The sequence below is a fragment of the Centroberyx gerrardi genome, chromosome 6, assembly GCF_048128805.1.
Source record: "Centroberyx gerrardi isolate f3 chromosome 6, fCenGer3.hap1.cur.20231027, whole genome shotgun sequence".
Classification (NCBI taxonomy): Eukaryota; Metazoa; Chordata; class Actinopteri; order Beryciformes; family Berycidae; genus Centroberyx; species Centroberyx gerrardi.
The window spans coordinates 19,996,434-20,140,612 of NC_136002.1; the positions used below are offsets into that span (position 1 = coordinate 19,996,434).

Sequence of the window (144,179 nt, forward strand, 5' to 3'; positions counted from 1 at the left end):
AGAGAGAGAGAGAGAGAGAGAGAGAAAGAGAGAGAGATAAAGCAAAATAGTCCAAATGTCCTTATAACTAGAAACCTGGCAAAATGAAGGATTTGACAACATGTGACAACCATTTGTGATGTGATGATAGCCAGGCCTATAAATCCTCTCTACAATCGATAAACAGTGAATTCAAACCATATTTGGACAGCGACGCCTCTTTGATCTTTTGGCTGATATGAGCCATGTGTCAGTGTTTATGCCAAACATCAGATTCAAGGCTATGTAGGGCATACAGGGTATTACAGAGATATTATTTAGTAAACTCCAAACATAGCTGGACAGCAACACATTTTCCACTCTGAGCTCTTATCACTAGAGCTGATATGATAAAGTGGCCATAAAGACAGAAAGCTTCAACATGACTTCAACATGACAGAAAGCTTCAACATGACTTGATATCCAAAATTGTACAACAAGTGCTGTGAGAGCCCACTGAGTAATATGTACGCCCTATATAGCCTTCAATCTGATATTTGGCATAAATACTGATATGTGGCTTAAACCCCTGAGCTGTGGGATAAACCCTTGAGATTGGGCTTAAAGGGGCTCTGCTCTCCGCCGAGGGAGTGTGACATGCCCCTTGTTTGCCCTCCCTGCCCCAGCAAGGGGTGTGTAATCTCTCTCTCCTCTCTCCTGCCCTCCTTCTTCCCTCACCCTTATTCAAATCTTCCCAAGGGAGTCAGGAGACAACTGTGAAAAGAGCAACGTCCCATAAATGTTGTCACAGCTCCTTAGCTCGTCCCAACTTCACACTCCGGCAGATCCTCTTGACAGCGCCTCTCCTTTACACTACACCTTTTGGATTTGACACACATGTCCACGCACGCACACACGCGATTTACGGTAATGATGTGTTTTTGTGGTCAAGGCTAGCCTGGTTCCAGACTCCTGAATCACATCCCGCGGCGGGGCTAATGTTTGAACCGTTCGTGTTTTTCATTGGGTTTTTCATTGGGGTTTTCGGCAGAATAGATTTGTTGAGATCACCCCCATAACCAACATATTGTCTTTGCAAAAACAATATTTTTGTCAAAATCGAACAACATTCTTGGTAAAGTTGGTAAATATTCAGTCTGAATATCAGGCTAGGTCAAGGCATGTTGAGCACCTAAATCAGGTCAAGTTGAGTTGCGTCACCCCACCTGAGTGTCCTCTGTGACTGTGGTCTGTCTGTGGTTTCCATCACCTAGATAAACACATGGACATATACAGGCATTCCAACGCTGTTTTTATTACATGGTCCCATGATCACACTGACACACACAGGCCTCTCAAGCCTTATCTATACTGCTGGCAGGGGCTCCCTCTGTCCCGCAGGGGAACAAAGTCCACAGCTTGACCATTTCAACCCTTCAAAGACTGTGTGTGTGTGTGTGTGTGTGTGTGTGTGTGTGTGTGTGTGTGTATCCGTCTGTCTGTCTGTCTGTCTGTCTGTCTGTGTGTGTGTATGACTTCCAGATAATAACCATACAGCTTTCTGCAGTGGCAGCTATGGTAAGCAGGTGTGCTTTGTTAGGCGCAATCTTCATAAACTGCTTCCCTGACGTCTCTGACGTCAAAGAAGCTGATACTGAAGAGTGTTTCTGGGGCAGAAGCATATATTTCCCAGCAATTCATTCTGGGGACAGTTTTTATGGCTTGTATCTGTTTCACTAACGGAAGATTTATGATAACGTCTCTCCCCCACTCCTCTTCTACCTCCCAACTCTCTCTCTCTCATCCTACTTTCCACACTGATCTTTTCCTCTATCTCACCCCCCCACCTCCCCCCATCCCCTTATCTCTTCCCTGTGCCCCATCTCCTCTGCCTCCCTCCCCCCTCTGTCCTCCCCTATCTCCTCTCTGTGACGCCCCCTTTTCCCCCTCAAGCTCACAGTGTCTTGCCTGGAGTTGGACCGTTGGGAGTTGCTCTGCATCCCACAATTATGTCATACCCTCCGTCTGCAGCCTGGGGCTTCTGTCAATCAACAGGTCATAAAACAGCACCCGTCCGGCCCCGCCCCTTTTCCATCAGCTCATAGCAACCGAGAAACACAGAGAGGACAGTGCCATGTATTGTTTTTTGATCCTCTTTTCTTTTTTTTCCTTTGGTAGTAATTTGATTCTTCTTTGCTTCAGTTGTGCATAATGTCTTACAGGTAAACAGACAGGCAGATAGCATTTGCATTAGCCTCCATGTCTGTGTTTAAATAGGCTGTGGGGTTTATATAACGCACCGGCCTCATCCTGCAGATTGTCTGGTTTGTTTATCTTACTATATTTATGGTACAGGGTGTTTCTAGTGTCTGCTTCACTGTGTGACCGGTGGGGTCTGAGGCAGTTGAGAGTGCTGTTATTGGATAAAAGTCTGAGCCAAGTGTGTTTAATGCATTTAGACCATAAAGCGCTGAGTGCATGGTCAGTTTACATTTTGTGCAAACGCTGCTCTAAGTGCATACATGTCTGCTTTTGTTCGCAATAAGTTTGGTGCGTCTGCGTGCGTGTGTGTGCGTGTGCACGTGTCCATCAGTCGCTCCATTGTTTGTCGGCGTGTGTGTGTGTGGTAGCGTATGAATAGTACACCACTGTACCGAGGTTTGGGGCGGGTTATGTAACAGAGAATGGGTGTGTGGGCGGGATGGAGGGGTGGAAGGACAGAGTGATGAAGGCATAGGGGCGGACATACAGCGCGCTGTCTTTCCATGCTGTGACATGTTGGGATAAGGGAATGCGGCCTCTTGTTTATGTGTCCACGCTCCTCAGCTCATCAATAAGGCTCTTTGACAGACACAGAGATACACTGTGTGCCATTCGTCAACCTGCTGCTCACTCCCACCAGTTGACCCCCGAACCCCTGAACTCTCTCACCCTTAGTATCCACAACACCTTCTGTGCTCTCTCGCCCTGCTCCATATACCCTCTCAGGCTGTACTGTAAAATAATTATTATATAATAGATATGGTAATGGTACTCATACTGCACAGTTGACACAGTTGTGCATGCATACACACGTACACATAATAGGCATAAACACCACCACCCTATCTCTAACACACACACACACACACACACACACAGGAATGTACAAAGATAGGGTCCCAAGGGGGCTTGAGTCCTACTATATTACTCACAAAATTATCCCCAATGTATTTTATTAAAAATACTTTGTTTACCATCTCCACCCTACGTATCCTAGTTTTAAAAACAGCGTCCAACCCATATTCCTCAGAAAATAATCAGGTGGGAGTACCCTTTGTTTTTTTTCTTGGGCCTCTGTCCCACAAAATGTCTGTTCACAGTCCTACTTGCACATCCCAGATCGGCTGCTGGCTCAGGGCTTTGGAAAACCATAAAATGTATCATTTTAGATAAGAGATTATGGAGCTATTTGGTATCATAAAGAAACATTGTTCTCCACCCAGAACCCAGGTGGAACAACAGAGATCTGGATGACGTCACTGTTTAAACAGATGTCAGGTTTTCTCTTACTGAACTCAGGTTTTCCATGGCCAGCAGAGCTTCAAATATCAGTCAGCAGCAACATGAAACGACAACAATCAGGTTGCCATGGCATTTGATCTACTGTAATGTAAAAACAGGTTTTACTGCACTGCATCGACTATAGAGTTATAAAATTATACTGTCAAGTGACAGGTCAAGCAGGCGTTTGTATGGGTATTTGTGTCTGTGTGTGTATTCCTGTGTATTTTTGTCTAAGTGCGGTGATACATATACTCCACAGTTATGTTGGTACAGCAGCGTTAAGTCCTTGTGTGTTTTATTTGAGGCATTACGGCTACTGTGCCACCTTCGCCCAGTGTGTGTGTGTGTATAGTTAGATGAGCTGATTTCAGCATGGAGACTGCCATGTCAGTTTGGAGAGATTCTATCTATAGGCCTACTGAGACATCTGCAGCAGCTGGCCAACAGTCACTGGGGCAAACACACACTTTGGGCACCAGACGGGTAGACGGAACAGGAGGATGTCCAAATGAAAGAGGAGAAATAGACAGAATGAGAGTGTGCTCCTTGGTTAATGACAGGGGAGATATGGAGATATCTGACGGAGTAAAACCTACTCTTGAGGCACACAAACGAGTATTCAAATGCAAGAGTAGATATGGGATAAAGAGAGAAGTACATAAAGGACCTATGCAAATGAAATGGAAGAGACACAGAGCAGGTATGATTAAGCAAATGAAAAGGTTGGGTGCAAATGTGAGTAGGCACAAATGAAAGAAGGTCTGTTGACCTCCAAAACGGAGTGAGATAAAGACTATGAGCACCCACATGAAAGAGAGATTAAGAGGTACAGAGCAGAAGACAATCATGATCCACCGCTGTAGGATAAGAGGTGTACTATCTCACTGACAAAAAGCAAACACAGAGAATGGGAGAAATTCAATGCCCCAAGACATCAGATAGGAAGCGTCTTTACATTTACCTCTGTTCTGGCCAAGGATGATGATAAAGAGAGAAGAGGGGTCAGGAAAGGTAAGGAGATAGAGAGAGAGAGAGAGAGAGAGAGAGAGAGAGAGAGAGAGAGGGGAGGAGGAGAGAGAGGACACTTTAAGGACACTTCCTCCTTTCATGAAGTACACTGATGAGGTGAATCCAGGTAAAAGCCAATATCCCTTATTGAATTCCCTTATTAAATCTACACCAATCACATAGGAGGAGATGTAGATAAAGAGAAGCAGATGACTTAGAGAAGGATTTTTAAACTTTGAAACAACTGAGATGTGGATTGTGCAAAAGGGGCTGCAACTCAATATCAGGAAAGTGTCTCTAATTTCATGAGTCATGGATCATCTGAGAACAGGCTTCAGGGACTTTTTCCTAGAAGAGAAGAGAAGAGAAGAGAAGAGGAGTGGGTCAGCAGTAGTAAGGCTCAGCTGTGTTATCCTGGGCTCGGACCCCAGTCTCGCTGTAGTATTCATATTCAGCAGCAGACTGGGCATGGAAATAGATTCTGTGTCAGTGTATCAGATTTACGTCAGATGGGTCAGCATGAACCCACTAACTCCCACACAGGCCCACACACACACACACACACACACATATATTAGCGTGCTTGCACACACGGGCAAGCACACGTGAAAACGCACACACACACACATTATGCTCATACACACACACACACACACACACAGACGCACGTTGGTTGACAGAGAGGCTGGTTGTTCCTCCAGTCCTCCTTCAGCCGGCAGCTCTCAGACGCCATGGGTCTATATTTCAAAGGCCAAGGTCAGAGCGGACTGCATTCACCAGGAAGTTACACAGTAATGAGAGCAATTAGGAGGCTGCCGCAAGGAGGTATTCAATCTCTCTCTCTTTCTCCCTCTTCCCCTCCCTGTCTCTATCCCTCTCAAATCCCACTACCAATAAAGCCTTACTTTGTCCTCAGAAATTCTACACATTTCTTATAAAATAACCTTTAAAACAGCAAATACAGCTTCTCCTCTAATTTGGCCGTTTCATCACGTGACTCCGTTCCCACGGCCGGGCAAACCGGCACCACCTTGGATTCGGTCTCTCCCTCACTTTTGGTTTTACTCTCATCTCACTCCCTCACTGTCTGCTCCGCCATGCTTTGTCTCCGTCTCTCTGCCTCCCCCTGTCTTTCCCTGACCTCCCTTATCTCATTCTGTCCCCGTCTCCCTCCCTCTTCGTCTCTCTGTGGTTTACTCCCATCGTCCTGGTTCTCTCCTCTGACCTCTTCTGCAGGATACACACACACACACACACACACACACACACACACACACACACACACTGGGTGGTAGGGTTGCATGGTGGTTAGATAGGCCATCGTAGAGAGTTACAGGTTTGATCCCCACAGTAGCCAGCATGTGTCCGTCAGCAACCATGCGTTCTGTTCAAGTGTCCTTGAGCGAGACACTGAACCTCTACCTACTCACTCCAGTCATTCTGGATAAGAGCGTCAGCTGCATGCCTAAAATATAAAATGTAAATGTACGCACCCCAAACTCGTCACACACACCAGGCCAGAGAATTATCTTCTTACATAGGCCACTTTGAGGAAATCTCTTAATGAGAAGTACCGGACCAAAACAAACCACTGGACCGACACTTTTTCATATACCAACACAGCACGTCATCTCGCTAAACCGCAGGTACTTGGACTGCGTGTGGAATCCTGGAGCAAGGCTTTGCTCTCATTCTTCTGGTGGTGAAAGCAGCTTTACTGCTGACACACACCAGACGTCATGACCTCCTTCCCAACACTTCCCAACACTCTGCCTGTTAATAACAACACAGCCATTTCTGATGTTTTGTCGGTTGACACTGTGCAGATCCACAAAGAAAAGAATCAACAGTCCAAACTGAAAAGGAGGTGGACAAAAACACCTCATTCAAAAGCATCGAAACCATTCCTGAAAAGAACAGGGAAAGGTGGATGGGGGTTTGGCTACCTTTTAGTGGTGCACTTAGCCAAACAGAGACAAAAAGCAAAAGGATGAAATCGGTTTCACATTGACCAGTGGCATGACAAAGAGAGTTTGTTCTTATGAACTTTACTGGCAGTGACTGGACACATTCAAAATGTCAAGTGGAGGATGGGAGGGGGCAAAGAATGGGCGGTCCGGCAGAGGATTGCACTGAGAGGAGGAATGGGAAACAAAGAATGGGAGGGTGTGAGTGAATGCATCAATACATGAAAAGAAGAGGGTTGAAGATCGTTAGGGACAAAAACACAGTGGTCAAGCAGTAGGAGAAATATTGGCATCTGGACCTAAACTGATGCTTTTAAACAGCTGTGACACACTAACTTTTGTGAATCTCTGCGGTATGTATTCTTGAAAAAAACACACATAGTTTCTATCATCATACTTAATGGCAGTGATACAGCAGAGTCTTAAGTTATCACTTTGAGAGTCAGCACCTTTTACAAGTTGATAAACTCCATCAGTTAGCTTTAGAGCGGCTAACAATAAACACGTTTTTCACTTGCCATTGGGAGTAACAACCGCCATCTTGAAAATGTAAACACTTATCTAAACTTCTTACTCACTGCTGTCAAGTCTCCCTGTCAACCTGCGTGTCTCAGATCAGGTAGTCCCAGACGCCTTGTCTGGACAGTGTCTGGGGTCAAGGCCCTCCTACGGAGCTCTCCTCACAGGTCACATCCTGTCCGAAGGGGAATGACGGGGGGGCTCCTCTTACCGTAGGAGGTGGGAGGCTGGGGGTCAGAGGTCAGGGCCGCTCTCTCAGGTTTCAAAGCTTGCTGGGGGCCGAGGTCGCAGGGTCACAGTGGGTCGTTCACTTCTAGTTAGGGCTGCTGTGTCTTTGTGGATCACAGTAATGGCTTCCGCAAATTAAACACTCAAATTGGAAGCATTTACATCCCCTGGTTAAAGAGGCAACAATGATGATCGCCGTGACAACTGCTGCTTAGGCCAATCACGTCATCTGTCTCTGGAGCTCTCTACCTGCTGTGCAACACAACACACACTAAAACTGAGGCTTAACTCTGTGGATGAAGTCAGTTGCCCAGTAATCAATCATGGAGGGCAGCTCTGCTTTTGACCTCAGTGGATAAACACAGTCTCTGTGTGAGCTCACTGTTGGGAATAAAAGGCTACTAGGTCTGTGTGCGTCTGTGTGTGTGTGGAGGGTGTATTGGCAAAAGTCCTATTAGTTTATGGTAGCAACACAGAAGATAGTGACGAGAAGGTATGTTAGGATGAAGAAAAAAAAAGGAGAAGGGGAAAAGAACGAAAAAAAACGGAGGTGAGGAAAATGGAAAGGAATTAATATAAATGCTGTAGAATATTATGTTTACAATGTTGAAAAGGTGGGGATTGTGAGGATTGGAGAATCCAATGGTGGAGAATGAACAAAAGAGGCAGAGGGACTAGGGGGGGGGCAGAGAGAGGAGGAGATCTGCCTTAGAGGTCATTCTGCTGGCCAGCGCCAGAAGAATAAGTCATTGTTTCTCTTTTTCGATTGAGAAACTGAATGCAGATATTCAGAAGTGGGATAAAGGGCAGTGATAGAAAGAGAGCAGAACAGGGGTGGGGGTGCAAAGGGAGTGAGAGGGTGTGGAAGAAACAAAAGAGACGAGAGAAAGACTACAGAGAGCAAGAAGGACAAAGAGGGAGAGAGACAGCGCAAGATCGCACAAAAGCAAAGAACCTGCAGCAGAATGTGGAGAAGAAAAAAACGCAGGGAAGACTTGCGTAAAAGCTACAAGTTGAATCCTGTTGTTTTCCAGCTAGTCGGCAGGCGCAGAGGGGCTGTAAAATTATTCCATTGTATAAAGGGAAGTGGAGCGCTTCTGCAGGTGTTATCTCAGTTACCGATAAAGGCCTTTTTGCACAGCGTGGCGTGAGGCGAGGAGCCGGGCCGCATAGGGAGAGAGGGACACGCTTACGTAACAAGCCCCATAACTGCCAACAGCTGGCTTGGTCTGGGCTTGTACTGCTAAAACCTCCATGGGTCCAGATCCAGATTTTGTGTGTCTATCAGTAAGAACATTAGAGCAGAGATGAGAACAGAGAGTCCCTGGCCATGAGTGGTTCTGTTCCCAGCCGGGACGCGTCGCCTCGTCCCGGGACAGGAGAGCGTGGCTTGGTTCAGTGCCAAGGACAGGGAAAGAGAAGGCAGTCACTTCAATACACTGACCCACTTGTTAATTTCAAACTGTTTGAAACAAATGACAGGGAATGTAACACTTCAAAGCGTTTATCATCACTGTGTAAATTGTGTATCTGAAGTGCGTCATTGCAAGATGAAAAACGGAGGATGTGAGGAAAACTGGGAGAAGGAAAAATGATTCCCTTTACCCTGATATAATTTTGATGAGTTTTTCCATGAGATATAAAGCTCCAACTGCAAAGATATCTCTTTAGGACTGACAACCACAAGCTCAGTCAATCTGTGAGTTAAACACGATTATCTGTGTTTACTGTTGCAACAAGGAACACTCTGGTCCATTGGTCTTGTTCAGCTGGTCGGGCCACTAATGAGTCACAGGGGTGGGTAAATAATCAGCTTCTAACAACGACATTATCAGTGACCACCGACACTGTGGACTGATTTCACCGCTCTTTGTTTACTTGGTGAATAAAATTGCACTTTTGTTGCAAACGTCATTTCAGATTAGCTCTCTTTCCGGGAGTTGAGGGGAGATTAGCTGCTCGGTTGCTGGACAAATGTTTGGCAGGTTTTCCTGCAAACGCTCAGTCAGGGTGTGCGATCAATATTAAAACCTGTGAGTCACTCACATGAACTGAGGTGTTTTTGTCCTGTGTAAACCAATCAAACTGAAGGTTATTGAATCTGCAGTCCAAACAGTGGAATCGATAGGACAACATCAAGGCCAGGAAAAAAGGGTGTATAAACACGTGTGCATGCGTATGGATACAAGTACACACACACACACACACACACACACACACACACACACACACAAACACACACACACACACACACACACACAGACACACGTAAGCACACACACACAAACACACACACACACACACACACACACACACACACACACAGCGAACCCTTATCTGTCCCATATGAGAGATCAAAGCACCACAGGCTGACAGCAATCAAACAGAGAATGAGGGAACGCCAACAAAATAAACTGATAAAGAGAGAGCAAGTGATAGAGGGTACAAGCAACAGAGAGAGAGAGAGAAGCCCAGGGTGAGGGATTATAAGCAAGAGCAAAGTAGAACAGAGGAAGAAGGAAGAAAAAAAATGAAAGCAAAATAATCACATATGTCTAAGACCAAGTGAGGTCACTACACCCAGCTATCTCAACACAGAGAACAATGTATGTCTCTGTAGGCCAATCAGATAACCTCGGCCAAGTGGGCCGCAGCTGTCAGCCAATCACACACTCCGTGTATGACATCAGAGGTACAGTTGGATCCACACCAGGGAGTATGATCTATTGTGGAAAGAAGAAAAAAGTTTCAAAAGGCGGTTCCTTTCGGAAATCAAAACCTTATTGAATTAGTCCCTAAAGCCTCTACTCCTGTGCTCCAGTTTCACCAGAAATATCACTTACCAGAGTCAAGGCAAGAGCACTTTTCATGCCCCAGATACAATTTGGCACCAAACACCGAAACCGAGTACAGTATAGGCAACTTGAGAAGCTCCGTAAACAGCAGATGCACTCCATATCAAAAAGCATCTGGTCTAGAGTCAGTCTCTCTGAGCACCACAGAATAATGGACATAAAACCAAAATGTTTTGTTTACTACTGAGCCTCAGAGACAGCATGTGAAATTGTGATATAACTCAAGTCAATCATTAACAAGGATCAATGGAGAAGAGTTTCTATGGTGGACCAGAGCTGGAGATAAGGCACAGATATAGAACAAACCGCTTCTGTCATCTCATTCTATCTAAAACATGGCAGGAATTGCCTTTTCAGCTGGGCGCTCAGTACCATAAACACGGTGAAATTACACACTCTCCCTTTCACAAAGGGTAGACACCAATATAAAGGCCACACGTGACAAGGACACACATGCTGGTGTGTGTGTGTCTGAATGTATGGGCAAACTGAAAGAACCAGTGGAGTAAGGCTACAGCGCATGCATTCAAGCGCTTTCACATGTACAGCACATAAATGCACTCGTACACACGCTCACACACACACACATGCATATACATACAATACATGTGTGTGCACGATGCGTATACATGTACACATCCAAACACTTTGCCTGAAGGAAAGGAGAGACACATGTTACACAGACCACAGGACAGATGTTGCAGAGTCGGAGATGGGCCTCTTTATAGCTAAACATCAAGCTGTTCAAAGAGGCCCCGCTGACCCCGGGACAGAACGGCTCAATTAGCTCCCCATAATGAGACTGGACCTGGGGGGGGGGGGTTTATATAAGCTTATTAAAACATAATCCTGCTCGCGACCCCATACTGTAGCTTGCCAGGCAGGCCACCACTGCTGCCACAGGACTCGTTAACATCAGCTTGGTGACATTAGTCCACCGCAGATCTAACCAGAATGCTTACATGACAGTCTGTGAGAACTGACGTGGGAGTCATAAATGGGGGGTCAGTCTGGCTCTTATGACTGCTACTCTCACCTCACTCTCACTAAAACCTGTGTGTCATAATCACAGCGACCCAGCTCTTGGTGCATATAGTCCTTTGAACATAGGATAACGTGAGAAAAATGTACTGGAGTAATTAAGGTTTGTTACAGGAGAGTTACAAGAGTAAAGAGAAAGAGAGCGAGATCTGCAGAGCCTCGGGTCTTAAATATACTTTGAAAGCAGATTTCTGTCAAGAATAATATACCGTACTCAGTCGCTGGTAAATCTATGTGTGGGTGTCTTTTAATCAGGGCCCCAGACATATTGCATCGCATTACAAGTGCTTGGGCAACAGTTAATCCTACAGACAATGTACAAAGTGGACCACAGTCTCCTGGTTAGACCACTCCCCACCCCACAGACCTGACATACGTAGTTAATGTCGCTCTGTAATCCCGCCCCATGGGCTGAGCTCTGGTCATTACGCTGGCAATTATCTGAGGGGTGCTGGAGAAATCCTTCACCAACTTTAAGCCATCAAAACTGATTACAAACCTACTCTTTCATGTGGAGTCAGAGTTCAGTTGTTACCTAAATGATTCGCAGAAGTTACGTAAGGAAGCGGGCGTTCAGGAAGGAGAAAAGTTCAAGTACCATCTGAATCTTTACTGTTCTTGAAGGCCGCAGTCGACTGGGTCACCCATTTCACATAATCATCTCCTGGACCTCACACAACCATGAGGACTAGCCATGCCTGCGAATTAGGCCGTACTGTGGATAGGCTTAAGAATACGTTTCTCGGCTATCTTAATAATGAAAAAGTATGAAGAGAAATGTATGTGTGTGATATATTAGATTAATGCTGAAACTTTAATAAGGCATATTTAAGACAGTTTTTCACAACCTTTATAAAATTGGTGGGATTAGGCAATTTTGCCGTCATCAAAAAAAAAAGATGAATAGACTATAATATGCAGTGCAGCATGCCACCGTGTGCAGGCTCAAAATATAGATCTAGGCCTTATTGGCTTACATCAAATTAGTAGCCATGAAAACACTAGTAACATAGTGTAAAATATATTTTGACATGCCCATAGATCTATGTCAAGAGTGAAACAGGACTAGTCAAACAGTCAGTTTTTGACCATCTAGGCGACTAGTCGTCTATTCTGGCCCATCCCTAGTTTCCTAGGGCAGGCCACTGTTTAGCAAACTGCAGTCTTATGTATGCACTTATGCAAAACGTATTGTTCCCTTCAGCAGAATCCATAGAGAGGAAAGGGATAGATATTGTAGCTTCAGCTTCACTTGGGAGGAAGAAATAGTGTTGCTCTATTGGACCAAAACCAATATCTGCCAAAGTGGAAGTCTTCTAGACTAGCTGATCTAAATATTGGCTATCACCGACATGAAGCTGTGATTATAAAATACTGCACCAAGATTAATATTGAATGACAGAGTTTTGTCAGTTCCAAATGGGATTGATGATGTTGGCTTATTGATGTGTTTTACTTTTACATAAGGTTACATAAACACTCTCATTTGCTTTCTCAAAACTCCTGTTTAACGAAGTAGAATATTTCTCTTTTATATCCCTGACAGACACATTTGGTATTTGCCTTGAGCAGAGCAAACTGCCATAATGGAGAGGACACTTACACATGGCTAGACAGTCAAACAACCTTGCCGTGAAATCTGAACAGCTGGAATGAGAGATGTGTCAGACGATTTCAGTCTGTTGGTTTCATAATTGACACCTCAAGATTCCTATCACAGAAAATTAACTGTATTTCTATCATAAAGAACCACACACACGCCACATTGCTAAACCATCACAGACATCCAGACTGGACACAATGTGCTGGACTTTTCCCAAGATGGCTGCCTTGGGGAAGACACAACAATGAGGTTTCCTGCTAAAATATCAGTGGAGAGTGGAGGAGCCACTCTGACTATCATAATTAGACCACTTGGCATGACGCCTACCTTAGTTTCACCCACTGAGGCTAGACAACATACTCATCTGCAGTCTGCCAGACAACACAAACTCTCTTTTAGCTGCCTAACCTATCATTAGCGCTCCTAAACAAGTACAAGATACCTAGCTAACTGTCATTCTCTGCCCATTGTTTTATACTGTGGTGTAGACACATAGCTATGAATAGGAAGGAAAGCCTATTTTAGGCAATTATAATCATCTGATCTTGTTCAGTTAGAAGTCCTGGTGCCAGCAAAATTGATGGGGCAGAATCTTTGAAGTCGGTTTTAACTCTATAAATGTGTTACTAAATGTTGTGAATTTTAGATTTTAATCAGTTTTATGATCAGTGTTGTATGCATATGCATTAAAGTAGGTTTTCCAGATCCAACAAAGATCTCTATCTCACAATGACTTCTCTAAGGATAAATTACATCACCCAAACTCTACTAAGAGTCACTGATGTAACTGACGTGTTTTTATTCACCAGGTTTGACTTGTTGCTCTGCTTCAGGGATTCTCTGTTTGAACAAGTCACCGTCTTGTAAAGCAGCGAGAGGATTTCCTGAAGGGTTCACATTTGGTGAGTGATTGCCTGTTAACCTACATTTGAACATGTTTGGAAACCCCTGTATTCATACCAGGAGCTTTATGCACACATTCATACGCTGATTACCTTTGACCTCTACAAACTAAACATGTGACCGACACTCCACCTCTGTGTCAATATGTCTTCACATTCACCCGGTCATTCAACCTCGCACACTCACTGCAATGTGACAGAAAAACAATAACATATCTATATGGAACAAACATAGTGCCACTGCAAACGGGTTAAATATTTCACATTTTATTTTGTTCCTCTCATATAGCTTAACAAATTGCTCTCATGCCAGTACCAGACACCGACTGAAACACTCATACTGTTAAGTACCATGAAGTACCATTTAGAGTGGGACAGTACAGCCAATGACCGAGTCGGATATAATATATGTACATAGATTTACCCTGATGACATTACAAACATCATAAATGATTACTATGTAACATACATAATGGTATAGAATATTTCATACATTTGTTCTGCACTGTTGTTGATCAAAGGCTGTGTGTGCAGTTCATGGCCCAAAGGGAACAGATAAATAGAGAGAGCTGAAAGACAGGCTTCTGAAAAATAAGAAGCAAACATAGAATCAGTCTCTCTGGCAATTTCACCTCATTTACCATATAATTTCAAAAGAGGAGAGAGCTCCGATACACTGACCAACAAAGGGGGGGATAATCATCTGTTTAAGCGTGAAACCTAAAGGTCCTGATTACAATGACAATGCAACATCAAACCCTGTAATTGTCCAAAGGCCATTGCATGGCAGGACTTCAGTGATGTGTTTGGACTATGTGTGATAAGTGCAACGTACAGTGGCACCACCCAATCAACTCATTCTGAAAAGCAACGCACTGGTTTTCTTTCGCTCAACACTTCAGGTGAAGGTTTACTATCAAAGTGACAGAACAGAACAAACCTAGAGTTGGCATTTTCTGCTCATATGTTTAATATATTGGCTGAGTAACCATCAATAGGTGTTTGTTTTATACTCTTAATGTTTTCTGAAGTGGGGTCAATCCATTAGATGTGTGTTGGTGAGGGGTTTGCAGGACTCTGTGTGCAGCAGGCCCTGAATGTGTGGTCTACTGACAGTGTGACAGCTGTATCAACACTCCGAAATGTGGCACAGACTCAGGCCGACCTACAGAAACCGCTACACAGTCTTGTGGTTAAAACACACACAGGACTCAATGGCCGTGACACCTCAGCCAGACCAGTGTGACAGTTCATAGCATGACATGGCACCGTTCAGACTAGAGCCACACAGACAGACAGACAGACAGATCCTCAAGGACCCATAGATTTCATAAGAATTTAGGTCCATATATATTTGTTTGTAATTCCAGAAAAGAATGAGTGAAAACAAATCACATCAATTCCATCTCTAATCCTAAACAAGTTATCATTGAAGTTGTAGATGCTTGTGATTTAGGCAACAGAAGGTGCAGTACTGGCTTTGATTTAAAGTGATAGGATAATTGCATCTTTGATTGGGGGGTAAAGGGGTTTAAGCTGAGCAGTTTGCCTCCAGCCCTCTAACATGGTATTAATTCCATGTTTTGATTCCATCAGTAAAATATAAAAGCAGATTTGTTAGGAGAGTAGGGGGCAGAATTACAGTATAGAGCACATAAAATTATATACTTGGTTAAAGAAGGGTGTCAAATTCGACAAATGTGAGGGAGTATACTTTGAGTACATAACATCACAGTCTTAACACCTCCCCGCCGAGTCAGCTCATATTTCCTTTGGACAGGTCCAGCGGATGCAGAGCCAATACGACTCGCAGTCCATGTGCCATAAATTTTGATTAATTCCATCGCGTTTAGCTGAATGCTGGTCACATATTCGGAGTCCAGGCTGGCTCTGTGGAGCAGACAGTGGTTGGAGTGTTATACTCTCTGTCTTTTAGGAGTCAACAAAATCAGGAAGGGATCTTTTCTGGTCAAACTGAAGCTATGCCCAACCCGCAACCACTATACAGCTCAGGCAGGCCCGTTCTGCCTCTGTCGAACTATTGCTTCACTGATTCAAAGTCATTCTGGCCAGCTGGGGTCCTCTGAGTGAACCTGAAAACACAAGTCCTTACATCCAACTCATCAACGCAGAGTCCTCTGAGCAACGTAGCAGTTCCAGTTTTATCATCAGTCATAGATAAGATCCCCTCCTCCCTGCCTACTGGACGCACACGTACTTCTTCCACCACGACTTCGACAGCATCTTCATCTTATCGGCCGTGCTGCGGACCTTCCTCTCCCTCCGCGCTCTCCTGTCGGAGTGCCGCAGCCCCACGGCGATGGCCGCGTCAAACACCTCCTTCAGGTTCTTCTGGGTCAGCGCCGAGCACTCCACGTACGTCACCGCCCCCACTTTGTCCGCCAGCGCTCTGGCGTCTTCCTCCGGCACCGGCCTCTCCCTCCGCCTCGCCAGCTCGATCAGGACCTTGACGTCTTGCCGCAGGTCGCACTGCGTGCCCACCAGCAGGATGGGCGTCAGAGGGCAGCGGCGCCGAATCTCGGGGACCCACTTCTCCCAGACGTTCTGGAAGGAGGCCGGGCTGACCACGCTGAAGCAGAGCAGCAAGGCGTCGGTCCGACTGTAGCAGAAGTGGCGAAGTTTGTCAAACTCATCCTGATGGAGATGGAGAGAGAAGAGATATTGAGCAATGTGGTGAAGTTGGTGACTTAAGCTGTTAAGTTTGCAAAGGCAAAACCTCTACTCTAACTTTATGATTTATAAAATCGACCAAAGAGTTCTTAAGATTTTCCATTTGGTCAAGCTCTAAATCTCTACTCTCTGATGCATTTTTTCACTTCACTTCTCACCCAAACAGACTGACCGCACACTTTGAGCAATCACCTCATGGGTCAACACACACAAGCACCACAGAGCGTCATAGGAAAGGGAATTGCGCCAATAATCTTTCAATAACAAACTGTCTAAACAGTGTTTATACTGAGCTAGCGTATACATGAGCCCTGCCCCCTCTTTTATATCACCTAAATCTCCTAAATTAACACTTTGGAGCCACACAGCTTTGGCTAACAAGGGCCTCCCACATCCTTGAGTACACAGATTAAGGCTGGCAGAAACTCGACACAAACCTCTCTTTCTTTCCCTTAACCCTCTCCTCCCCAGCCCAGATTTCCTAATCCCTCTTTACCCAAACAGTGTTCTGTACTGGCCTCCTTTTTTGAAGTGTAACTCAAATCTACAATTGCAATCAATAAAAATAAATGAAACAGCTTTAACACGTGGATTTGAGGCGCAAAAAAGTGCAGTGGCCACTTATCTACAGAGTTTCCAGTACAAGCTTTGGATTTGCTTAGAGTGTTTGCGATATGATGACGTAGGTGTATCTGCAGAGAACACAGAATTATCAACATCTCTGAGTGAGCAGCAACTTTGTTTATCAGCTATGCCGGCAGCTGTTATCGTTTCTCTCTAGACCCTCTCTGTCTTTCTGCCTATGCCCTCCCCCTTTCTTTCTCTCTCTCTCTCTCTCTCTCTCTCTCTCTCTCTCTCTTTCCCTCTCTCCCTCTCTCTCCCTGTCACCTCCTCTCTTGGCACAGCCCAACTGCTCTGGCACAAGTTCTCCTCTTATGAAAGTGCATCAGCACTGTAAGTGTTTGCCGACTTTTATCTGCCCATATTTGCCCAAGCTTGTCTGTGTGCGCGCGCGCGTGTGTGTGTGTGTGTACTGCTGTAGCACTATGTGCAGTTCACAACATGCTGGGAGGTTTTAGATGTATTAGGGGCTCGTTCAGATGCCTGTATCCACTTTACAGCCAAGTTGCCTTTAGACAAAACAAGTGGAATGCTGTGATACAGTGTAGAACTGGCAGTGCCCCTGCAAACATGCTGCTCCCAGGGCAGGGTTCTGTTCAGTTTGAATACAAAACCACCGCCCATGCCCAGAGAAATAAAACCACAGTTTCACAACCTCTTCCTCCCAAGATGGTCCTGTCAATATTAAAAAGGCGAGAACTGTGCCTGTCAGGTGAAGCTCCACCTACCCATCTAGCCCTTCTTATCTCTGGAGAGAGAGAATTCAAATTCTACACCTTTATTTTGACAAGTCCAGTTAAAAACAGAGACACTCAAATCATGATCGTGAGAGAGGGAGAGAAAGAGAGAGAGAGATTCTCCCGCTTCTTTCCTTCCTTCTTCCTCTTCCTTACGCAATGCATCTCACCTCCAATGTACCCTGCTTACTCTCTCTTCTCCTTCAGCACCCTGCCACCCCCCCCACCCCCACCCCCCACCCCCCACCCCATCAGCTCTGCCTATCCCATGGAGCAGCATGATTCCCAAGAGTGGTAGTAGAGCCCAGGAACTGTACTATCTCTAGACTAGTGGGCTACCGAGTCTGGGAAAAACACAAAATAACACCAAGAGGCCCATATATGGCCTTAAGGAAAACTGGAAAGCAACGGGCGAAGGTGGGTGGACCGCAAAAGCAGACAATGTCTTTCACTGGGAAGTCATGTGGCATTTATGTGTAGAGTGAGCAGAGAAATGTGGAGTGTCCATTGTGGGAATTCATTGGTGCTCAGCTTCATTCAGCCTGCAGGCGTCTGACTATCCATGTGACGGTGGTGTGCTACAGGCAGCGATGCGTTACTTCTGCTGGGAATATGGCGCTAAGTTGGGAATGTGGTGGTGTGTGTATGTGTGCATGTGTGTGTGTGTGTGTGTACAATGCGTTACTCACCTGTCCTGCAGTGTCACACAACTGTAGTCTAACTGGGTTTCCGTCCACCTGAACTACCGCTGTGGAAAGAGAGAGAAAGACAAACAGAAAATAAGTCACAGCTGTCAACAGGACTGCAGCTATTATGCCTGCATAGCTAGCTTCCACCTGACACTTAGGCAATAAACACACACACACACACACACACACACACACCAGAATATTCTATGGAATAAACAAATGCCTGCCAGTTGAAAACACAAAGGCCCCCTGGTCAGACTCCCCCATTCTCTTTCAACTCAGACTGCCTGCTACGTCTCGCCCACCCACTCTGCCAGTTACTGTTCAGACCGTAACACTTTACTGTCGCTCATACCACTCTGTGAGCTTTGTTCTCTTTGCCCATTCCAAGTTTGTCTTATAGGGGGGGGGGGGGGGGGCGGGGAAACAAAGCAGATTTTGTTTGTTCAGTGATTCCCTTCCAATACTCACTCTCTTCCAGATTGGAAAAAGTGGATGAGTCATCTCACAGTGAGTTTCATTATAGGGCCATTTATTCTTTTCAAAAGAGAGAGCACAATGCAGTCCGGCGGGCGCATGGAAACATTTACAATGCGCCTGGAGTGTATGGTCGGTCACACCACCTGATCAAAGAGTTTACTGGAACTACTCATCTAGTAGGACAGGCATCACAGCACCCCGTTTTGACAAAAGAGAGAAGAAAGAGGGAGGGAGAGGGGGAGGAGGAAAAAAAAGAGGAAAAGTGAGAGAGAGCTGCCATTGTGCAATCATTTCCTAATCTCTGACATATGATACTGCTTTGATTTTCTACTCTCGGCCGGACCAAAGCTCCCTGCCCTCCCCTCCCATCTTCCCCTCTCACAGCGTCCCGCTCCCCTGCCCTTCTCAGAGTGCCACCTGTGGCATTGCATAACTACTCAGAAGTCCGCTTTCGAGACGAGGCTCCGATTCCGGGCACCGAGAAAATGACATCACCAGCAAGGGCCCCAACTGCACAATCCCTCTCTGTCAGGGCCGGCGAAAGACAATCTCTGCCTCAGAGCCACTGCAACAGATGTGCCCGTTCCAGTATAGAGGAGAGGGCTTGCAGGTCAAGGCTGACAACAATAGCCAGAGTTGTGCAATCCAAAACCCTACGCACTCCGCCTGCACCAGCGAGTTTCTGCCTCCTCTCTGGGAGGGTTACGCCAGCCCACTCCCACTTCTGCGGCTGGTGTGGGTATCCAGTGAGTGTTTTATGGTGTTTTTACTTGCCAGTGTGTCAGTTTTACTGTGCACCAATGTAATGTCAGAGAAATAACTAAGGCTTATGAAAAAAAAAGCGTATCCTGATATAGTTTGTGTAGGTGTACTTGCAGGACGGAGGGTCAAGTATAGTAATGTGAGACATTGGTAAATAAATATAAAATAGATATATTTTATGTTGTGTACATCTGCACCACCAGCCTATGCTCTTCCATCCTGCTATGATGTTTTGATGTCAACTGCCAATGAGTTTATAGTGTGATTGTTTCATCAGATACTCCCAACTGTCATGAAGAGCTTCCTATAGAAGAAGTTTTTCAAAGTTTCTAAAGAAAAGTTCAAGACGGATTTCCTAGATGGGTTAAGGTAGAGATGTGATAATGACGCAATAAAGCTGACCGACAGGTTTTGTTTTTAGGTCGTGTCAACAATTGTGAGTTCAAACAAGTGCACCTCCTGAAGGATTTCTGCCTCGCTTTATTTTTCACTAAACAAAGCTTGCTGGGAACAGGGTGGTAGTTTGGAAAATGGAACCACGCCAAATGGAAACCTGGCTACAACAGGGAGGATAATTCACGTACATTAATACTGACTGAAGACAGATAATCGGAAACATAAACACATCTATCATAACAGTGGAATCATGCGGGAAATGGCAGAATGGGTGGGTCCTCTCACAAGAAGTGAGGCTCTTTCACAGTACATGATGTTTAGTCAGATGGGTGTGATAGCTAGACAGGTAGACACAACAAATTGATTGACTTCTGAACTGTATAATCTAGATTAGTGGTTCTCAATGTGGCGTTCAGGGACCCTCAGGGGTCCTTGAGGGGATTTTATGGGTTCCCCAGCAAAAAGAGCAATGCTTTAATTTCATTATAATTTAATCCAGCAGAGTTTATCCCAGTTAGAATGAGTATTCTAATCCTAGGTTCCTCTCCCCTTGTACATTGTATACAGTTATACAATTCAATACTTAATCAACAACAACATGGGGGTCCCTAGGACAAAATCTTATCGAAAATGGGGGTCAGTAGCATGAAAACGTGTGAGAACCCCTGATCTAATGAAACCACGAGTATTCTTCATTGTATAGGCTTTTCTTTTCCTTGAACAATTAAGTGCATGCTTAAAATGCATGAAATCTCTAAATATCCTAAAAGCAATATCTTGGGGTGACATTGCCTACCCGAAAAGTCATCAAATGCAGTCGGGACGTATTTGGTTGGATAGCCGTTCGTCGTGTAGCTGACCACCAGACTGGTTTTCCCCACGGCTCCATCGCCGAGGAGGACGCACTTCAGCAGCCGCTCCTGAGTCTGTCCGGGCCGGGTCGGTTTGGGGTTGTGCGGGGGCACCGGAGGGGCCATCGATTTGCCGTAATCCATGGGGACTGGAGGTGACATTCAATCAACCAGCACTGTACCGACGCGTATGCGCTGTCCTTGAGGGGGAGATGAAGGACCCACCATGAGAATATGTTTTCCCTCTACGACAGGCTTGTCAAAGCGTATGACTGCAGACAGGCTCGTGCGTAAAACCTGCGGATCCCCTTCTGTCCTGAGCGCTGCTAGTCCTTGTGGCAGATTACCATCCCGACCTCGGCTCGGAGCGCTACAGTCTACGGTTTACAACGTGGAGGCGGGTCCAATGCATTATATCCTCAAATTGATTTGACTAATCCCGCCCCCTTCACCTCACCGCCCAAAAGTGTAGGTTTGAGTATATGTTCCTAAAAACGTGTGAATTGATCAATGTTTATTCTTCCCCAGACATAATTTAGAAAGCATCTAATTGATTACTAATGAGTTACTGGGCCTTGTAAGTAGAATGGAATAGAATAGAATAGAATAGAATAGAATAGAATAGACCCCTTAACTCTAAGGCACCTATTTACCCATTATACATTTATCAGTCTCTACTACACAGTGTTTCATTTAGGCCAGCTACTGGTGAAATGGCATATTGCCAACTATGAGTTCAGAGTGGTGTGACCCTATGGAGGCAAGTCTAGACTTGTACGCTCCATTAGGTAGACAACTTTGAATGTCCATTTTGAACATGACACATAAAGCTCTGAAATTTCAAACCCAGTCAGACCTCATGGCCTACTTTTACATGGAGCCAGTTTAAGCCTAGAGGTACAGCCAGCAGCCAAGCACTAAATTTGAGAAATGGCCTCGCATGTCCAGTCTACTGTCTGTTCTGATTCATTACCGCTGATTCTCTCCACAGGATCCAAAGAAAGATCAATTAGGTGGAATTTGTAAAAAGAAAATTGCAAAGTTACAGTAAGTGTCCCTGTGATAGTTGTTGGAGCCATCAAGTGGCTGAGATAATCTTGTCTGTCTATCATAAACTGGACAGTGGGAATAAAGAGGTGAGGGAAGTGATGGCTTGACTTTTGTCGCCCCCTTGTGGTAGAAATTAGGAGGATTATGAGAATGCAAGAGCACAGGGAGAATCTATCCAGCCAGACACTTTATACTAATATTAACTTAATTCCTTCTATCTATCTATCTATCTATCTATCTATCATCTGACAAAAGAAGACACACTATGCTGGTTTTAGTTTTTTCAAAATGTTTATTCCCCCCCCCCCCCCAAGATCTCCTATTATTGCAAGATTAAAAGTCTGGGTCAAGTCTTGATTTATTTTCAAGAATACAAAATAATCAATGCAACACTATAAGTAATGACTGCGGTTCACTTGAAATTTGTTAAAACGTACTTTCCTGTTTTTGATTCCATTTCTTCCTCCCAGCCACAATCTTTCACCCACACAGCACATATAAAAACCTAAACATATCATAGTCTAGACTTGATGATGATGAAATGATGAGTCTGACCAGATTAACAGAATAATCCAGAATTTTGTGTAATATGATTTGACAAGATAGGTGTCAGTGATTTTGTCATTCTGATGAAATCTGTGCATCATTCAAAAAATGCCTCTCATTTCACAGCCATCTCCATTCTCTTCATTTAGGGTTCAAATACAACTCAAATCCAAGACGATTAGGGATAAATAAATGACAGTGGCTGTTACAACTATGGACAAATTTATATGCATCAATACAGAAAACTGCTACAGGAGGCCAGTGTGTGCAACTAGGTACAATTCTAGGCAGCAGAGAATGTGTAAGGCTAACGGGCCGTAGTGTTTGTTCGTCATATGCTTGGATCGTGTCCGTGTCTGTTAACATAACAAGGCTTTCATTGCAGGACACAGTCAAATCATACAATAATAAGGCATAGGAAACAGACACATTTTGGTGAGGGCTTTTGAAACAACTGTAGAACTGGGAAATATGGATTTCAGTTGCAGAGTATCCTGAATCATTTATTATTCCTAAAACCGGTATACATGTTATTCTATGGAAAATACCTGGTCATAGTACACAGGTACTATCACACAAGTATTATACAGCATACAAAACACCATTCTCAGGCAATGGTCAGGTAAATATGAGAAGTGGTCCGTTATGGGAAGAGAAGTTGCTGTAGCGGTTGTCTAGTAAGTATTGTAAATCAGATCATGCACTATAACCTGTGGTCAGAAAGGCACCGGCTGTATTTCACTCCCACGTTCCTCCACACGCTTCCTCCCAGGCTGGAGAGAACACATTAGGAGCCAGGAGGGGATGTCTATTTGAAATTTGAGGTTAACTTTATGATCTTCCATCTGATCCTCAATTTACACTTCAGCTCCATCGACACCTTAAGCAACGTACATCTACTGTATCGAGCAGCCTGTTTCTGATGCTCAGTCAATGGGAAACTGGGTGTTATGTAATTTCATTCCATTTATGATACATTATAATCAGAATTATTCCTGTAAACTATCCCTGTTAAGTCTTGCCATTTGTCTTTCTGAATATTCTGTTCCAAACTCTACATCTACGCCACTGAATGAGGGTCAATCTGCAGCACCCAGCGGTGTAAGCAGTGTGGTGAGATGACAAAAAACTGAGAAAACTCACACAGGAACATAAATGAACATGAATGATTGTGTTGACAAAAAGAAACAGAACATTTGTAAACTAAAGAACAAATGTGATTTTAATAGCTTGTAGGTAACAGTTTCAGTTCAGCGAGCTGCATGTCAGAAATCACGCACGCATACACATGCACACACACACAAACACACTCATACACTTGCAAACACACAAATAAACAGTCATGAAAGTGAATATGCATTCAGAAATGTACATGTGGTCTCGCATAGACACATGCATCCTGATTGCAAGTTTTTATGCTGCCATGAATAATGACGACCCCTGGTTGGTTGACCTCTAACCTTTGCCTCTGGGATGACTTTGCCTTTTTTGTCTTTTCTGTACAGAAACTCATGAGCTCCATTCCTGTTGAACTGTGGCCTGCTCACAACTCTAAATCACCTCATCAAGTAGAGTCTTGCTTCCCTTTTCCAGGTGTCTAGCTGTCAGTATGGGGAACCCACAGATTTCTTATCTACAGAGCTTCCCATTCCTGGTCTTTGCACCTCATTTGGATTGCAGCTGTCAACTTCTATTGTTTTTTTAGATAATAAAAACATTGTGTGATCATTTCCAAAGACAGTCAGACATGACGAGCCGTGTCGTTAAAATCTTTCATCAGGACATCTCTGACAGTAGCAGCAAAACTCTCATCCAGGATTCATACACCTTGATTTCATCGCCTTAAGAACTAACCCAACCCCGACCTCCAACCCCCATACCTTACATACAGTTAGAGTATAAAGTACCATGCTTAAGCCCCATCATAATCCCTAATAAGTAACCTCCCTTCCCTTCCCCAGTCTCTGGAGCTCCGTTCTCTGGAGCTCTGAGCACAGACTGCTGGGTAAGACATCTGAGTGACAGCCTGTAACTCTGGTATCTATTCTCCTCTTCACCCCTTCTTTAAGTTCTTGTCCATGTGTGTTTACTGGGTTTTGGGTTTGGCTCCACCAGGGGTTGGGTCAGGGGGAGGGCCGCCACCCTGGGCCAGTCTTCGCAGACTGTAGAAGAGAGAGAGAGAGAGAGCAGGCGGTGGTTATTGTTACTGCGGGTCAACAAACTCTTGATAGAGTATCAGTTGAGAACAAATAGCCTCAATGGAAAAATACCAGTGGAACTCTGTCGATGGCACCCTTGTGCCAGAAGATGGCGCCATACTCACATGTCCTTGATGTTGTCAAATTGGGCCTGGATCTTTGCAAAGGAGATGTCCACCTGTTCCTGTAACATTAGGGAAAGGCCAAGAAAACAGAGAGATTTGTGGACATGCAACTGAAACACCAGTGAAAATAAGAATACAAAGAATTGATTGAAGGTGATACGTTTACAAGGATTTACCTGGCGTTGTCTGTAGAAAAGTGGTAGAGAAAAGAGGGCGATCACACCTGGAGGGGAGGGGAAAGAGAGAAACATAGAAGCGTTAACATGTATTTGACAAAACATGACAACCATACAGTAACTCAATGGGTTCCATATTTCCTGCAGTGATATCTGATCTGTTCCTTACCGATGATGAGCAGAGTAAGGCCATTGCACAGATCTCCCAAGAACGTCACCAGGTACATCAGAGCCAGGAACTAAGAACAGGAAAAAAGAAATAGAAGAACAGCTGCAGAATGTTAGCTGAACTCCCATCAACAATCCCTGCAGATGTGAAGAGCGCCCTCCAGCACTGTTCCATGTTGTTTTAATGTCATTTTCTTTTAGAAAGCAATACATTTGCTGCAGCGTTGCATAAGTGAAACAGACACATAAGCAGTTGGGAGTCAGCATGCTCTACTGCATCTCTGTGTTACTGCATAATATGGTATACCTGTATAATAATACTGCATAATACTGTATTCTAATAATACTCTATTCATAACTCTGTATTCTCCAATATCTGATAAAAATGCCTTGAAAAAAAAAGGATTGTATTCTCCATGGTGATTCATAATGAAGAACAGAAAGTTTGTAGCTCCAAAGGCTTGACTACCAATATGGGTTTGGGTGTTTCCCCTTATATCTCACAGTGTCCCGTACAGTGACAGAGTGCTGTCCTGAAACGGGACACCCCTCTCTCAGATGGAACGAGACTCCCCAGCCCTTCTGCGCAGAGCCACCTGTGTGTCATGTCACATACCGGCCAGGTCAGGGTTGAAGACTGGGAGGTCCTGGGACTTAGGGGCTCAGACATGAGGTGATGCAGGCAACTCACACTGACTCACCAGTTAAATGTGCTTAGTTGCTTAATGTGCAGTTAAGTCTGTCTGGTCACATACTGCTGCTGTTAATCACTGAAATATGTTTATGTGGTACAGTTAGTATGTACATATTGTATATGGTTTGTATATAGTATAGATTATAGAGTATGCACTGCACTATTACTATTATGCAGTATTATACGTATTAGTATTGCTTTATCTATACACTTTTTGTAGGTACAATTAGTATTGGTCCTGAAAAGGAATACGCAGGTAGAGAAAATTAATGAATGTATTAGTATTAGTATGAGCACATTATGATCCAATATCCTTCTGACTGTTCAAGAAATTAATTGTGTCTTCGTGCCACCGTATGCTGATTGACAACTACAGGACCTTGTGACTCAGCTTACAGAAAAATAATGATCATCCGAAGTTACATAACATTTCATATGAGCACTATGCAGCAAAGGGTATGCTGTCAGTCAATGGAGCGCAAAGTGTGCTGCGCACAGCATTAGTGGGGCAAGATGCTTCACTGGTGACATCATGCAATACTGACATAGACTCACTTAGGCCTGAAAACCATTGAGATAATGTCACATGTCTGTTCCTCTGCTAGCAACAGAGGCATTGGCTGGATGAATAGCACAGACGAGAAAAAAAATGGCAAATTGACTTTGTTTTTTCATGATTTTTTCTGTGGGAACCAATTCAAATTAGATTTGAATGGAATTTTCCATAGGGAATGCATTCTACATGATTACTGAAAGTACGTCATTGAGGATGACAGTTGCCGTCAGTGATATCGCCCTTATTTAGGAGCACAGTCTTCAGCTTCAGTAAAATAATGAGGGTGACTGTCGGCATGGCGATGCTGTCATCTCCAGTGAACGAGGGAGCGGGGATGATGGTGGGAGGAAGATGACAGATGATGGGAGTGAAATGGAAGGATGGAGCGATGTCGGTAGTGACAGAGGGGGAGGGGGTCCTGACAGCCGGAGGTTAGGGTGAAGTAAATCCCGAAGGACAGGAGAACTTCTTGTGAACTTGACATTAGATGAAATTCACGAAACAAAGGAGGGTAGTGGTAGATTAAGAGAGTAGGACATGACCTAGCCAGAAAGACAGGGGGAGACTAAACATTTCTTGAACTATTGTGGAAATATAGCCCTTATAAACAGCACACACACACACACACACACACACACACACACACACACACATCAAATAAGGAAAAACAAATAATGATCTGAATACTAACAAGCTCAAAAGTAGGTTAGCTCACCTTGAGGGAGTCGAAGACGTTTCCAACAAAGAAGAGTCTCTTGAGAGTGTCAGCGGCAGACAAGGCCATAACAATGGCTTTCTGCATGTAGTGGTCAGCCTGCTCCCCACTGAGACTGATGTCCAGGTCCAGGTACGTCCTGAGAGACGGCAGGACAATGAAGAGGAGGAGGGTGGGGGGGAGGAGAATAGGAAAGCAATGTTTCAAATATTGACGATGAACAGCAACTTCTGGTTCTTTTCCTCCTCTATCCTTATCCAGCTGTATGTATTTTTCCTTGTCTGTTCTTCCTTATGTCATCCTTCCTTTACTTTTGACCAAATAATGATGCTTAATAAGGGAGCGGCTTTATGTTTTTATCTTTAATTGGCTGCATACCAAATATAAACCCTGCTTTGTCACCACATGTCGAGTCCAGGGGGCAAAGCGTCTTGGCTTTTCAATTTACTGGGTCACCTCCAGATTGGTTTATGCCACGCTATTATAATTTGATGAATAAGGGAGAGATATCATCAATCAAACCATAGTGTTAAAATCAACAAGTACAAGTACTGTAGCTGGTTATTTATTACAGAGGAATTCACTGCAGCAAAATGCCTGTTTGAAGGCACCGACCATTTTTCTTACAAATTTATAGGCAAAGCAAAAAATAAAAATATAAATAATTAAGGAATTATATGCACTTTCAGAAAAGCTGTTAAAACACACACATTTGCATGCATGCAATCTCTCTCTCTCTCTCTCACACACTCACACACACACACACACACACTGATACAGCATGCTCTTATTACCACAAAAAGACCCATTATCTCAATGATACAACTGCCTAAACCTCCATCATTAATAATCGCCATCACTGCCATCATTAATAATCATTTTGAGTGATATATTATTTAATGTAAGCAAGAATAAACAATAGGTGAATTTTAAAACGCAGTGTATCTTCATAAACACATAAAGAGAGTAAAAAGTGGACTGGGTGGGTTGTTCTTTGGCTGAATGAACTGATTCGCTCACTTGGGAAAGCATTCATGAGCTATGACTGAATGAGCTCAATCCAACTCTTGTTATTCTGTCATTTTTCTCTCCCCTGTCGTTTCTACCCTTCACTGTGTTGTCTGAAAAGCTGAAGGAGGGTGGACTGCCCACTTATTTCTTCAAAAAAACAAAACAAAAGTGTGGCAACTCACTTGAAGGGGTGTTGTCCGTCACCCCAGCTGAGGGCGTGGAGGACTTGGTAGTAGATGCGTACTGAGATGGTGAAGCACATGATGGCCAGGGAAAGCGTGGAGACCACAGTGATGATGCTGAGCTGGAACAGCGACAGCAGGCCCACCACCAGCCCCGTTAGCACCATGCCCGTCCGCTCCGTGTCCTTCCAATAGATCAGGTCCATCACTGAAGGAGGGGGGGGGTTGGAGTGGAGGAGATGGAGGGAGAATGAGGGAAAGCATGTAGGTGAGCAACAGTGGAGAAGACAGAAAAACAAGAAGAAAACAGCAAGAGAAAATGTATATTTGGTTGTTTAGACTGTATATCGATTTAATCGTTTATATCATTCCCAATCAACAAACTTTTAGTACCAAATAGTCCCAAAAGAGATACAGATAGAGGAGTTTAAAGATCACAGACAAGCTGCAGCCCAGCATTCATCAAGGAGATGTTCAACTGAGGATGGAGAGAGTTACCGTCTGCTGCCTGTCTTTGCTTCAGTGGTTCTTAACAGAACACCTACAGCACCATCAGTCAGTCTCTGTTTGACTCTGCCTCCTCAGCACTCAGTCGACCCAAAGGTCTTTCAGAAGACGAGTGGCAGGAAAAGTGAAGGTGGGGGACAGGAGGGGGGAGGGAGGCCATGGAAGTGGTAGGGGGAGACATGGGGGAGAGGGGTTTCCAGCCTCCAGCGTGAGAACACACACACACACCCACACCCACACCCACACACACACACACACACACACACACACACACACACACAGGAGCTACGAGGCTTTGGCCTGAGCTAAATTTAGTCCTGAGATGAAAGAAGGAAGCAAGGGATAGAAGAGAAGAAGGGGGGGACCCTGAATTTAAATGTTGCCTCTCACAGCACCTGCTGACAGACTTCAGGCCGTCAGCAGCCCCTTCCTCACCCTGTTGGTTTCCCTCTGTGTCACCCAGCAACAGCCGCCGTGGCGACTGAGGCGTCTTAGAGTCAAGAAGGGCATCACTCTGATCTCCCTTTGTAGGCTTGATTGAATTGATTATATTCTGCCATCTAATTTTATTTGGCACCATATTTTTTCTCTCTATGCAAACAATGTAATACCATTACTAATATCATCACAAATTACCGTTTTTGATGTTGGCACAGCTATGACTCAACCAACTTAACTATCTCATAAAAATGGCATTTTATAGTACAGAGACCCTAATTTTAACTGTTTCTGTATCATGTAACTATGGGGTATGACGGAGCTACACAGTATGTTGACGTGATTTCTCATATTACAGTAAATGACAACAATGGCATTCAGTCTGACCAGTGTTAATGCCCTGGTGCTGCACTGTCATGGCAGACAGGCGGCACTTTGCGCCCATTATTCATTGCCTGTCAGTGAATGGCTAAGCCTCTTTGAATAGAGTGCACTGACAGCAGGTGGGTTATTTATAAACATCACTGCACACGATTAATACCCACAATGCCCCTAGCACACACCTGTCCATTATCATAATAGGATGCACACAGTAACTGACAAGCCCGTTGTGTTTGTTTGTGTTGCTGTCATTTTGAGACATTGGCCAGGACATGTCAGGTTTATTCTGCTTCTAATTCAATATAATAATAAAAGGCAGACAGAGAGAAAGCACAGTTATAGTGTTGACATCTTAACTTTGGATAATGTCAATGCTAAACAAAGCGCACATGGGAGATCCTGCAGTATATAAAGATGTAGGCATTGTACTGCATTAGTATCAACAGCCTGCATTTATCCTTTGGTCCCTCGGGATTTTTGAGGGGTGGAGCAACAGTGCAGCAGCACTGCAGCCTGCATGTAAAAAGTGGGACATCTACTATGGCTACATTTGTAATAATAGTGTCTTTATCCAAGAAATCTCTGTATGAGTTGGATGTAATGTACAGTTGAACAAAAAGTAAACATTTTGTGGCTGTAAAAAGAGCACAGTAGATAGTACAGTTTGAAAGTAAAAAATGAATTTCAACCACATCCACTACAAAGGTCCACTGGGCTAAGACAGCTGGACATACTCTACACCCAAACTTACGTAAAAAACTTATGAAAAAAAACAACTTAAACTTATGTAAAGAGGAAGCGCTCTTTTCACTGTACTACTCCTATATCAACCATGTGGATGAGTCAATTGAGGGAGTGATTGCACAAATGAATGAATGGAGCAATCAATCAACCAATCTACTAATCAACCACCCACCCAACCAACCAATCAATAACAACATAACATAAATCACATGAATCAGTCACCACTTGCTGCTCACCCAGCCTGACCTCATTCCCACATAAACATCCATTTCATCCAAACACAAGCCAGTCCAGTCAGATGAGTCCAGGGAGTCTCATAGTACTACACTCTGAAATGCCTCCGGTCATGCCAGCTCTTCAGCCTAAAGAGGAAACTCTAAAATGTTACAGAAACCAGCTGGCCAAGCAATTACACACGACTACAATGATCTCCACTACACAACATTAATTATCATTAAAGCGAGGGCGATTCATGATGCTCATTTGAATGGCCAGAGCTAATTAAACCAGTGTCACTGATACTCAAAATCAAGGACCGAATGTCCAAACATCCATCTCCATCTAAAGCTCATCAATGAAAAGCCAAACATACCTCTAGCTGCCTGAAGCTGCTATCTCCAGGGAGTCTGCAGTTTAAGTGATCAAAGAGCAGTGAGAAACTCCCTCTATCCCCTCCTTCAGCCCCTTGACAGTCAGACTCTTCTGTTTGACTGTCACAAGGACTATATCAAAGATACAATGCTAAATACTCCGCTACTACAGACTAAAAGTGGTGTCACACCCCTTCAGACTTGAATTTGTAGCCACCCTCAGCCTTCCCTCCTGCCTGCTGCTCACTGAAATCAAACACTGCTCTTTGCAGTAGTTGACTGTCAGCTCACGTCAAATGAGCTGTTACAGACAGCGAGCAAATGCCCATACAGTCTAAGTAGGCTGACACCACTGTCTCAAATTATCTCCTTTTCTCTTTAAGCCCAAGGTCTCACCTTTGCTGGCCATTTTGGTTGCTGCTCCGGTGTTCCCCCTCTCGCCCTCTCTCTCTCTCTCTCCCTCTCTCTCTCTATCTGTCCCTCTGCGCTCCCCCTTGCCCCTCTGAGCTGTTTTTGGCCACCCAATGCTCGGTCAGCAGTCCGCAGGCCTGACAGCCCAAAATAATCTAGTCCGCAGCCCCACCCCCTTCAAGACTCCCAAAGACTCACACTCACACGAGAGATTATTCACAATAATCAATGTCAAACAATACTTTCAAAATCACTGGGTCTTAGTCACTTTAAAGCAAATATCCAGTCTAAAACAGAATTAACGTACGGTATTCCTTTAAACTTGGATAAGGCAGTACAGGTCTGTGTACATGTACAGGTCTGTTCCAGCGTGAGAAACAAGAGAACCGGTACTTATATTCTGTTACATCACCCAGCTGTAACTTTTCTGTACCTGCACCATTGATGATGAATAAGGGAGTGATTGAAATTGTGTTGTTTATTCAAGGTGATTTTCCAGCGATATGGGTATGTTTTCTGGTTAGGAATTGTTAATCCTACTCCAAAATAAAGCTCATTTAATTGTGAAAGTTCAAAAGTACAAGTCAGTTTCCCATTTACTGTCAGCTGAGAAAGTACTGCTTGAGGACTACAGTCATGTTTTTTTTTTTTTATTTCTAGATTTGGAAGAGAGTTACTTATGTTCCCAAATATTGGCCGAACTGTCCATTCACCCAGAAACTGACATCGACATGCAGTAAACTACAGCTGAACCAACAAGTAGATGATGAAACCAAATGAAATATGGTGCTACTCCCCATTTGGATACATTAGATGGCATGTTTAGTAGTTATTCAGGACACCCTGAACTCTGTCATCGGCCCAACTACACATTCATCATCACACAGTCTGAGGGTGGAATGTGGATCGAGCCCCCATCCACTAAAATAAGACCGGGCTCCACTCTGAGTGACGTTCCACTTAAAGTGCCATCGGTATCAATTTGGAAGATAGGATAGATTTAATCGCTCTTTCGCTTTCTTTTCTCTCGTTTTCTCTACTGCTCTCTCTCCCTTTCTCTCTCTCTCATTGCCAACAAATAAGCCAACTACTTCCACAGTCCTGCAGACACAGGCTCTGCACACTGGCACACACACCTGTCTGTCTTCCTCTCTCTGTGTTAAAAGGAGATAAAGTCTGACATCAGCGGTGATGGTGTGTGTCCAAACCATCAGCCACTGCCAGGAACGCTTTCCCAACAATTAGCCCATCATTCCTGAAATCCCAAGAGAAGGTTACCATGGAGACACAATCGAACACTCGGGACTTCCGGGGGGTTCTGCGGAATATCTATTCTGGGCGCCATGCTGGCTCTTGAAGGTCCTTTGTGAAGGCGAAATGTGATATTTTCTTTATTTCAAGTATTGATTAGAGAATTGACTGACAGCAACATGGCGAAGACAGAGAGACGGAGGGATAGAGGTCGAAAGAGGGAGAAGATATGTTTAAAGATACATAGAGGTAAATTCTCAAATTATTGATCAGGCCTGTTATAACCCAATACTATCCCATCTGTGGATTTACAGTGCTACTGTACCTGCTATGTGGGTGCATACTGTTGGGTCCTCTGATAGGTTAAGTGCTGAAAACCACTGTTCGCTGACCAGCTGTTCCTGAGTGTTTAGACCAATCGCAGCGGGGGAAGCGGATGTGGGTTCTCCTTTGAGCCCGCCTCTAGGTCGCACAGATGTGAGCAGCTTGACTGAAATGGTTTCCATGGTGATGGGGGACTCTGGCTCAGGCGGCGGTGAGGCTGCTGCTGCCGGGAAAGGGAACATGATGTCACTATCTTGATGACATCACCTCTGACTTCCTCTTGTTGCACATGCTCAGCCTGAGCTAAAACTACTGACAAAAGAGATAGAGTAGATTTTCAAACCCACCGTGTCCAGAAGTATTTGGAGGGCAAAATTTTTGTTTTGGCTCCACACTCATACTGACTATCAGGTTAAAATCAAGACTGTTACCTTTAATTTGTCATGAATAACCTGGATGTTTTATTTTTCTATCTACTAATTTTCTTATTGAAAATATTTCATGACAATCTTAGTCTCTTTTGCAAGAGCATGATGATTCAAGGCTGGTTTGATATCTCAGGTCCTTGTTTACTTACTCATTTACCATTAGCATGGTAGAGTAGAGTAATTTAGAGTTAAATGGAATCACAACTAAATTCTAATAGACACATTAAAATGCAAAAAGAGAGAACTGGCAATAAAATGATGATGGTTATGGGTTATGGGTCAGTATTTTTGGTTGCATGCTAAAAGTGCCTATTTTTGAGTATAATAATAATCTTTTTGGCACCCTGAAAAGCCTGACTATGAATGAAAGAGCTGTACCTCTTTGACTATCCATTCAATATGGCTGAAAATACCCTAAACCTAAAGCTATAAAGCTAAAGTATGGACTGAAATGAATAAAAAAAAAAGGTGTGCTGCTGTCCAAATGCTTAAGGAGCTCACTGTAAGCAAACAGGCATCAGATATTAGGACTTTGTTCCATCCAATTTCCTACTGTATCCCATCACTTGGCAGTATCATCCCAATAGTTGTGTGCCATATGTGTGAGTCAAGATCCTGACACAGTTATAGTCTATCAAAACCCATCTGCAGCCTGGTGTAACACTCATCCAGCTGTATTAAGAACTGGAAAATATGGAGATTCAGATGATAATAAAATGTACTGTACTTCTACACATAATATAAAGAAAACATCATTAACCTCATCATTTTCAGGTCCCCTCCCTACTGAAATTGAATTTTGGCCACCTTTCCACCCACTTACATACAGCTATGTTTACTTGTCATCATAAATTGTCATATGTCTGCCTCTAATGCCACATCGACTCAATTCCACCTCACACATTCCTCATCTCCCTCGTATGTCCTCTCCCCCCCGTTTCTCTCACCCTGGAGGCTGTGTGAGGGGCTGTGGTGCTGGGAAGACAGGGCCGGAGCAGGAGGCTGGGGAGTCTGGGGCCAAGAGCTTTGTGTGTCCCCTCTTTGGATCCCTGCGGAGGATCCCTGAGGTTCTGGGTCAAGGTCTTGGGGAGAGGGCTGGACCATAACTGTCTCAGTTTGTCTGTGGCGCTCCCTCTCCCTGCTCTCCGCCTCGATCGCCGCCCCCGCCTCCACCCTCTCATGCTCTCTCCTCTCCGACGCCTCCTCTTCTTCCTCTTCTTCCTCTCGACTGAGGAAGGCTTGGGGGTCCCAGTCCACATCGGGGGAGTCCAGCAGCGTTTCCAGGGTGTCCGTGCGGATCAAAGGAGAGCGGCTTCCCCTGGAGCCGGTCCTGCGTCGGTCGCGGAGGTGCCGCGAGGCTCCCACCGCCTCGGCCTCGGCGATAGCAATGTAAGAGAAAGTCAGCTCGAAGGAGTTCTGGCGGGGCGTGCCCCAGATGGACGGGGACGAAGCCAGACCATCGTCATCATCTGGATCTCCGTCTCCCCCCTCCTCATCCTCAGACCACTCCCTGGCTGTTTGCAGCTCATACATCTCCGACTCCTCATTTCCGCCTGGACAAAGACAAAGACAAAAAGGAAACTAGTCACCCTGACAATTTTCCCTAACACACACACAGACACTAGAGAGAAAAGAGGGAGAGAGAGAGAGAGAGAGAGAGAGAGAGAGAGAGAGAGAGACAGAGAAAGGAGATGATGACAATGATCAAAATGTCAACCTGTGGATCCTAAGTGCTGTTATTTCAGGTGAGTCACATGAGAGAGGTGTTTGGGTTGATTCATTCCAGTGATTTCAAAAGAAAGATACCTCACAAAGCAGGAATCAGTTGTTTTCATCATTACAGTGTGATAGAATTTCTAAATGAAAGGATGACAGACTTTGTGTTCGTACCATCAGTGCACGGAGGCGTTGAGTCTGGTGTGGACGCCACAGAGCCATATTCCTCTGGAAGAAAACAAACAAGTCAACATTTTACTTAACCCTAGTACCAAAAGAACATCAAAGACAGAAAACTATTCACAAGCTTGTTGGTTTTACTCTCTGCTGTTTGCATCTTGCCAGATTATATTGTTTTTCATACTGCAGCCCCATTCCTTCCACCCCCATCCTGATGCAGCGCCTCTCAAAACATATGGAGCAGGTTAATGGCATCAAAGCAGCAAGAAACACTGCAGCACCTTGTTACGAACCATTTTTTAAAAGTTATAATAGCTTACTCTGCTTTATTTGAAGTCAAGCCACTTAACAGAGCACTTTACACAGACTGCTCAATCATATTTTACACAGAATTCAAATCGCTCCAGGTAAATGAAACAAATATACTTACAATGTGAATATAAGGTTTACTTTTATCTTAAGAGAAATAAAAATAAACCTTAACCTAAAAACATTACATGTCAGTATACACTATACAGTATACTATGTGTACATCAATTTCACATTACATAGGCTTGCACATGCAATTTCTTACAGTGCTATGCTGCCAGGAGTAAAGGCCTTCACTACATTAGATAGCCAGCCTGAGATTAGCTAATAAATCAACCCATACAGCATATTCCTTTCTGCACATATACAAGCACACACATACACACACACATAATAATAAACCACTATAATTATAACTGTGGAGAACACAGAGACGTGAAAGCAACAACAGAGCCTTTTAGAGTACAACCTCCCTTCATGGTAAAGTCTTGACATGCCTGCCTGTAAACACACACATATACAAAGCCTGCATATACACTCAGCCATACAAACATCTGCAAATCAATGGGAGACAAGATAGGTCCACTCCAGCACCGCATCCATCCATTCAACCATGTGTTTATCAACGGTAAGAGCAGGAGAGAGAGGAATGGAGAGGAGGAAGGGAGGAAGGGGGGGGCTAACACATACGATGCTCACAGCAGTTAGCAAGAAAAGATGCTGAGCTGGAATATATATGAGGATGTTACAGACAGATAAATAAATGCAGACACCCAGACAGATATAGACAGAGAGACAGGCAGACAGACAGACAGACAGAGAGCAAAACAATAGCAGACTCACGGCAGTGGGAGAATCCTAAAACCTGGCCCATGCTCCATCAAGGCATCGCTGGGCCCGTCCAGTCTGGAAGCCCCCCCCTTTCTCTTGCCGGCACTCTCGTCCTGTGGATATACTGCTCTCTCTCTCCCTCCCTCTCTCTCTTCCTCCCCCTCCCTCTGTGTCTTGGTCCTCTGCTGCGCAGCTCTCTCGCTGCCTCTCACTCCGTCACTGTGCACCCTCCCTCCTCTCCATCACTCAGCAGCCCCTCCCTACCTCCCTCTACCGCTCGCTCCTATTCCCCCACCCCTCCCTCTCTCTCCTCCTCTCTCTTGTCTAGCATCATTACGACTGCAGCGGAGTACTGTAGGGTATAGCAAAGGGAGGAAAGTGTGTGTGTCCCTGTGTCTGTTGTCATCTCTCATTTACAAGTAATATTAATCTCATGCGTCTGTCTCTCCCTCTCTCCCTCATGTCAGTTCACCTTAGAATATTATAGGGATTTGCATTACTGCTGCCGTAATAAAAGGAATCATAAGTCATTACAAATGCATGTCCTTTTGTGCACTCAGACATGCTGTAACAGAAGGAATAGTAGGTCATTACCAAAGCATGCACACAAACAATATACACACAGAGAAGGGGCGTTTGAAGATTGCCTCATGGCATTGGGCAGTATATACTGTAGCCCCACCCAGGTCCATGCTCTGCCATGAGCTACAGTACCCCAACATGTTTTGCTTGTTTTATCAATATATTTCATGCATAAGTCCATACAGACACACACATGAGAAATATGAAATATACTGTATATATATGAAAATGGAAATTAAAGCTAAAAATGAATAATTTAGTAAATACTGTATAGTGGAATAAAATAGGAGTAACACACATGGCCATATTTCCACAAAGCATAATCTGACAAACAAATCACACAAAAATTAGACATGGAGGCTGAATAGACAGAGTTTAAATAATATAGAGAATCAACTTGACTTGCTGCTTTGTCATGATGGGAAGTGGAGTCACTGTGAAACACTGATGGCAGGGGGCAGTGTGTAGCTAGCTAACTGATGACTAACACTGTCTCTAAATCCTGCTGGAAGCTGTTGGGATCATGGTTGAGGGAGAAAACTAACAAGGTCACTCTTTCATTTCAGATAGGGTCAACTTGACCACATTCCCAAAAATAGGTTATAATTAGCCCAATTTGTGTCCAAAACATGCATCCATGCATACATGCATGAACTCATAGATTTTGCTGCTGAGAGATAAAAAAAATAAAAATATTTGCATATCTCTAAAAAGGCAACTTTTCAGATGGAGTTAACCTGTAGCTGAGTGAGTGTGAGGCAGGGCGCTGCCTGGATAAATAAAGGTAAATAAATAACCTCTGAAATGCTGCTTGTGACCAGGTAGAGACCAACATCAGCCTATAAAAGGTTTAGGCCTACTTAGTGGGACAGGACCCACATATAGGACTTTAAACTACTAGGCCACCAGAAATCTAAACCGGGTCAGGCGCTCCAAATACACAGCAGCCAATAAGCTTAAGATACAGAACTGTGATGTTGGGACAACAGGGAATCAGCACGTCACATACACCTTAAGGTAAGGTAAGGTTTGCTGGTAACAGTTGAATTAGTGTCAGAGTAAGTGTGGGAGCAAAAAATTAAGTCATTGCTTGGATAAAAGATTGCTTTTAAAATGTATCACAGATATAACACCCAGAGAGACAAATACTATTGGCTAAGGGAATCCTCTGTGTTGTTATGAAATGCTAACATGCTCATAATCCATACATGTGGGCATACACAGCTAATCCAGGCTGCCTCCAAAGCTGGGCGATTAGCCAGCAGCATAATAAAGATAGAGGGAGTGAGAGATGGACAAGGAAAGCAGCAGGAGGAGGGGCAGTGTGGGGGGATAAGTCAACAGAAATAGCTGGGCCAATAGAAGCACAGGGCAAATACAGGATAGGCACAGCAGAGTGGGAGGGACACAGAGAAAGAAACAGAGTGAGACAGAGGAAGACAGGAAAGAAGACACAGCATAGATTCACAACACATCTTGTCATCACACAAAAGGACAGAGGCAGAAGGATTATCTGACTCCACCAACAGGCTAGGAATACAAAGAGGAAAATGGCCTTGTTCATTTTTAATAGAGAACCAATCCAATTTTCCACATAAAAGGATAATTAAATTACATCAGATCACTGAAAGGCACCAATTTTGTTTTTACCTGCTTGGAGTGCCACAGCCTAACTGTTGCACTGGACCTGTTGCGGAAAACACAGGACCGGAGGAGGGGCACCAGGAGGAGACGGGCTGCTGCCAGGTCAGGCAAGAAGCTTGAGCGCAGACTCCGTGGGGCAATGAAGAAGGCCAGGCGCGCGAGTAATGTGGAGGTGCCCTCCTTCCTCCGCCAGCTGGTCAAAGAGACGGAGAAGATGGTCACCTTCTTCTTCAAAGGGGGGCCCAGGGAAAAAGGGTCTGAGGAGGAGGACGAAATAGATGACGATGACACCATGCATAGCCCTTACCTGGACCGTCCTATCTTGGAGAAGAACGTGACAGAGGGGGGTTCCCAGTGTGGGCTGAACTATGCTGTGGCCAGCATGCAGGGCTGGAGGGCTCAAATGGAGGATGCCCACACCTGCATGCCCCAGCTAGCAGGAGAGCTGGCAGAGTGGGGCTACTTTGCTGTGTTTGATGGACATGCGGGGACCACCGTGGCACAGTACTGCTCCAGGAACCTGCTGGATCAGATCCTGGCTACAGGTATTGGACAGAATGATTACTGATTAATTAGATTAATTCAATGTATTCATTGGTTTTTTGGAGGTGGGGGTAAGGAAAAAACCCATTTGGCATGTCACAAAGTAAGTATTTAAACTGAAAACATACTCACAATACTGTATTCCCATGATGTTTCATGCATTTCCTACCAATGTGGGGTGTTGTCATTAAGACCACTCATTGGCTGGGGTTTCATTTAATTAACACTTGTTGGCAACAAAATTAAGCACTATACTTCGTTGTTTTACAGGTAGATCTTTGGATAGTGCATAGACTTGATTTATGAACGCAAAGTGCATAAAAGTAGCTGATGAAGAGCAGATTAATAAAAGCTTAAACAAGCATGTCTACATATTCAGGTTCATGGGTGAGATTACTTTAGATAAATAACATGTCATACTGTATGTGTTACATACATAAATACATACAATAAAATGTGCATCACATTACCCATCCACCAATTTCAAAACAAGGACTGTGGATATCATGGTGAACATTTTTGTTTAGAGCAGTGAGCACAGTAACAAAGGGCTGTTCAAGAGTGGGTCAGAGGCCCTGGACCAAAACAACACACAGCCACTGCCATTCACCATTCAGATGTCAAGTTCCCACTTAGTACTATGGTTAGAGTGGTGAATGGATTGGTAAGCCATCTGAGAAAAGATAAACTATCATGATTTACATAAATTATGAAAAGCTGTAATCTAGTTGCAGATTGTATTCTTCAGTAAACTGTATTTTAGCACAGTAAGTAGCGCTGAGTTGGTGATGTTGTTACATTGAGCTGCTGTATCATTCTAATAACAGGTGATCTTTCCTGCCTGCAATGCATGTTTAACTACTCTGGCCTTGCAGTATGTATAAACCTACTTACATGGTGGAGCCAGGCATTTTCCAAGGCAGTCTCAAACTAAATTGCCAAGTCAGAAACGATATAGTAAGGTGTAAAACTATCTCAAAGCCAAATGTTTCAAATCAGGCTTATGAATCAAATACCCAAATTGCCAAGCTTGCAAGAGAACTCCCCTCCATACCATCTCCCTCTTTGCCCACAGGTTGTGTGAAAGCAGAGGAAGACCCCGAGCAGGTGAAGGAGGGGATCCGCACAGGGTTCCTGGACATCGATCGCCACATGCACAAACTGGCTCGCCGGGAAAGCTGGGACCGCAGCGGCTCCACTGCAGCAGCCGTCCTGCTTTCGAAGCGCCACATTTACTTTATCAACTGCGGAGACTCCCGCACCCTGCTCTGCCGTAACGGCCAGGTGGTTTTCTACACAGAGGACCACAAGCCTTCCAACCCCAGAGAGAAAGAACGCATCCAGAACGCTGGGGGCTCGGTGACCCTGCACAGAGTCAATGGTTCTCTGGCCGTTTCCAGAGCTTTGGGGGACTTTGACTTCAAGGAGGTGGATTGGAGACCGCAGACAGAACAGCTGGTGTCACCGGAGCCAGAGGTGTACCAGATGGAGAGGACACCTGAAGATGAGTTCCTGATTTTGGCATGTGATGGTGTGTGGGACGCCATTGGTAATGAGGAACTGTGTGCCTTTGTGCGCAGCCGTCTGCAGGTGTGCGATGACCTGAGAGATATTTGTGCCCAGGTCATTGATCTCTGCCTCTATAAGGTGAGACGTCACCACCGTTACATCAGTAAGGTTGCTGCACAAAAAAAAAAGAGAAGAAAATGTTTCCATAAGCACATCATTCACTTCATTTGAGGATTTGTGAGAATCACCATAGTTAAACTTTTTGATGAAAGATTCTCAGGTTAAACAAATCAGTTGAGCTCATGAGCATATTGACACAGATACATTTTAACCTTCGTATGATTAACATTTTGGTGGTTAATTCGGCAATTAAAGGGAAATACCACTCAAATTCAGCATTCAAATATTCAAATCAGTAAGGGTCACTGGAATGGGAGACATACTGCAATATTTTGCCAATGTTTATTCAAATATAATGAGGAACAAGATAAAGATTTAGCATGGGTCCTGCAGCATAAAAACTACTTACCCATGTACCCATGTACAAATCCATAAAGACCAAAAGATCAAAAAGGTCCTGTGACCTGATTACTTTGTGGACATAAGGAAACATCATTTTGATTCAGAACTTAGAACCAATTCAAAACTTACAACTAATTCAAAACTTAGAACTGATAAAGCTATGTGTCCACAAAGTGTTCTATTAATTGTCAGTGAAGCAGTTCCAGACTGTATATCAGCATAACTTCACTAGAGAATTGGTTTTACAGTATCTGTTTTTGGGAAATTCATGATTATAAATATCAAAATATCATACGTGAATTTTCAAATTGTGCCTTTAGGCCAAACACCTACATACAGTATTAACACTCTCTGGTCTTAGCTGACCACAAATCCTTCCCATTATTCTGAACTCCACTCAGTGGATTTCCTAGTAAGACACAGAACAGTACAGCATATGGATTTATGAATGGCAGCTTTACATCAAGAGGGGCAGGTGGGTGGATGTACTCCATGCAGGATCTATCTGTGGAGCCCTCTGGGTTACGCTGATTGTGGTTACGTAACCAGATTTTTCCTACAGGTCTTCTAATGCTGTTATTACGTACAACTGTACATCTGGACGCTGACGTGCCTTGTAAAGTACCAGCAGAGAATAGCCTGCCCTATAAATAGATGTATTAGGCCACGCCAGGACATTGGATAGGAGAGAAGAAAGGCTATGCAGGGCCTGGATTAAAGCTGAATGTGAGTGTGTTGACTGGAGCTCAATGTTACAGCTCAACACACACCAGCTGGGAGGCTTTATCCTGGCAGGGAAGGGCTTCTATTTATTTCAGTCAAAAGGGCTTACCTTCTGAAAGACTGTGTGTTCTAGTACAGTGTGAGTGTCATTCCTCAGCTCTGTGACATCACAACAGTCAGTCAGTTTGACTGTTCCATTGTGACACTGCAGTGACTTCACAATAGCCTTACACCTTCATCTTCCCAGAGCCACAGATTGAAGTCAGTGTTAGTTGTTAAATCACCTCAATCATACTATTGTGAATTCACAATAACATAATACTAAATCATTAATATCATTGTCTTTTATCAGCCGTTACTGTGACATCATAACATATCAATAAGGTCATCTTGTCCCAACACTGCCATGCTCATTTGTGAGCACATAAGGAATAATCCAGCCATCAGATCATCCAACCTGACAGATAAATGTTTGCCTCACTCCACTAATATTTACACCAATGAATAGGTCTGTTTCATAAGAACGTGAATTACAACTGCCATTTTAGCACTTACTTCCAAACTTATCTGACACAACTGTACTTCGTCCCTCTCCATAGGGAAGCCTGGATAACATCAGCATCATCATTGTCTGCTTCCCTGGCGCCCCCCAGGTGTCACAAGAGGCACTGCAACAGGAGGCAGCGCTGGAGCAACTGATTGATCTCAAAGTGGAAGGTTGGTTTGCTGCTGAAGAGTATTTCAAACACATTCAAAACACACTACACTTTAGGTCAAAATCATTTCCCTAATCCATGGCCATATTGCTTTGTCTGTCTCCCTTCACAGAAATCGTCCAGCTGATGAGGTCCAAAGATGAGGACCCTGACCTTTTGTATGTGATTAAATTCCTCGCCTCAGAAAATATAGCAGGTCTACCACCAGGAGGTGGCGTCACTAGCAAGTGAGCCTAAAATACCACAGATCTGTTTACAGCGCAATTACCTCTGGGGAATCAAAACAGAAATCTGTTTGACCTACTGCCTCTGTTTCTCTCTTTGCAGGCGGGACTGTATCATCTCTGCATATCAGAAACATATCATGCCTATCAGAGCTCAGGAGTCAATGGTAAGCCACGTGGTTCAGATTCCATTACATGTAGGCAATGATGACAATGGAAGATCTGCCCCAACTGATATGAATTCACTTCATTCGCACAAACAGCTTTCCCTAGGATCTGATGTGTGGACTGCTAAGCATAATGAGCACCTAAATTCAACCTGAAAACGTTTACTCATCAATACTGCCCCGTAAATCCAAAGAGCAGTAACTGTGTGAGCAGTAAGAAAGTGAGAAAAATGACTGCAAAGTGTATCTCCTGTCCCGCAAAAAGTATTGGTTCAAACACACAAAAGTAGTTTCTGCTGATTTCCTTTTTAAGGCTTTAAGTAGGATGGAGAATATGATGATAGTAACATCACTGAATTGTGGCATTTCAGGACATTGAAGGATCGGAGGAGGATTCAAACTAAAGTCATTCCCATGGAAACAGAATCATCGGCTTCACCATCTCCATGGTGACCTGCTCGAACAAGAGAGTTTACTTTTTAGATGAGCACTAAGCTCATGATGATTCTTCATGTAATATATTCTCTTCACAGCATGGCCACAAAACTTGTCTTTAATCAGCATTTTGGTCGATTAAAATGCATGTATCAAATAGGCTACCCTCTTTGTTTGTAGTAATTTTGGAATTACATGTTCCAAAAGTGTCATTTCATATTGACAGAAAATAGAAGTGTTTTCATAACAATATTTTAACCATACAGTGCCTGGATAGATACTGATAGAAATCTACCCCATGCTAGAGGCTTCTGTATAAGGCAGCTCATTTTACATGTGTGGCTGATGCTGTATACATACCGTATGTACATAGGCAAAACTAATGGATCTCACACCGGTTCTTCTAAAGCAATAAATCATGCAAAACCAATATAGCATGGTGCAAAAAACGCAAGGTCTTAAGTTATGTGCTCCACATGTGCATCGCACGTGCATTAAGCCAGAGAGTCATGATGGCATGCAGTATCTCTCAGTAAATAATTAGTTTGCACAATCCTGTCAGGGAGCAAAGGTGAGATGGATAGCAATTACTTGTTATAGCAAGGATGCAGACATGTATGGCATAAGAAAGAGTGAGATAGAGACAGAGAAGGATAATGAATGGAAGAGAGAGGGGGGGGAAAGGGAGGGGATAGATAGAAGGGGTAAGGGGATGAGATGTTTCCAAGAATTAGCACACATACCTCATTACATGTACCCTTTCTGCACTTTAGAGTGGATGTGTGATGTGTTGCTTCACAGAGCAATTTAAAGTGTTTTTCTTGCTATTTTTCTGTCCATAACATGTATCTAGTTGCCAGATTTGTGCAGCCTTATTGAGCTCACTAAATGTATGGTTTGTTCAATTTTTGTAACTTTAAAATTGTAGATATTATAAAATGATAGGTGGACATTGTATTCAATTTGCTGTGACAGAGTTCTAGTAAAATATTTTCCTTTTACAACTGGATGAACTGCGCTTTTTCTTTCTGACACCCAGAGATAGTCATTCTGAGAATTCTCTTGTTGACATTCCCTTGCAGATTTGTTTTTGTTTTTGTCTCCATATCCAGAGAAACATTAGTGGTGTGTTTTAATGGAATACAATAAAACTGAATCTTGAATTTTTGAAATTGGCTTTAAAAGTGTACATCCCATTCAAAGTCACAGGGTGTAGGACATTCAGCACATGGAAGTCAAGACACTTTAAAGGTGACAGAAATGTAAATCATCACTTTATCTGGAGTATCAATATTAATCCAAAAATTACAATAAGCTATTGTAAGTCAAAGGAGCTACCAAAGGTGTGGCCAAATTTCCTTGAAGCCTCATCAAGGCTCTCTAGGCCTTGATGAGGCTTCAAGGAAATTGAAGCCTAGCTAGAGTGTTCGCTCTGGCAGTCATGGGTTCTCCAGAATGTGTTGCCAGGCTGTAGTGAGACTCAGCACCTCTGTATTAACTGACTCAGCAAAGCTTTGATTGGACAAAGTGCCATTCTCACCTCCTCACTCCTGAACACTCAGAGAAGTCAGATCACTCAAATAATCATCTCAGGACGGCACTCCTCAGCTGAGAACACATGTGGAGAAAGTGAAGGAGGAAGAGGAGGATAAAGAGAAAAGGACCAGAGAGGAAGGCAAGAAATTAACAGAAATCTTTGGGGTGAGTAATGATAATGTATGGGTGCTGTTGGTAGATAAGCAGGCTAATGTTTATAAATTATGCAGCAATCTACATTTTGTGATGGTTTGTTAGATAGGTAGCATGCAAGTCTTGGTCCTAACCCACCTTGGTCTATTAAGTTTCTACTTGTTTACATCAGATTGACCTGAATCTGGTGTTTTTCTGCACATCCAGATAATACAATGAGCCAAATAACCATCATTGGCAAATGATGCTGTTAAACATTTTTCCTCCTTAATTATGATCCAATTTAAGTGTGTTAGAATATCTGAGAGAAAACCTACTCAGCCTAGATGGGAAAACTGACCAATCCCTGGAAGTCAGTACCACTATATCGGGGAAACAAGTCAAAGCATCAGTTGATTGAATTAATTAAAACACCTGCTAAAATCAGAGGTTGCGGTTGGGCAGAAAATTCAGGGGTCACAGCAGAGCTGCATGGTGTGTGTCTGGGCACTTGTGTAGGAAAGATAAACCCAAAAGCTCTGTTACCATCTGCAGTCCCCTTCTCGGTGGTCCATGGAGCAAACTAACAAAGATGCCGTCGAACAGACAGACTCCACGGTATGGAAACAGATTAAACAAACAAAACGCCTAGACATGAAATTAAAATGCAGAATGTCATCCGAGAAACCTGGCCAAGTTCTGCGTGCTATAACAGAGTGTGCGGGCTTTTCCTAACTGAATTCAAACTCACTGATATGTGCACCTGTCACACACCTGCAGCCAGACAGGATGCCCCTGAACGCTGGAGACCCCGGGTACGGCAGCGTGGCGGCGGCGGCGGCAGGCCCCGGGCTCTCGGGCAGTGTGGGCGCCTCAGAGATGGCGCGGCTGCTGATCCCGGAGCCCGACCCGGAGCCGGTTCAAACGTGGCAGCCCATGTCCAAGGCGGAGCTGGAGGCCGCTGCCGGGGGGCCGGGGTGGAGAAAAGTACGGTCACGCCTGGTGCTGCTGTTCTGGCTGGCCTGGCTCGCCATGCTCGGCACCTCCGTAGCCATCATCGTGAAGAGCCCTCGGCCGGTCGCCACGCCGCTGCAGTGGTGGCAGAAGTCGCTGTTCTACCAGCTGCGGCCCGCGCTGTTCATGGACGCGCAGACAGAGGGGTCAGGGGGCATCACGGGTGAGCGGCCTAGGCTGTGGGGACACTGAACTACTGGCAGTAATGCATAATTAAAGGACAATACCGGTGACTTTTAGAGTTAAAGCCCCTAACCTAGCTCGAAATTACCTGCTGAGAGTTTGTAAGGCCATATGTTTTTGAGGCTTGCATTTCTTCCTGTGGGTGTCAGATGATTGACAGTAAACAGAGCAATGAAATTCACGCTTTAATATGGAAACACTCAGCTGGAGTACAGTGAAATAACAATAAATCAGGAGTTTTTACAAAACCAAATTAAGGCTTCATCTAGCTCGGACAATTTTCAAGCCTGTTTAAGTTGTTTTTCATACTCTACAAGAATGAATGGCTGCAAATGGCTTTCTCTGAAGGTATGAAAACAAGCCCTGATGTCTCCAACTATGCTGACTGTGTGCAGCCAGCCACCTCCAGACATAGACGATCAATCTCTTTTTTTTTTTCTTTTTTTTTAAACCCACTGGTATTATTCTTTAAAATGGCATGCATTAGCTTTGAAAAATGAACAAAATCCACCTTGAGATGAAATGTTTTGTAAGTTTTACTTTCATGTTGAATCTTTTTCAAGTGGTGTCTGAGCATCTTTCCTACCTCAAGTCCCTGGGTATAGGGACCCTAATCCTGGAGGGTCTGTTTCACAAGGAGGCATCTCCTTCAGACCTCACAGTGATTGATGAAAGCTTGGGAACGGTGCCTCAGATCCAGCATCTGCTCACAGAGAGCAGCAAAGTAGGTGAGTAAAGCCAAGGACTCGTTTTTGGCAAGCGGCTTGGCTCGGTGGCCTCGGACCTTTCCTGCATGATCTGGTCCTTTTTTAATGAGCTCATTACTGGTCGTTCTCCTGACCTGCAGGCCTCAAAGTGGTGTTAGACTTCTGCAAACTGGATCTGTTTGGGCTTCGGGACACAGAAGGGAATAACACAGACGTGCCCTCAGGACTCTCAGCCACAGTGCAGGTAAAGTAGAATTGATATGAGATGCTATCAAATGTGACTGAGATACTGGATTTCTTTAAACATGCAACATACCTAAATTTCCACAGTATGCACTCCGGTTCTGGTTGGAGCAGGGTGTGGCAGGGTTTGCTATCTGTGACACAGATGCAGCATATTCAGAAAAGGTAAACTGCTCATCAATGGTTTGCATTTTCCCACAAGCACAGTTTCCCTGAATAAAGTCCAACATGGTATATGCTTTTCAGACTCTATTGGAGTGGAGAGATGTTATCAAGGAGTTCAGCATTGAGGAGGAGGAAAGGTATTGTGTGGTCCCGCACATGTAGACATTTTTCCATTCAAAAAAAGAAAGTCCCAGGAGTTGTTGGAAAGTGTGTGTTTATTCGTCTCCTCAGGATTGTGGTGGTGAAACAGACGAGGGATTTTCTTCCTAATCTCAACACCTCCAGCTCCATCAATGTTACATTGGTTGAGGTGGTCATGAGGTCAATTCTGCCACGTACACATCACCTCCTGTCTGCCCAGGAAGTGGCTGTTGCCGTAGAGACACATCTGCAAAAACCCGAAGGAGATATATGGCCCAGCTGGACGGTGAGTTCCATGCGGGACTAATCACTTGTGTCTGAAACCATACTCGCATAATTGGCATGGTGACTGTATGTACTGCATGCCAACCTTGTTGTGCTTTTCACAACTATGCAGAACATAATTCAATATATAAAGAGTTCCTTTGAAAAACACTATATATCCATTTTGGAACAAAAATTATCTGAATTCCATCAGTCAGTATCTCTAAAATGTAGAGAATCCAGTCAGTAAAAGTGTCAACCAAGGAGTTAAGTTGCTTACTGTCCTTTTGAAAAGTACCATAATTAGTTTTCATTTTGCCCTATAATTTTGTACAAGTAAGTGTCACTTTTGTCAAATGGCAGATATCTCATTTTCTAACAAAATTCTTCATATTCAAGCAATAAAGACCAAACACTGATCAGACTTGATTGGATAATTTTACCATCACAATTGTAAAAAGCATTATTTGAAGTTTACCCTACTACAGTCTTATGATATTGCATATTTTCCTAATGTAAAGCCTACTTATTGGAAAAGTATGGAATTGTATTGTATTGTAATTATACTGATGTTTGAGAAATATTTGTCTACTCAACCTGTCAGTATACTGACGCTTCATAGGCCATTGTTTTGGTTGAGGGAGGGAGGATATTGTAGCTAAACTGATGTGTGTTTTCTCTTCTTGGCAGGTTGGAGGTAAAGTGTCCTACGATTTGAGGAAATTACTCCTGGTGTTGATGATGACTCTGCCAGGAACACCCACAGTCCAGTATGGTGAAGAGATCAGTCGTACACAGGTGAGGTCGCCGCTTGACTTCCTGAGTCCATGAAAATTTCTATTTCTGAAGTTTCTGATCACCAAGTAAAACCTTTCTGCCATACAGAATATATCTTTAAATATGGGCTGGTCACATGAAGGAGAGCAGGATAGTGAAATATCAGATTCCCATGTGGTGAGTAAATAAAACAGTTTGTCCCTCTAGAAACGCCTAAATAAATCTGTCCTGTCTTAGCTACTTGCTACTTACTTTCTGACACCTATCTCTGCCATCCATCCCTCAGGACAAGGAGAAGTTAAAGCATTCAGCTTTAGCTCTCTTTAACTCCCTCAGTCGCTCCAGAGCCAAAGAAGAAGCCCTTCTCTATGGGAGCTTCACCTTTCTCCCCTTCAACACCACCTCCCTCTCCTCCTCCAACTCCACCCTCGCCTCTCCTTCACCTCCCCCCATCTTGGCCTTCCTGCGCTCCTGGGGTTGCGTCCACTTCCTAGTTCTGCTCAACATCGGGCCAGAGCCTCACGCCCTGGACCCGGCCTGGGCCCCCAGTCTGCCGGACGCCGGGGTGTTTGTGTCCAGCACGGGAATGGACCGTATGGGATCTACCTCTCTGGACACACTGACACTGCAGCCCAAAGAGGCCATAGTCATCAAACTGTTCGAGGCGGGAAGCTACTCCTAGAGCTTTTGCCTCGGGACGGCAGTCAGTTCTTTTCTCACAGAATGAAAATATTTACTACAACTTTATTGTTTTTATAAAGTACTGATCAAGATGTGCTCAGAGGTCCTAGAAAATAAAATAATAGTACTGTGATAATACTTTCTGGTGGCATCGTTTGTTCATGTTACCCCATGTTGAGCAGCAGGTGGTGCTAACAAGCAACAATACACCATGCGAAATCCAGTCGGTTTAGACCATCCATAAAGTAGATCTAATTTAATTTATATATCCACCATTTTTATTCTTTCTGACACAAAGGCAGATATGGAACAGTATTATTTTTGGAATATATCAAAAGGGTTATTGCATATTGGTTTGAAATTACATGTAATGGCTTAAATTTTTAAGAAACTGTTCTCCACACCATGTGGCTTGAGTTATGAGCAAGACGTGGTTGACAGACGTGGTTTTGCATAAATCATTTGTTTGATGATGAGTTACTGATAAATCAGACCACATTGCAAGCCACAAACTAATCGGTTGTGTGTGTGTGTGTGTGTGTATGCAGGGCAGAGGAATGCACTCTGATTGCTTGTAGCTCTTGGGGCCGATTTCACTCCAGCAGCTCAGGATTGTTTCACAACCATGTAAAAGGTTTGTGAGTCAAATGAAGGTCAACATGATTGCACAGATGTACAGTACATCCACTTCATCCCTTTTTACCATCAGTTTTCTACCTTTCCTGATGGGTACATTTGTCTACTGCCTTGCTCTGATTTCAGATTAAGAGTGCTAGAGGAGCAACAATTAAATAAAACTGTACATAAAATTGTGGAAAGTGTACACACTAGTCATAGTGGTTTGGTTGTGAGAGGGGTGTTTAACCACACTGGGGCGCTGTAGTACCAGTCACAGCTCTGCTGCTCTGCCTACCTATAACTTTTGTTTTGACCTTGAGGTCAATATTACAGTAAACTACATTATGATATTGTAAACGGCCTACAGATATTCATACATCAAGCCCTGGTCAAATAAAGACACCTCCTGCTGACTACTTTTCTCTTTCAATCTCTAGTCTCTAGTTTCTCACTAAAACTTTCTATTCTCTGAATCACATCTACATTTCACAATACTAAAGCCACATGTCACATATTAGAAACCCCTTTCGCTTCCCAAGAACAGCATGTTAACGTAGCTTTCTACTAATGATAACAAAGCGAATCAAAATTCAAAACCACATGTATGCCCTATGACAAGGATACATCATGACTTCTGATCTCTGAAGTTTTAAGTTAATTAATCCCATTTCCAAATAAGTTAAACAATGAATTACATTCACCATCCCACTGGCATGTACAGTAACACAATGACTGAGGGAGGATGGGTGGTGATATACTGTATAATTATGTGATATATGTAATGATATATATTGTAATGACTGTATGTATGGAATATGAATGTAGCTGTATGCCTTTAATCTGTCTTTGACATTATACTGATGCTACTGTCATTTTCACTGTCTAGATATGCCGTACTCAAATAACCAATTAATGAATCCCATCCCAAACTAAACAAAATTTGACTATGGCCATGTCACTGAATGACACAGAGGTTTTTCCAACACATAATGGTTGCTTTGGAAGTCTCCAAATAGCAACAGTCTTGTGAAACTAAATGAAGTCCGCACCACTGTTATACTGCATGTCAACAGTTCCTTATTTTAGGTAGTATCTACACTATATGTTCCTCTGTAACCAAAGTACATACATGCGCATTGTCTAGAATGAAGTTTTGATTGTAACACCCGAAAGGCAAAAAAACTGGGTTATCTAAACTCAAACAAAAGCTCTTTTCTGTTTATCTTGTCTTGTCTCTGCTACCATTTTGTGTAAACACCAAGCCAATGTCCTGAAGTCTTGTGATTATTACAAGCTATAAGTAAACTGAGATGGAGAGCAGTATTTGTTTTGTTTTATTTAAATGTTGGAGTGTTTTGGAATACATCTCCATATATCTCTTTGAGATCATACACATAGACATAAACTGTCAAACACAATTTTCCTTTTTAAACTTTTATTTACTTGTCTTCTTTACTTTTTTCTTTTTTTACAACTGATCACATGAACGACATGTGTACCATAAAGTTAAGTATTCACATTTTTCTAACTTTTTCATTCATTCATTCATTCATTCATTCAGTCGTTCAATCATTTTAATGGATGGCAAAATTCAAACACTGATACCCTCAAAGAAGAACAAAATGTGCAAGTGGTGAGAGGTGTCTGATTTAAGTAAAGTCATGCAGGATAAGCATCGAAGTCAAAGACCATAAAAGAGTCTTGTGTGAATGTGCTACATAACAACACTGGATTCACAATCACAATACCTAATATCCCTATAACTACCCCTACATCAGTCCATCAGTCCATCACAACAAATCAAATCACAATGCCACCAACTCACAATTTTCAGCATACACAACGTTATAGCACAATAAAGGGCCACAAATACGCTACATTTTCAATGCCGTTACTATCATAGTCACAACAGAAACAAATAAGACAAAACACAACAAAAACCTACAGTGCATTTTGCAGCAGACCTTACCAGACTTTTTCAAAAGCAGTATAAGAGCACTAAGGAGGCTCTTAAAAAACATTCACAGACAATCATAGGTAGCTTTTTTTTTTTTAGAAATCAATAGGAATGAGAAAGAGGAATGACATCAAATGTCCATGCAATACAATGACATATTGTATCTTTATTAGAAATATAGAAATATCAGTGGCTGCATGGTAATAACGGTGTGGCTTAGCTCAGGGACTGAATCTGTCATAAGCAGCACTTTTCCTCACTTGAGCAGATACTGTAGGTGTCTCTCTTTTGGATCGCACACACCTGTCATTGATGATGGATATGTTACAGTGGAATTCAATGGATTAATGACATCACTGACTGTCACTTGACGACAGCCTTTGAAATATACAAGCAGGTCATCCTCATCACGTTGAGTGTGACCTGCATCTCAAAACTCTCCGGTCATGGATGGGTCTGCTTTTTAAACTCGACATGGATGAGAGTTACCTGTTTTTTTTTTTTGATTGAGAGGAAAGAAAAGTTTACATTCATACATATTGTTTGCCCATATAGCTTTACCCAAGTGCATATAGTCTGATTTTACAGTCTATTATTACATTTACAGGCATGATATGGTTTGATGTGTACCTACAATTTTGACATAACATTAAAGATTTGACAAGTTACAGTGCCGTTTGTTTTATGGTACAATTCTCACTGCGACTTTGAAATAGTTTCCATTAAGCAAGAGAAGTATGAGACCTAGTGTAATAATTTCCCAAGTTCATTCAGGGAGAAACTGTAACAACCACAGAGAGAATATTTCCATCGTCACATTGTGAAAGTCTTTGTGCCTTATGTTGGTGATTTAGTTCAGTGCAGGAGTCTTATCAGTCACGGTCAGCTTCATGTTCACTTGCTAAGGTGGTGTTTGGTTGTGATGACCTCACTTTCGGGGAATTATACATGTTCACTGACCCATGTGGTATCGCATACATTATACACACTTCTATGTAGTTCATAGACATTATCGCCTAACTTGACAGTCTACAGGCAAATGTCTCAGTTTTACGCTGCTCACACACATCCTCAAGTAATTGTCCAAGATTTTCCAGACCCGACTCTTGTCTTTTCACTAATTTACTCTCCCATTCTCATCCACCTCACACTCCAGTCCTTCACCCTGCACTGCCAGGGTGTCCTGCGTGTCACAGGGGCAGGCTGGCGTACAAGCTTTGCTGTGGAGCGGCGATGTCCGTGGGGCTGCGCTGTATGTGGTTGTCGGAGGGTAAAGACAGGGCGCAGTGGGCTGTGGTCTTCACGGCACCCCTGGTGAAGCGGCAGGTCAGCAGGGAACGGAGGTGGCGGAACACAGACTTGCGGCAGATGATGAAGACCCAGGGATCCACAATAGGATTGAGGGCGTAGAAACGAAAGGCTGTCAGGTTCTCCTGGTCATTAGAAAATGGGTGGACAGCGTTGATAAAACCTGCAATCTGGAGAGAGAGAGAGGGTTGCGGTTAGACAGATTCAGTTTTCACTAGTCCTAGGACAGACCTACTCAACCATGTGCCATGGAGGGCCGAGAGTCTGCAGGCTTTCATTCCAACCAAAGACTACAGCAGGTGATTTGACTGATTAGCACACCTTCAACCAGAGAGGAGGGACTAATCAGTGAAATTATCTGGTGTAGTCTTTGGTTGGAATGGAAACCTGAATACACAATTAAATACACCTCTCCTGGGGTATAGAGATGGAAAATATATGTATGTGCGTATGAGAGAGAGAGAAAGACAGATGGGTTGATAATGGGATGAAAAAGTCTCACAAACGGTAAGGTAGAGACAGAACTGTATCCAAGAAATCTTGCCCTCTACTAGACCTCTAGTATCGATATGACGAAGGTGACTCCTGTCCAGACCGCCAAAAGTCCAACTGCCGTGTGAGACCCATATTGCAGCCACATCTGGGCCTGCGTGGTTTTTCACATCGGTTGAATCAGAGCCTTCTTGACCAAGAACTCTGCTCAGCATCTGGGTCAAGCTTTAGTCATCTCCCATCTGATCTGGACTACTGCAACTCCCTCCTAGCCACTTTCCTGAAAGTCCCTCTTCACTCCCTACTACTCACCCAGAGCGCTTCAGCCTGCCTCGTGTTCAACCTCCCCAACTTCTTTCATGTCACTCCCCTCCTGCACTCCCTTTACTGGCTTCCCAAGGCGGCTTGTATTGAATTGAATATCCTGTGCTCACTCTAATTGCTCTCACAAAAATCCTCCTTGGCTCCTATTTTATTATTTTCCAAGTACTTCTCTCTTACATGATCATTCTATAGTCGCATGACTATTTTCAGGACACTGTGGCTCTGACACTTGCACTCCTTAATATTTGATGCTTGTAATTTTGGTGATCTACAGTAGGACTTTAAGCTTATTTCTTGCACTCACTTCAGGTCACCCTAGACAGCTGGGAAAAATTAACATATATTTGTATGCGATCACACCTACAGTTTGTTTCTTGGGTCCAAACCATAGTTTTCTTTGTTCCATTTTTGTATTTGGTTCATCCAGGACTTGTCTCATGAAGCAAGTTCAACATAGTCAGGGTATCTTTTCTACAGCTGGCTTAACAAAACCAAACAATGACAATCCCAGCTAACTGATCTCATGAAGGTAGTTACCACCTCACTCCATTAGGATTTTCCAATCCAGCTATGAATGCATTCAAATGAAAGGGGCGGGGTTTGCAACAAATAGCAATGGACAGATCAAGAGCGTCGATTCAAAATAAGATGAAACTATCGATCCCTGTGGGGAAATTAGGTTGTTGCAGTTATAAGAGTAATAGGATTCAGCAGGGAGAAGGAAAGCACAGAAGGAAATAAAAATAATAAATAATAAAGTAATCAAACCGTAAAATCAGTAGACCATGAATAATTGTGGGGTTATGTAAGTGTACGCTGCTGACAATTTCAACACTTTAAGTAGACTGTAAAAGTGATTAGTGTGGGAAAGAAATGGATTACTAAAACTTATGTCCTTCTCTCAACGAGAACAAACTATATTGAATAAATATGTACAATGCAAAAGCAGTGAAAAGTAACACTGCTGCTGCTGCCAAGGCTAGAGAGGACTGCTGGAGATCAATTGCAGATAGTGTAAATGCGTATGTAAATAGGCTTATCACTGCCCTGCCATTAAGCACTTTTCATTGATACGATACTGTGTCACCACATTGAGGCTGTGAAAAGATTTCCTGTTCAGGAAGTGGGCCTCATGTTCCCCAGGGCCCCGGTGATGGAATATAGGTGCAATCTACCGCATTGATCACTCTCAGGAATCCTATGAAATTGTTTCAGCACATTTAATATGCGACAGTACATTTCATTCATTATTGATCAACTAATGTAAGTTACCTGCTATTTGATCGAAGCCCTCTTACAGCCCTTCTTACTACCTGGTAATTCAATAGTATCCCCCTGCACAGCTCTTTTTATTACTAGTCTCATTCATTTGAAGTCAATAGTGTTGTTCACAACAGGCTTTGTAAATGGAACTTTTGCAAAAAAGCGAGCCAGGTTTAAGCCCGAAGTGAGCTCACTGACCCACTAATCTTGCTTCTTGAGACAGGCTCCTGGTTCTCACTGCCCAATTACAAGCAAACCAGGTCTTGTAAACAAAAGTCACACAGACTCACAAGCAGCTCATTTATTGGCAGAGTTTTGGTAACCTGTCATCCCACAGGACTGGAGATTTTGGCAGCCAGGGAGCGGAGGGAGAGTCAAAATCTGACCATCTGATTCCAGTCCCTGTACTAGCTAAACATGATGGGCTTGTTTGCACTATTGCCATATTTTACCTTCTCAGATGTTCATACCAGATAAGAACACATGAAGAAATAGATGAATATGAGCGTCAGTCGAGAGTGCTGTTTGCCCTCAGTTCATTTTGCTTTTGCTTTCCAAATATGAGTAACTGCTGCCTATCAGACATCAGCAGTTGTTCCTTATACCCATAAAACCGAGCGTTGTTTCCTGTACTTGGTATGATTACATTCTCACTCTTAACAAACCCATCACAGTTTGCTTGGTGCGGTTACTTGCTTCTGAGCTTGAATGCTCTTGTTCTCCCCTGCCAAAACGAAACAAACTAAAACAGTAAGTAGTTTGATTCTCCAGAGTTTGATTAAACTGCTCGAAACATGCTTGGAGTGAACGCACCTTTAAAGTGCAGTAGTACAAAAGGCCCTAAAGACAGATGCAGACACAGCAGAACTACATCATTTTCCTCCGTTGACCTTTAGGTATGACAGACTACAGAGGAGCCAGACAGCCCAGACATCCTGGACAGAAGCAGCTGGCTGGTTATCCATCCTGGGCAGAGAGAGAAGCAGCAGCTGGCCCAGGAAGCTTCTTCGTCACCTCGCTCCTCTCCTCTATCAACAATCCTCTATTTCATACATGAAATATCCAACAAACAGTGCCCTAATTAATGGCTTGTGCTGATTGAGTGTTATTGTGCGTTGGTGTAAATGTTTCCCTGTTGCTAGGGCCTGGGACTGAAAACTAATAAGCTAGAGACAGAGTGAGAGGAGCAGGAGAGTCGGAGGGAACATTACAGACCAGAGCCAGGCCAAACCAGACTGCCAGAAGGAACAGACACAGGGCCGGGTATGTCCTCTGTACCCACGTAATTGGTCTAAACTCACACAGATGTGCACACTCACACTTACATTCATATACAAACACGCCCACATGACTGGCTTTGGCAACATAAATGTTACTTGTCATGCCAATAAAACTGATTTAAATTGAAATTGAATTGAGAGAGAGAGAGAGAGCGAGAGAGAGAGAGAGAGAGAGGGAGAGAGAGAGAGAAAGAGAGAGAGTGAGTTTGCTTATGATTATTGTTTTTTGTCTCCATTGTTTATGTGAGCTTTGGCAACATAAGTGTTACTTGTCTTGCCAATGAAGCTGATTGAAATTGAAATTGAATTGAGAGAGAGAGAGAAAGAGAGAGAGAACGAGAGAGAGAGAGAGAGAGAGAGAGAGAGAGAGAGAGAGAGAGAGAGAGAGAGAGAGAGAGAGAGAGAGAGGGACTGAATGTATGCAAACCCATAAAAACAATGCCCTACAATTATCTCATGATGCTCCTAAGACTCTAAGTAGATGTTGAGCTTAGTGGTATAATAACTCCAAAACCATGGAATGCCACAACCTTGGATGTGTCACAAGCAATGAAAAACATTTGAAAGAGGAAAAAACAATGACCAGATGTACATGGCTTATAAGGAAGTCATCATGGTGTTTGAATCAAATTTCTTCAATTGTGCAACTGATGCTGTTAGAATTAAGAACTGTTGAGTTCTCACTGATGGAACATCTATGTGTAATACTTAGCAATAGGTCACAAAGGGCAGGGCACACACACACACACACACACGCACGGAATATACACGCGCATGGACTGAAATATGTCATAAATGTCATAAGTAAAGAATTACATGAACACAGATCGAGTCCGTATGGTCTCTGTTTCCTTTCACTCAACAACATATTTCCTTTCAAAACTTCTAAACTGGACGATCAAAAGAGACCCACTAAACACTTCACAATTCAGTCTTTCTTATTGATTCAAACGGTCAATCAAAAGTTAATTATTCCCTGCCATTTACTGTATTCATCTGCAGAGAGACCGGCCTTGCACGGAAACATGCATGCGTGCACCTAAGGAGGATTTTCTTGACCGAGTTGTGCTCGCATTTGGCGGAGTTTGGACCTTGCACGGAAACATGCCTAACAATATACACAGTATCCTTTAGGGGCATGAGGGGGTAAATCAGTTATGACTGGATCTCCAGATCGATTTGGAGGTGGTGCTGTGGCTGGTCTCACTTCAGCAGATATGACACAGAATGCAGTAGATCAAATACACAGCTTCTCTGGGGGAAACCCATTTTGAAAGCCTCATGCATACCTGCGAAATATGTCAGATATAAAGCCTCCAGTGCTGCTGCAAATTTTCCACCTTTTAGGACATAAACCATTATATAGAAATCACATTACCATTAACTGCCTTGGCTCATGGCCAAGTAACAGGCCTAATGTTTGTTTCATTTAATACCTGAAGTAAAGCTTAATCATACTGGGATAAAACACACAGACACACACCATGACAAATGTGTGACTCATCTCAACCTGCATCTTATTAATCATCCGGCACTGCCAGAAACATTTCAAAGAGATATGCATCCTCCTCCTCGTACCCTCGCCCCTTTTGTCTTACCCGACATTACCTCCCTGACCCTTGCTTCTTTCCCTCCATGCCACCCTGCCTCTTATGGTCCTCTAAGCAGACTTCAAGCCCTGCAGAGAGGGACATAAATCACCAGCCATCATCTCTAAGCACTGCAGGCTGTGGGGCCCAAATTGATGAGATGTCAGGCACTCCTTAAACAGTTGCATATTAATGTCTGGGTGCATGGTTAAGGAGCAGGACAGACACAGTATACAGCAGCCTGGGGCTTGGTAATTCATTAGAGGGGAGTAGGTGTGTATAAAAGAATCATGACTATGTAGTAAAGCACTGTCATATACCTTGAGTATGCATATAAGCATAGAAAGCCAGCAAAAGCAAATTTGGACACATGTATAAACAGACGCATACACTCACAGTTGTGCATCCATGCACGCTACGGATGAAAGATATTGACAAAAATTCAAATTGCGATTATTTGACAGAATACTGCAACGGCAATTTAACCTGAAATTCATATCAGTTTTTCATTTATCAGCTTTTCTTGTCATACATTTTTTTTAAATTGCTTAAAGAAAAGTGATTTTGCAAAAAAAAAAAAAAAAAAAAAAAATGGATGTCAGTGAGCAGAATTTACTGAGTTTGAGTACAATGAAAGGTTTTCACCAATAGTGTACTTGATTCATGGACCAAAGATTACCTGGAGCTCTAAAACATTTGTTTAGAAATCTCTCTTAATTAATTACAGCCTCTGCGATTTGGAAATTGCTGAAGTTCATATTGCGATTTCATTTTTTTTTCTCGATTAATTGTTCAGTTCTAACGTACACGCGCGCGCGCACACACACACACACACACACATCCATCTTTAACCGTCCTCTGGTCTGTAAGCTATACCTGGACCCAGTATGTCTGCTGTACATGGGTATGTCTTGCGGCATAGACACATTAGATGCCATTTGGGGCTGATGATGGCTGTGACTTTCAGGAAACAGGCCCCGTAATGGATCTCTACGCTGACCCATTATTTTCCATCTTGGGTCCTGGAGGACTCTTCCCACCTCTTTCTTCCTGATCCTGTTTCACTGTGGGATCATTACATGGGGATGAGGGGAGACAGACCCAGAGATTACAGGCCTTTCAGAGAGGACTGTTTACAGCACGGAGAGGGGGAGAGAGAGGGACAGACGGAGACAGAACTATTGCAGTTGTACACGAGTGAAAATATTCTCTATTCCGTGCAACGGTTTGATAGAGATAAGCCAAGATAGAGAAGGTTCACCACACAGTGGGGATTTCCCCTAAAACCGCTGCGTGCATCCTTAGTGTTAATTTCTAAACAGAGTGTGAACTTTTCTGTTTTTAGGTTAACTGATGAAATAAGTGAGCAGCTATACAGTAATAACCTACTTTTCCTGGTATCGCTCCCTTCATTTCCACTGACTTCTCACCTCTCTCTCTCACCTGCCCTCAACTTGTTTCCACTAAATCTTACTACTCTATCTGCACCTGATCTTTCCAAATTCATTGAACTTTCTGTCTATCACTCCACCCTCAGCATCTGAGAAAGTCCCCCAGTGATGCGTTTACACCATTCTTACTCCGAAAACCTAGAAACACACTTACACTGGGAGCTGTCTAATAGTGCATTGATCTGGGGTTCATAAGAACATTAAAGGGTTGATTGGATTTGCTGCCCACCATGTAATAACTTCCTTTGTAAGGAATGGCTACAGATAAACTTTTCTTCATTATTTGGCCGCTCTTCCCCTGAGCTCCTTCACTCAGATAACACCTAACTCACCTAACCTAACTACTCACCTAACTAACTAACCTAAACCTAAGAGTAAATGATGAACCCAATATGTGCGTTTGGCCTCCGGCCTCCGATTTAGTTCCTGATGGACCCAGTGATAAGCTAGTGGAAGCGACACAGAAGAGGCGTGCTGCATAGACACGGGAAACACTGATTGTTCACATCTGCAGAAATTTGTGGCACACACCGTGACACCGCAATGTAAAGGTCACCTGGAGCTGGACGTCTATCTGCGCTTCATGAAGGGGAATTCCATAACCGTGTGTGTGGGTGAAAGCATCTGCGTTGCGTTATGTGCATCTGGTGCTAAGGCAACACCTTCATCACTTGGATACTTCCTTCAGTTTTGTTTTGGACTTTTTCCAACACAACCAACACCATTTCTGCCTTCTTGAGCACATGTAATTTTTTCCATATTCGACTGAATCGCACTGTTTCTTAATTTATTCTATTTAGGAATCATCAAAGAAGGCGTGTTGGTGTAAATGTGTCCTGTTCAAGGAACCCCCAAACACATCAAAGATAATTATGTGGAGGCAACATGGGATTGAAGACTCCATCTGTGTCTGTGTTCAGACAAGTGTTGTCTGGGGAATTATCCTGTCTGAATGTCCATTAGTGAGTTTCCTCTTTGAATAATGCCAGAGGGTGCAGTGAGTTAGCTGGAGCCATTAGACCTTTTACCAGCATTGTGTAGAATCAAGGAGTAAAAGAGCTTTTTCTTCACTAGGACACTCAGTACAGGAAACTATCAAAGAACATGCCCACTAAGTGAGAATAACATTTTTCAACATTCAAATACCTTGAGGACAAGAGAAATATAAACACACTCACAAATACACACACACACACACACACACACACACACACACAGGCATTTACTTGCTTGCATTATGAAAGCAGTGACTCACCATTTAGAAATCATTACTGCCTGGTTGCATCTGCTAAATGCCACTTACAAAAAGCTTTAACATTATTTTGGCCCGTTCTCACACTTACACACTCAGACCTACTTAGATAAGCTTTTACATTTTCACATACAGACGTGAAACACACACACACACACACACACACACACACTCACACATAAATGAACACAGAAAGCATAAACACAACCACTTCCTACTGTCAGATAAAATCTCACACTTTGTTCAATCACTTCCCTAATTTTGTAGTGTAGAGTGGAAAAATAGCTTTCCATCCTTGAGTCATTTCTTTTCTATACAACTTCACAAATATAGTCTCTACATCTACAGTATCTATATTTATCACAATCCCTTCCTTTCTCCTTCTGAATAACACAACTTAAAGAATGAAGGTTGCTCATTAAGTTCAAACTAAAACTGTGACGTGGGATGAAGAGCTGATTTCTACTTAACAGCTGAAAAAGAAACGGCTGACAGGAAAACGCACACACACACACACACACACACACACACACACACACACGCGCAACAACAAAGAGGAAGTGGAAGCAACTATGTTGAAAGGGTGAACAGTTGCTGCAATAAGACTCAATGGGCGTTCACATCATTTCCCCTTAAAGTAGCTAAATTTAACATCATTGCAAGAGATTTCCACTCCTCCTAGAACTTATCTTATTTTTTTACGGAAATTCTAGCTGTTGATTTTGAAATTATGTGACAAATGCACTTTGAGCGCTGCAGTGGCAGGCAGTTTATGGAAAGAGATTAGTGTCAGCAGCGACTGTATTGGAAATGTATTTGTCATGGTCATATTGAATCGTTGAATAAAAAAAAAAATGAATTTCTTGAATAAATTAATGCAAATATTGAATTTGTAAGTCACAATTTCAAATAGAATGCACTGGCTTGAAAATGAATGTAATTATTATTGAATTTAACTTTAATTTCAAATTTAGTTTTACCAATTCAAATTCAGTTTTCTCAATTCAGATTCAGCTCATCTCCTCAGCCAGTAAGCGCTATACTCCCCACTTGTTGAAAGAGTTACAAATTGCGTCCTTTGTTTTATGTTAGTGAATGTCCTATCAAGTCGATATGCCTTCCAGTCAACACTCAGGGAAGAAAAGTCTATTTGTTCCAGATGTGTGTCTCAGGGAGCTGAAGCTGAATGAAGAAAAATGAATTTAATTGGGAAAACCGTAACCGTAAATTTTAAGCCATTGCATTCAGTTTGAAATTGTGCCTCACAAATTCAGATTTTGACTTAATTTACTTAATAAATTCATTTTTTTGTTTGCTTTTTTTGCAATGCATGGTACACATGAAACCTCTCACATCTTTCAGAAACAGGATTTTGATTGGATGTTGATGCTGTACCTGTGGTAGGTAAGTCATTTGAATTGGTACAAATTTGATATAAATTTGTTTGAGTTTTCATGTATTTTCATGCTCCAGACAGATCGTTTTTGACATATGAACAAGGTATTACACTGAAGAAACAATAGGGCTGTCAGTCTGTCAGAAGCAGAAAAACATCACAAGTCATGACATGCACTGCAGGCCAATGATTAAGCCTTTCCCAGACTGATGACTATGACAACAAACCAAAGCTAAATTAACATAACTCACTGTCATTTACACAGACTCACTCTGTTTCAGACCAGTGCACATGGGCTGTGTAGGTGGACATATTTACAATAACACACAATTGTTACCTGTGCCAAGAAGGTCATGTTTTCACCCGCGTCTCTATGTCTGTCCGTGTGTCTGTTAGCAGCTTATCTCAAAAAGTTGGCCACGGATTTGCACAAAACTTGGTATGAAGGTTGGTTATGGGTCAAGGAAGAACTGAATAACTTTTCATGTCGATTGGCCAAAAGGTGGCGTGGTGGTGGCGTGGCGGAGGTCTGTGCTCTATGTTTTTGTGATGGTTTTCTGACTAGAAAAACAAACACGATTTCAGTCTTCATTAAATTAATGCATCAGATAAGATAGCAACATCACAACATTGTTTTTTGTTATACACAGTAATAATACCTCAACCACCACCTGGCTGACTGGAATGTGCTGGAGTTATGCCAAGTTTGCTTTACAGTCTATGCTTGTAACACCATCTGTTGAATGTGGTGTACATGTGGCATCTGCTCACATCAAATAAATGTATGTACTTAGAATTGTAGGTTTATAAATAAATACGCATACCTGCACTTGCATTTTTATTTATTTATATTTATCCAGGGGAAGTCGACTGAGCATGCTTGTTCTTTTCAAGAGACTCCCTGCTTCACATTTATACAGTTCAGTCAGACAACTCACATATTGAATATGAACATTTTATAGAGAAAAATGTAAATACAGATTATATTTTGGCGTCAAGGCTCTGTTTCGTATCTCTCCGTGTGAAGCATAATTTAAAGCAGAGCCAAAAGTGAGAGGTGGAGAGATCAAATGCAGCGCTCAATGGTGAAGCATAAAGAAACAGAGGCACCAGGTGGATGTTGGGGTGGTGCAGGGTGAGTGATGCATAGGCAGCAGCAGCAGAGAATGAGGAGTCGGTTTGGCAGCTTAAATAGACCGGCCAACGGGTGATGGCAATACCAACTCACAGGCTTCACTTCATTTACATACACTCACACCTGGGACATGCCCAGTACAATCTTCTACTGGGCACCACTGAGCCGCTCCACTGCAGCACTTTGTGGTTAAGAGTCTTGCTCAAAGGCACTTCGGTGGTAGTTGCCATACCTTGTCATACCCATGCATCATGAACACAGGCTAAGTCTGTGTATACATATACACATTATTTTTGTGGAACATGCAAATGATCAAAAGGGTGCGTTCATGCCACAAAAATGCAAATGGTAAAACTGACCCAGTATTTCACATTTATGAATAAGAACACTCTACTGTGACAGTCTCAGCCCATAACGTCAAACTAATCCCGCTAGTGACTTTTATGAATGACGCCTATGTGCTTAAAAATTGGGTCAGTGGGCCAATGGCAATGATAACATGACACAACAACACACTGGGAGTGTTAACAGCTAACAGACACACAGACCACACACAATAATTAACACATTTGACACATTTATCTGCAGTTGTACAATACTTGTACAGTGACACTGGAACAGTGTTCTTATGGTCTCACAGCTGAAAACGGTCACAGCCACGGCCAAACTTGACCAGAATTTTAACGTTACACATTTAACTTTGGAGAAGAGCCATATGTACAAAACACACTGAATATGCCAGTGGAAAAATTTGATAAATACAAAAGAACTGAGAACATTTCATACATATTTGGCAAATACTTCCTTGTCCTTGCCTTTGATGTGAACATAAAAAGTATAAAGGCATTCTATTGTTGTCTGTTTTGATATTAGTATCTCCTGAGGCGGTTGGCGGTGTGTGCGTGAAAAAAAAAAAAAACTCTAAGATAGTCATCCAACGCCATGTGGAGAAAACCTTGAGCCCGTCATTTCGGAGTACTGAACCTAAATCAGCCCTCTGGCAGGACAGCTGGTATCCCACATTCCTCCCTGTCATCACTCCGCCGTGATTCTTCGTTCTGGGCTATTGAGGCTGTAAATCTGAGACGGCCTGTCTCCTGTCTGCTGGGTTCATGTCAAAGGCAGCTGGCAGATCATCAGTGCTGAGGTGGAACATGGGGTCATCTGTGGCAAACTCACACACAGTAGATAATGACATCGGAGCGTGGTTGAGAATGATTTTGTGTGTTTCAGTGTGTGTGTGTGTGTGTACAGGTGCTTTTTAACCCACAGAGGTAGATACCTAAAATGATCGGCATACTAACCATCTAATAGCATGACTCACATAAATTAGGTTTCTGTTCCAGTAAATTTCACGTTAACTGCAACCGCCAAGTTCAAGCGTACCCCAGAGATCCCCATGATGTTCCTGTATTATATTTTGTATTACAGCCAAGTCATACAAAGCTGTTCTCCGAAAAGCATTTGGTGTGCCATGTTAAAATTTAACCAAATAGCTGTTTGTGCCTTAAGTAATTTACTGATGTTGCCTCAGGTAATTTAAGGGGCAGCAGAGCAGCAGATTAAGGGGTTTGTCTGGGGGTCGGGAAAAGAGGGGGAGGATATTTCCATCAAGTCGTTTTAAACTGGAGTGTGCTGGTAAACACTAGCTATGGGTCACTTGGCCCTAAAATCCCAAACCACAGAATCCGCTCTGCAGCATGGTTTCAATTATCCTGTTGAATTTGTGTAATCCCTGTTGTCTGCATTCTCTGGCTCTCTCACTCTGCAGGCGCTTTCCACATGAACCAAAACATTTTGGACTCCCAAATTGAAAAAACAATAAATAATTCTTTCTGAAATAAAAGGCGAAAACAAAGTGAGTGTTCCCAGCTGTTTTACCATGCAGGGATCATCAGTCAGATCCGTCCATGATAAATTTGTTTACTAGTCCTGATAGAAAATTTTACACCCAACGGAAGTCCACAAAATGGCATGATGTGTCAACTGAAATGTTTTTTCCAACAAAATGTTGTGAGTCATAGCCATCCTGCTGCCAGCTGAAGGCAACTTTATGGTACAGGATTAAGAAAATATATGACGAGACTGAAAACCCCAGAAAATTTACGAATTTCCTGTCAGTGATTCAGCGACACTGTAACCAAAGATTACCAAAGATTGGTTACCAAAGATTTGATTTTCTAAAAAAACAAAAGCAAGGATTTGGATGAATTCTAGTAAATGTTGATGCATTATTAAGCCCTGTTTACTGAATTCGGTGCAATCCTTGAAAGGCAGTAACAGTGAAAGAGAACATCAAAGTGCTGAAACATGAATCCACCTCCTGTAATCTTAATCCAGGTGATTCTTGGTTGTACTGTATAGTTTGTCTTGTCAGGCCTGTATTGAAGTAGACGTTGGCTTGTACCTTTCAAAATAGCACAAGTTCCTCAATATGACAACAGATGATCATCGCATTCTGCCTCAGTTATGGTTTGTTTGATGTGAGGGTGTAGTATTTCACTGCTGTGTGTGCGTGTATTGGCCAACTTTTATTAGGTCATATCTCCTGAGACAAGTGCCAAGGTGGGGTACGAAACAAGTATCCTATTGTTCTCTATTTACCTACAGTACACATCAGACAAGATACAACTAACACGGTAACACCTAGAAGTTTACAGATCACAAATATATTTAACCTATGATACCTCACAGGCGTCAAGAGTGAAACCTCATTATCATTATTCTCAATGAAAGGGATCCGCAAGTAATTGTTTGATTCATATCTCTTTGCCCAAACCAGAGAGCAAAGAGAGAACTCCTCCCTTGGGCATTAAGTATATCAGATCAAATATAGCTGATATTTGAGTTTATCTGTGCAATAACTTGAATCTAGACTGATTCAAATATGTTCAACCTAAAACCTCCTTTCCCTCTTCACTCCCTTGTACATGATGCAACTGTCTGACTGCGATCGAATCACAACAAAGACTTCCAAAACAGAGCGGGGAGACTAAGGCGTGGAGCTTCGGGATTCACGCAATGCTGCGCTGGCAGTGAAGGTGTTGATGGATAAACAAACGGCTCTGGAAAACATGGCAAGAAACCACAAGAGAAGTACGTAATGTGAGCGTGTGTGCATGCTTGCGTGCACATTCACGGGTGTGTGAGAAAAATATACTGGCGTTTCCTGTATATCTTGGCATCGACTGCAGATTCTAAATATTTTAATAAACCTCTCTGATGTAGTCTATTTAGACACTTTCACACAATGTACTGCTGCTTTAATTCCCCGAGCTGTCCATCTTTTCCTTGTAGGATTCATATTGTGATTTAGAACGATTTGGCTAACACATCAAATGATGCACTGAGGAAAATCTCTCATCCATCACATAGTCAACTACCATGAGACATAACCTTGTGTAATACTTCAGACAGTGAACTGACCTCATCTTATAACTGAGACTGATCTACATGGAGGGAGGATGATGCTAAAAAACAGCGCTTTCACCCCTACTCTACTGCAATAGAAACCTAGGGGCATACGTGACAGTCTTTGAAAACTATGATAAACGTTGTTTTTCAAAACACGACGCTCACAGTATATTCATACCAGTGTCAGTATGTTAAAAAAAAACAACTCTTAAACGCTTATATCTCAATTCAAATCGCCCTTTCTCAAGTGTGTAATTTGACCTGACTGAAAATAGGGTTTGGTATGTTGTTATTGCCCCTGATGCCCATTTGTTAATTTATGAGCTGATAAAGATCTCTCAGTATAAATCATATTTTGGCAAATGCATTCCATAGCAACAATCTATAACTGCCAACATAATGGTTTTTCTGAAATGTGGAACAAGAATAGTCTTTCATCATAAGACTGGGTCAAACTAATCATTTCAAAACACTGTTTATCTGAAAGAGCACTTCTTAAAAGAGCACTTAAGCCCATGTCTCTTCAATAACACCAACTCCTAAACAACGTCTGAAAGCCAGGCCACGGTCCAGTTAGAGGATGAATAATTGAACAAATGACTGCGGAGGCAGTCATTTGTCAATTCATTTGCCGTGATTGACAAGATTTTATTATTTGGTCAGTGTAATAAATTAGATGTAGGCTACCAAACTATCCTTCACAGACACACAGCGCACAGCTCAGAGAGAACATCAGTCCTGAATGTTCCCCTAATGTAATATATTATATATTTTTTAGAAACACTGAAAAATCATCAGAGTTACTTTAATTCTGACAGCGTAAAACATCTACAGAGTTGATATAACACTTTTGATAGTTTTGAACACACACCTCTGAGCCATATCATCTCTATGAGTGACAATCAACTCTCTGATCAGCTCAAAATAATTGTCGGTGAAAAATCAATGCTATTTAACACTAGAAAATGTGCTATATAGCTTCCAAACAAATTTCTAGCAACATTTGCTTGATCTTTCATTAACTTTATAATGATAAAAACCTACAAGATTGAATTTGGCTGAGGTATGGCGAGTGCCACACATTGTCATACCCAACTGACCGCAATGAAATACCATTAGACCGGGACGGGACTGTTACAAGGCACGGGTGATGTTTACAGAAGGTTCGGCTACGGTTCAGAGAGCGCTTCTTGATGATTGATTTCTCTTCCTCAATGTCTAAGGTTTCTCACAAATAATGTTTCAACATGTAGTTCAGAGGAAAAATGAATGGAAGAAAAGTGGGATTGGCCAAGGGACTGTGAATCAGCATGCATTATGACAACATGACCACACATGCTCTGCAGTTAAACATTCTATTGATTTCAAATCCGCAATGATTTTGCCACTGGGTTAATGGTCAAGTCTTGAATGATTGTAAATAATCCAGGACTAGCCTCATTGTTTTCACTTCTAGAGAAAAACATTTCAACCAAAGCATTAAGAGATGGGAGACTATGATTAGAGGTGACAGGTGAGGGGATGGAAAGGATGACTACAAGATGGCAGAGAGAAATGTAAGAGATTAGATTTAGAGTCAAACTTCCACTAATAGTACAAAACATGGTTTGCCATCAGACATCGCACAATACGTCTGATCTGTCTGATCTGCAGAATGTATTTACAGTTTGGGTGCTAGGTTCAACGAAGCGCATAACTAGCCTATTTCCTCATGACGCCTTTTCTGCTCGATAACCACAAAGACTTGGCCTGAAAAAATGACTTTTGCCGTTTCACAGTCCTTTCATGCTTTGCTTTCCATCTCTTTGTTGCTCCTCTCTCCTCTTCTATCTTTACCCTCTTTCATTTTTCTGTACCACAACCATTGAAAATCTTTCCAGCACCTGCTCACCACTTGCTGTCCTCTTATTGAAGCCTAAGGCCATGTTATTACAGCGCCCACACAGTTCAGTGACACTTCACGCTGGTTCAATATCTCACTCATACATGTCACAGTACCCCTAAGAGCCTCCGCATCGACATTGTTTTTGTCCCATTTCTTCCATGTGCTTGGAATCAAAACTAAGTGAAACATGAAGTACAAACTGGAACAAATTTGGTAATGAATGGCAGGATTAGCAAGCCTGTGGGCCTGCTGACTACTGTAATACGATCCAGACACAAAGAAAAGAGGCAAAGGTATTACTATTGTGTGTGTGTGTACTATTGTGTGTGAACGCTCATGTGTTCATGTGTGCGTGTTCATGTGTTTCCATGTGCTTAAGTGTATCTATATATATGCATGATGTGTGTATGTGAGATGGAGGATTAGGCACCAACTGGCTAAGAGAGGAAATTCTCATTGTTCAATCCACAAAGCCCAGCTGCCGATTAGAGAGCATGACCTTTCCATATAGAGACCTGGATGAAGCACGCAATGAGGTTATCTGTACACTCTGCCTGGAGCACCTTGAGCACAAGAGCAATTGTGGATGTGAGGGTTGTTGTTATCGAAACCCAGCGACAGCATGTGTCTCATTACATTTCTAGCTGTAAATAAGCAGGAAGAAAGCAGGGTGGGGGCCAAAATCCAAACTGCCAGCGCCTTCAGAAAATATTCAGCCCACTTTTTCCACATTTTGTGGTGTTGCAGCCTGAATTCAAAACGGATTAAATTGAGACCTTTGGCTGCGATTACAGTTTTGAGTCATCTTGGATACGTCTGTATCAGCTTGGAACATCTAGATTTTGGGATTTTTCCCCGTTCTTCCGTGCAGGTTTACTCAGCCTTGGTCAAGTTGGATTTTGTAAACAGCTGTCCTCAAGTTATCCTACGTATTTTCAATGGGATTCAAGTCTGGGCTTTGACCGGGCCTGTCAAAGACGTAACGGATTCTTGTTCTGAAGCCACGGCAGTGTTGATTTGGCTGTGTGCTTCAGGTTGTAGTCCTGTCGGAACATTGTCACCCCGATCCCAATCTAAGGTGTTTGGCACTCTGAAGCTCATTCTCCTCTAGAATTTACCTCTATTTGGCTCCATTCATAGTTTCCTCTGTACTTACAAGTCTCTGAGTCTCTGAATCTTTTGCTTCATGATCGATCTCAATCTTTCACTTGCCTTTTTGCAAACTCCAGGCATGCTGTCATGTGTGTCAGGTTTTTTCAGGAGTGTAACTCTGTAACTCTGTCACAGTTCCTTGTGTTCTTGGTCTCCTCCCTGACCGAGGTCCTTCTTGCCCAGTTGCTCAGTTTGGTCTAGAAAGAGTCTGGCATATTTTTTCCTTTTCCTAATGATGGAACCTACTGTGCTCTTGTGAGCTCCCAACACCTTATTGTTTTACACCCTTGTTTTACGATCTATGCCTCCTCATAATTATCTCTCACAAGAGTCTCTGAATTCTATTTTATGTCCAATTAATTGAATTAGCCTTGAGCCTTGGACTCAAACCAAACTGTAGAGACATCTCAAAGATAGTCAAAGGAATTTGGATGCACCTTAACTCAGGGATCATACGGGCGATGACATGTGACAAAGGTCCCAGACTGAATTTGAACCAAGGACATCGCAGTTACATGCATGCACTTTTAGCCTGGCCCCAGCCCCACGGCGACTTTGTTTGAATTTTTTGACGCTTCATAGCTCTGGTCGCCTCCTCGTCGAAGAGGGTAGTCCGATCACTGGGATGTTCTGGCATTTTGATTGGATTATTCAATTTGTGGTCAGGGCGCAAAGTGCAGAGAAAGCAATGGCAGATAAAAATGTAAACATTGATCTTGCGATTGAAGCAGTTATCAAGAAACTGAATACAGCTATACCTGCACTAAAACACAAGCAATATGCTTTTCAAAACATTTGTTTGGGGACAAGATGCATTCGGTAAAAGCCTAATGCATCAACTAGCCCCTCTAGTACATCTCCCCTCATAGCGCTTATGGAGACAGAAATTATCATTTTGATTTGTGGTAGCCAATCCATCATGCTTTTGAAATGTGAGGCAAGCGGCGCTTTGCATTACATCGGGGCAATCCAGTCACCGCTCATGCACCCGCCTCTGTATTGACGTCAGAAAAAGCCCCTAGACAGATGATTACACCAGACCTACAGAGCACCAAAAAATTCAAACAAAGACAAACAAGCAAAACCGAAAAATGACACGTGTAAACACAGGTGCTCCAGAGGGCTGGAGCCAGGCGAATGTGCTTTAGCCAACTGGACGCCCCAGCAGTTGAATACTTATGAACTCAAAACATTTTAGCTTTTTCTTTTTAATTTGTAAAAAATTGTAAATAAATTTAAAAAATAATAATATGGGTTATTGTTTGTACACCAGTAACAAAAAATTCCAAATGAATCAATAACACCACAAAATGCAGAAAAAGGGGGTTGAATACTGTCTGAAGGCTCTGTACCCCACCTCCCGTTATTTCATTCTTCATGATTCCATCCCATTCACTTCAAATACAGCCCTCTATAGGTCACTGATGGTTGTAGGCATTGATTTTTAATGGTTGTAGGTGTTGATTGTTACACTGTCACAGTTAAAGAGTTAAATTAACACTGACGATTTTGCTGTGTATATCTAAAAAAAAAAATCACTAGGAGAGCATTCAGGACCAACGGTCTCACTAAGCTGTGTACGTCTGTGCAAGATAGTTTGGTGGCCTACATCTAATAATTCATTACATTGATCAAATAATACAATTTTGTCAATCTTTGGTGTAGCATTCTCTATTCACTCAGCCTAAATAATCTCAGTAGAGCTGCTATTTTGACACTTGCAATACTTTCAATAACTCATTGATGGATAATTTTATTGGTGCACTAGTAAAATCACAACTTTACGAATCTCTGATGCGATGTTACAGCGACCGCTCCCAGACATCTAACCTCACACACACAGGTCAATATTAGTCTGCTGAGTAAGGCACATCTGTACCCTGTAGCTACACTAATGAAAACCTTAATCATTAAGCCAAAACATGCACACAGTGAAATACAGTGACTCAGATCCACAGTGCTGGTCTGGGCTCATATTGCCACAGTCTACACAAAAAATACAGTATAACTTACATGTAAATGGGGATAACCCCTTCCTAGAGAAAATTAACACTATTTTATCTATATAAACTACTAGCTCATATGATAATGGGGAAAAACTCATAAGTAGTCCCATTTAGAATCTCAAGGCTTGCGAATAAGTCGTCATACGAGTGCAGCACTTTATTGATTTGGGTATTGACCGGCAACATATGGGCCGCAGGCAGTTTCAATGGTTCCCAAGGGAACAGAAGTGACGGGGGATGGGGGCTATCACCACAAACAGACTATCAATCTGTACTTGTCCCCTAAAGGAGACAGTCATGATCATATATAAACAGCAGATGACAGGAGAAAGAGGAGCAAAGAAAGGGCTAATGGAGGGGTGTTGATTTCCCTTTCAGAAAGCAGACCAACTCCTTTCAGGACACTTGATAAACTGATCCTAAATACAAACATACACACAAACCAATCAACAAATCAATGTGAACTGCATCATATTTGAAGCAGAAAATTATTCTATCCTTGATTTCTATTATGTTAATTCCATTTTATTGTAAATCACTCTCCCCAGTAGTTCTCATAGCTTGTTTCAGTGTGCTGCATTTCACTTAGAAAAGAGTTTTTGGACCCCTCCTCAAGTTGGAGAGAGATTATTATATTTATTTTAAAGCAATCAATAACCACGTATATACCATATGGCACTAAATACCAAATGCTGTGTCAATAGTCCTGGAACAAACTGAACAGGACCTCATCTTTCACGCTACATCAAACAAATCAAACTTTCTCTCACAGAACAGCTACCCTGATGTGCGATAACATTCATAACATCAAGGCCTATAGCTTAATGGCACCTTATCTTTCTTAGCTGTCTATGGTAACTACTGTATGTAACCATATTAAAGCTCAAATCAATGGGAGGTGGTACATCATTCAAGGCCAGAACTGTAAATTGACCAGCTGTGACAAGCCTGGGAAGCTGTTCGGATTCAGGTAGCAGTGAACAGGACAAAACAACTAAGATTAACAACCACTGGATTACGTCAGTAAAACACTCCAACCTATTGAAATGTTTTCAAACTAGTTACAACAGCCAGTCGGTTTTTAAAGTAGACAAATTTATGGTTTTGCTTTTCTGGGTAAAAGGCATGTCTCTCTTTTCCCACACATCTTTTTACCACTGGCCGGACTGCAGTACCACATGATGTGAACTTTCACCTCCTGAGAAAGGAATAATCCTTTTGCTGATGGGAGAAACAGTCACACCTCAAAAATTCACAGAGCAAATACTGGCTCTCTTGGCTCATTTGTCACTTGTTGAAAAGCCACTTAGCAAATATGCTCTTCACAACTTAATATGTAAATACTAGTCACCGCCTCCGTAAAACACAACATCATTCTTAACTGTTGGGCAAAGAATACATATTCACATCCTACATATTTTCGTCTTCCCTGCGTCACTGACACTGAAACGAAGCGCTCATTTTGCAAACCACTGGCACTAAATACAGCCCAGTTTTCTACTTATCCCAGGCTGCTGTCCTCAATACACACCTTGCTCTGCTGATAAGAGTGAACTGCAGAGAGAGAGCCTATTCTTCTGTGCTTGGCAGCGTTGTTCTCCAAGGTGTACAATTACATGACAGTGTTTGGATTAAATTAAGATGAGCTGGAAACATGGTAGCGTGTCAGCATGTTTGCCCATCTTTGTTTGTACACATACAAGAATAGTGATTGAATGCAGCTAGTATACTTGCATGTGACTCTGTGAAGATGAGAATTTGCGTGGGTCGGCCTGGGTGAGCATGTACGAGGTGACAGTATTGAGAGAACAGTATTTTCAGTATTTTTGTAGTAGCGTGAAGAATCACACATACACACACACGTCCTGAGGCGGCATGAATCATTAATTACTTAATAACCGGAACATGAATTATTCAGTATGACATACTATAACGGTATGAGTTGTAACTCTGGAGTGTTGGATAAGATGAAAAGTATTGTTATCTACATTGTGATCTAACCTAACTGATGTAAACAAAAAAGTAGGAGGATATAATAATCACTTTTATTTTGAGGCCAAAGAAATTCATTAGAAGTGCCAAGTGGAAGTTCCAAAATGAATGTAAAGTATGACTGAATTACTTTTCTTTATCCTTAAGGCAAAATGGCTCTTGGAGATCCTTCGAGTTCTCTAATTTAATTTCCTTGTTGAAACATCAGTGCCCTAAAGCTGCAGTGTTGGTATAGATGCACTAGAGTTCAGAGCAGAGCTGCTGATGTGGGAAACTTGGGGTTACAGTTTCCTGAAGGCCTACATACAGAGTGTCTACAAGCATACATCCTCATCCTCTTCCCCCTCTGAAACCACTGCATGTAGATTAGTCAAATCTCTCTGTCAATCTTCATGACAAATCACTCACATGCAGACAGAGAGCGGCTGGTGAAGAAGGGAAATGTTCCACTATTTTCTGTCAACTACTTTTCTATAAATGATGCCGTCAGAGAAATGATCATCAGGCCGCTCTGGCAACGCAAGTATTATTCTAAAGATATGATGCATAAAACAGCGACTACAGGCTCATTGGTTGGTTGATTTGTTATAATCTTGACTGACATAAATGACTTAAATTCATTCTAATAGCATGATACACCATCAAGTCAAAAGTAAAGTTCACTAAAATATGCTGAGGTAATGTGCAGCCAGCAATGACTCACATATCCATCGTAGGGTTTTTTCCATAATCTTTTCCAATAATCTTCTGAACCTTTTCAGTTCTCTCTCCACTTTGGAACTCTCCCTGGCTTTATGTTGAGGGGGACAGACACGGGAGAGCGGCTCCCTGCCAAAAACAGCCCAGCCCTCTGGGAAAGGTGGGGCCAGACCAGTCCTCCAGGGTTGTCAGGGTTGTTTAACACACTCCTCTCAAAACAGGGGGTTGAAATGGATCGCAGCAGACAAATATACACACGCAAATGCACACATACACACATGCCAAGCGCGGGGAAGGCTACGCTCAGGCACACCTTTTCATTAGCGGAGCCAAGCACAACCGTTAGGGAGACTCCAACACGACACACAGCAAACAACACCAACGGTTTGGCGTGACAGTTTGGCTTACTATTTGCATAGCGATTATGCAATGTGGGGAAGGAATTAAAGTTGTAAGTGCAGTTTCATGCGATTTATGGAGACTCTGTAAAACTGAATCTACTCTGTTCCCTGCTGGATTTCTGTGACCTTTAACTCATTTTCTGGTTCTCCTTCCATTGTTGTGCACAATGCATCAACATCAATGCAGCTGTGGTATGTGGTATTATTTATATACCGCAAAGCGGGTCAGTCCATGCACACAGATATATAGCAGTCAGGTGGGGACCACTGAAACATCACCCACGATCAAAACTACCATGACTCATAAAAAAATCCCTTTCTCTGCTTCCCCCTCAGTACACATTTGCCACATTGCCTTGATTTGTTCTGACATGATTCCATGGTAGACAGACACCAGAGACGCCACTATGTGTCAGCTCTTTGCTCCTTTCCCAGTGTGAATTCTAATAAGACTGGCACTTGATGACAGAACACAGACATACCAGTATTCAGTCGTAAATTATGAAAGAGAGGCTGAGGATGGATCAAACAACTGACAAAAGGTGTTATAAAAGTTACACAAAGGGTGAGTCTGAGTGGAAAGAATCAGAAGGGATACAAATGTGTCTTCTCTGTCTTTATCTCTCTCTCCTTCTCACACACACACACACGCTCTCACACACACACACACACACACACACACAATGCATAAACAGAAAGGACTTGCAGGTCAATGGTCTTTTCCATTAGAGAAATTTGAAAGGGCAAGAAATTGTTTTCATTCACAGAGAGAAGGCATGTTTACACACACACACACACACACACACACATGCTAAGGGAAGGTCAAATGTGAACTCACAGTGAGCGGCAGGGAGCAAACAACAAAGATGACAGTCATGAGCGCGAGCAGCACCAGGTGGTCCACCTCCTCTTCCCCCTGTCCGAACCACGCCAGGCTCATCTTCCTCTTCCTGCCCGTCGACCCGACCGAGCCGCGCCGCATCACCTGGCTCCGGTGCATCTGGCACAGGCTGACAATCACCGAACCGTTGCACACAAACACTGCCACGATCAGCAGCGCCATGAGGGAGGAGTAGCACAGAGAGAAGGCCAGCACCCACCCTTCATCCTCGCCCCCAACCACCTCCATGTCGAGGAAGCACCAGGTCCCGGGACAGTACTGTCTGTGGCGGCCGAAGCCCATGAACGGCAGTACGCAGAAGGCAGAGGAAAAGAGGTAAATAAGGAGGAGGGCGACCTTGGCGAAGCTGCGGCGGATATATTTAGAGTATAAGTAAGGGTGGCTGATGGCCAGGCAGCGCTCCACAGCCATGGCGCACAGGATAAGTGTAGGCGCCAGGCCGAAGAAAGTCATGGCGAAGGCAAACAGGTTGCAAAGTTGGTGGTCGCCCGTCAGCCCTATCAGAGACATCTGGTGGGCGTAGCAGACAAAGACGGGCGGGCTGAGGAGGCAGGTGCCCAGCAGGTCAGTGAGGGCCAGGCCGGTCACCAGAATACAGAAGACCGAGGACTTGGTGCGCTGCTCCTTCTGGTGCACTCCCAGGATGAGGAGCGCGAGGATGTTCCCCACCACACCAGCCGCGAACATGAAGATGCTTGTCGCCGGCTTGCCATCCACTCTCACCATGGTGATGTTGTCACAGGATGTGTTTGCAAACATGCTTTTTGTAAAGTGCTTGCGTGTACACACACACACCCACACACACGTTTGACTTAATGAAATGTAATATGCCAAGTCAGTGTGGAATTAATAAGGAATTGCCAAACAACAAAAGAAGCAAGTCCTGACTTCTTGACACCATCACTTGGCAACAAAGGAGGCATGGATGCATGATAAGACCCATGGCGCTGTGTTGACTTAAATCATGATTCAGTGGCCTTTCCCTTCTCTGGCTTGCTCTCTTTCTTGCAGACAGTCCGGAGACAGAGAGGTGTCTGTGGAACAAACCAAACAGTGAGAAATGCTGCTTAGTGCTCAGTAAATTCACAGTAAAAGCTTTACTGGAGGGCTTCCCCAATCATACAGACATACAGACATAGAGCCCTCATACCAAGAAGGCTGTTCTCATAGCCTACTTTTGGAAAGTAATAATGTTACTCTCACATTGTTGGAGCGCAATGCTGTTCTCACACTGTTCGAGTGTAATAATGTTCTCACATTGTTACAGTGTAGTAATGTTCTCATTTACAGTGTAAAAATGTTCTCACGTTGTTAGAAAGTAATAATGTTCTCACTTTGTTAGTGTAACAATGTTGTCACATTGTTAGAACGTAATAATTTCTCACACTGTTAGAACGTAATAATGTCACACTGTTAGAACGTAATAATTTCTCACACTGTTAGAACGTAATAATTTCTCACACTGTTAGAACGTAATAATGTCACACTGTTAGAACGTAATAATTTCTCACACTGTTAGAACGTAATAATGTTCTCACACTGTTAAGAGTGTAATAATGCTGTTCTCGCATTATTAGTGTAATAATCACTCACCTTACACTGGCTCTCCCGGCAAGCAGCAACACTTGAGCGACTGGAACTACTTATTACTTCTTCTTCAAGTAAGTTGCGGATTCACATTCCTCGCCTGTAAAACATTCAGAGTTGTAATGGACGGACAGTCTTCAGTAACACGGAGTTTCAAACCGGCGCTGCGGGGTAACGTGCTGGCAGATAGAAGTTCACGACAGGCGAAATGTTGAGCGCTCTTCCCTCATAGCTCGCTCTCTCGCTCTCTCTCTCTCTCTCTCTCTCTCTCTCTCTCTCTCTCTCTCTCTCTCTCTCTCTCTCTCTCTCTCTCTCTCTCTCTCTCTCTCTCTCTCTCTCTCTCTCTCTCTCGCTCTCTCTCAGTCTCGTTCGAATCGATTTGCAGTCCCACCCACTGTATTGGTTCACCGCAAAAAACAAACAAAAGAATCCATCTAAACAAGACATTCTAGCATTAGAGTCTTACAATCTTATTTTTCTTAAGATAAGTGAAAAAAAAAATGGAGACGAGATCATTTCACTTGTTTTCAGTGCATATCAATCAGGTGACATTAACTCCATATACTGTATGTGGAGTGATTTACTTTATTCTCTTATTCTGCCTGTTTCTAGAAAATGACTGAGCTGCATTTTAAACAAATGAAAATATCTTACTGCACTGTCTGAATTATTCAGTTACTCTTAGATTGCAACGATTGAGTTCTGCTTGTGAGTCTGATGTCAGGACAATTGCCTGCATCTGAGTGAGGTTGAGGCTCAGCCACAGTTGGCATACCCAGCTGTTGACTGATTTGGCCAGCAGGGGTTGTTCCCTATGTGAACTCACAAATATGCGTACCTCTTGGTTTTCCTCACACTATTTGGTTTGGCACTGCCTCAAAGTGATTAACAAGGTGCTTTGAATAGTCTTGATCTAGGTTAGTTTACATTTCATGCAGCCTTTGGTAGTACTCAACAGGGCAAGAGAGCAGCATCGATGACCTTTGGCAAATAAATGCTACTGTTTTCATATAGAGTACAGCTTTCTCTTGCGGTTGAGGTGTGATGCATCTCAGCACTTTCAAAATGATACTGATTGGCCCAAGCCTGGGAGTGACACAAGTTTTCAGGTCAAAACAAGGTGACATATTGGTTACTGATTGGCTGATCAGTCGTGGGAGACAAACTTTGTTTTGCAGGAAGCAAGAAGCAAACAGAAGCAAAATCAAGTGTCTTTTAATGTAAAATTTAAAGTATGCACCAAAATTATCCTTCAATATGGTCAAGAGACGAGCAGAGCTAAAGGCCAAGTTATCAAAGAAGATCCAAATCAAAGGCTATAGCAAATGGTTGTGAAGATATGTTGGTTGATGAACACACAAAATGAAGTTCACGCGCGCGCACACACACACACACACACACACAACGAACACATCATATTTCCACAGGCACGGGATGTAATAATGCTCAGGTTCCTGTGATGCACACCCATTACTGCACTCCTTAATGGCTGCTTTTCATTACCAAGACCTAGCAGCTATTAAGTCATCACAGCCAAGAAAACAGCCATATAATGTGAACGAGACATGGTGCCAAATGACTAATATCATTTTGGTGTCTCTGTTTTCCCTCTCAATAATTCTAGTCACCCTTCTTTCCTTGCTGTCTGTAATGTAATTTGCAGAACATAATGATAACAGCATAGTGCCAGTGTTCAATTCCAGATGCGTCATGGAGGTCATGTTGCGTATTGTTTTACGCTATAAATGGAAGTGTCGATACGCAATTACACACCTGGAAGTGGGTAGTTTAGCTGTATGGATCATTTGTGATATTGTGGAACAGAGATATTTTTTTACCCTTTTCTTCAGTTTCCCTCCATCTCTCCAGCCCTCTTTGCCTCCCTGACAAGCTGAGAGGGAAAAAGCTCCAACTTGCTGTTTACCACCACAAGGCGCCTTAAGAGGATGGCATGGGGAGTTTAGAGTTGCACTGCCCATAAAACAAACAACGCTGGCATTTTAAATAAACACAAATGCATGCAGACTCACAGAAGAATGAACGTACACACGCACACGCACACGCACACAACCTCTTCCCTGAAACCAGGAGACTGTGGGATAAATATACCGACCGACTGTGCCACAGAGATCTTATGAAGACAGATAAGCAGTTTCCAGCAGTAGTTGTTGCAGAAGTGGTTTGATTTACTGCAGGATCTGGTGGCATTTGGTCTGTGGGTACAGTGTGGGTGAGGTGAGGTGAGGATAGAACAACCTGTAATTTTCTGTTAGTTTAATGTGGGTTTGTTTGAATGTTGTTGCTGAGAATAATAAGGTAATTATAGATCAGTATTCATAAAAGATGAGATTACCATATTGCCTTTAACAGGAATAGCTGCAATTACAGTGACACAATTGATTCATTTTCGATAAGCATTACTGTTCCAGCTCATTTGAGTCCGTTGCCGAAATAATAATAAAGACAAAAACAGATTACATACTATTGAAAACAATTATATAACTTTGGAATCCAGAACTGGAGTAGTATTTTATAAGTTTGAGCAACAGCTAAATTTAAACTGGCAGAGCAGAAAACACACTGGAACAGTCAAACTCCAGAGGAACGCTGTTTTTTATCTGTTCCACTTTGCTTACTCACTGCCGGTGATGCAGATATGGTGTTCGATTTTTATTGCCGTTTTCACAGGTGGCTAAAGCCGTGTATGGGAAAAAAATCTTCCGTGTCTGAAAATGTTCCCTACAGCTACTCTCAAGTACATTCATGCATTGACATCCCCCCACCCCCCCATCCACGAAACTCACACACCCACACACACACACACACACACACACACACACACACACTCACATCATCATTTATTGTAACCACTAACTGCATTCTAATGCTGTGATGCAGCAGACACACCTGCCTGGCCAAGCAGATGTCTGGTAAAAGAGATTATTGGACTATAGGAATAAAAACAAAGATTAGATTAGATTAGATTAGATTAGAATATTCAAGATTTTCAAATAGATTTGTACATTGTGTCCAGTAACAAACGGCACAGACTCTGTGTGCTTGTGTGCGTGTGTGTGCATGTGTGTGTGTTTGTTTTGTCTGGAGCTGTCTTACTTTAAGATGGATGCCCTTGGTCTGGTAAGCATCACTTCCTACCTCACTTCAATCACAATGAAAACAGGCTCTCCCTCCACTAAAATGAATGAGGTGTCACACGGCGACTCTGGCTTGTTTTCTGTCCTGCCAGTAAAAGGATCAGCACAACTGGACCCATTTGTTAGCTGATGTGCATGTGAACGATGCACATCATTTGAAACTCACAACAAAGAGGAGATTTTCGTACCAGGGACTGTTGAAACGTGGCCATTTGCTAAGATCCACTTGAAGAAGCTTGGATTAGAAGAGTTGTCTGTCTTGATAGGAGCCCAGGGAATTTCTCTTTTGGTTGTTGTTGTCCGATTCGCTCATCCATAATTGAAAGCAGATTGTTACTGGTGACAGAGATAAATTTAATGTAGATGTTCGAAAAGTTCCCATCTAGTTTGATAGAGTGTGTGTGTGTGTGTGTGTGTGTGTGTGTGTGTGTGTGTGTGTGTGTGTGTGTGTGTGTCTTGTGTGTGTATCATCATATCATCATAATTCAAGAATGCAGTTTTTAATCACAAGCACAGCCGACTGGCAGAAGAGAGACTCATAGATCCAATGCGATGAAGAAACTCACCCTGAGGGGAAGATAGAGTCCCCGCTGTTTCTGTGTGTGTGTGCGTGTGTGCGTGTGTGTGTGTGTGTGTGCGTGCGTGCGTGTGTGTGTATGTGTGTGTGAGAGAGAGAGGGAGAGAGCAAAGAACGTCACGTTCTCTTTGCCATTTCTGTGGTGAATTTCTCTTTACCATTTCTTTTCTATGGGAACGCAGTCTGGTTGCCTTATTTGGGGCGATTCCACTCTATATTTCTCTTTTTGCTTCTCTTCCTCATTTATTTCACCATGTTTTTGCTGATAGATAAGTATCCAGTCAGTAGGTCATGGAAATATTTATCATGAAATGATTTAATCAGTGTGTATGTGTGTGCAGCATGTCAAGCCTGATGGTGTATGCTTCCGGTATGTAGTAGATTTAAATTCTATCTGCTTCTTGTGTTTGATTTTATGATCAAAACCAGCAACACAAAGGTTTTTTCAAGCCCTTTGATGATACACACTGGCCAATGGGGCAGAGCTTTCTGCCTCTAACTCCTGAGCCGGACCTGGTGACGGAGCTGCTGCGGATTGACTGGGAGATCACAGGCAGACCTGGGTCACATACTGATTTAAATACTTTAAGTGTTTATTTGAGCTGTCCTGAAGCACCAGCTCGGCTAGTTTACACCACTGACTATTTTCAAGCACTTTACTAAGTGCTTCACATACAGTATTTGACCCAGTTCTCAGGAAACAATATGAAGAGTAGCTGAGAATGAGCAACTATGAAGCTACAGTATTAGTTCATACTGTATGGCATTCATGGCATTTTAATGGTATTTGTAATGTAGAGTATTCTTGCCCAACAATCAGCCTTAGTTGACTATTGAATTTTGGAGATACCTGGTTGTACATGGATTTTTTCAAAATTAATTACCCGTGTAATTTAATCGTTTTAGCAACTCAGTACATGAGTGACTGGCCAAGAATAACTTATGCGATGCAGTGGAAATGTACACAGAAATATCCAGGGGTTTCCCCATCAACTGACCTGGATGATACACAGGCGCCTATAATAAGGAATTAATTAGCCGGGCCTGCTTTGGCTTACCTTGTTTGATTTGATTCCAGCCATAATGGAATTTTGAAAATATAAATTATTCTTTTCCCCCAGCTGGGATGTCATGTTCTCAAGATTCCCTGACCTGCATTTTAAAATCTCATTACTTTTGCAGAAGCTCCATTTGTAACCAGTGTATTCTTTGACAAAGCAGGCCTGCAACTGGCATGGCCGCTGTCTCATGCACTTCCCTTATACCAAAAAGAGAATATAGAGCTGAATTACATTTGAAAAGATCATAATAAGGAGATGATTAAGATTATAAACATGTGACCTGAAATTGACAGAAAAATAGTAAACATAAATGGTGCATGATGTTTGAGAACTTGAAGTGGATACATTTGCAGATGAACTGTATTTCATAAGATGCATTTTATTAATTGTGCTTTTGATATTGCCAAACTCAGTCATCGACATCGACGCAACTCACTTTAATTAAGAAAACCTGTTATAAAAATCATAACATAACAAAATAATGTCTTTGTCCAGAGTTCAACACAAACACAGTAAAGTAGACCCAGGCATTTTTTCATTCTGTGTCATACTTTTCACGAATCATTTGCCTGTTTACAATTATTCATAGTGACATCTAAGAAAAAAAAACATCTAAATGCCAGTGGTGCGGCCCAGGAACATCTAGAGGATTATTTCTCCTGAGTTCCTATGGAGATGTACGAGCCACAATGTGACAAAGCTCTACCAAAGTGAAATATCGCTTTGTGGACAGTAAGAACTTTTCACCCGTTCCCCTCTTTGTCCACTTGATGTTATCCACGGCTTCATCTCAGCAGTGATGGATATTTATCGAAGACCAAGAGCTGATGAGCATCGGCCTGCAGTCAGGTTTCAGGTTTTAATTAAAAGGCTTCCCTAATTACGTAGAATGCAGGGACTGATGAACTCCGGACAAAGACACCTTGTTCATTTGATGACGGACACGCTAACACAAATACATGCAGTCATTCTAATGGAAATTCCCTTGAAAAATTTGGCGATGACAGGGCTGATAACCCAGAATGATAATAATGATGATCCTGAGTGAGACATTGTGATGATTGTTAGTCTCAGTTACTTGAAAAACATCATTATTTTTCCTCCATATTTTGCATTTTATATCAACATCTTGACTACAGCAGGCATTAATTTAAATATTGTAGATTCCCATCCAAAACATGTAGCCTACTTTTAGATCATTGGTGTCATTTAAAAATGTCTTGATGTTAACCATATATTTCAGTGTCTTCACTCTCAACAAACCGTAAAAGGGTAACAATTAATAATGTAACAGGCATGGTGGGAGAGAAATAGCATCTCTAGTACATTAGTACGCTGTTGTCTGGAAACACCCAGGAGACTTGTGTGTGTTTTTTGTTTTTTTTAACATTTCCATCAAATGACTCTGAAAGATTATGGTGGGATGTACAAGCCTTAGAATTAACTATCTACTGGAGTTCAGCTTTTTTTCATATCAGTTAAGGTTTCTCAACAAAACCATTACAGTATGTAAGTGTGGTTTTTTAGCTTATTGGATATGACGCTGTGTGACGTGGTAGAGGGAAAGGGGCCTTCCTGGTCTGCAATTACAAAGGGGTCCTGATGGGAATTTCTCATCTGAAACGACTCCATTGACATATTGATAGAGTAATAAAGTTCTGAAAACAAACCATTTAAGGCCAAGCAAGGGTTTTCAGAAGACGAACGCTTTTTACTTTGGCCCCTCATCAATTCCTTTTATTGATTCAAGCGATTAACCTTCCAGTGATGACTCATACTTAATCTGATTGTTTATCAGAATTTACACGTTGAGTTTGTCAGTGAAAGCAGTAGCAGAGATACTGAGTTATATCCGTGCAACATAACATAACACAGAGCACACAAAGACGACTGAAATGTTATGCAATATTTAGTGTAGTCATGATATCAGCATGTGAACGTTCATGTGCCGTAATATCACCAAAGATAATACTGTGTGCTGAACAGATATCCTGCACTTTGTTCCAGTCCAGGATGTTACAGGCAATTACTCTTCATAATGATGCCTTATGAGGCGGAAGTCTTTTACAGTACAACACAAATACACACACATGTGCATATGCTTCATTTCAAGTATTTTGTAGAACGGTCATTAGGTGACATGAGGCTGCATGGCCTCAGAAAGAGGTCCAGGTTCTTATTCTCTGTAAACCTGTATAAGCAGAATCTGCTTTAAAGTTGTTGCATGAAAATTATAGGTGTCAAATTGACAATCACACAAATTAGATTGTTGTTGAATCCAAGATAATATCAATTAATTAAACTCAAACATGTTAATTGAGTTAACAACAGTTAAAGCTCTACTACAGAATTTATTAATCATTAAGAGTTTGACTAGGACACTGAACTTTTTAACAATAAAATTTCACAATTTCATAAACACGTGTAACTCAAAATACAGGCCTACAGTTATAGATTTGGGTTTTACAACATCATTTGATTGACTTGAAATTGACTTGAATGGTCTGCTGTATGAGTCTGAGTATATTTTGATAATTATGTGTATAATATCTGTATCAATATCAGGCACATAGTGAGAGTGTGTGAGAAAGTACAAAGTAACAATTGTGGCTATCCTTTGATGCATAAAAGAAAAGTAATTCATATTTATACTAAGGTTTGCACAGACACAAGTGTAACAACCGAATAAGCTCAATATACTAGATTGCAAAAATTACAAGCAATCAATAGTGGGGAGCGCAAGGGTCAGAGCCATAGTAGCATGACAGTATTCCTGGGAAGAGCTCTTCCTAGGATGAGATCTGATCTGAGAATAAATCTGATCTAATTGTTAGATCATAACAGCATCATTATTCATACTCACACATTCACACACATTGGTATACTCCAATACTCAGGTGCATCTTCTGGACAGTAGGGGTCAGTAGAGACCACACCCACTGTGCCCACGAGAGCATAGGAGACTTACCAGACTTGGGGAGATTATAGCAGATGGCTCCCATGTTGTGATGATGTGAGCTTGCTATGGAACGATAAATAAAACTTACCTCATGACTGCATATTCATGACAACACATGACAGGGAGTGACTCCAACTGCAGAGGGAAAGTCTTTGCACCATTGGGAAGGCAGGAGGGAGAGGAGTTGAGATCGGGTGGAGCGATGACAGAGCGGCACAGAGAATAAAGAGCTAAGCTAAAGTCATGACATGGGAGAAGGTGGGAAGGTTGAAGATGAGGCAGGCTGCAGCATTCTGGATGAGTTGTAGGGGTTGAAGTGAGAGTTTCGGAGAAGTGGTTTTCAACCCTGGTCATCGGGACTTGGATTACTGCTGGTTTTCTATCCTACCAGGTAGTTAATGCATTCACCTGGCGTCCCAGGTGTTAAACAGTCCCTGATTAGATGGCTAGAATGAAAACCAGCAGGGCTCTGTGTCCTGAAGACTAGGGTTGAGAACCACTGGTCTAGAGTAGAGATAGGCAACCATGTGCCACGGAGGGTTGAGAGTCTGCAGGTTTTCATTCCAACCAAACACTACACCAGGTGATTTCACTGATTAGCACACCTTCAACCAGAGAAGAGGAACCAATCAGTAAAATCACCTGCTGTAGTGACTGGATGGAATGAAAACCAACTCTTGGCCCTCCATTGCACACGGTTGTCTTTCCCTGGTCTAGAGGCACAAAAAGGGCTTGTGGCGGTCTGGGCAGGAGTCATTGCGGTCTTGTCAATAGTGATTGGTCTTGCAGAGTGCAAAAAATGTCAGGGAAAAAGAGCAGCTCAGTCTTGTTGAGAGCGAGTTTGATGTGGTGCGCGGGCAGGGATCAAGTGTGGGTCTAGATGAGAGGAGAACCACAAGTGGCCGCTTGGGACAACGAGGCACACCTGCACCTAATCAACTACGCTCTGTGTTTCATTAGATGCAGCTAGATGCCGCCACAACAGCTGGCTTGATGAGTAGTGACACTGGTGGCATTTCTTCTCTGTTGCTTCAATTTATTTCTGTTTGTTTGCCGAATGAAACCGACGAGCACCAGAACACCCTCTCCAAAGTGTCCTTCCTGGTTGTACATTCTGAATAGTCCCAGTCAGCAAGGCAAGTGGAGACGTGCATCCGAACCTGAGTGTCAGAGGATGAAAAATGTAAATTAGAGATGTGAGTCATCAGCGTAGCAATGGCAGGAGAAGTTGTGGGACGTAAAGACGGGGCCAAGCGACCTAGTGACTGTAGAGAGAGAAGAGGGTAGTGTAGAGGGTGTGCAGTGAATGTAGAGCTCGATTCACAATACTGGATAAGTGGATAAGACGATGAAGACTGACAAGAGAAAACCTGTGTATCAGGAAACACCGAGTATGTATATGTACTTGGGGGAGGGGAGTGATGACAGAAATATTGAACTGTACAAACATACCAATCCTAAAATACAGACAAAAAAAGTCATATTTTCCACAATACTCCCTGATTTAAGTATTGCTTTAACTGCAATTAGCTAATCTTATTGATTCTACATTGCACAGTACAGTTTACTCAACTATCTTGACACACCACAAACCCTCTCCCCCTAAGTACATACTCAGGATGAAACAGCATACTCTGTTTCTCCTCCAAAAGGGTGATTAGGTTACAATGCAAAGTGCACACAATTATGGGTAGTGGGTGTGGAGAGGAACACGCATGCAAACACACATGCACACACCATTAGATCCATGTACACACACACGCCTCTTATGCTTTTACAGTCTTATTTCTACTTTTGAAGAACATTAAAATTAAAATAACCTGCATTCACTTATCTTTAAATGAAAACCTTTTATGGCTCAGGTGTTAATTATTTTTCATTACACTGGTTTATCCATCTTCTCCCAATCCCAAGCCATACTGTCCATGCTGCATTTGTCCCAAAGAAGACCTTGCTAGTTGAGCTAGAATATAATGAAACACCACCACCTAGTGTTGGAGGTTATAATAAAATCCTGCTCATAAGAGGAAAACCTCATCATTGTAGTGGCTAAATATTTAGATGGGCCACAACAAAGTATGTAGGTGTGGAGGATTTACTGACCTAACCTTGGCTCACATTGTATGTCATTGGTATGTTCTCTTCCTCATGTGGACAGGAGGCTCTCTGTACAACAAATCTTGAGACTAAACATTTTTAACACACACACACATAAATTAGCTTGTCTTAATGCATGATACTCTCTCTATTTCTGTATGTGTCATGCATATATAGGCTATATATGTATACAAGTTTACTATGCAACTCTGGAACCCAGGATGGCACTTTCCCCCATAATTCTCATTACTCTCTCAGGCTTTGGTGTGCAGATTATTGCGCTCTATTGTGGGACCTACATCGGTCCGCCCACCCAGCCTGTCATTACATAATCAAAGAGGGATAATCATATCTGCCTGTGGTGGTACAGTTCTTGCTGTCCTGCTGACTGAGCTCCTGTTTCCTAATTCATTTACCTTATCTACTTACCACAACACACACGATTAGCGCGTCGGCACACATCCAATCGCATCTATCTGCCCCAGATAGAACTTCACCCCATTGGCTGTTGATCTTGTCCGTCTGCAGGAAGGCAGGCGCCTCTTGTTTGCATTCAGAGTGTGGGTGAGAGGTCATGACCCTAGCTGACCTGGATTACCACAGGCTTCTGTAGCAATCCCATGAGCCACCAAATATAGCCTGTGCCAGGGATAGCTTCTCTTGTGAAGGGCTAGGGTGACCTGCCCTGACCCAATCTGAGGCTGTCTGCTTCTGCATGGGATTACTGCTCCCTTCTAGCACAGGCACACTGGCAGGCAAGGGACACAGTGCAGCGTTGAATGGCAGTCGGGTGAACAATATCAATCATTTTCTCTGGTACAAATATGGATTGGTTTTTCAGTCTTCAGCTTGAAACCGCAAGAATTACATGAAGGTACAGAGAGGTATAGGCAGGTTGAAATTCATGCCAGATGAATACGAATATACTGAACTACAAGTGTACATTGTAGAGATGCATGTTAGATGATACAAAACACGACAAGGGGAGGGAAAACAAAGTGAAGCTCAGTCAATTTATTGATTCATGGAAAATAATATATCACATCTTTACATTTTTAAGATACCTTCAGAAGTTAACAGTCCATTACCATTTCCTTCCCAACATTTCAATCAAGGGTAACCAATTAAAATGACTCAAAAACAAAGCAGTAGCTAAGTTTAGAGCTTTGAGGAACTACTAGGTACCTCAGCTAACTCGCCTATTAAAATCAGTCAACTGTTCAAAAACCTAATACTCAAACCAACCCCATTGCTAAAGGATTAACCCCTTGCTACACCCCAAGTTCATCCCATCATCATCCAATTCTACTGACCCATTTGAAATATATCACCCCCCGCCAAAAGAAGTATTTGTGAATATATATGTATTCTGTTCAGTAGAACAGCAAGCAGATTGAAGTTTGAATCACTGAACTACAAAGTGAGGATCAGACACCAACAAGGACGAGAAATGAGTGAGACATGAGTTGTTCTAGCAGCAGCAACAACAGCAAAATTTGGTTTCTTTTTTCTTCTTTTAAAACAAAACCTTTTTAAATATCGATATGGTTTACACCAAAGTGCAAATATATGTTTGTACTGTATGTATGTATATATATTAAGTATATTTATAATATTTCTAATTAACTACAAGTTGTCTTGCAAGAAGGTTGAGGCGTTTAGAGTATTATGGCACATTTCAAAACCAAAGAGAAAACATGTCACAGGTCATATACTACAACAATAGGCAATGCAAACTTTACGATACACTAATATATATAGATATATTTTGTGACCAAAGTTTGTAATTAATACATTAATATTTGATAACACGTTTAAAAAGCATTACATCAATATTGTATCATCAGGATATCAGTTTGCAGATTAAATGTCTTTACTGCAGTCCTCTCACGTGTTTTCATAATTATCAACATCATCCTGAAGCTATACAACATACTACGCCGCCTCCAATCAGTGCTGCAGGGAAAGTAAAGCCCACGATCCAAAACAAAGGACAACATCCCATCCCAGAAAGAAAATGACAAGATAAAAAGAAAAAGAAAACCCAACCATTCAGCGCTTTTCTATCTTCTGTTCCTGCCCAAACTGTTCAAGGTTGGAAGAATACGTATCTCCAACCTAGCACCAATGCAACATCTTACACTGTAACTTTTTTTTCTTGCAATAACCAATAGTGACACAAATTTTACAGATATATAGCTATATATTAATGTATATACCTCCAGTGTGTACACAATCTGACCACTACCTCTGATGAGATCAGAACCACCTCGTTGTGACAAGAGACCGCCACAGAAAGGGTGCATGCAAGAAGAGTACGAGAACCCAATTCAGTATTAAGAGAATCAGAACTGCCATTGGTGCAATGTCAATTTTCTTTTTTTGAGGGGTATTGGAAAGACTTTGCTTCTCTGAACGATCTGTGGCATGGGTTCCTATCCCTCTGCCTCTTCAGCGTTGCTCTTTCCTCTAATTTAGTCAGGAGCTGGGTGACTCAGCAGGATCTTGGTCTGGAGTACAGGGCTTCGGCCCACTTAAAGCTTGGTCCATTAACTTCTCTAGGGATTATTCTGTTGGTGTAGGCTAAACAGATACCTTAGAAGTAGTTGGATGTTATCGAAGCGCAAATTGCAGAATTCAATAGATAGTGATTTTTTGGGGGGGAAGTTTTGTGTTTCTAGTTTGATAATTGTTCAGGGTTTTTTTGTTTTTTTGTTCTTAAAGACAGAGATCTTAGGAGGACAAGCAACGTTAAGGGAGAAATGTGAGAGCGCTCCTCACTTGGCAGTCATCATCTGGACAAACTCTGTAGAAAAAGAACAGAAAAAAGAAAATAAGGCAGGTATAACAACAGTGAAGAATTTGGTAGCTGTTAATGCTTTCATGCTGCTGTAAAGGCTATGTAGCATTTGACCCATTTTCCTGCTTTCTTTTGAAAGCAAAACTAAGCAAGGCATCAATACAAAATAGGTTTCTTGTTCTCCAAAGATTATGGTGAAAACATAAAAGTGAGTGACTGCCTCTGTGTCAATACAGGCACTGGCTGAACATGACTGACAAGGCACAAAATGGGTGGACAGTGAAAATGAGAGTCGACTGGATAAGAGAAAAAGAATACACATGCAGTTTGGGGGTTGTGTTTAGTGTGTCACCATCCATCATTTTCACATCTGCAAACTCTAAAAAGGGAATGACTATGGGGCTGTTTAGTGTATCAGGTAGTGTATTCAATTATTCAAGAGGGAGGAGAAAGGTGAAGGAGGCCACAGGACAAAGAGGAGGGTATGTGAAATGTCTCCAGCAAATGGAAGAAAGCAAATAAAAAGGGGAACACCTCACCCTCGTAGTTGACCTGCCCATCTCCGTCAATATCAGCCTCGCGGATCATTTCGTCCACCTCCTCGTCAGTGAGCTTCTCCCCTAGGTTGGTCATGACGTGCCGTAGCTCTGCTGCACTGATGTAGCCGTTACCATCCTGCAGGGGGCACCACAAGAAACTTTGTTGTGCTCAATGGACCATTTTACTAGTAGTTAAAGTGGAATACCACTGAAATCAGTTCCTGTGTCCCTAATCCTATGTCCTACAACAGTTTGGTCAGTATTGCTGAACATTCACTATCGTTTCCTCATGCCACAACACTAGAGAGGAGTTTACTCTGCCTCCTAACTGTGTGGTCGAGTAAACCTACAGCTTCATGGAGAACAAGGCAACAAACATTAAAAAGTCATTTCCATCTGTCGACTGCCTCTACACAGGTCAGAAACCAGCCTCGCGAGTAAGCATCTTTATCACCAAGATTTTCTGATAATTATAACTCCTCAGATAAAAAACATTACACAAATAGACGTAAATCCCTAACTGTCAACACAACACATTCCTATCCAAGTACTTGGCATCACATCTTCATTCTCCCTCTTAAGCCCCAGGTTCCCGGCGCTCCTGGCACTAACTGCCTGCTCTGTGCCAGCGTAGGGCCCCGACAGCAGATTAGCATGGTTGTGGCCTGCCTAGCTGACATGACTGGGTGTTACGTGGTTCTGGCATTGCCCAACTTACAGCAACAAATGTGAGCTGTCAAACAGCAGAGGAAAGTTGAGTCAACCAAGCAGGCTTAGCCATAATAAATAAAACATGGGAGATTCAAGTAGGCTAAGCTTCATCACCATTCACTGTGTAGAGAAACTATAGGGGAGCTGACATTCATCGCTTGCTTACAGTGACAATATGTCAAAAACAAACTTACTCAGTCAAATACAACCACAACAAACATCTTAGCAACACATATACAAGAAGAAAGTTAAGAAAGTTTTGGAGTACCATCTTGAATGCACCCTGAAAGTTTTTCATGCATGTATGCAGCAAAACTGATGATTGCAGTTTCTTAGATTTACTTAACTGAAACAAACACAGAGTTCAGGTGACAGTTGCATATATACATAACAGCCTTATAAGATGCAGACTTGGCTCTTTTAAGCAAGGTGCCGCTCCATTGTTTACATACCAATACATGACCACTCCTTTCATTTTTACCCTTATGCTGGTTAACTGCAAGAAAATGACATTATGTGACTGGCAATCATCCCAGCTTCATGCATCGGCTATTTTTTTTAAAAAGAAGCAAGCCTCTTTTGCTGTGTTTAAAGTAACCACTTACCAGCTTACTTTAATGTCAAAATGCAGCGTTTCTCTGCAAAATACACACAGGCTTGCAGGTCTGCGTATATGTTTACATAACACAAGCAAGCATGAACTTTTCTGACATTATTCAGCTGGGGCTGCAAGTTGTAAGCAGTAAGAAATTTAAGTCCTGTCAATGAGCTCTTCCTATTAGCTTGTGAGTCAGATTACAGCTCAGCAATAAGTCCCTGTGGCCAACTTCATTCTCAGCTCCCTGTCAAACAAAGCCTTCCTCTAAGCCATACTGTTCAAACCATTAAGATGGTGGCATACTCTAGTTTAGAGAAACACAGTATGAGGGTGAGATATAATCAAACCCTGAGGAAGAAGTCTATACTGTGTACACCCATTAAGCTAGCCAACGCAGAGAAAGATGAGAATTCAATGAAGAACAGCATTATGAGTACAACCTGAATCAATGCAAGTAAAGGGAGGTCATTTCAATTCGGCATAATAAATCATCTGAAATCTGTAATGTGTAAAATATCTCTCACTCACTCTCCTTTTTCAAACAGCAAAAGGAGATTGTGGAAATTCAGGGTGAAATGTCCTGCTAGGTCTGCTCTATAAACAAATTGATGACAAAATAACAAATTGATGCATAATATCATTAAACTTAGTTCCTGAAGATGTGATTGAGTAGAATTAGTCCTAAAACATCAAATAGGTCGTAAAATAAAGTCATAATGAAATATGAGTTTTCAACTTGTTAGCCAATTCTTCATATCATGGCTAATTCGCCATATCATAACATAACATAACCTGTTAAACAAAACTGCCAAAAAAATAAAAAAATAATTCCCTTGTGTTTTTATATTACAATCCCATTACTATAACTTTATGGAAAACGGTGTATATTTAGTGGTTACTTCATGATGTACCAGTAGATGCACATAAAAATTTTGACCAATAATGCCACCACAGATTTTTGAACAATCTCCCCTTCTGTGCAATATAAAACCTCCAACTTCACAACTTTTTGTCAACCCTGTTTCCTTTTCTTAAGACACCATGATGGTGGTTTCGATGGCTGGAATTTATTTTGAAGAATCCAAAATTTGTAACCGCTCAAGATTATGCACAAAGCATTTTTTATTCTTCTGAACAGTCCCTCTCCGTGTCACATCCCTCCCCAACATCCTGTTCAACTGGAAATATGGTGAATTACGGAAGCAAGACCATCGAAATCGTTTTCCTTGTGACTTTTATTCTCTGACAACAGAGAATGAACTTGTCCACGTTCCAAGGTTGTAGCAGGACTAAACTTATTCCACAGAGTGCATATTTTCTTTAAAAGTTAAAGGCAAAGGAATTCATTACATGAAGTGGTTTGAACCACAAGAGTAGCGAGCCCTCACCTGGATTCAACAGGTACACTATATGTTTTGATCTGTGGCAAAAACAAGCAGTTGCTAATTTACAGAGGGGGAGCTGGTGACGGTTCTCAGTCCATGCAATACTGTACCTTGTCAAAGACTCTGAAGGCTTCTCTGATCTCCTCCTCACTGTCTGTGTCTTTCATCTTCCTGGCCATCATGGTCAGGAACTCAGGAAAATCAATTGTACCGTTACCTAAACAGACACACACAGACAGAAAGAGGCGGAGGGTAACCGTTAATTATTTTTATTGAATTAATTATTCTTTTTGTAATTAAGTTTTGAGGCATTTATATTACAGCATTTCAATCTTAGAGGACTTAATACTTTTATGCCACTAAATATGCTAACAAATACCCTACTTTTTACATAACTTCCTTAACAGTTTCAGTTACTAGGTTCTTGTATGCACAAGAACAAGAATCAGTACAAGTACAGATTCTGTTCAGTCCAACAGTGTCATATAAACCTAATCAAATCACAATTTATTCGACTGTGGCTTCCTAGTTGATCAGCTGCCTTAATGTCTTCTATGGAGAAAATAACAGTACAGTAACATTGCCCTACTTGGCTTTCTAGTAAACATGAACTGTACAGTTATCAAATCATAACTTTTAACATTACGTACTTACACTATATCATATAAATGTATGCGCACTGCTTATTTAACAATGTACACTATTATAAAACACCAGAGTATGTGTTGCCTTATGATCATGATCACTATACAGCACTGTATCGCAGCAGACCACACAGGATTGTGGGAGTTGTGTGAAAATTTGCAAAGTGTGAAGACGCAAAAACAACTTTTACTTCCTTTTATTAAGCAGATACTGCTCAATAAAGAACACATATGATTTGCATAAAATTATTTTGTAAACCACGATTCAGTTTGGTAAAGGGGCGACTCTTGCTGCAATCACAGATTACTTCATAACGTTGACTGAATTGTGCAAGACCGAAGAAAACGTCAATTTTGTTTTAGGATTTTAATTATTTTAAATTAAATTTTAATTAGGATCAAAACATTCAGAATACTAATATACTTGTCAAAACAGCCACCAACGTCAGAGATGGTATAGTTAACGCAGAACTGCTGTTGTTAGTGCTGGGTCTGTTTGGTGTGAGTGGAAACATCAACACACATATCTGAAATATGATGCTGGTGGAAACCGGAGCCACACTGCCAAATGATATACAGGCTCAAAACACACACTCAGGTTACTCAGTAATAATTTGAGCAATAAAATCCTGGAGACTCATGTAGCTATATCAGGTACTAGAGGTGCACCAATAGCACCTGTAGTATTGGAATTGGTGCTGATTCAGCTCCAAGTACTCGTACTAGCAAATGAAGCTGTCCCGATACGGATGCAACATGCGCTTTGGTGCAATACAAAACTTTTCCAGCAAGAGGAAAAATGCAGCACGGCATTTCTTTGAACTCGCTGAAGGTGATTCTAAATGCACCAAGCTGAGGTGTTTTCTGACTTCAAAATAAAAAGGGTGAACTCTGTCACCATCATTTTTGGAAAGAAAGAATAATTAAGTGATGTTGTAATAAATATATGCTGTGAGCAGGGAAAACAACAACTGTATTTTCATAGGGTTAGGGTTAGTTTAGGGTTAGCTTACTATAGATTAAATATACTCTTTATATCCACTTAGGTACTTTGTACTACTCAAAAAAACATTGCAAGTTCACACACACACACACAGTTCGTCAATAAGAGTTTTATTCCAATTTTCGACGTCAGCATTTTCTACTCTGGCTGGCTTAATACTGGCAGGTGAACCAACATGAAAATGTTGAAATATTGTCATTTGTATAAAAAGTGCATATTTTGATCAAATGAATTAATATATGCAAATGATGCAGTTGTTCCTGTAATTGTTAATAGGCCAATACTAGATAGCATGAATGACTATTAATTGAATAGTACCTGTATTGGTACTCGTATCAATTGACCTACTAAAAGTACTTGGTACTTGTATCGGTTCTGAAACATTGTTATCGATGCACCTCTAGCAGTCACGCATTAACCTGTGGTGTATGCTCACAGAACATGTTACTGTGTACTGCAGGCCTGTTGCAGATGTATTTGCCATTAAATCATTCCATTTAAATTGTAGGGATTTTCAAGTTCGTAAGAGTGTAAATTTCTTATAGTTGTGTGTAGGCCTGTCCCCCTCACCATCAGCATCCACCTCATTGATCATGTCCTGCAGCTCGGCCTCAGTGGGGTTCTGTCCCAGAGATCGCATCACAGTCCCCAGCTCCTTGGTGGTGATGGTGCCGTCACCATCCTTGTCAAACAGCGAGAACGCTTCCTTGAACTCTGTTTGGATACATTTACAGAAACGGCACAGGTAGTGCGGTGTGAGCAATCACAAAGATGCATTGCTTTGCCCTACAAGTAGGCTAATATATAAGTTATGGTTAAGTACTACGGTAAAGAGATATTTCACTTTGGCAGAACACTGGCACTATTAGCACACTACTAACCCTGTTCACAAGGTTAATCATCTCCATTTTAGAAACCTTTAAATACTTAAAATCCACTATGTTTCAAAACAAATATTCTACTTTTAACTCCACGAGATCTAACAACATGGTTTCCATTGTTCTTGTAGCATTGAGGGACTACCTAATACCTAATGGAAATACCTAATAATGTACCAAATAAAATGTCTGCTCAAGGCATTTGTGTACCTCTTGTACCACACAGAGCGATGGTACAAACGACCCAAACGATGCTCAGTCATGATCTAGACAATAGAGTAGCCTGACTAAAAGGGCTGGTGCATGATTCCTTGCAGTAACACGGGCTCTAAAACATAAATGTGCATATGTTGCTTGCCTCAGTGGAACCTGTAAATGCTCACGACTGCACTAACCTGTGATTGCTTCCTCAGAGCATCGCTAATAATCATGATTCATAATTGTGATCACTTTATCTAGCAAAATAATCAGGATTATAATTTTAGCCATAATTACACAGCCCCACTTTAATGGAACCTGTCATGCTCACATGGCTCAGATCAGTGGTTCTCAGTCCTGGTCCTGAGGACCCAGAGCTCTGCTGGTTTTCATTTTAGCCATCTAATCAGACTGATTTACAACTGGGACGCCAGGTGAATGTAATTAACTAGCTGGTAGGGTAGAAAACCAGCAGTACATGCAATTGAGGAGCTGCAATTGAGACCTAAAACCTAACTATGTTATCTATGGTTAAGGGAGTACTCACCAGCAATCTGCTCCTCAGTCAGTTGGTCAGCCTGTTGAGGAAAGCGTAACAAGGTTATTTGCAGTTGCAGCATTTGAGCCAGGGTGATATTTTAGGCAGTTCAACAGAAAACAATAATACTGACTGCTTTACGTATAGTAATAGAATAGGATTCTAATGTCTTGTTGACCCTAGACTACTGTGTTAATTTGACAAAGGAAATGATTTTCTACAATCCTTATGTAACAGGGTAGGCTATATTAGGTAATTCAGTTCAAATCCTCCTAACATACAAAATTCTGGCTTCTGAAAACAGCGATTTCTTAAATGAGGTTCAGGTTTAAGCATATAGACTAGCTTGTATTTTATAAATGAAAGTTGAATGTGTTCGTACACTGAAGTGATTCACAAATACAAATACTCACAAATAAAAGAAACAACAGGCTATTTCAGACAGACACTTAGGCCTACACCTCACTTTGAGGAAATAGCCCAATATTTCTTTACAAATCGAAAAGCAAACTAACTAAATCTCATCTGTCTAATTATGCCATTTAAATCTAAGTCACTGCAGACAGAAATGATTTCCCAGTTCCTGTTTCCTACTGAATCAGGCCACAGTGAAAAGCTGAATGTGATTCTGTGCACAACATAATCACACTATAACACTTTACATAACACTTTATTCAATGATTTTCTGCTTGTGTAGAATGCATTTAGGACATCACTTCATTTGGTAGACTGATGAAATTTTTATTGTTTTATTAAAGCAGACAGTAGGAGGGCATACTGAGTAGGTAGACGGTCCTTCAACTGGAAGGCTCGGGTTCAAGCCCCTGTGACAGCAAGCACCCACTGATCTATCTGGAAAGCATTCATCTAACAGCTTATGAAGAGCTCCAGGACATTAGGATGTCAGGAATAAACAGAAAAAAAGAATTCAGCCATTTGAAAATGATTTTGCCTTTATCAGAAAGGACTTTTATTCCTGGCCTGTATTCTCTCATGGCCTTTGTGAAGACATGAAATTGCTTTAGTATTGTTTCTGAGGGAAAAGGATAAATCAAATTTTCAGAGACTTGACTGCAATTTGAAACTGATTCAACCAAAGAATAAAAGTAGCACTACCAGAAGCAGCGTCTTAGCTACTGCATCACTGTCGAACACATTGACTCCGGTGATGTCCAACGCACCGGTTAGTGCGCCCAATGGGGTGCACTAACCAAATTCTTGCAGGACATTCCATTTATTAGGGGGTAACTGGCACAGTGGTGTAGATCAAACCTTGCAGTTGTACACAATGTTAGAGATGGGGAAGGTGACGTTTACCCAGCCATGTTCTTAAAGGAAAATAGGCCTTCTTGAGTGACTGACTTCTGATTGTTTGAATATAAAAAATACATGTGCTTATATGTATCATATCAGACACCAACTCACATGCTTTATATTATAGAAGGATAACATTTTTAAGCTTTGGCTTTTGTTTGCATCATGGGCCTTCAGGGAAAATCACCCTAAAGCAAAATTCACTTACGCAGAGCTCTACAATGTGACCATTTTGCTTGCATATTTGACCAAAATTTGCACTGTGCAATCTGGAAATAAAATCACAAAGTGGGGCTGCATCCCCCCTAATTCACAACCACATAGATTCACCAAATCTGTTGTCAAGTATGGACACTTATCCACACACAGGAAGTGATGAAACAAACTTAAGAGCATAAATTCATGCTGTATCCTTAACAGCAGCGAGCAAGCACTCCTTCCAAAGAAAGCTGGACTCGCCATCATTAGATCTTTTGCCACTGTTGTCCCTTTGGTATTCCTTAGTAGAAAGCGATCACAGACCAGTCAGGAACGTACTCATGACGCTGTATGCAGTTTACTGAAGTCACATCACATGATTTCTGGGTACTGAAGTTAAACATTTTTTGCTGCCATTTGCAGTCACTAATGTGCAGTCTAGCTTTAAATTTGGGAGCACTGATGTGACTGCATGTTCTCTGTGCAACTTATTTAGTGCCAACAATTAAATGCCCTTTCTCATCATCTGTCCTGCTCTAACCAATCGAAACTCAATTCTAAGTCAAGTCAGTTAAGTCAAGTTCAAGTTGGTTGACCATTGTTTCATAATGTCTTGTAGCCTACATCTTCAAGCCATTTTTGCAGATCTGCTCAACAGAGTGAAAGAGATGAAATATTCAACTGCATATTGTGTGCACCGGGAATATTCTTAAGAACAACTAGCCTACATGTATAAAACGGATTGAATTTCCTAATAATTGCACCGTAGGATGGATTTTAACTAGGGGTGGGTGATATATCGTTTGCAATAACATCAGAATTAAGATGCCTGTGAAATACCATGCGTCATTGTTGAGTATTAAGCATGACCATGTGCAACCATGAGTACGCAGATTGCGTCAATCACATGGGTAACGGATGTTATCACAGCATCACGTTACATATCGTCACTTGCTACATGGCTCAAAATCCAGTCAACACAACAAGATGAGTGATGTTACCCGCTAAGACACAACAGCAACCTGTGTTTCCGTAGAACTCGCTGAACAAGACTTCAAGGCGGTTTGTATTTGATCACCCCAGTGTGACAGAAGTCTGACTGATGCAGAAATACAAGGCTCCTCATTAAAGACCGTTAAAAAAGGGCCGGCTGGAGAGGAGTTTGTATCAGCTAGCCTATATTAAAAATTAATCTTGGAATACATATTTGTCATTAGGTTTTGTCATGATGACTGCAGGCAGGTAGGAGCTCCGCCCCTCAATAATTTGCTAATTAAACAGGATACGCTTGGTATTTTGGATGGCAAGTGATTCATAGATCAGTCAGGTGATGCAGGTACTGTCACAAAATTAAAAAACACCTGATGTTACATCATCAGATCAGTTCTTATGATTGGACAAATTACAGACCACCAATCGCCCTATTTCGAGTGAATATTGGCCGATTTTGATCAGTGGCTGATCAACTGGAGCATCTCTAGTTTTTATAACACAGGTAGGGCCGGGGCGATAAATCGATTTTATCAATTAATTCGATCAAGCCCCACCGCTTCCCTGAGCTTCTGCAGTTGATTACAACGCCCACCGAGATTTCCCCTCAGACACAAACACAGTATCAAGGTGGCAGCACACGCTTCTACAAGTGAGGAGCTCGTTTGGAAGTGGTTCAGTTTTGCAACGTCCAACATCGAGCGAAGCACTGTCCGTTGTAAAGTTTGTCTAAAGTCTGTGGCAACTGAAGCGCAACAAATTTATTCCAGCATCTCCAACAGAGGCAGCAGCCGACTGGGAGAAGTGTGTGGCACTGCAAGATGCACGAGCTAGCGGCAGCCCCCAAACGGCTGCTAAAAAGCAGGTAACATTAGTAGCATCATTTTCCTGTGGCATCCCATATGACAAGAAGGAGCCCCGGTGGAAAGACATTACAGAGGCGCTGGTGTTTCATATGTTTTCATACACTTAGTTTGTTTTTAAGAAAAAAAAATCGATTAAAATCGTAAATCGGGTGTAGGTGTGAAAAAATCGGAGATTTTATTTTTAGGCCATATCGCCCAGCCCTAAACACAGGCATTGCCAAAAACACTTAACTAGGCAAACAAGCCTACTTAAGAACTAAGCAGTTAGGCTAAATGATAAAGTCCAACAAAATATAAAGGTAGCCTTTATAAAAAACATCACAGATTTCTTCAATCATAGTGAATTTAGCCTACAGCACGGAATTATTGGAATGTGCCTTTACGCACGCACTCTGTCTCGAATTTGTGTTATGTCAACATGTCTATGTAGCACAGACAAAACTGTCAAGTCTATTGGAGATTTTGCTTTTTGCATGATGAGTTGGACCTACTGTCTCGGTTAGAACATTATACGAAGGCATTGGATCGTCACACTTCTGGTGAGCCCAGCTGATCTCAGTACTGTTTAGGTGTTGTAGGCAGCAAGATGGGACTCAAAAACTGAATTTGAGGATGCTTTGTCAAGTTTTAAGTGTGCTGCGTGGCAGCATTTTGGGTTTCAAATTAAAGAAGCAAACAGCATGTATTGTAAGAGAGGTAACACTAGCAATGCGCTGCACCATGTATAACATCACAATGAAAAACTCCAGTCTTACATCCTGTCTGGACAGCATTAGCATTACTAAAGGAGGTCTGGTAAATTTTTACTGGGGTGATTTAGTGTTTTCAATCCAATGCAAATCAACGTTATAAAGTGTGCATCCCTGCGGGAGTAATAGTTACCAGGCAGATAACCTACTTGTTACATCAATATCCAAAACCATTTCAATGTCACTATTGTTTTAAAGGTATGTGCGTCCTCTAATTATAAACACCCACAATTATTCATCCCACCCACTGAAGTCTTCATCCTCCTCATCACACTATTGTTCTAAAGGTATGTGAGTAATCATATGTGTGAAATTAGTTTCGCTGGAGTTTTGATGCTGCTCACTTGATCAAAGAAAAATGCTCCAGCCATCTAAGTGTGTGTCCATCTAGAGGGAGTGACATTCACATCTGGCCACCAACATCCTGTAGCCCAAGGCCCAAGCTTCTGGCTTAATATGGGGTATTTTGTGTGGAGAAAACACTGTCCGTTTACTTTCCAAATTGATTTCTTTTTTTTAATTCTGAAAATGTAGGCCTTTAAAGTGCAAATATTTAGGGAAAGTCATGGAAGGATGAGACCTCTGCATTTACAATGTTGGAGAAATTTCAATTTAAAATCTCAGTGACCAGTGGCATCATCTTGAACACGATGATGAAAGGGGTGGACAATTTTGTAGGCCTAGTGAGGGACAACAAATGCAACAGGCGTCATTGTGGAAACTACCAATACAGATCTATGCCTATGCAAATACAGAGCAGGACATCATATGACAGCTGGACCTAACCTATCAGTGCCTATTACTTACCTACAGAGACTATACCTATTAGGGATGTTCACGAAAAATCGATGATCAATTTATTGTTTATTATGTATCACGTTGATTAACCTTAACAACTTTTTGAATTGCACAGCCGGTTATTCCAGCCGGTTATTCCAACCGCGCAAATGACCATGAAACCGAAGGGGGGAGGGCTACTTGCAAGAAATCCCTCCACCACTTGATACGAATCCACTGGACTGGTGGAAAGCCAACCAAGTACGATTCCCGAGGCAGACAACACTGACGCAGCGGTACCTCTGCATCCCCGGGACCTCTGTCCCGTCAGAGTGCGTCTTCTCTGTCGGTGGGCTGACGGTGAACAGGCGGTTCATAATGTGGTGCGTTACTCTGGAGAATTTTTAATTTCCTTTGGAGTTTGGAAATGTTATTTCAGTCGAACTAATATGGGAATATGAGAATGCGAGATAAGAATGTGGCAGGATTGTACAAGCCATACCTCCATCGCCTACATAGACTAATAATGTAGCCTCAGCCGACAAAATAATATTCTTATTTTGTGTTTTATGATTATAGCCTCCATTCTGCTTCAATATGCTTATCAGTGGGAGTCACGTTTTTTGTTTGGATAATGCTTTGATTTGAAGTGTGTGGTGTGGCGTGTGTGTGTGTGTTGGGGGGGGGAAGGTTTATAACATGTTTGGGCCTAACGAACATCGATATGTGATTATTAACTTGTGCAAATCGATCAAGATTTATTTTTTTTTAAATGTGCATCCCTAATGCCTATAGATGCATAGCAATAAAATCCTGTTAATGTATTGTTTGAATCAACTGATGTAGATAATTGGCTTTTTTAGGAAGACTGCAAATGGAATTGATTGCTGCATCTTGTATTCTATCCTTTTTCAATCTGAAATGCATCAGGCTTGTTGTATTCCCAGAGTTAATAATCTTACGATAAATGACTTGTCAAAAGGATCCCAAACTCTGGATTCTCACGTATATTGCTTGGGTGAAATGTGTACCTATTTCTTTGGGTTTTTTTTTAAATAAGCAACTTTGCATATATGCCCTAGGACTATTTCATATGACCCCACCATGCTAAGAATAGGGTGCCAAGGTTATAACTACCTGCTGCTCCAAGAGCACTTTTACCTTTTATAACTTGTAATAAAACATGAGTAATTGAGCCTATTACGATCAGACACCAAATCACCCTTAAACTGAATCTGAAACTTCTTTCTGCCATCCTCATATGAGGTCTTATCAGGCCTGTCTGAGTCAGTCAACATGCTCACTTCAGGCTGAGGAAGTGTGATGAGGGACGGGTATAAATACTCCACTGCCCGAAATACACACGCCTGCTATAATTAGTGAGACACGAACAGGGTCGCCAATGTAGCACACTGAATATCACCGCCACTAACCACCACTTTGTATCTTTTTATTGAACAGATGTGGGGGCTTGGTTCATCATCATAGCCCTAGCCTTTGTGCCAACTGTTGCTTGTGAGTGTGTGTTGCCTTGTATCTGTGTCCTATTCCTTCTTCATATAGTCAAGGTATGATTCTCAGATAACTCACCGGCCTGCAATCCTAGGGTGTTAAATAAGTGATTCGATCAGTTGATGATGTCATGTGACCATACAGCCTGGGGACTCATTTTAAACAAGTACGACCAAAAGCAGCAATGAAACTCATGTAGCTCCACAGCTAATGCAACTAATAAAGAAAATGTTGAATTACACTGAAAAGAGGCCAACACCCATGACTTGAAACTCAACAGTGCCTGGCTCTCAAAGATGGGAGAGGTGAGAATACAGACTAAGAATAACAAAAAAAAACATGTTTCCATGAGCGCTTACTCGAGTCTACAGGCAAAAGATACATGCTTTTCTAACCAAATCCTTGCCTTTGCAAAACCAAGCAGATTAAATCCAACATTTCTCTAGCCCAGGGTGGTTACGCCATGTGTTCCTCCGGTCCATTTCAATGAGTCACCATGGGGAGAGGAGAGGGGGAAGGTAAGGAGGAGGGAGGTAAGGAGGAGGGAGAGACAGACTGCAGAGTATCCACTCTGTCCATTGCCAACCAATTCAATGGTGCTGAAGCAAGCAGTGTCTGGATCAGAGCACAGCACAGTTCAGTGTTAGAGGATTTAAAAAGGCTGCGGTGTACAGTGCTGAATAGCTAAGGAAAATAGTACTGCTGGCTTTCTACTCTATCAGAAAATAAGAGATCATTTAACACTGTTGCATGGACAGAAGAGGCAACCACATGGGTTGGAGATGAAATCTTTTTTATCATTTACAGTCTAGACAGATAAATATTATTTGGACATTATGCAACTGGATAGGATGCTGTAACCTGTTCCACATTTCCTTGCTTGACAGATGGCAATATCTATCAGAGAAAATGTGTATAATCTATTGGCAGAAAACAAATAATACAGACTCGTGGTAAGGGCCCAGTCCTGTCCACAAAAACAACAATTGTGAGAGATAAAGGATAAGGCACGGGGGGACAGAGATGCATTTGTCCCGCAACAATAAGACCTTTTTAGAATTCGCATTCCTTTTTTAGAGCGTGCACTGCGGGTCCTGACAGCCTACTGCACCAAGCATGGTTTGGTTCAATGCGGGGGGAAGGGAGGCGTATGGTAGAGAAAGGGGCGAGAAAGGAGGGGTGGCAAAGAGGATCATTCAGGAGGAGCAGAATGCGGTCCAACGTTGTGGTGCAATACGCAACAGAAGAGATGCTGTCATGTCTCGTTGCGAGAACACATCGGTTAAAATATTAAAAACACCAGCTTCAAAAACTTCACGTCAAATTTGGGTAGCAATTGTTTCCAATGGTGATCTGCATACAAACTCACAATATATTATGAGCTGTATTATTATGTAATCGCAATCATGGCAACAACCGTATTCGCTTGTTGCGCATGCCACACTACACTCAAAACACACTGCCGCTGTGCCTTCAAGAGGTAGGTTACATTACTGCCCAGGCTGCACCAACTTGTCATGTGGGATGCGAAAAGGGTAGTTACAGCAGGCTAGTTAGTGAGATGACAGCTATCTTGTAACGAGGTGGGCTTCAAGCTAACTGTGGAAGATCTATTTTTATACAGCAACCCTTTCACCGCCACGCCCACTTTCGATTCAAAGCTAAACGCTGCAAACCTTGATTCGGGCATTGAGGCTGAAACTAAAGCCTTTCAGTATTTGCAAACAGCAAAACAAACTAGCTAATTAACAGATACCATATTCCATGAGGGTGTCGTCTGCCCTCGTTCCTCTAGAACATGACGATCCAAGCTGCGCAGTTGATGGTTCCGAATAAAGAAAAAGGCTTCTTCCATCAACTGTTGCCAACACTGGCGTTAATTTAAAGGCCACAAAATGATTGTAAATAAATGTTCGCCCTTCCTATTTGAGGTGTTCTGGAGTATTCTTGCTAACGGACAGCAGCTGGCACACAACTGTTAGCTAGCTCACGCTAACGTTAATGATACGTTTACTTTGATTGTAAAGTAACTTAGCGAGCTAGCTCTTCAAGTTTGGAGTTGGGTAATTAGCTGGCTTGGAAAGACTGCTTTGATGTCTACATTAACATTAAAATTGTTTAGTTAAGATAACTCGGTAGTTGTTATTCCGACCGAGCGATCGATTATGACGTTAACTAGCTATGAGGGCTGCTAACGTTAACGTTAGCCTGTACTCACCATTGTCCCGTTGAGTCTTCAGGCACCTTGGAGATGACAAAATATCTACCACCAGTTTTGGTAGGCGGTGTGGGTATTAGATAATTTTGTCAAATCAAACCCTTAAACGTTATCGAGCGTTATTGAAGTATTTATTCAAACAAGTTGGCGAGATGATGTGCCAATGTGGCGTTAGAGTTGCCCGGAAACCTCAATCCAGGGATGCCAGCGTGCCGTGCTACTTCATTTGTACTTTATCCCTCCGCGATTACATAGCCTTCCACGCAGCCGTCAATGCGTTATCTGGAGACTGCACACTGCACATATGGCACTGTATTAATTGTTATATATGTTCGTCACTGTACTTGCACTTATGATGCTGCAAGTCCATCCGCCGTTTAATAAAAAGCAAAACCCCGCTTCTTAGTGCACTATATGAAAGAAGCGCGCAAAGATACCGCACACTGAATGTCACTCTCTCTCTCTCTCTCTCTCTCTCTCTCTCTCTCTCTCTCTCTCTCTCTCTGACACACACACACACACACACACACAAACACTCTCACTCACTCACTCTCTCTCTCTCTCTCTCTCTCTCTCTCTCTCTCACACACACACACACACACACACACACACACGTATATACACGCGCATATGCACGCGTGCAGATGTTGAGTAGAATTAGTTCATTTTACTTCATTATCAATGCTTATTTTCATCACTAATTTATTGTTTCAAGTAAAATATACAGTCCCGTCAACGGGATGAAAGAGCAACTATTTGCATGTTTCTCTTCTATGCTATTCTGCAATTAGACATAGATAGATAGATAGATAGATAGATAGATAGATAGATAGATAGAAAGGCAGGCAGGTAGGCACTTGGATTCAGCTTATATTACAAAGGACAATGTCTCCCTCTGTTGGAGTGCTTTGTTGCTCACATTAAAAGATAAATCAGTGAGGTGCTCTCATATTGCTTTTACATGCATTCACTTAACCATAACCCAATTGCATTAGGATCTTTTCAATTAGTGAGCATAAGGCTATGTGCCTATGGAGGGTTTTAAGGGCCGAAACAAAATATATAAATACGTAAATAATTATATAATTAAATGCTTAAATAAATGAATAAATATATAATTATGTGATTTAATGCTTGTCACCATAAATAAATAAATCACAAATTAAACGAGACATTAAATATATAAATGTTACATTTATTTGTGTATTTATCTATTTATTTATTCATTTATATATATATTTGTATATATGAATATGAATTGTCTGTAGTGTAGCATAGCACGGAAAAAAGTCCAGAAAACAATCAACTGCACCTGAAAGATGCATCTATCCTAACTGGACGTGCAATCGGTAAGTGATTGCTTTGTAACTTTGTGATTATATTTACAGTTTATTCCAAGTACAGTCAGCTGGGCTTGAGAACATGTCGAGGTTTGCTAACATGTGTAAAGTTATGTTACATTTGCTTGTTTGCGACACTGTGTTCTTGTTTATTTTACACTCTATGATGCTTTGTTGCTAAATCAGTTGCCTTATGTGGAGAGATGTGTCCGCTAACGTAACTTGAGAATGAGAAATGGATACGGTAGTTTATGGTATTTCAGTCCGATTAGCATCGGGTAGTGATTTTGCTCCAGTCCTGATGAGACCGAGTTTGATGCGGGCCTGTGAATAGGAGGAAGCCTGTTGGCCACAACGACAACAGTTAGCAATTGGGGCAAAAACATGTGCAGCCAGAGTCGGTTGTAGGCTAACTTTACCTCAGCCGGCCAAAACTAGCACCTCGTCTCGTTAACCCGGTGCCGTTAGGACACATGTACTATAATCAAGGTCAGGGGCTAGTGCCACTTGCAGCAAGCTAATGTAGCGCTAGCTAAGGTTAGCTCCCCCTCTGGCTCACTTGGCGGACACATCTCCGTACACGAGACAACCGCAAATGTAACGTGGCAAAACTCGAAAAGTACTTTGTCGATCAGGGACTCTTGTCACCATGAATATTTCACTTCTAACGCCAAATGAATGGAAGGGAGTTACTGGCTGATGAGATGTAACATTGCATGTTCTGTCTTTGCACCTAGTCTGATAAGTCTAGTCTTGTAATCAGCTGGGGTTGTGGCAACCTAGAAAACCTGAACAACGACACTACAAGAAATACTACCTCTCTGGAGGTTATATTGTCTTATTTTCCTTGAGACTGTGTTGGAGACATTTAGAATCAACTACATAGTAATTATTGAGGCTGTAGTTTGTGGTAATGTAGTTTTGGATTGCAGAGATTTCAGAGTTGGCTCTTCAACTGTCCCCTTTATTCCTCCACAACCTAGCCTGACCTCCCCACCTACCAAGAGACCATCCAGGAGACCCGTCTTGACCTAACGGAGGAGGATGAGGAGGACCCTGGGACCCTCTGCTTAGCCGACCCCCTGAGCCAACTTTCAGTATGTTTACCAACGCACATTTTTATTGCGCACACAAAACTTTGTAAATATGAAAATTCAATAAATATACAAATGTCATAAAGTATAAACTATAGTATAATCTATAAATGAAAATTGCAAATTTGCTACACACTAGTATGTGATGTACACTCTTGTAATGGAACTGATGATTTCTGTGTTTCTGTTACTCCACACATTACGTCGATGAGTTGATGGACCTCATCTTTGATCACATGTTCCTGGACCCTGCACCTCATGTGAGCCAGGTTTTGAAGATCCCCGTCCCAGAAGACCCGTGCGCCCAGTCTGACAGGCCAGCCAAGGAGGACGTCATTGCAGCTACGTGTCTCAGTTCAATCAAGAGGCAGTCTGAACCCGACGTAGCTGGCAGCATCATGGAGCTCACAGCATATGCACAGCACCACACACACTGGTATCACTACTCTGACCCTGCGACCTAGAAAGGCCCAGCACTAGCTGACAAAGGATCTGTAGGCTAGACACTGAGAGGAAGGTGCCCATACTGTCAATACATTTCATTTGAATACTCAGTCTCTTCCTTTGTTGTTTTGTTTATCTGGCATGAGGTCAGGTTGTAGTTGGGTGTGTTCCACGAATGCATAACAGATAACTAAAAACATCAAATTATAAATCATTTTTGTGATTGATACTGCACTACTTTACTACACTGCAATAATGCTGCAGTGGAACACTCCCCTGTGTAAACTCACAGATGTAGATTTTGAAACAACAGCCCATTTTGATAACAGCACCCCATTATGGTCCTGCACAAGCACTGTTATGTTTCTACATGTGCCTTTTTAATGCCTTTTCTATAATAAAATAATTGTATTCTGTATGAACAGTCAGTGTTGTGGTTACTTTTTGGTTTCACGTTTAATTTACATGGGTGTGTAAAGGGAAATTTCATTTACATTTCATTGAAATGTAATAAAGCACCATGTAAGTGTAGACAGTGTGTGTGGGATTATATATTTTTTCAGTAACTTTTGTCCTATGCCCCTGTCACTAAAATAATTTTAGGTGTGCTACAGTTGTTTCTCTACATGGATGTGTAATAAAGTATAACAACACACAGTTATTTTACTCAAATTTATTGTCATGTACAGTATTATCCAAAGTCACATGTTGGTCATATTATTTGGCAAATCAATTCATGCACAGAATGCATATAAGAAACTTACTGCTCTATACCTCTAAGCTGTAAGGGCCCATAGTCTGTTTTATAAATGTTCATTGCATTCTGTAGTGAGAACACATTCAAACACACAGGCTCCAGACCAGGATGATCAACATGCATGTAGGTGGATCCTGAAGCTGATTCATTCTTCTGGTAACCTAAGGAATGAGACAGGGTAACTGTAATTGAATTTTGCAAGCTTTATAAGAACATTACACTGACAATGACATTTATATATGTTTATCATTTAGCACAGGCAATTTAGAGTAGATGTGAGTACTGTACAAACTAATGTAACATACGACATAAACAATAAAGGTGTCAACTCTAAAAGAGGTAAGATTTTATGTACAGGGGGAATGACCAGCAGGCGGAATGACCGGCAGGCCTCCATGAGATGCAGTTACAGCAGCTATCAAATTAGCCAGCAAAAAGCTACCGACACCTACTGTGTTGACGAGCTTACTAGACAACCTCAAACCACCGGCACTGGTGAACTTCAGGCTAAAAATGAATCAAACAAACCATACGGTATAGTTACCGTGCGAGACACTCCAGCAGGTAACGTTAGATATCGTTTTTATGGGATATAAATTTGTCCGCTATGGCTATCCAGATAGACCACATAGCCGACGCAACCACATACACACGCACGGTGAGAAAGTACGGAAACAGTGAAATTTCAACCTACCGTTCAGAGACATCCTGCTGTAACCGTGTCTGTAAAACTTTGGCAGCTGCCTCCTCTTGTTCGGTTGACAGATTCCGCCTCAAACATGTACGGTTTTACATGTTGTGTCACAGAGTTTTCTTCTACAAGGAGCTGCCATGTTGGTTTTGGAGTTTTTCCGCATCTGCACCCTCCCCCCTCACCCAGCCGATCAGGCGGCCAATCAGAGCAGCGCCTCATTATTAGAGCATCCCCGCCCACTCAGAACAGCGCATAGTTAATGAGGGGAGAAACTGAGAGGATGGAGAGGCTCCACAGAGCCTGGATTTGTGTGTTTTTTTTGCAACAGAATTCATAACCTTGTTTTAAAGACCACTGAGAAATGTTTTAAACAGCTAAAAAGAGCATAATATGGGACCTTTAATGAAATCTTGCGTGATACGTTGAGCGATTGAAAACCACAGTCAATCGCTGCGGCAGTTCACAGCTCGATCTTCTTCTTCTGTTGAGTTTTATGGCGGTTGGCATCCATAAGTGTTGCATTACCGCCATCTGCTGGATTGTAATAGCTTCACAGTGCAAACTCATAGCTCGATCAAAGAGAGCTCGATCGACTGGTTGAGCCTGCTGATTTATTTATTTATGGTGACAATTAAGCATTAAATCACATAATTATTCATTTATTTAAGCATTTTATTATATAATTATTTATTTATTAAGCATTAAATTATATAATTATTTATTTATTCATTTATTTAAGCATTTTATTATATAATTATATATTTGTTCATTTATTTAAGCATTTAATTATATAATTATTTATGTATTTATATATTTTGTTTCGGCCCTTAAAACCCTCCATATGTGTGGTGGTGTGCAGTATAACGTGGGATTCAGTATTATGTTGACGTAGCCTACATAATATGATGATGCAAGCAGGCTTGTACCACAATAAACCAAATATTTTTTCTCTCCCACTGAGGAGGAGGATATTGGGAAGGTATACTGTATATTACAATACATACACAAAACATTGATTATACTCATGATAAAAGTGGCAGTGCAAGTGCATTTCAAACAGTGGCAATAAAAAATAACTTTTGCTCTTATTTAAAACTGAACCTGGGCTATTGGAGAACACACAGACAACAAGTATATCCTACCTTGCAGATGTCATTCAGTCACCAAAAGTAGACTACAATACTAAGTTGTTCCCCCCCCCCCCCCGATTTTATCACTAGAGAAAAGCATTGATTACATTTGCTATTTGTCTTTTTTACATGACTTTTTATCACTGTCCCATTTTCAGAAATCTTTTAATTTACTCAATTGGGCAGAGATCTAACATAGTCTACATTCTCCCTATAGGGAAACAATTACCCTGCACTTGTCTTTCTGTGATTCCTCTGTCTGTGTCTCTCTGGCATACTGTTTTCACTTTGGCTTCATCACACAGGCATTTACCAATAGCATTTGGAACAAAGGAACGCCACAGCATGTTGTGGCCCAAACTGGAAACTGTTTGCATCTGCTGTCTCTGCAGAGTGTCGTCTTCACAAAGACACGTGTGGCTCAGAGTCAGAAAAACAGAGTTTAAACAGTGGTCTGAGTTGGGGCCTGGAGTGGCAGATACTGCTGTACATCCAGGCCAATGTCTTCAGCATCCAATTCAGACCCTGCTTGATGATGACAGAGATGGCGTTAAAGAGGGAGTAAGTGCAACAGACTCCGAGGAGCATCAGCAGACAGTTGGCCACCTGGTATAGCTGGCTGTCCTCATGGTGCTCTCTCTGGCCGCTCACAAAGTCCCCAAAGCCCACTGTGCTGAAAGCCACAAAGTAGAAGTACAGTGACTCCGAGTAGCTCCAGCCCTCCATGGCTGAATAGAGGGTGGCAGCTCCGCACGCTACCGCCAGGACGGCAGCGAGGAGGATGAGTGTGACTTGGTACACAGACGGTGTTTCTAGTTGGTTGTTATGGTGTTCTAGGTGGTTGCTAGGTTGTACTAGGTGGTTGCTAGGATGTTTCTAGGTGGTTGCTAGGGTGTTTCTGGGTGGTTGATAGGGTGCACTAGGTGGTTGCTAGGAGGCTTTTAGGTGGTTGCTAGGGTGTTACTAGGTGGTTGCTAGGGCCTTTGCAGGTGGTTTCTAGGGTGTACTAGGTGGTTGCTAGGGTGCTTCTAGGTGGTTGCTAAGGTGCACAAGGTGGTTGCTAGGGTGCACTAGGTGGTTCTAGCTCTGTGTGTGTGTGTGTGTGTGTGTGTGTGCGTGTGTGTGTGTGTGCGGGTGGATGTGTACCGATGTGTAGTGTGTGTGTGGCCAACTACATTTACTGGTACTGGCACATACTGGTACACGTACTGGTTCTGGTACTGGTACTATATACGTACCAGTAGCTGTGTGTGCGTATATGTGTGTGTATGTGCGGGTGGATGTGTACTGATGTGTAGTGTGTGTGTGGCCGACTATACACATACTGGTACTGGCACAGGCACATACTGGTACACGTACTGGTATTATATACTTACCAGTAGCTGTGTGTGTGTGTTTGTGTGTGTGTGTTTGTGTGTGTGTGTGTGTGTGTGTGTGTCTTACTACCTACCTCTTCACTTGTCATTGTGGGACATGTAACCTTCAGCGGGAGAAAAATCTGGCAAAGTGAGACTGGTAACCGGCAATATTTCTCCGTAGGTACGTTTATTTTAGTCATTAGCCTTTATGCACAGTTTGTCCTTAAGGGCTTCCGTCGCCCAGGAGCTTTGCTGTGTGTGTTTACAAAATGTGTTGCGGTTCCTGTCACCCTCTAGTGGTCAGACAAAATCGCTTAGTGTAGCTTTAATACATTGTATACTCTTAATCATCATTGAGAGAGTGTGCTGAAGAGATTAGTAGGAGTGGAAGGGTGGGCTGTGTGTTTGTGTGGGCAGTTAGATGGGAGCAGAACACGGTGGAAATGACAAAGATACAATCAGTTGAGTGAATCACCATGAAATGTCAAACATAGTCACCCTTATCACTGTAGGGGGAAAAAAAAGTTTGTTTGGAAATATTTATGCTGACCATGTCACTGTCTCAACATCTGTTGTGTACATCATGAAATGACTGCAGTCAGTAAATATGTAAGTGTGTTGTAAAAAGGAAATTGATCCACACTCGGTGCAATCACTCCCTCAGTTTCCGCAGTGACAGAGTGGGCACTGAGGTAGTGTATAGAATAGAAATGTTCATTGTCAAAGATGAGGTTGCTTTGATTTTTCTTTTTATTCAAAACCTGTTTCTCCCCTGGATTCAAGTGAAATATACATTTACAGGGATGGTATTCTCTTTTCAAACACATCATTTGCCGTTTTCATAATCACGGGCTCCATATTGCTAGGCTTATGTGGTCTGTATGATTGGTTGCATTCTGATTTGTACTTCAGTTTTGTTTTGTTTTTTTGCCCTTCTGTCTTTCTTTCTTTCTTTCTTTCTTTCTTTCATAAAATTGTGTTAGTAACCCCCTATCAAGAGAAAACTATGAGAAGCTTGGTCACAAAAGTTTATAAACAAGTTGTCAATACCACTCAAACTTGTGTAGTGCTTGTTGATGAAACAGCGCATGCTACAAAATCCCCAAAAAGTTACTCACAGTTTGCTGTTCTGTTTGACTCACCAATGGTGGAGAATACTGTTACCACAAAGTAGCAGGCGGCTGGGAAGTCCCAGAATGCTCTGCCCTGTTCTGCCCGGATGCCTGCAGTCCTGGCCTCCTCATAGTGGCGCAACGGAGAGCTCAGGTCTTCACGACTAATGTGATGCACATGACTGAATTCCCTCAGCCTCCTCTCCCAGAGCCGGTGGGCCTGTAGCTCTGCTGGCCTCTCCAAGGAAGAGAACATGGCAGCACCAGCCAGCATGTAAACAGCAACGAGCACACCAAGCAGGTAGAAGCGAGCAGTTTCCCTGCTTGGGCACAGAGATGGACAGCAGCACAAAGACTCTTTCCTCATTTCCATACAGACCCATTGTGTGCTCTGACAATTTAATGTGCTAAAATATTTTCACAGCAACAACATAAGTGATATTTGTCCAAATTGTTACTCCTTTATCACAGCTTTAATCTGTGCAAGCCTCTAATTCTTTACAACTCTACTTACAAAACTACAGTCTCCCAATCCGAAAGTCTCCGAGAGTCTGGCTTCTGAGGTTCTGCAGGTGGCTTTAACAGTGATTGTAATGCTCTGTCTATGCCTACTGCTTATCAGCAGCTCAATAATCCATCTTTATGAGCCACAAACATCCACACACGTGCACTCTCTCTCCCCTCTTTCACACACACACACACACACACACACACACACACACACACACACACACACACACACATACTACGGCCACACTGAAATGTGTGTCTCTTGTCTGAGTTTATCCCTATATTTGACAACTGGTTTATTATGATGTAGCCATTTTTCATTATTGTTTATAAGAGCATTGCCCTTGTGCTTTCAGACCCAACTTCACTATCACTAACTAACTGTGGAGTCAGGATTGTACATATTTCTTGGACTGATAAGTGAAAATCATCATTAGTGTTACTGACTCATAGCAGGGAAATCAAAATCATATAATCTCCTTGGTGTGACATCATAGGGTTCCTAATTTCATGGCAGCACAGATGAAACGCAGTGACCTTGGTCTCAGCATGTTTTAGATAAAGTGGGACAGTCTTTTAGGCTTTTGTGCTGGAGGAAAGAAATCCAGTTTACCTAATTTTCCACCAAAGTAAACGATTCTGACTAAAATCTCATCGATATCTTCACTGTAGACCTACTTATGTGTTGCTTACCACGTGCAGCTCTCCAATACAGTCCTGTAAGGTCAAGGGACACTCCAAAAAATCTTTATCAGCATGAATGGCATCCATGATCCAAAACATACCCCATATTTGTGGTCAAAAGTTGTTATGAATAATGACAGACAATTCCCTTGATGGAAGAATTATCTGTGTTTTTCCTTTGAAAGTTCAGTGTTTATGTGTCTCGCCTCAGAGCTGCCCAACATGATGTATGTCTGGTATTTGCAGGACACATCCCTTTCGTGCTTGCAGCATTAGTCTGCAATAGGAATGTGTGGTCCATAAGGAATCTGTGGCCAGCTGGGGCAGAAAAAATTAGAGCTGGGATCAAAAAAACATCAGTAGCGTAATGCTTTCCTGCTTCCTGTATCCTTCAAATGCAGCCAAGTTTTTATGGCCTTTTGTAAAAAAAATGTGTCACTCCCACACAATTCATTCCTTAATGTTTACCGTCCCATCTGTTGCCGCCTACAGAGTGGAAGAGGAAACATCTAATTTAGACCGAATAAATCTACCAGGTTCTCGGAAATGGCTGTTCTGTTCACTGGCTCTCTGTGAATATTTTTGTCAATAAAAGCCAAAAAAAGCCAAATGCCCACACAGGCCATTATGTAGAGGAGAGATTACTTCATAGGCCTTCTAAAATTAGTATACCAGTGACAATGCTACGGAAAATAAACATCTTTCAGATGTTTTAACATCCTACTTTTTTGTTGTACTTCTTTGTCAGCCAAGGTTTACTAATCAAGAAATATCCATTTTCTATTTTCATCCGAACTGTATGTTTCGAAATGAAACGTACGATGACGCAAATCTCTGCGCCGGAATAATGAAAGTCAGGAAGTGTTCGCAATTACCCTTTCAAACTATTAGAAATAAGTGAAAACTAGCTTACTGCTAGTTTCAAGCTCACCAAGTGAAGCTGACCAACAGCTAAAAGTATGAAACCAAAATATATTATGTACATTCAAAATTCACAATAGCCTAATTCTCAACATCTAGGCTAAGCTGATGACATCACACAAATGACAAAAATCAAGAAAACCCAAGGCAACCTGCTTAGGCCTATAAATGATTTTAGTCTCAGGGGCAGTGAATCTTGATGTGTGCATGACATCCACATTGGCTCCAGTTGAGGCAAAGCATCAATTAGCCAACCACACTTTAAGGCACTAAATGGTTTAGCACCTTCTTATATTTCACACAGTTTATCGTTCTATGTCCCTACACGAGCCCTCAGGTCCTCAGATGCCTGTCTCTTAAACATTCCCAAGGAAGAAACAAGAAAGCAAGAAAATTGGAGAGGCTGCTTTCTCCCACTATGCCCCTAAACTGTGGAATAGCTTACCTTTAGGTATTAAAGTGGCAGACTCACTCCATATTTTTAAACAAAAATGGAAAACATACTTGTTTACCTTAGTTTACAAATAGTAATACTGTCTACTTTTGCTTTGCTCATTTTATTGTTTTTTCGATGTGATTTCTCTGTACATCCTGTTCTTTTTTTTTTTTTTTTTTTTTCTAAATACATTGGGCCTCATTCACAAATCTTTTCATAAATTCCTCGTATATTTTGCGTATTTCTGTTCGTAAGAAAAGACCAACGTCGGATTCATGAAACGTGCGGACAACCTCGATTTGTGCGGACCACAGGTGTATCAAATGATGAATGCCAATCGTTCGTAAATTGGATGCGCGTGCCTGTGCCAATCAATTTGCATAGTTAAACGCCCCGTTCAACTCCATAAAAGGTCTGCAGACTGAAGGGTCGTGCGCAAATGGAAAGCATTACTGGAGTGGTGGAGAATGGCAAACAGACCCAAGAAGAAAAATTAAAACTCTGTAATACAAGTGTTGTATTCGGGAGTGAGAGAAAAAAATATATATACTTTTTAAAAGTGTAAGCGGTGGAGTGACAGCAACTGAGAAAGAAAACATGGCAAGAAATTACTGATGCTGTCAATGCTGCAACATCAGAAACACACACCTTGAATTAAATTAAAAAGAAACTGTTTGACTTACAGTTAGAATCTAAAAAGCGAGGGCGATAGTCTAACTCCAAATAGATGCAGTTTATTAGCTCCAGGCGGACGGCAGGGCGCTGCCAAAGTGTTTGGGGAAATAATATGGAGACTGTGCTGTCAGGTGTCCAGTCATCAGGACACTGGTTTAATTCAAGCAGCATCTCCATCTGATGGTAAGCTCAGACTTTAGGCTTTATAATAATACGGTTGGTTTTGACTGTAGCTATTGACAGGAGCTTTCTTCCTGCGGTGTCCAAACTCATCCAACAGCCTTCCAGCTCAGTATGCTGCGCTCGCTCTGTGGCGGAGCGAGTGCGCATATGATAATTATATGATCGCTGCTGAGGGGTCTGAAGGTTTATCAGGTGTGTCATTAGCAATGTGGTCAAGGCATAACCTCTATCACCTAGAGACAAACTAGTTAGTCTTGAGACTCTGGTTAATTTAACTTCCATTCAGTCCTATATGCGCCGTGCGTCTCCAGCAGTACCTGCTCAAGACGCACGACACCCTGCTGTTCTGCAGCACCGAGTCGCGGCTCCCTCCTGGACAGGGGAAACCACATGTAGGAGGTTTAGGTTGGCGTCACAAATTAATTGAATGTTTATGGTGTGTTATTGTTTGCGATTTAAATAGGGAAAGCGTTTGGAGACGGTGCTTTGATGTGCACAGTCTATTGCTCCTGTGGTAAGATAAGATAGAACTTTATTGATCAATACATAATATAATAATATAATATATATACGATACTAATTAATCACTTTAATCACTCATGTTTCCAATTGAATAGAATTGCCTATGAATTTGTTCATATCGGCCTAGCTTTGTTAATATGGTTATTATCACCAGGCTTACAAATGGCCTGAAACACATTTGGTGTTGATATGAGGTCTGGGACTGCTTTATTGATTTCCCATAAAGAATAAGGCATTTTAAGCAGAAACCACTTCATGCGTAATGCCCCACGCATGTTTCCAACCACACGTAGACTTTGATCGTACCAAAGAACAAATTCAGGTTTAAAAAAAAAATGATGAATGCCGAAATGTTCGTGGAAACGTTCGTAAGTACACTTTAAGATCAAATCTGATCGTACGCACGTTTCGTGAATGAGGCCCATTGACTGGATACTATGTCACTTTTATCTGTTTTCTTTTGCCATCCTGTAAAGCACTTTGCGCTACTGTCCTTGTATGAAAGGTGCTCTATAAATAAAATTTATTATCATTATCATTATCACATTACCACATGGCCTCAGCTGCTAAAATTAACTTGATGGATGTTAAGGCCAAGAAACAAAACCGAGACTGCGAAGACCAATGGCATCTTCAAAGTAGGCTCAGTCATTTCTGTTTTGTTTTTTCTGCCACTGGAAGCGGAGAGAGACGCGCACGTAGACAACTTCCCCCCAGTGGTGGGAATGAGAGGCAGAGATGAGTGATCAGTGCAAAAGCAGCCCATAGGCGAGTTTATTGGTGGTTGGGTGCTCAGGTTAGTGCGCGTAAAGGCGGTCGTGGAGGTGATTAAATGTGTCTGGGCAGGAGCGCTGGGGGAGAGCTGACTGTGTGGAGCGGGGCGTATTAGCAACTTGTTGGTGTAATGCTAATGGAAACTTCACCCTGACCTGCCAGAACCCTGTCCCTTATAGCAGCGGTGATGAGGCTTGATGGGATGCAGATGTGCCTTGATCATCATCTGCTGCGAGCTGTGCCACTGCCCTTTGAGACATGCTTGTGATAAAAGGCCATATAAATAAACTAGACTAGACTAAACATAATTATCTATTTAATATATTTGTTGCAGCGCATGAGACTATCACCACACACCGGGCCCACAAGTGAATAGTTGCCAGTGAAACATCAGCCTCCAAAACACCAGCTGAAACTAGATTGCACAAGTGTACACATTCATCTTAGCAATAACAAACTACAACAAGAAGGCATTTACTTTAATATGGAGTCAGACTGTAGCACTGTCATTTTGGAGAAGCAGGAGGCCTCAGGCACAATACAGAAAAAGGCTACATGAGGAATTAACCATTTGCAAAATAATGATTGACATAGCGATCCACCAATCCGTGCTTAGCATCTGTCTACTTCCTCCGACATGTTGCTCCGACAGTTCCAACAGAGCCTCCGACACCGCACTGAGAGGATGCTACACATAGCAAATTTTTGACAAAAAAAAAAATGTCAATGCAAAGTGCTGTGGAACCAAAATGACACAAACATCATATTAAAATACTGACAAATAAATATGGGGAAATATTTAACAGTGTGATTTTATGATAAGCAAACATGAAGGCATGCCTCTAAAATGTCCCATTAGCATAGTCAGGCCATTAGGGTCAATTGTCCCATTATGAAGATGATGATTTTTTGAGAATCATCTGTTGTAATGCGAATTTAAAAGTAGGTGCGAGTAGGTGTAGTGTAGAGTGTATAGGCTAATCCTAATCATTGTCATTAGCATAGATGGAGGCGGTTCTGAGATACCTAAATTATCTGTGTTGTGGGCCTAAATTGAGCATAGATATATAATGTAAAGGGTGACGGTACCCCCAGTTTCAGTCCCTATCTACCCCACTAGTTTGAAAAATGCAATGAAATGGGCGTAGAGAGCAATGCTACAGAGGGAGTGGGGGTGGGATGGCTATCAAATCAAGATTACATAGAGTCCAACTAAAGTAAGACACTACCACACATTCACCTACTTTAGATTTTTTGGAAAAAGGAGAATTAAGGATTTAGTGCCTATAAATCAAGACCTCAAACAAGGCCTAGATATCAGTTAACATGTCAAAAAATATGTTTCACTGTTTCGGACCCCTTTAACATGTATGGTGACGCCACAGAAATAGAATGGATTCTAATTCTGAAATGGAATGGGTTCTATTCCTGTGGGTGATGCACAATTGATAACCCTGATGAAACACCCACACTTACTTTTCTCACCGTTTCCTCTAACATATCCAAGCCAGGTTTCTATGCAAGTGCACCTATGTACAAAAGATAGTTTCATCAGTTCAGGTGGATTCATTATTACTTCACATTTAAGTCAGATGAAATTAGCTCACTGCTGAAGCTCCTAGGAGTGACTCACACAGTTCCCTTGAATATTTTTATATGAACTCTGTATGCCTGTGTAGGCCCGTTAGTCATAATCCTATTATAGTGAACTATCAGAGAGTTTGTTGTCATGTGGTTGGTGTTACATGTTATTTCCACGTTACTGTAGTGTTGCTAGTTATTCCTTGTTCCTTAGTTGTAGAGACCTTTACGTTATATTTCATTTCACACAGTGTTAAACCATGAGGAAGGTTATGTGTGCGTTTAGTGACCTGCCCCTCAGTGTGAGGGAGAAAACGGATCTAATGGTGATTAGTGTGTTGCTCGCCAATAAAGACACACGTTTGAGTGAGGAAGACTTCTCTCCGTCAATTTTTCTACATAACGATCTACCGTTCGCTACAATACATCACCACACTCGCTGATTGATTACCTCTGCATTTTTGCTTGTTGATTTTGCCATAAAATTATTTGGTTTTGAATTTGAGTCATGAAGAGTTTGGCTCATGACCGGGGTCATGACGCAACACCACTCGCCTACGGAGCATGTCCCATCCAGCTGCAGGAGCATGTGATGAAGCTGAGCAATGAAGCTTGTGGTGGGAGTTTTCTGTAATAAAGAGACTTGGAGATGAGAAGTTGTCCTTCTGATATCTTTATTGCTTGCAAGCAAGGCGCAATGCTCACGCAACGAGTGTGTGAGACAAAGAGCGAAGCAATGAGCTTTGTCCACCCTTCTTATAATCATGTAGTAGAAACAGCTGAGTCATGAGAAGTCCGGCACATTCTTATACTTGAAACATTCTACGATTAGAGTGCATCTGTGTAAAACAAAGATAAACGGGCTAGAGTTCCCAGGGTCATCTTCACACAGTAGCCATTGTCTCAAGCCAGTGGAAATGTACTGAGAGCAGACAACATAGACATAAGACAGTGCTTCATGCATAGAGAAACAGAACAGTATAATATAATTTCCACTACAAAGCTTCAATCAGAATGCGCTCTACTTTTGAGCGTTAAGTTTTATTGTCACTCAGATGTCATGCAAACGGGGGTAAGCAGAATTACCTGATGTACAACAACATACATTTTCAGTTCCCCTGAAAGTCCCGGTGTGGTAGGCTATATCAGCTGATACTTGATCAACCACAGCCTTTGAATGCACAACCTGCAGTATGTGACTAAAACAAAAGGTATGACGGAGAAGCAGCGAAAGAGAAAGTAACCATACCATGGGAAAGATTCTTCAATTCTGTACGCCTTTATTACCATGCTGCTGCAACAGATTTCGGGAAAAAGCCTTATTGTCCCACTGGTGAACTGTTCAAAATCGGTTTTGCTGACAGTCATTTCCTTATCTGGACATCAGCTGGCCGGTTGCCGAGGAAACCACTGACAAATTGCAGACACCTGGGGCTTGAATAACGTCCAGACGAATCAGAAAGAAAATGCTCCAATCACAGCAACACCCGCCTCCTCAATAGTGATGCTATGCTGTAGTGGCGATTCACAAACTTTTTTATGCCAAGGACTACCAACGAAACATAATAAGCTACCATATACTGCACAAGGCGAAGCACAATCTGATTAGGATAATACTGGTACTAAATAATAATAAGATTTTGCTTAATTTCCTTTTATCCTGTTCATTCACGAGTCCGCAACGTACCTTTCAGTAAAATTACTGCAGTATTCATTTGCTTATTTTTTTTTTTTTTGTCCAGTCCAGTTTTTTCCAATGTATCCTTTTAATATCAGATGTCCTGATTTATTAATTTATTATGTCTTAATTTATTTATTATTAGGTGTGTATACCCTCTCTAGTGGGAGGGGTGGGCCTGGTCTGTCTTACACAGTTTGTCAATTCTTTTTGTCAGATTTGTTGAGGCCACGCGCATCTCACTGTCCACTTGCAAGTTCTCTGTGCTTCGTTTTAAGCACGTTCAAAGCAGCGCAAACACAGCGAGACCAGTCACCACACCTAAATGGATTTTCCACTGGTCCTACTTTCGAGTGCTTTGCAAAACAGTATCTCCTCCACCAAGTTGTCCTTGTTGAGAAATGTAAACGAGGAGTTGTGCACCATCGGCTACGTCTGTGCAGTGCTGTCATCCAATTATATGAGTTATACGTATATGCTCAATGTTACCTGCTCCAAAAGCTGAAACGACTCGTCCTGGGGCACTGTGTTGTCTGAGTGTTGAGCAATCATTGACTCATGACAGACGCATGCGGCACATGACAAAAATGGTTCTTATTATAAATTATAGTATATTTAATACCGATTGATAGCCTTTGTGTATTGAGATTTATTTTAAAATTGAAAATAAATTCGTAAAAAAAAAAAAAAAAGTTTATATATAGCCTATATATTTTTTGTAACAAATTTCCCCTTTGCCCCCATGCTGCTACTGACCCCCTAGCGCCTGCGGCCCCCACTTTGAAAACCACAGCTGTAGGCAAAGACCTACAGACCTACAAAACCACAGTATTATAGCAACCATATGTGGCAGCAATTTCACAGTAAACAGGATGTGATGTGATGTGATACATAATATCTTGCGTCAAAATCCAGTGTGACCACCCTTGCAGAAACTCAATTCAGATGTTAAAAGAGTAATATTAACCCATAAATGGTTACAATACACAATAGACATCAGACTATACTGTCATAACTACTTCCAGATAGGAAAAATTCACTAACCACTAGTCAGTGCAAGTGGGCACATCCCACTGCAGATGTTTCACTGAATTAGGCCCAAAAGGTTCAAGCCTACTTAGACTCAACATTTTTTTTTGGACAGAGGGTCTCTAATCTGATGCAGTCACTGAGGAGAAGTGAAATGGAGGAAACAATGGAGATGGACGAATGACTTCAGAACAAACTGGAGGAATATGAACAACATGGAAGACAAAGACAAGAGTTTTTGCAGCACATCAGGACACTATGACCCATCCAGCAGAGAGCAAGTCAAGCCCAGACTGATGATGGGGTGTCAGCAGGAGCGCCAGCAAACACAGTCACCTACACTACGCTTAGGCCTATTCTTTGTTTATAATATTACCCAGTAATTTCTAAACTCACTATTTGATTTCAACAATAATTGGATAATGGAAACAGCCCGCTCAGCAGTTCAGAAACCAAAATGTATGCACCAAAATGCAAAGAGTAAGCTTGTAAGACAATTATGCCAAGTGGTATGTGACGTTGTATGACTACCCACTCCTAATGTAGAAGTTAATGTCTTATTCAAAACATAGGCCTACATTTCCATATCTGGATGCCAGCTGGTATACTTTCTTTTCAGGTGAAGGAATAGGAATAAAGTTGTGCTTATCAAACTGCCACACTAGCTGACCAGTATACCAATAAACATTCAACTAGTAACTAAAAGTAGGTTCAAATGAATTTTCATCTGTGTTGTTTAAAAGCGTGGCCTGGTCATGTGATCTGAACGGCCTGCTGGTGATCGTATTGAATCATCAGTTGAGTGTACAGCTACACCATGCACTACATGCTGATGAGTATGCACTATGTAGTAGGTTAGTATCCGGTACCACAGGACAAGTCTGGCCTAAGTGCTCACTATTTCCTGTGGATTGCAATCTCTACCCACCTTAGCTGGCATCCAAAAATGTGTCCTAATCTTTTCCCCCTCATGGACAAAATCTATTTTAACATCTTCTCTCTGGTCAGCTGACAAACTATTTTCTAACTGTTTGCTCTCAATTGCTGCTAGACACTTTAGCACAGTGGTTCCCAGCTCCGGTCCTCGGGACCCAGAGTACTGCTGGTTTTCTATCCTACCAGCTAGTTAATTGCAATCACCTGATATCCCAGGTCTAAATCAGTTCCTATTAGACAGCTACAATGAGAACCGGAGTGAGGAACCACTGCTTTAGCATTTGGTAATATAAATCATAGCACTGAGACAGCTCTTGTAAAAGTCTTGATGATTTTAGACTGAGTGCTGATGCCGGAGGTGTTTCCATTCTTGTTCTGCTGGACCTTAGTGCCGCATTTGACACTACTGACCATCTTAATTAATCGCCTTGAGGGTTGGTCTCTCTGGAACAGCTCTGAGTTGGTCTTATTCTTCTTTTCTTCTATAAATTATTTGTACAACTTGGAGAACATACTTCAAATAATGTTGCCATTGAATATGGTGTAGCCCAAGGCAGCGTGCTAGGACCTTTGTTGTTTTCTTTGTATATGCTTCCTCTGGATAATATTGAGTGAATTTTCATAGCCTGCCCATGTTGCACCTACAACATTACCATGTATGAGTGCTGATTGTGCCAGTAATTGTAGTACAATCTATCAAAGGTTACCCCTTCATCCCCTAAAAGAGAAAGAATAGAAGAAGTACTGAAGTGAACCTAAGCACAAACAAAAGCATCAACACCATTAATATATCTCCAATCTCTCTCCATTAATCAGAAGACTTTGCTGCCCTAAAATCTTTAAATCACAGTGTAGTGGCTTATTGTTTTGATAAAACAGCAGTAACATAATTGTAATACAGAAAGAATGCAAATGTTGAAGAAATATTTTATGTTTTAATAAATAATTAAATGAGTCCTTTACCAAATATGGTTTTCAGAGTCAGGAACTGGATTTTGACAGAAGCCAGATGATTGGCCAAGAGCAGATGGCCCCGCCCCCACAACCCGGTAGTTTACCATGTACATGCTGACAAAACCTGAAGTTACAAACTGATCCCCCTAGAGAATGCCGACAGAAATCCCAGGATTCATAGCTGTGAAATGTATTGCTGCAGTTTTGCATGTAAAAGTTCTGTGCTTTCATTGTGTGTGATCATTAATCGGACTAATACAAACATTAAGTCCAAATTGTGTCAACCATTCGAAACTAGCTTCAAAATCAGGTTTCAGCCTTTCATTCCTTTCATTTCCTTAATCATTTGGTAAGATTTTATGTCTGTTCAAGCCACCTAAAAACCTACACCGCCGAAAAAAAAAGTCAACAAGTAAGATAAGACATGACAGGTTGAGTTAAATTGTAAATTAATTTATTTAGAAATACATATATAAGGCACACATTGAAGAAAAATGCATTGTCATATGTTCATATTTAAATTGTATACCAGTTATTTAAATAAAAACATTCAGATACACAATATTATAATTTGTTTTCTGTTGCTTCTAACAGATATCCTTGGTAAAATGCAAATGAATTTCTTAGCTTAAAGTAAATTATGTCATTCACATGTGAACATACAGTTGTATGAGCAAAGGACATATGTGCAAACAACTGCCAGCTGTGATGTAAACAGTACAAAAATCAGATTCCAGACAAGTATAATATTCCTAAGGAGGACAACAGTTATTAGTTGATAGCTGTTTAGCTTATGGGTAAATTCAGGCGATATTTCTATACTCAATGGAATAGTACAAAATACAGTACAGTAATGGTGCAAGCTAGTATGTCAGCTGATCAAGCTAAGGTATAAGGGTGCGTTCAGGTGACGCCTTTTGCACAAAGTGTGGGGAGCGTGGCACGTCATCCACAGAGGATCAATAAACATCGATGATAAACATGACCGACTGCAAAACAAACATGTAGGAAAAGCTCATCCTCACAGTTTGTCACAAGGATTATCACAACCTGAATGCAAGAGAGGAAGTAACTAATTACTTTTACTCACAACTGTAATTGAGTAGCTTTTTTGAGTATTTTTTTAAGTAATTTTACATTTACTTGTATGTTTTTCCTGATGTATTGTACATATTAAATCACTTCTGTTACAGAGAGCAAATTTTGTAGGATATTCATAAGCAGTAGACACTAGACAGTCAAAAACTGGCCAATTGTGGAGCCATTCACAGTGAACAGTCAGTCAGTAAAGAAGAGAGTAATCTGGCTTTCCAAGTCACAGAATCTAACACAACTTGAACTCTACTCTTGTGCTCTTAGAATTGCATGGGAAAGATCGCATCTAACAATGTTCTCTTTTCTAAAAAGTAACTTTTACTCTGAGTACATTTAAAATGGGTTACATTTTACTTTTACTTAAGTAGATTTTTACACCAGTACTCTGAACCTGGCTTACCTGGGTTACCAGTGAGTATTTATGATTTCAACGATTCCCAGCAATATAAACACTGAGTGGTTAACATTAACGTTAGCCTAACTTGTTCACTGGAATATAATCCCCTCTCTAAACACACAGCAGGCTTGCGAAGCGCCTTGCTTTAACGCATACAAAAGGCATCGTTAGTATGCACCCGTCCACTACTTTTCAGGAACTAACCTACCTAACGTGTAGTTTGTTTAGCCTAACTTACACTGCACAGTAGCATTGTAAGCAAAACATAGCCAATAGCTTTAGATACCTAGTAGGGATGGGACAATATATAAAAATGTAATATATCGCAATGCAAAAAAGTGACAATACGTATCGTGGGGCAGAAAAATGAATTGTGATATTAGCTACATTGTATTCTGTTGTAGTAATCACAAATGAGAAGGCTTGCCCATCACAATTTCATAAACTCTCCATCAATATTATGTTATTGCATTTTGTATTGACATTTTGCATTCTAGCAAGCCAATGCCATTGCTAGAAAGATTTGTGGTTCAGAAATAAACATAATTCTGCACAGTCATACGTTGTTGTCACTGAACGTTTATTTATTCCATCGTATTGTGGTTGTATCGAATAGTGAACCCTATATCGCGTATCGTATTGTATCATGTGATAAGCAAATCGTCCCATCCCTAATACCTTGTTTAGCTTTTTTTCTGTAAAATACATTGTGCAGATGAATTTGTTGCCATGTATACAGCAACAGATTAGTAAAGCTGATCTAAGAAAGACGGCACCTTAAAAGAATGAAATGGAATGACTGGAGAGGAGAGGGATGGTTGAAATCAACAAAGAAGTTAGCAAAATCCCAGAAGTAGGTGTGGCCAGGGATCAGTTCAGGCCAGCTGCAGTGGTCAGGTACTTGCAGGACATGAGGGGAGGCCAGAGGTATCACAGTACCATTTCTTCCATAGATGTCCAGCACGTTCCTAAACACAATGACGCCCTTGTCCTTCTCAACAGACACGCTTTCCACGGTTCCAATTAGCACTAAACGGGGACATAAACATGCACACTGAATACACACGCACAAATATTCACACACAGTGTTCATGCTTCACAGGCAAAGGAAGAAATTAACTCCTCAAACAATTAAAAACTATAAATTGTTCAATTTATTTGTTACTTACGTCGGTGACAAAGTTTTGTTGTGTTCAGATTGCCCACTGACAGAAGCCTGGATTCTGAAAAAGAAAATTTTTGAATACTACGTGTTTCACTCAGACACTGGTGATGGGACAGTATACTTATCCCACAATACGATTTGATACACAATATGGGGTTCACGATTCGGTACAACCATGATACGATGTAAGAAATAGAAATTCAATGACAAAGTCTGACTGTGCAGAATTATGTTTATTTCTGAGCCACAAACCTTTCTAGCAATGGCATTGGCTTGCTAGCATGTAAACAACAATTTAAAAATGTCATTACAATTTAAAAATGTCATGACGGAGAGTTAGTGAAATTGTGATGGGCAAGCCGTCTCATTTGTGATTACTACAGCAGAATTAAATGTAGCTAATATTGTGATTCATTTTTCTGCCCCACGATACGCATCGTCACATTTTTGTATCGCGATATATTGAATTTCGATACATCGTCCCATCCCTATCAAACACATATTATTGCTAAAATACAGGAAATGCAATGTGTAATCAACCATACTCAAAAAATAGCATGTACCATTCTGTAGGGTTATTCCACCTACACTGCACACTGACCTGTTATCACAGTGCTGTGGTGCTGCCTTGGTCTGCGTGCTGGGCACAGCCTCCCTGCCCAGCAGGACGACAGAGAGGTGTTGTAGTGGAGGTGACCGCAGCAGCTGAACCCTGGTTGAGCAGAGTAGAGCAGCGCCTGGTCCTGACTCGAGCAACACACATCCTGGTTCAAAAGCAGGTATACATTTTATATACATTATTAATAATCACTTTATTATTGAATATTTTCCCTGCTTCCAGGTACACTTTATAGGTCATGACTGAGCAGAGGAAATGGATCCTGAACCAATATTGGAAGAGTGAGAGTCATCATTATTATTCTTATTCTTATAAATTGTATACCTACTTTTGAAACACCCAATGTATCTCCCAATGGGTTTGACATCAGAATGGATCCACAGCACTGCACCTGGCCTCCAACACTGCCCAAGTTCGTCAGGTTGTATAGTTTCCCTGCGCAGCACCTCATCTGTGGGTCACTAATGCTGTAGGCCTCAACACCACAGCAGTGAGTGTTTTCTGCTTTGGGACGTCTGTATGGAGAAATAGAGTTCTCACTTTTCAAACACTTTGAACATAAACAAATTATTTTTTCACTGCCCACCTCCAGGGAAGTCAGAGTGCAGGTTTACCTAAACAAGACTAGGTTGATCTAGGTTGACCTCTTGGCTTTCGCACCCTAGTATATGTGTTCTGTACTGCCCTCTGCATTGATATACTGTAAGTGTGGTGGCCTGCAAAAACCCTTAACATGGTGAAAATTTGACATTTTTAATGTGTGATATTTTGATTATGAACTTTTTTAATCTGTTATGTGTCTAAAAGTAAACAGTGAGAAAAATGGCTTTAAACATTCCACAACATTCCATTTTCTCCAGTGGTGTTCCACCAAGTTGGTCTACAGGAGAGTGTAAGGAAACAAATACAGATCCTGTACAGGCCCACGGCGCGTGTGTTGAATTCCACTAGCTGCGGCCACACTGATCCATCGGAAAACGGACAAAACTAGAAAAACAGTTCCTAAAGAAACTGTGTGCGCTTGCTGCAAGCAGTTGGAAGTAAGAATACTTAAGTCAGACAGAATGTTAGACATGTCAGTCAGTTAGACAAGTGGTCAGTTAGACAGTTGATCAGTTAGACAATTGGCTAGTTAGACAGGTTAGTCAGTTATACAGGTGGTCAGTTATATAAGTAGTTAGTTAGATAGGTGCAGTTAAATAGGTGAGTAATAGACAGCTCAGTGAGTTAGACAGTTGTTCAGATATACAGGTAAGTAGTTAGACAGCTGAATCAGTTAGACAGGTGGTGAGTTAGACAGGTAGTTAGACAACTCAGTCAGACAGGGGGTTCAGTAAGACAGGTGACTTGTGGGTTTAGTGTGGGCTTAGTGGTAGATAGATTTCTGTCCATTGGGCTGTTTTGGAATGTCAACATGGTGGGAGCTTTGCTTATAACGGTGCTACTTCATAGAAACAAGTTTAATTCACCTGAACACATTGTTCACATCACTCACATTGAAGTGAAAATAGGAAAGAATGTCTAGTTTCTTCTTTCTCAACATTTTCACAACACAACCTGTCAGCTCAGAGTAAACTGTCTGTGCTTGTCATTTGATGGTGCGTTTGTTTAATGTCTCCTGGCATCCAATTCATCAAGGATTTACTGTTCCACCACATGGAGAGGGGCCATGTAGGCTAAAAGTCACAACTGCAAAAGAGCAGTGCACATGCACAACCACGAGACAACCCATCCAGACAACACAAATGTAAGACGAAAGAATTCCAAATATTGATATGACTGCAAACCCAGACGAGTAGACGCATTTTGGCTAGACATCTGTCTCCTACTGAATAGCTTACTGGAACCAGAGAAGGGAATGAGGGTGTCACCCCAGTAGATAGTGGGCCAGATAAATCTGTGTGGCTTTCTCACAGAACCATCTGAATTTCAGGGCAGTTGCAAAGGAATTTTCCCTGGCTACTCCTGTCTGTATTTGCCTCCAACTTTCCACTCTTCACATTCACTCAAAAGACGATTCCCACACTTCTTATCCTGTGATTGTGGAAAACAAAATCCCATATACGTCAAGGGGGTCAGCAACAGACGTGACATTAACGGACCAAACCCATTAAAAAATGTCTTTCCATCCTGTCCAATTCCATCAGTATTTTCACGCACATGCACATGCACAAGCACAAGCACAAGCACAAGCACAAGCACAAACACACACACACCCACACACACACAATCACCTATGTCCATTGCAGCAAATCTCAGAGTCAGGGCTGTAGAATCCTTCCCCACAGCAGTGTATTCCAGCTGATTTGTGAAAGGCAGAACTGCACATAATCCCTTTGGCTGGGTGGTAAGGCTTGCCATCCACTGAACATCTCTCTCCATCTTCTCTGTCCGTGTCCAAGATCTTATTATAGCAGAGAACTCCGCAGTCTGCCAAAACGTACGGCCTCACTCCACAGCACTTGAAGAATCAAAGAAAATCCAGTCAACAAGGTATCAATACACACACAAAACCATGTACACTCACACACACAAATGCATTATGCACATACAGGCACACATGCATCCCTGCTGACAGAAATGAGAAAAATACAAAGCCCAATGTGTACCTAACTCATGCACATAACAGTTTGACATAATGAAATGACAGTCAGAAAGAAATAGCGTGTGCCTTACCAATGGCACTGTTGCAAAATCCCCTTGCAAATGATAGTAACATTAAAGAGGGCACCAAAAACAGCGCTCTTTACCCATCTGATATGAAACACCCTCACATGCTGCTTAAGAGGAGCTGTACAAGTGAGTGCGGGGTGGAGCTCCGAGCTCTAACTACGTAGCACATCAACAGTGCAGAGTAATAACTGGGGTGCACTGGATGCTTAGTTTATAGACACTTTAAATAAATCCTAAACTTAGAGACAGCTTTAGATTAGTGCTGGCAGAAATTATTGGAAAATGTGAATTAGTCAAATTCATTTTGTTGAATTTGTTGAATAAATTAATTAAAAAATTATATTTGTCAGCCACAATTTGAAATTTAATGCTAGGCCTGAAATTCAACGTGATTATTGCTGAATCTTAATTTTTAACTATAATTTTAAATTAGATTTTCCTGATACAAATTCAGTTTTCATAATTCAGATTCAGCTTCCTGAGACATATCCATGCCTTAGGGACTTGTTTTTTCCCAGAGTGACGGCTGGCAGGGAGTTGCCTTCTTCAAGGCTGTCAACAGTTGACTAACTCAAAAACACAAGCCACATGGCATTGTGCTTTGTGGAAATTCATTACACTCCCCATTAATTCCCACTTCCTTCTTGAAAACCACAATCAACTACAAAGATAATTAAAGACATTCAAATAACAACAATCAATTAAATATAAACTAAACAGAGCCAGGGGACAAAATACAAATTCACATTCACAAAAATACATTGAATGATTTTCACAAATTCATTGTCTTTTGTGATTTGTGGGTGTGGTATTTTGGCAAAATAATGGTTAGGTTAATAAAGTAAGATTCTCTGACTTTACTGCCATTATATTTATTGATGCCAAACAATACATGTAATTAATGTGGCCACGCCTTCAGGCTAAATCATTGGCTCATGAACGAGGCACAGTGCGGTGATCTGTGAGATCAGATCAGATCCAATGTCAAGCAATTGCATTCAATTTCAATTTGTGCCTTGCAAATTCAATTTCTGCATTCATTAATTATACAGACTCATTTTTTTCAAGTTCAACAGTACAATTTGAGCATGACAAATTCAAAATTACACAATTCAAATACAATTTCTGCTTGCACTTTTTCCATGGTGTGGTCCTGCTGTGGAATGTTCAGTTCCGTTAAGGAGCTCTATCCTGAAGATGGTTACATTTTTGTTTAACTGAGTGTGAGTGCTATGAGGTTTAAAATACTGAACCACTATAAACCAAGACTGTTACGCTACGGTTACACTTGTCATGTCAATGTAATTACTGCGATTTAAAAGATTGGATTTTATGAGATCACATCGCTTTAGATCAGATTAGATCAGATGATTTTTAAATGACCAGGAAATAGGCTCGATGCAGCAGCAGATAATAGTCCACACTGATGTCTACACTTGGCCTGAAAATGGTTGTTATACATCTCGCATGACATTATTTATTTAAATGTGTGTCTGCAGCTCTTTTTCTTGCTCCTCTCCTTCTCTTTGCAATGTTTGTACGCACACTGTGGCTGGATTGTATCCAGACTGCCAGATGCCAGACTACTTCCTTGTCTGGTTTGAAAAATCTGACTGGATTGTGAGCAAAAGCCAACTTTTCTGTGTCCAGACATGACGGCTAATGAGTCCTGGCATTGGCACATGATAAAAGCAGTATTTGAAACAACGAGCATAACTGTAGCCACAGAGAAGTCAATAGTATTTTACCTGATTTATCCCAGGTTGTTTCTCAGATACATGGCCACCACAACAGATTTGAGTATTTGGATCATACACTTTAGAGACTGCAGCAGATCGACCTGCACAGAGGGGTGGGGGATTTAAGAGAGAGTGTGGGAATGGGACATGAAACAAATAGTTACAGTAGGGCAGGAAGGGAACAATGGGAGTATCACTGGGCAATGATGTCAGTGGAAGACGACTCAGAGGGTGGAGCGAGTCAAGACAACAGGAGCCAGTCTGGAGGCAGAGACAATTAGACGGAGACAGGAGAACCAGTGAGTCAGTGTGGTGCAGAAAACATGCTGTCTATTTGTGAATGCTTCCAGCTTGAACAAATTAAGCAATATTACAGGTCATGAAAGGGGTGTTCATAGCTGCTGTTATTGCCACGGCAGTGATGCAGTTAGGAACGAGTCAGCACAGAGATCCATCAGCATCTGTTGGCATCACTCAACTATATTCCATAGTTTTAGTTTCCATAGTTAGTGCCAGTGAAAGGACCTCTGGAATGCTGTCATACAAGTCCTGAACTTCATCTACAGGGAAACCGGACCATTCTTCCGGAGGGAAAGTCCCCACTTCTTTGAGGGATGAAGGAGGTGGAGTCCTATTTCACACTGCGCTCCACAACTTCCCATAAAAGTTCACTGATGTTTAGATGTTTGACTTCATCTTGGTGTTCATGAAACTTTAATTTATTTAGCAGTATATATTAGAGCTGTCAAAATTGACGCATTAACACATGCGATTAATTTTGAAATATTTCACACATAATAAAAAATAATTAATTCTGATGATGTAGCACACAGGCACACAACAGCACCTTGCTTGCTGAGATCGGTGGAGAAGATGGATGGACTAGTAGGCAGAAAGTTTAATTTCACATACTTTCCTGGTGGCTCCTCGGACAAAACAATGGTTGTAGCCTACGGGTTGCAAAGCCGAGTTAAATTACCATAGAAGCACTTCATCTTTGTCTCAGAGCGTGATGTCGTGACTGCTGGAGTGTTTCATCTATCTAACTTACTACAGTTTGGCAATTGTGGTTTTCTAATGGCCAACGCTCAAGTGACAAGGTTACGGATACATTAGCTAAATGGATAGCTAAAGACTGCCGCCCAGTTAACATAATGGAAGACCGGGAAGTGGAAGACATTATTCAAACTGCACCTGGTGACACGTCTTATAGTCTACCCTCGAGAGGAAATGTGTGTACAAAAATGTGAATAATCACAATTAATCACAGCAAATTATGTAATTAATTAATTTTTTTCGATTGTTTGACAGCCTAAGTATATATAGTTCATTAAATAATTTTACAACCAACCCCAAAATTATCTTACAAAGTGGGGGAGTCCAAACCCCCAACTGGCTGGAAGACACAGAAGGGTAAAACCAGTGTTAAACCTGCACACAAACATATGTCAGTAAGTGGCACTGGAGCTGCCTAATCCTGCCATAATCACCATGATATATTAAACAGAATTATGACCTCATTAAGGACATCATTAATTAAACAAATTATTGCTAAATGAATTAGCAAATATGCATTTCAACACATAACTATTAGTAGCTTCAAGAAAATCTGTTTTTCCTCCTTAATATGCAAATTTATGCAGCATGGTCCTCCAAAAGCTCATCTATCATCTATTCAGATCATTATGTATTGTTCTTGAACTACTGTGTACACAAAAATGACACCACCATGATGACATAATGTCCCATCACATAACAGTTGACAGATTTGTGTAGGTGTTTCCAACATAAACACACCCACACACAAACACACAGCCATACCTGGAGTATGGCCATGCGTGTGACTCAGATTGGGTTGTGCCTGGCTCATTTCACAGCAACGTTCTTTCATGGGATTGTAACATGATGACTCACAGGGACTTTTTCCAGGTATGCCGGTGTACGTGAAGAGACAAGCAAATGGAAACACACAATATAATGAACAAACACGAAAGAAAAGCAGGTCACACATGTATGTCTAAGCATATTTTGATTTTAAAGATGAGGGCAGATTCGTTGTCAGGTCGGATCGTGTGAAAGTAAGGTGGATATTGCAAAAGTAAGGTTAGATTTCTTACCGGTTAGACGGCTGAGAAAATCCAGGTTGCTTAAAAAAAACACAAAAATATAAATACCTCAAAGAGCAATCAACTAAGAAACAAAAAACAGAAAACAACTTTCACTGTCATCTCAAAACTGACAAAAGGCAACAAACAAAAATATATTCTTCTATACTTTTATATTGTCTGCAAATCACCAAAATATGAATAAGCAATATTCAACAAATGTGCAATTGATTAAGCTGAGAACCTGCACAATTATGTTTACTATTAAATACAGTGGCAGTGTTTCTAAATGCACATGTCCAAACAGTGACACAAGTGTGCTTTCACTGTTGTAGTCACCTTTTCATTTGAAAGTATTTAGGGTGGGATTATCGAAACAGAGTGGTAAATTGTTTGACTGGAAATGTAATGGGTTTATTTCTTACCTCTACTGGATCACCTGTGGACATCCATGGAGTGGAAGAAAAAAAGAAAAACACCAGAGACTATGAGGGCATTTTGATGAAAACGTTATGGAAAAACTATTTTGCATTCTGTTCTCCTGTCTAGACAAAACACCTGAGCACCTGTAGAAGTTAAGCTTGTTGACTCATCCTACATGTTCAAACATTTGCCTTCATTACCCAAGAACCAGTTCGCCAGAGCTGAGACTGGAAAAATTAAATGTGTTACAACCACAGACAGTCAGTCAAAGTGAGAGGAGGCGGTCACAAATGTAATGTTGCAAGGTTTCATTGTAAACAGTGAGAATAGGATGGTTTGCGGGGACTATTAAGTGTATCTACCTAATAATTCAGAAGGTTTTTGTATGAAGAGAAATTGCAATGGGTAGACCAGCTTCAAATAGCTATTGAAATCACTTAAACAGTAAAAGTAAATATAAAAGTATAAAACAAATCTCTAAGATTTGCATGGAACTAGGGCCTGCATGGGATGGGTAAAGGATGACCTGAATGTATAGCGGCTGGGGGGCTGTTCTGGTCCTTTCTACAGCATGTTGAATTGAGAGGGTGTATCTGAAGAGTGTCACTGCAGCAGTGGGTCTTCAGGTTGAACTGGTCATCTCCACAGCAGCTGTGGTCTCCTGAGTTCTTGGTCAGGAGCTTGGCACTGTTCTCATGACCACAACATATCTGCTTGTCCTCATCAAAAGCCTCTGTGAAAAAAGGTCATGATGATAATAAAACGATTGCTTTTGTCTCAGCCACCATTTAGCTAACAATCTACCAATTTACCTACACACCAGAAGTGGTAGAATAGAATAGAATAGAATAGAATAGAATCGAATAGAATAGCTCTGTATATAAATATATGTTACATATAATGTGCGAAATTGTAAATGTGCACATTTAAAAATAAGTGTACACATTTACAAGCAGGGCAGTAAATGTACACATAAGGTAAATCTGGTAAACGTGTACACTTCCTGGTTAATGTGAGTGGAAAACACTAGTCACAATGGCGCAAGGCTCTCACATTCCTTGACCTTCTGACCACATATCTGTAACATGATGAATGTGCATTTTGCGTTCTGTCCAATGCTGCGGTTCTGCACCCAAGGGTGTTTTGATGAATTTAATCAGATCTGCATATTGACCGAAAATTATTGGTTGTAGTTCAGCCTTTTACCTGGTTGTTGGCCTCATGGAGTTATCTTACACTAGATTCTTTAAAATCACATTTAAAGAATTTCATTGAGAGGCAAGCATGTTTTGCACATCCACATCTTTTTCCATGTTGTTAACAATTCACCAGTGTTCCTAATTATGTAATGCAAATAGTTGTATGCATGTCAGAACTTTAGATATAGACGACTCCCCATTCAGAGAGATAGGAGTCTTGTCTTGTTAGTCACAAACTTATTGCCCGGGGAGCGAAGCTGGTGCCCGGGTGAACCGGCTATCCTCAAAGGGACTTTGCTATCAACACAGCTTTGTCTTATCTGCCTACCAGAAGGAGAGAGGCACACATGCCAGTATGCACCAGTTTAGCAAAAAAAAAAAAAAAAGATGCGCTCCATCCTCACTACGTGAGGCAGGTCCACCGAGAGGGATGCCTGAAAACTTACTTAACACTAACGTAAGATCTGCCTTTGCCAATTTACTGATGTTGCACTGTTACATGAATGAATCTCTCACACCTTACAAATCTCAGTTCAATACAGAAGCCAATCTGAACAGGTAATTTGGCCACATGGTACTGTACATTGCCACTGTGACCATCGTTTTCCACTCACATTAATTGGGAAATATATACATTCACCAGATTTACGTTAGGAAATGTTTTGATTTACATTTGCCATGCTGCCTGAGGAAGAGCACTGAGCTCGAAACACGTTGCATATTCTGCATGTTTACAGCCTATATACTGTATGTTGACATGCTCATTAAGCACTGTTGTCCACTGATGCACTTTTGAAGCTTGCATAAATCGCTGACGTTGCATAAGTAAGATGCTTCCAATTCGTCTATTTTGATTTTAAATGTATACATTTACTATGGAGTTGGTAAATCAGGACAACATTTAGAGATAAATGTATACATTTACCATTTTTTCCCATATTTACTGTAACATATATGTTTTTGAAACAGGCCCCCATACCACTCACCCCTCCAAGTAGAATTGCTACTAAGGTTATGCCCAAAGAGCAGTTATGCCACATGACCTGCTGTGATAAATGTACAGCGAAGTATCTGCTTAGTAGCTTGCAGTAGGTGGCAATGCAACATATAGTACACAACTTAGTGAATTAAAATAGCTTAGTTACAGTTTGTTTGTAGTTTGTCTGAATTACAGAGGCTGATTAAGAATCATATTTACATTTATATTTTATAACAGCGACCAAGAGGGAATCCCAAAGCCTTTGTAATTGCTGAGTGTATCTTGATCTACTCACCTTGTCCACAACACTTGGCCCCCTTTCTACAGCATGTTGAACTGAGAGGGTGTATCTGAAGAGTGTCACTGCAGCAGTGGGTCTTCAGGTTGAACTGGTCATCTCCACAGCAGCTGTGGTCTCCTGAGTTCTTGGTCAGGAGCTTGGCACTGTTCTCATGACCACAACATATCTGCTTGTCCTCATCAAAAGCCTCTGTGAAAAAAGGTCATGATGATAATAAAACGATTGCTTTTGTCTCAGCCACCATTTAGCTAACAATCTACCAATTTACCTACACACCAGAAGTGGTAGAATAGAATAGAATAGAATAGAATAGAATAGCTCTGTATATAAATATATGTTACATATAATGTGCGAAATTGTAAATGTACACATTTACCAATAAGTGTACACATTTACAAGCAGGGCAGTAAATGTACACATAAGGTAAATCTGGTAAATGTGTACACTTCCTGGTTAATGTGAGTGGAAAACACTAGTCACAATGGCGCAAGGCTCTCACATTCCTTGACCTTCTGACCACATATCTGTGAAAAAAGGTCATGATAATTATGATGATAATTAAAACTTTTGTCTCAGGCAGGCACCGTTTAGCTAACAATCTACCAATTTACCTACACACCAGAAGTGGTAGAATAGAATACAATAGAATAGAATGGAAAGGATCTTAAATGCCACATGCCCCGTGGAAATTGCTTTCAGTACAGCACAATGGCATGGAATGGAATAGCTCTGTATATATATATAAATGTTACAGTACATGAAATGGTAAATATGCACATTAACAGGTAAGTGTACACATTTACCAGCAGAGCAGTACATGTACACATTTCCCAAGGTAAATCTTATAAATTTGTACATTTCCTGGTTAATGTGAGTGGAAAACACTAGTCAAAATAGCGCAAGGCTCTCACATTCCTTGAACCTTGACCTTCTGTTCACATATTTGTAACACAATGTTTGCGCATTTTGCGCACTGTTCAATGCTGTAGTTCTGCACCCAAGGGTATTTTGATGAATTTAATCATAAAGAGAATTGTTGATGTCATATAGAGATACTGTATGTGTCCTAGGAAGTGAAAAGGTTCTACCAATGTTAAAGATGGCTTTAACCACTTTACCCTCCTTGCCAAGGCAAGTCACATCTACGCTGCGACCCTGAACCTGATCTGGGCCATTTAGAGTGGTTGTTAATCCAGGTTAACTGAATTTTACGAATGGCAAGCCTGAGATTGGCCCATGTAAAAGGGATATTGTTATGTGCTATTGTTATATTGGTGTCTCTGTGTCACTATTCTGACATCTCTCTTTTACTCTTCCACTTAGCTGTTCCCGGTCAGGCCTGATTGACCTACACTATAAAGAGGCCAGGAGCACTTATACCCAACTTACATTTAGCCACTTCATGTGTCTTGAGCTGATCACTATACAATCGGAAACAAGCACAGATCCTGTACAGACCCACGGCACGTGTGTTCAATTCAATTCACTGAAGCATTACGACACGGTTATCGGTCAAATAATTCCACTAAAGTCACTTAGATACCACAGGCAACAACGTTACCTAACGTCAAAATTTATAGGGCAATGGAAGACATGGATGTATGTAAATTATCGGCAGAGAGTGGGGCTCGGTGTGTGTGGGAGCAATGCTCGGCTAGCGCGACACGTGTATCGGTTAAATTATCTATTCCACAAACGTCACATACCACAGGTAATGACGTTACCTACCGTTAAGGTATGCAGGACAGCAGAAGATATGGATGTCTGTAAATTGACGGCAAAGAGTGTGGCTCTGTGTGGGATTCAATATGGCATTATCAGTGTATGAGACTGAATGTGTCATTTAAGAGACACCCTCTAGAGGCCATCTCACAAAGCGACATCTCACTAAGTGTTACCTGACTGACTGACTGCCTGACCTGACTTTGCCTCATGATGCCCTCGGCTGCGCCGTGGGAAAAAGCCAAGTGTAAATGCAACCAAGACGCATTGAAGATGGATTTCCATCTGATTGCTCAATCCACCTTCGGAGGTGGTCTAAGATGCATTGCAGAGATGCCAACCATTATGCTTTTTGCATAGTTTGTACGATTTTCATGATCAACTACGCTACGACACACACTAGAACTACTAAAAACAAATCCCCTGATGTGAAAGCAATTGACATGTGCCTGTAATAGGCTATTATTTCTGTACTTCTGTAGCTTGATCAATCTAACTACACAGCATGTGTAACATTTGCTTATCCAAACTTGTTGTGGCCCTGTTGCAGCACGGCATTTGAAGCTGCTACACCAGCTCCGTTATTGTTCCACCTGCAGTCTGCCCGTTGTGTTGCACCTATCTACATTTTACCTATGTGTAAGTGAACACAATTATTTACTTTTGCTTATTTTTCCATAAACAACTCAAGTTGTAACCTGAGGAACATTAATGTACCATATAGGAGTACTTGTAATTTTCTTTTGAGAGTGTAGGCATACTGTAGCCCCGTTGGGACTGGCACTACACTGCGTAGATGCCAGTTCGGAGTCCTTCCATCAATATCATAATAATCATTATCTAGTTTTGTTTATTGTTGCATAAACAACTCAAGTTATACCATGAGGAACATTAATGTAAAGTAATTATGTCACTTTTTTTAGTGTAGGCGTACTGTAGCCAAATAGAAGCTTCTCAGTATTGGTTCATCCTCTATTTTGTTTAATGACATGGTGATAAATGACTATAATAAGCAAAATCTTGGCATTTATACACATTTATATGGCTCAAATACACAACAGATGGATGTGTAGACCGTCAAAAATAGCCTCCCTCATTTGCATACATCGCGAGAAAGCGGGGCAAGATGCAATCGGCTTTCTATCTGGCTAACGGAGACACATTGATGTGGCCAGGTGTAAATAGAATGTGGATAAATCATATCTGGGTACTGGTCCGGATAAGAGACATGAAATTACAAGTGTAAATGGGGCCTCAGTTTGCTCTCTCAGCCAGATCTAGCAGCAGCAGCCATGCGGTGATCCTGTCCAGTTTGATTTATGTTATCTCTTAAGTATTTGTTTTGGGAAGAGTCTGGTAGTCCAGTTTTCGCAGCTTTTTTTTCCTGGTAGTTTAGTTTTCTCCTTTGTTTTGGTAATCTAGGGGTGAGTTCCGGGTCCGACGGCCCAATGCGTCATTGGCTCAAGGAGTTCCCCTTAATATGTTGAGTTTGGCCGGCCCGTCTCTCCCCTTTTGTTTCTTTGAGTTGACCATTTGTATATTTAAAACAATGCTTTTTCTTGTGTAGGTTTTCCTGAAACTGTCTTGTTATGTTAGTGACCGCCTTGTAAACTGAGTTTCTTTTTTGGAGGACGTAACAGATATATAAAGGAATCCCAAAGCCCTTGTGATTGCTGAGTGTACCTTGATCTACTCACCTTGTCCACAACACTTGGCCCCGGGCACAGGCTTAGATAAGACTTTAGACTCACAGCATATTTGGTTGGTTGTGCTGTAAGACGTTCCTCCACAGCATTCTGTCATCAGCACAGTCAAAGAAGTGTCAACATTAACACATATCATATTACATGTCATATTACCATACCCTCATCATTAGCATAAAAGTAAAGCCCCTACATGTAGAATTTCTATCTGATTATATCATCCTCCAATTCATTTTGCACAAAGGTTTGTCTGTAGAAAAATGAGACCAGAACAGCAAAAACTGGTTTAGTCTATGTGTTTCTTTCAGTCGGTTCATTCTATGTCCCCGGACGATTTACCGTGAAAGGTGTCGTATTGCAGAAGGGCGCCTCAACCAAACCAGGAAGACAACACCCACTGTTTGAATGCAAGCTAGTTGCTTCGATTGAACGGTGTTAAGCTTGTTATGGCAGATGGTGGCAGCATGTAAGAAAGGACTCTAACTGCCAGAGTTACCACGCCCCGTGTTCACTCAGAGAGACCTCTAGGAGCTGAAGGGGTTTACCAACACAGAGCTGGCTTTCTTTCTCCTAGACATGTAGTGAAGTGAAATACCAATAAGGGTATCAAATTGTGTTACTGAAGCTTTTTAGAAGCTTCCAGGACCAGTGTGGGTTATATCTGTGGCGCAATGATATAGTTTATGTAGTCAGCTACCTATACAGCTAAACTTAAAACCTAGCAAGTTAGCTTCACTTGTCGTTACATAGCCGGCTGCCGACAGAGGAAGGAGCTCAACTCGCATTTGCCTTGAACAGAGTAGCTCACTAGCGCCAATGTCAGCTAAGTTACATGAGCTGAAAAATTCCAATAACTGAGAGACACCTGTAACTAAATCACATATTTTACACGAACAAAGTACGTATGCGCTGTTATTTGATTTGTCTAGCATAGTTTGTTAGCATCAGCAGTAACATTTTCCATTAGCTGCAGCTAGTAGTATCTCAATAGTAAAATGCAGGATAGGCTATGTTCATGACAACAATCCGGTAATTAGCCACAGTCTCCCGGAATGGAACAAGTAAATTCCCAGAGATTTTTTAATGAAGGACACTTGTATTTGGCATTGCGTAATGCAGATGATCCTGCTTTTCTAGTTTTACATGGTAATGTGTGTGTGTTTGAAAGAGAGAGAACTGACTGATGCTGTGCGTCATTGTGTGGCAATAACAATGGGCATCATATTACAAAAAAAAAATCTCCGGTAATTTGGTCACATTGAGTTGGCAACTCTAAACAACAGCGAGCCTCAAACATCCATTAACCCGAAATCACACAATAACAAACTGCTTAGTAGCTACAATTCTGTCATTAGCAATAATGTAAAAACTAATGACTGCAGCAGTACTTTATGTACATAATCCAGCTGTGTAGCTGTGAGGCAGTGGCATGGTCGAAGGAACCGTTTTGGTGACGTTTGCGGCAGTATCTTTGTTGGGAGTCAACAATTTTAAAATCCTACACATAGTGATTTAAGGAGTCTAGTAATTATCATTCCTGTAAAAAAAAACTGTAACCATACAGCTGACTGTACATACTAGAAGGGGACTGAGCCCGATCCTCTTCACAACAAGAAGAGCAATTACGAAGTTCTTTATGGAGAGGGTTTCCACAGCAGCAGTGGGTGTTGGGGTTGTACTGGTCATCTCCACAACACAGGTTGCCTCTGGAATCTTTTCTCAAGATCTTCTCACTTGTCAATTTACCACAGCACAATTGCTTTGTCACGTCATAGGCTTCTGTGGAAAAAGTAATGATAATAATAATAAAAGCTGTATCACATGACAGAACCACCATGCCAGTGTACAAATTGTCCTATACACCAGGAGTGGATCGTCAGCAGAAACAAACTGAAAATTACTCATGGCCTAATAGTTTTATGGTTGCTCATCAATCATGACAAAACAAAAACAGCTTAACTGAGTTTGGGTGGTCTGAAATAGTGAGATTAGACTATGTGAAGTTTGTTTCTATGTCATCTAAGCACTATTTCTCAAACAGCAAAGTGTTCTACCAGACAATTAAACGTTCCTGCATTCTGTAAGCTGTCTTAATGAGGGCTTCAAAAGGCTTCACAAGGCATGGATATACAATCATGCCAAATTTCCTATTATATATTATATTATATTAAATATTGTATATATTTCCTATTATATATTATGTATTGAACAAACACACGAAGAGCCTTCTGTATTAAAGAACTGCATCACTGACAGGATCAAGAACTTTTGTAGTCTCCTTCAGTAATTTTACACTGAAAAATTGTGCTATTTGCATATTTTAATAACAGAAAAGTCTAAAGTACTATCACTGTATTTTGTATGTATTTTGTATGATTACACAATTCTATTTTTTGAACCTGTGATGCTGTGTGTATGATATATAATGCTTCTGTCCTGTGCCGCTGTCCTTGGCACTGCAGCTTTGATGTCCAAGACAAATTTCCCTGCAATCAAGTTGGTATCTTATCTTATCATACCTTACAATTTTTTCTTTACATCCATAAAGTGTTTCCAACTCTACTGACCTTGACCACAACACTCAGCCGATGTCGCAGGTTTGGGTAGTACTTTTAAATCACAGCATAGATGGATGGACTTGTTGTAGGTATTCTGTCCACAAGAGCCCACAAGGCCTTCTGTGTTATGACCTGTAATGGCAGAGATCAAGTCACACACACACACCACACACTAACATTACCATCATCATCCTCTGTGTTCCTTGTGCCATGATTACACTTAATCTGCAACATAATGCATATGTGTTACGCTGGGGTTCGTCAAACATATTGAGTTGAAAACTGATAATTGATAATATTGCAACTTTGATTTTGACTATGAGATGTGTTGCTGCATAAGGGGCTAGAGAAAACAGCTCGCAATTTCAACCGCTGACAGCTGACTTGGGAGTCAGTATTCTCTGCGGGTCCAAGTACTATAGACAAATTACATATAGATCCAAAATCGCTGAACTTATCCTTTAATAACAGCATATGTTGTGTTAAAATATATTGTCATATACATATCTTATGTTGAAAAGTAACACAAACATGTGTTGACCCAAAAAAGACACACAGATGTGTTAAAAATGACACTTTTTTAGAGTGACATTGTCCCAGCCACTCGTTTCCTCAGCTCGGCTCCACAAAGGGTTTTAACTCATAGTTAACAAAGGGTTAACAGAAACCTAACTCATAGTAGTTGTTGCCATGCATGCCATGCATGTACGCATGCTGTAAGAAGGGAACCAAACTGTTCCCTAGTAAATTATTGATGAGTAGAAATCATCGATGGCATACCCTGGATAATTACCAAGAACAGTCAATTCTATTGACTTTACTATTTTTTGTTTGTTTTTTGTGTTCTCAATGCTATCTTTTTTAATCGCTTTTTTAAATCGCTTCTCAAAACCCACTTGTGTAAGAAGGCCTTTTTCTAGTCTGTGCTGCTTTTATGCCACCATATTGTGCTCCTGTTTTTAAGTCTGTTTAGGATCGTGGCTTACTTATTTTTTTTGTTGTCTTTTATACTGTTTTGCCCTGTTTTATATTTTTATGCTGCTCCTGTCTCTTTTATGTTGCTTTTATTCTATTTTGCCTGTTATTGTTCCATCTTATATTGTTGTTATTTTACTTTTTCTCTTTCAGTAGTTATTACTGCATTTGGTCTTTGTAACTGTGTTTCAAAAAGTGCTATATAAATTAGGGCTGCAGCTATCGATTATTTTAGTAATCGAGTATTCTACCGATTATTCCATCGATTAATCGAGTAATCGGATAAGAAATACTTTTGCTTTATTAAAGAGCAATAGTAAATATACAAAAGAGAAAAGCTGTCCGCACGAAGCTGTCCATACGACACTGTGATTTACTGAAAACGAGGTGAAATAATTGTTATTATTGATATTTATTACTAGGCCTAAATATCATACAAGTTCATAAGACTGGCTAATGTACATTTATTTACTATGTTGAAGGGTTGCCCTACACCTGCTGACCCTACTCACTGCAATCAAACTAAACTGAATATACCTGCTGTATTGGACT

The 144,179-nt window shown here is 41.8% G+C and overlaps 7 protein-coding genes and 1 pseudogene across 7 annotated transcripts; 2 read left to right on the forward strand and 6 right to left on the reverse strand.

The window, feature by feature from the left end:
- Positions 1-13,878: 13,878 nt before the first annotated feature.
- rhoub (ras homolog family member Ub) lies at positions 13,879-21,222 on the reverse strand. Its single transcript, XM_071927432.2, has 3 exons — positions 20,800-21,222; positions 18,366-18,424; positions 13,879-16,282 (listed from the first exon to the last, which is right to left on the reverse strand). The coding sequence occupies exons 1-3, from the start codon at positions 21,014-21,016 to the stop codon at positions 15,827-15,829; spliced, it is 732 nt and encodes a 243-aa protein (XP_071783533.1). The 5' UTR covers positions 21,017-21,222; the 3' UTR covers positions 13,879-15,826.
- A 2,462-nt stretch (positions 21,223-23,684) lies between these two features.
- Positions 23,685-31,413, reverse strand: rtn2a (reticulon 2a). Its single transcript, XM_071927635.2, has 7 exons — positions 31,332-31,413; positions 28,276-28,483; positions 27,083-27,221; positions 25,119-25,188; positions 24,950-24,996; positions 24,774-24,832; positions 23,685-24,612 (listed from the first exon to the last, which is right to left on the reverse strand). The coding sequence occupies exons 1-7, from the start codon at positions 31,342-31,344 to the stop codon at positions 24,537-24,539; spliced, it is 612 nt and encodes a 203-aa protein (XP_071783736.1). The 5' UTR covers positions 31,345-31,413; the 3' UTR covers positions 23,685-24,536.
- A 7,337-nt stretch (positions 31,414-38,750) lies between these two features.
- On the forward strand, positions 38,751-43,419 carry ppm1na (protein phosphatase, Mg2+/Mn2+ dependent, 1Na (putative)). The gene is made up of 6 exons (XM_071927626.1): positions 38,751-39,156; positions 40,230-40,801; positions 42,508-42,625; positions 42,737-42,851; positions 42,952-43,015; positions 43,387-43,419. Exons 1-6 carry the CDS (start codon positions 38,751-38,753, stop codon positions 43,417-43,419), a joined length of 1,308 nt encoding a protein of 435 aa, XP_071783727.1.
- Positions 43,420-45,907: 2,488 nt separating this feature from the next.
- On the forward strand, positions 45,908-49,294 carry LOC139907728 (amino acid transporter heavy chain SLC3A2). Its single transcript, XM_071894223.2, has 8 exons — positions 45,908-46,295; positions 46,879-47,043; positions 47,163-47,266; positions 47,353-47,430; positions 47,512-47,567; positions 47,662-47,857; positions 48,526-48,633; positions 48,899-49,294. Exons 1-8 carry the CDS (start codon positions 45,908-45,910, stop codon positions 49,292-49,294), a joined length of 1,491 nt encoding a protein of 496 aa, XP_071750324.2.
- A 2,720-nt stretch (positions 49,295-52,014) lies between these two features.
- Positions 52,015-77,543, reverse strand: ptgir (prostaglandin I2 receptor). The gene is made up of 3 exons (XM_071927899.2): positions 77,402-77,543; positions 75,746-76,842; positions 52,015-53,346 (listed from the first exon to the last, which is right to left on the reverse strand). Exons 2-3 carry the CDS (start codon positions 76,565-76,567, stop codon positions 53,059-53,061), a joined length of 1,110 nt encoding a protein of 369 aa, XP_071784000.1. The 5' UTR covers positions 76,568-76,842; positions 77,402-77,543; the 3' UTR covers positions 52,015-53,058.
- A 10,700-nt stretch (positions 77,544-88,243) lies between these two features.
- Positions 88,244-105,411, reverse strand: calm3a (calmodulin 3a (phosphorylase kinase, delta)). The gene is made up of 6 exons (XM_071927421.2): positions 105,163-105,411; positions 96,548-96,578; positions 95,495-95,638; positions 93,388-93,494; positions 90,584-90,719; positions 88,244-90,050 (listed from the first exon to the last, which is right to left on the reverse strand). Exons 1-6 carry the CDS (start codon positions 105,163-105,165, stop codon positions 90,022-90,024), a joined length of 450 nt encoding a protein of 149 aa, XP_071783522.1. The 5' UTR covers positions 105,166-105,411; the 3' UTR covers positions 88,244-90,021.
- Positions 105,412-110,821: 5,410 nt separating this feature from the next.
- On the reverse strand, positions 110,822-113,458 carry LOC139933729 (potassium channel subfamily K member 13-like; annotated as a pseudogene).
- A 12,267-nt stretch (positions 113,459-125,725) lies between these two features.
- LOC139933315 (uncharacterized) lies at positions 125,726-134,296 on the reverse strand. Its single transcript, XM_078284314.1, has 9 exons — positions 134,193-134,296; positions 133,780-133,808; positions 133,484-133,581; positions 131,672-131,763; positions 129,485-129,711; positions 127,579-127,765; positions 127,233-127,395; positions 126,636-126,689; positions 125,726-126,495 (listed from the first exon to the last, which is right to left on the reverse strand). The coding sequence occupies exons 1-9, from the start codon at positions 134,214-134,216 to the stop codon at positions 126,227-126,229; spliced, it is 1,143 nt and encodes a 380-aa protein (XP_078140440.1). The 5' UTR covers positions 134,217-134,296; the 3' UTR covers positions 125,726-126,226.
- Positions 134,297-144,179: the final 9,883 nt, after the last annotated feature.

Coding starts and splice junctions, on each gene's coding strand:
- LOC139933315 (XM_078284314.1), bottom strand. CDS start 134,216: ATGTCCACAGGTGATCCAGTAGAG. Junction 129,712..131,671: donor AACAACCTGGGATAAATCAG/GTAAAATACTAT, acceptor TGATTCTTCAAG/TGCTGTGGAGTGAGGCCGTA. Junction 126,690..127,232: donor CCACAGCACTGTGATAACAG/GTCAGTGTGCAG, acceptor TTTCTTTTTCAG/AATCCAGGCTTCTGTCAGTG.
- rhoub (XM_071927432.2), bottom strand. CDS start 21,016: ATGTCACCTCCAGTCCCCATGGATTACGGCAAATCGATGGCCCCTCCG. Junction 18,425..20,799: donor TGCATTTGATGACTTTTCGG/GTAGGCAATGTC, acceptor CTCTTTCCACAG/CGGTAGTTCAGGTGGACGGA. Junction 16,283..18,365: donor TGTGTGACACTGCAGGACAG/GTGAGTAACGCA, acceptor CATCTCCATCAG/GATGAGTTTGACAAACTTCG.
- calm3a (XM_071927421.2), bottom strand. Junction 90,720..93,387: donor CCTTCAGAGTCTTTGACAAG/GTACAGTATTGC, acceptor TGCCCCCTGCAG/GATGGTAACGGCTACATCAG. Junction 90,051..90,583: donor TGGGCAGGTCAACTACGAGG/GTGAGGTGTTCC, acceptor CTTTTTCTACAG/AGTTTGTCCAGATGATGACT.
- rtn2a (XM_071927635.2), bottom strand. Junction 25,189..27,082: donor ACGTCTTCGACTCCCTCAAG/GTGAGCTAACCT, acceptor TCCTGTTCTTAG/TTCCTGGCTCTGATGTACCT. Junction 24,833..24,949: donor TTTTCTACAGACAACGCCAG/GTAAATCCTTGT, acceptor CTAATGTTACAG/GAACAGGTGGACATCTCCTT.
- LOC139907728 (XM_071894223.2), top strand. CDS start 45,908: ATGCCCCTGAACGCTGGAGACCCCGGGTACGGCAGCGTGGCGGCGGCG. Junction 46,296..46,878: donor GGGGTCAGGGGGCATCACGG/GTGAGCGGCCTA, acceptor ATCTTTTTCAAG/TGGTGTCTGAGCATCTTTCC. Junction 47,858..48,525: donor ATATATGGCCCAGCTGGACG/GTGAGTTCCATG, acceptor TCTTCTTGGCAG/GTTGGAGGTAAAGTGTCCTA.
- ppm1na (XM_071927626.1), top strand. CDS start 38,751: ATGAAGAAGGCCAGGCGCGCGAGTAATGTGGAGGTGCCCTCCTTCCTC. Junction 42,852..42,951: donor GGAGGTGGCGTCACTAGCAA/GTGAGCCTAAAA, acceptor CTCTCTTTGCAG/GCGGGACTGTATCATCTCTG. Junction 43,016..43,386: donor TCAGAGCTCAGGAGTCAATG/GTAAGCCACGTG, acceptor GTGGCATTTCAG/GACATTGAAGGATCGGAGGA.
- ptgir (XM_071927899.2), bottom strand. CDS start 76,567: ATGTTTGCAAACACATCCTGTGACAACATCACCATGGTGAGAGTGGAT. Junction 53,347..75,745: donor TTTGCTCCCTGCCGCTCACT/GTGAGTTCACAT, acceptor CTCTCTCTCCAG/ATTGCAGGTTTTATCAACGC.